Below are 144179 nucleotides of genomic sequence, written 5' to 3'. Positions count from 1 at the left end.
CCTAATGCTGACTAAAGGAAAAGAGTTCAGTTTAGGGTTTAAAACCCTAATGCTTTCTAAAGGGAAAAGTTCAGTTTAGGGTTTAAAACCCTAATGCTGACTAAATGAAAAGAGTTTAGTTTAGTGTTTAAAACCCTAATGCTGACTAAAGGAAAAGAGTTCAGTTTAGGGTTTAAAACCCTAATGCTGACTAAAGGAAAAGTTTAGTATAGGGTTTAAAACCCTAATGCTGACTAAAGGAAAAGAGTTAAGTTTAGGGTTTAAAACCCTAATGCTGACTAAAGGAAAAGAGTTCAGTTTAGGGTTTAAAACCCTAATGCTGACTAAAGGGAAAGAGTTCAGTTTAGGGTTTAAAACTCTAATGCTGGCTGAAGGGAAAAAGTTCAGTTTAGGGTTTAAAACCCTAATGCTGACTGAAAGAAAAGAGTTCAGTTTAGGGTTTAAATCCCTAATGCTGACTGAAGGAAAGAGTTCAGTTTAGGGTTTAAAACCCATATGCTGACTAAAGGAAAAGAGTTCAGTTTAGGGTTCAAAACCCTAATGCTGACTAAAGGAAAAAGTTCAGTTTAGGGTTTAAACCATAATGATGACTGAAGGAAAGAGTTCAGCTTAGGGTTTAAAAACCTAATGCTGACTAAAGGAAAAGAGTTCAGTTTAGGGTTTAAAACCCTAATGCTGACTAAAGGAAAAGAGTTCAGTTTAGGGTTTAAAACCCTAATGCTGACTAAAGGGAAATAGTTCAGTTTAGGGTTTAAAACCCTAATGCTGACTAAAGGGAAAGAGTTCAGTTTAGGGTTTAAACCCTAATGCTGACTGAAGGAAAAGAGTTCAATTTAGGGTTTGAAAACCCTAATGCTGACTAAAGAAAAAGTTCAGTTTAGGGTTTAAAACCCTAATACTGACTAAAGGAAAAGAGTTCAGCTTAGGGTTTAAAACCAGTTCAGTTTAGGGTTTAAAACCCTAATGCTGACTAAAGGAAAAGAGTTCAGTTTAGGGTTTAAAACCCTAATGCTGACTAAAGGAAAAGAGTTCAGTTTAGGGTTTAAAACCCTAATGCTGACTAAAGGAAAAGAGTTCAGTTTATGGTTTAAAACCCTAATGCTGACTAAAGGAAAAGTTCAGTTTAGGGTTTAAAACCCTAATGCTGACAAAAGGAAAAGAGTTCAGTTTAGGGTTTAAAACCCTAATGCTGACTAAAGGAAAAGAGTTCAGTTTAGTGTTTAAAACCCTAATGCTGACTAAAGGAAAAGATTTCAATTTAGGGTTTAAAACCCTAATGCTGACTAAAGGAAAAGAGTTCAGTTTAGGGTTTAAAACCCTAATGCTTTCTAAAGGGAAAAGTTCAGTTTAGGGTTTAAAACCCTAATGCTGACTAAATGAAAAGAGTTTAGTTTAGTGTTTAAAACCCTAATGCTGACTAAAGGAAAAGAGTTCAGTTTAGGGTTTAAAACCCTAATGCTGACTAAAGGAAAAGTTTAGTTTAGGGTTTAAAACCCTAATGCTGACTAAAGGAAAAGAGTTCAGTTTAGGGTTTAAAACCCTAATGCTGACTAAAGGAAAAGAGTTCAGTTTAGGGTTTAAAACCCTAATGCTGACTAAAGGGAAAGAGTTCAGTTTAGGGTTTAAAACTCTAATGCTGGCTGAAGGGAAAGAGTTCAGTTTAGGGTTTAAAACCCTAATGCTGACTGAAGGAAAAGAGTTCAGTTTAGGGTTTAAATCCCTAATGCTGACTGAAGGAAAGAGTTCAGTTTAGGGTTTAAAACCCTAATGCTGACTAAAGGAAAAGAGTTCAGTTTAGGGTTTAAAACCCTAATGCTGACTAAAGGAAAAGAGTTCAGTTTAGGGTTTAAAACCCTAATGTTGACTAAAGGAAAAGAGTTCAGTTTAGGGTTTAAAAACCCAAATGCTGACTAAAGGAAAAGTTCAGTTTAGGGTTTAATACACTAATGCTGACTAAAGGAAAAGAGTTCAGTTTAGAGTTTAAAACCAGTTCAGTTTACGGTTTAAAACCCTAATGCTAACTAAAGGAAAAGAGTTCAGTTTAGGGTTTAAAACCCTAATGCTGACTAAAGGAAAAGAGTTCAGTTTAGGGTTTAAAACCCTAATGCTAACTAAAGGGAAAAAGTTCAGTTAAGGGTTTAAAACCCTAATGCTGACTAAAGAAAAAGAGTTCAGTTTAGGGTTTAAAACCCTAATGCTGACTAAAGGAAAAGATTTCAATTTAGGGTTTAAAACCCTAATGCTGACTAAAGGAAAAGAGTTCAGTTTAGGGTTTAAAACACTAATCCTGACTAAAGGAAAAGTTCAGGTTAGGGTTTAAAACCCTAATGCTGACTAAAGGGAAAGAGTTCAGTTTAGGGTTTAAAACCCTAATGCTGACTAAAGGAAAAAGTTCAGTTTAGGGTTTAAAACCCTAATGATGACTGAAGGAAAGAGTTCAGTTTAGGGTTTAAAACCCTAATGCTGACTAAAGGAAAAAGTTCAGTTTAGGGTTTAAAACCCTAATGTTGACTGAAGGAAAGAGTTCAGTTTAGGGTTTAAAACCCTAATGTTGACTAAAGGGAAAGAGTTCAGTTTAGGGTTTAAAACCCTAATGCTGACTAAAGGGAAAGAGTTCGGTTTAGGGTTTAAAACCCTAATGTTGACTAAAGGGAAAGAGTTCAGTTTTGGGTTTAAAACACTAATGCTGACTAAAGGAAAAGAGTTCAGTTTAGGGTTTAAAACCCTAATGCTGACTAAAGGAAAAGAGTTCAGTTTAGGGTTTAAAACCCTAATGCTGACTAAAGGGAAAGAGTTCAGTTTATGGTTTAAAACCCTAATGCTGACTAAAGGAAAATAGTTCAGTTTAGGGTTTAAAACCTTAATGCTGACTAAAGGAAAAAAGTTCAGTTTAGGGTTTAAAACCCTAATGCTGACTAAAGAGAAAAGTTTATTTTAGGGTTTAAAACCCTAATGCTGACTAAAGGAAAAGAGTTTAGTTTAGGGTTTAAAACCCTAATGCTGACTAAAGGAAAAGAGTTCAATTTAGGGTTTAAAACCCTAATGCTGCCTAAAGGAAAAGAGTTCAGTTTAGGGTTTAAAACCCTAATGCTGCCTAAAGGAAAAGAGTTCAGTTTAGGGTTTGAAAACCCTAATGCTGACTAAAGAAAAAGTTCAGTTTAGGGTTTAAAACCCTAATACTGACTAAAGGAAAAGAGTTCAGCTTAGGGTTTAAAACCAGTTCAGTTTAGGGTTTAAAACCCTAATGCTGACTAAAGGAAAAGTGTTCAGTTTAGGGTTTAAAACCCTAATGCTGACTAAAGGAAAAGAGTTCAGTTTATGGTTTAAAACCCTAATGCTGACTAAAGGAAAAGTTCAGTTTAGGGTTTAAAACCCTAATGCTGACAAAAGGAAAAGAGTTCAGTTTAGGGTTTAAAACCCTAATGCTGACTAAAGGAAAAGAGTTCAGATTAGTGTTTAAAACCCTAATGCTGACTAAAGGAAAAGATTTCAATTTAGGGTTTAAAACCCTAATGCTGACTAAAGGAAAAGAGTTCAGTTTAGGGTTTAAAACCCTAATGCTTTCTAAAGGGAAAAGTTCAGTTTAGGGTTTAAAACCCTAATGCTGACTAAATGAAAAGAGTTTAGTTTAGTGTTTAAAACCCTAATGCTGACTAAAGGAAAAGAGTTCAGTTTAGGGTTTAAAACCCTAATGCTGACTAAAGGAAAAGTTTAGTATAGGGTTTAAAACCCTAATGCTGACTAAAGGAAAAGAGTTAAGTTTAGGGTTTAAAACCCTAATGCTGACTAAAGGAAAAGAGTTCAGTTTAGGGTTTAAAACCCTAATGCTGACTAAAGGGAAAGAGTTCAGTTTAGGGTTTAAAACTCTAATGCTGGCTGAAGGGAAAAAGTTCAGTTTAGGGTTTAAAACCCTAATGCTGACTGAAAGAAAAGAGTTCAGTTTAGGGTTTAAATCCCTAATGCTGACTGAAGGAAAGAGTTCAGTTTAGGGTTTAAAACCCATATGCTGACTAAAGGAAAAGAGTTCAGTTTAGGGTTCAAAACCCTAATGCTGACTAAAGGAAAAAGTTCAGTTTAGGGTTTAAACCATAATGATGACTGAAGGAAAGAGTTCAGCTTAGGGTTTAAAAACCTAATGCTGACTAAAGGAAAAGAGTTCAGTTTAGGGTTTAAAACCCTAATGCTGACTAAAGGAAAAGAGTTCAGTTTAGGGTTTAAAACCCTAATGCTGACTAAAGGGAAATAGTTCAGTTTAGGGTTTAAAACCCTAATGCTGACTAAAGGGAAAGAGTTCAGTTTAGGGTTTAAACCCTAATGCTGACTGAAGGAAAAGAGTTCAATTTAGGGTTTAAAACCCTAATGCTGACTGAAGGAAAGAGTTTAGTTTAGGGTTTAAAACCCTAATGCTGACTAAAGGAAAAGAGTTCAGTTTAGGGTTCAAAACCCTAATGCTGACTGAAGGAAAGAGTTCAGTTTAGGGTTTAAAACCCTAATGCTGACTAAAGGGAAAGAGTTCAGTTTATGGTTTAAAACCCTAATGCTGACTAAAGGGAAAGAGTTCAGTTTGGGGTTTAAAACCCTAATTCTGACTAAAGAAAAAGAGTTCAGTTTAGGGTTTAAAACCCTAATGCTGACTAAAAGGAAAGAGTTCAGTTTAGGGTTTAAAACCCTAATGCTGACTAAAGGGAAAGAGTTCAGTTTAGGGTTTAAAACCCTAATACTGACTAAAGGAAAAGAGTTCAATTTAGGGTTTAAAACGCTAATGCCGACTAAAGGAAAAAGAGTTCAGTTTAGGGTTTAAAACCCTAATGCTGACTAAAGGGAAAGAGTTCAGTTTAGGGTTTAAAACCCTAATGCTGACTAAAGGAAAAGAGTTCAGTTTAGGGTTTAAAACCCTAATGCTGACTAAAGGGAAAAATGTAGTTTAGGGTTTAAAACCCTATTGCTGACTAAAGGAAAAGAGTTCAGTTTAGGGTTTAAAACCCTAATGCTGACTAAAGGAAAAGAGTTCAGTTTAGGGTTTAAAACCCTAATGCTAACTAAAGGAAAAGAGTTCAGTTTAGGGTTTAAAACACTAATGCTGACTAAAGGAAAAGAGTTCAGTTTAGGGTTTAAAACCCTAATGCTGACTGAAAGAAAAGAGTTCAGTTTAGGGTTTAAATCCCTAATGCTGACTGAAGGAAAGAGTTCAGTTTAGGGTTTAAAACCCTAATGCTGACTAAAGGAAAAGAGTTCAGTTTAGGGTTCAAAACCCTAATGATGACTAAAGGAAAAAGTTCAGTTTAGGGTTTAAACCATAATGATGACTGAAGGAAAGAGTTCAGCTTAGGGTTTAACAACCTAATGCTGACTAAAGGAAAAAAGTTCAGTTTAGGGTTTAAAACCCTAATGCTGACTAAAGAGAAAAGTTTATTTTAGGGTTTAAAACCCTAATGCTGACTAAAGGAAAAGAGTTTAGTTTAGGGTTTAAAACCCTAATGCTGACTAAAGGAAAAGAGTTCAATTTAGGGTTTAAAACCCTAATGCTGCCTAAAGGAAAAGAGTTCAGTTTAGGGTTTAAAACCCTAATGCTGCCTAAAGGAAAAGAGTTCAGTTTAGGGTTTGAAAACCCTAATGCTGACTAAAGAAAAAGTTCAGTTTAGGGTTTAAAACCCTAATACTGACTAAAGGAAAAGAGTTCAGCTTAGGGTTTAAAACCAGTTCAGTTTAGGGTTTAAAACCCTAATGCTGACTAAAGGAAAAGAGTTCAGTTTAGGGTTTAAAACCCTAATGCTGACTAAAGGAAAAGAGTTCAGTTTATGGTTTAAAACCCTAATGCTGACTAAAGGAAAAGTTCAGTTTAGGGTTTAAAACCCTAATGCTGACAAAAGGAAAAGAGTTCAGTTTAGGGTTTAAAACCCTAATGCTGACTAAAGGAAAAGAGTTCAGATTAGTGTTTAAAACCCTAATGCTGACTAAAGGAAAAGATTTCAATTTAGGGTTTAAAACCCTAATGCTGACTAAAGGAAAAGAGTTCAGTTTAGGGTTTAAAACCCTAATGCTTTCTAAAGGGAAAAGTTCAGTTTAGGGTTTAAAACCCTAATGCTGACTAAATGAAAAGAGTTTAGTTTAGTGTTTAAAACCCTAATGCTGACTAAAGGAAAAGAGTTCAGTTTAGGGTTTAAAACCCTAATGCTGACTAAAGGAAAAGTTTAGTATAGGGTTTAAAACCCTAATGCTGACTAAAGGAAAAGAGTTAAGTTTAGGGTTTAAAACCCTAATGCTGACTAAAGGAAAAGAGTTCAGTTTAGGGTTTAAAACCCTAATGCTGACTAAAGGGAAAGAGTTCAGTTTAGGGTTTAAAACTCTAATGCTGGCTGAAGGGAAAAAGTTCAGTTTAGGGTTTAAAACCCTAATGCTGACTGAAAGAAAAGAGTTCAGTTTAGGGTTTAAATCCCTAATGCTGACTGAAGGAAAGAGTTCAGTTTAGGGTTTAAAACCCATATGCTGACTAAAGGAAAAGAGTTCAGTTTAGGGTTCAAAACCCTAATGCTGACTAAAGGAAAAAGTTCAGTTTAGGGTTTAAACCATAATGATGACTGAAGGAAAGAGTTCAGCTTAGGGTTTAAAAACCTAATGCTGACTAAAGGAAAAGAGTTCAGTTTAGGGTTTAAAACCCTAATGCTGACTAAAGGAAAAGAGTTCAGTTTAGGGTTTAAAACCCTAATGCTGACTAAAGGGAAATAGTTCAGTTTAGGGTTTAAAACCCTAATGCTGACTAAAGGGAAAGAGTTCAGTTTAGGGTTTAAACCCTAATGCTGACTGAAGGAAAAGAGTTCAATTTAGGGTTTAAAACCCTAATGCTGACTGAAGGAAAGAGTTTAGTTTAGGGTTTAAAACCCTAATGCTGACTAAAGGAAAAGAGTTCAGTTTAGGGTTCAAAACCCTAATGCTGACTGAAGGAAAGAGTTCAGTTTAGGGTTTAAAACCCTAATGCTGACTAAAGGGAAAGAGTTCAGTTTATGGTTTAAAACCCTAATGCTGACTAAAGGGAAAGAGTTCAGTTTGGGGTTTAAAACCCTAATTCTGACTAAAGAAAAAGAGTTCAGTTTAGGGTTTAAAACCCTAATGCTGACTAAAAGGAAAGAGTTCAGTTTAGGGTTTAAAACCCTAATGCTGACTAAAGGGAAAGAGTTCAGTTTAGGGTTTAAAACCCTAATACTGACTAAAGGAAAAGAGTTCAATTTAGGGTTTAAAACGCTAATGCCGACTAAAGGAAAAAGAGTTCAGTTTAGGGTTTAAAACCCTAATGCTGACTAAAGGGAAAGAGTTCAGTTTAGGGTTTAAAACCCTAATGCTGACTAAAGGAAAAGAGTTCAGTTTAGGGTTTAAAACCCTAATGCTGACTAAAGGGAAAAATGTAGTTTAGGGTTTAAAACCCTATTGCTGACTAAAGGAAAAGAGTTCAGTTTAGGGTTTAAAACCCTAATGCTGACTAAAGGAAAAGAGTTCAGTTTAGGGTTTAAAACCCTAATGCTAACTAAAGGAAAAGAGTTCAGTTTAGGGTTTAAAACACTAATGCTGACTAAAGGAAAAGAGTTCAGTTTAGGGTTTAAAACCCTAATGCTGACTGAAAGAAAAGAGTTCAGTTTAGGGTTTAAATCCCTAATGCTGACTGAAGGAAAGAGTTCAGTTTAGGGTTTAAAACCCTAATGCTGACTAAAGGAAAAGAGTTCAGTTTAGGGTTCAAAACCCTAATGATGACTAAAGGAAAAAGTTCAGTTTAGGGTTTAAACCATAATGATGACTGAAGGAAAGAGTTCAGCTTAGGGTTTAACAACCTAATGCTGACTAAAGGAAAAGAGTTCAGTTTAGGGTTTAAAACCCTAATGCTGACTAAAGGAAAAGAGTTCAGTTTAGGGTTTAAAACCCTAATGCTAACTAAAGGAAAAGAGTTCAGTTTAGGGTTTAAAACACTAATGCTGACTAAAGGAAAAGAGTTCAGTTTAGGGTTTAAAACCCTAATGCTGACTAAAGAAAAAGAGTTCAGTTTAGGGTTTAAAACCCTAATGCTGACTAAAGGGAAAAGTTTAGTTTAGGGTTTAAAACCCTAATGCTGACTAAAGGAAAAGAGTTCAGTTTAGGGTTTAAAACCCTAATGCTGACTAAAGGAAAGGAGTTCAATTTAGGGTTTAAAACCCTAATGCTGACTAAAGGAAAAGAGTTCAGTTTAGGGTTTAAAAACTCTAATGCTGACTAAAGAAAAAGTTCAGTTTAGGGTTTAAAACCCTAATACTGACTAAAGAAAAAGAGTTCAGTTTAGGGTTTAAAACCAGATCAGTTTATGGTTTAAAACCCTAATGCTAACTAAAGGAAAAGAGTATAGTTTAGGGTTTACAACCCTAATGCTGACTAAAGGAAAAGAGTTCAGTTTAGGGTTTAAAACCCTAATGCTGACTAAAGGAAAAGTTCAGTTTAGGGTTTAAAACCCTAATGCTGACTAAAGGAAAAGAGTTCAGTTTAGGTTTAAAACCCTAATGCTGACTAAAGGAAAAGAGTTCAGTTTAGTGTTTAAAACCCTAATGCTGACTAAAGGAAAAGAGTTCAATTTAGGGTTTAAAACCCTAATGCTGACTAAAGGAAAAGAGTTCAGTTTAGGGTTTAAAACCCTAATGCTGACTAAAGGGAAAAAGTTCAGTTAAGGGTTTAAAACCTTAATGCTGACTAAAGAAAAAGAGTTCAGTTTAGGGTTTAAAACCCTAATGCTGACTAAAGGAAAAGATTTCAATTTAGGGTTTAAAACCCTAATGCTGACTAAAGGAAAAAAGTTCAGTTTAGGGTTTATAACACTAATCCTGACTAAAGTAAAAGTTCAGGTTAGGGTTTAAAACCCTAATGCTGACTAAAGGAAAAGAGTTCAGTTTAGGGTTTAAAACCCTAATGCTGACTAAAGGAAAAAGTTTAGTTTAGGGTTTAAAACCCTAATGATGACTGAAGGAAAGAGTTCAGTTTAGGGTTTAAAACCCTAATGCTGACTAAAGGAAAAAGTTCAGTTTAGGGTTTAAAACCCTAATGTTGACTGAAGGAAAGAGTTCAGTTTAGGGTTTAAAACCCTAATGTTGACTAAAGGGAAAGAGTTCAGTTTAGGGTTTAAAACCCTAATGCTGACTAAAGGGAAAGAGTTCAGTTTAGGGTTTAAAACCCTAATGCTGACTAAAGGGAAAGAGTTCAGTTTTGGGTTTAAAACACTAATGCTGACTAAAGGAAAAGAGTTCAGTTTAGGGTTTAAAACCCTAATGCTGACTAAAGGAAAAGAGTTCAGTTTAGGGTTTAAAACCCTAATGCTGACTAAAGGGAAAGAGTTCAGTTTAAGGTTTAAAACCCTAATGCTGACTAAAGGAAAATAGTTCAGTTTAGGGTTTAAAACCCTAATGCTGCCTAAAGGAAAAGAGTTCAGTTTAGGGTTTAAAAACCCTAATGCTGACTAAAGAAAAAGTTCAGTTTAGGGTTTAAAACCCTAATACTGACTAAAGGAAAAGAGTTCAGCTTAGGGTTTAAAACCAGTTCAGTTTAGGGTTTAAAACCCTAATGCTGACTAAAGGAAAAGAGTTCAGTTTAGGGTTTAAAACCCTAATGCTGACTAAAGGAAAAGAGTTCAGTTTATGGTTTAAAACCCTAATGCTGACTAAAGGAAAAGTTCAGTTTAGGGTTTAAAACCCTAATGCTGACAAAAGGAAAAGAGTTTCAGTTTAGGGTTTAAAACCCTAATGCTGACTAAAGGAAAAGAGTTCAGTTTAGGGTTTAAAAACTCTAATGCTGACTAAAGAAAAAGTTCAGTTTAGGGTTTAAAACCCTAATACTGACTAAAGAAAAAGAGTTCAGTTTAGGGTTTAAAACCAGATCAGTTTATGGTTTAAAACCCTAATGCTAACTAAAGGAAAAGAGTATAGTTTAGGGTTTACAACCCTAATGCTGACTAAAGGAAAAGAGTTCAGTTTAGGGTTTAAAACCCTAATGCTGACTAAAGGAAAAGTTCAGTTTAGGGTTTAAAACCCTAATGCTGACTAAAGGAAAAGAGTTTAGTTTAGGTTTAAAACCCTAATGCTGACTAAAGGAAAAGAGTTCAGTTTAGGGTTTAAAACCCTAATGCTGACTAAAGGGAAAGAGTTCAGTTTAGGGTTTAAAACCCTAATGCTGACTAAAGGAAAAAGTTTAGTTTAGGGTTTAAAACCCTAATGATGACTGAAGGAAAGAGTTCAGTTTAGGGTTTAAAACCCTAATGCTGACTAAAGGAAAAAGTTCAGTTTAGGGTTTAAAACCCTAATGTTGACTGAAGGAAAGAGTTCAGTTTAGGGTTTAAAACCCTAATGTTGACTAAAGGGAAAGAGTTCAGTTTAGGGTTTAAAACCCTAATGCTGACTAAAGGGAAAGAGTTCAGTTTAGGGTTTAAAACCCTAATGCTGACTAAAGGGAAAGAGTTCAGTTTAGGGTTTAAAACCCTAATGCTGACTAAAGGGAAAGAGTTCAGTTTTGGGTTTAAAACACTAATGCTGACTAAAGGAAAAGAGTTCAGTTTAGGGTTTAAAACCCTAATGCTGACTAAAGGAAAAGAGTTCAGTTTAGGGTTTAAAACCCTAATGCTAACTAAAGGGAAAAAGTTCAGTTAAGGGTTTAAAACCCTAATGCTGACTAAAGAAAAAGAGTTCAGTTTAGGGTTTAAAACCCTAATGCTGACTAAAGGAAAAGATTTCAATTTAGGGTTTAAAACCCTAATGCTGACTAAAGGAAAAGAGTTCAGTTTAGGGTTTAAAACACTAATCCTGACTAAAGGAAAAGTTCAGGTTAGGGTTTAAAACCCTAATGCTGACTAAAGGGAAAGAGTTCAGTTTAGGGTTTAAAACCCTAATGCTGACTAAAGGAAAAAGTTCAGTTTAGGGTTTAAAACCCTAATGATGACTGAAGGAAAGAGTTCAGTTTAGGGTTTAAAACCCTAATGCTGACTAAAGGAAAAAGTTCAGTTTAGGGTTTAAAACCCTAATGTTGACTGAAGGAAAGAGTTCAGTTTAGGGTTTAAAACCCTAATGTTGACTAAAGGGAAAGAGTTCAGTTTAGGGTTTAAAACCCTAATGCTGACTAAAGGGAAAGAGTTCAGTTTAGGGTTTAAAACCCTAATGTTGACTAAAGGGAAAGAGTTCAGTTTTGGGTTTAAAACACTAATGCTGACTAAAGGAAAAGAGTTCAGTTTAGGGTTTAAAACCCTAATGCTGACTAAAGGAAAAGAGTTCAGTTTAGGGTTTAAAACCCTAATGCTGACTAAAGGGAAAGAGTTCAGTTTATGGTTTAAAACCCTAATGCTGACTAAAGGAAAATAGTTCAGTTTAGGGTTTAAAACCTTAATGCTGACTAAAGGAAAAAAGTTCAGTTTAGGGTTTAAAACCCTAATGCTGACTAAAGAGAAAAGTTTATTTTAGGGTTTAAAACCCTAATGCTGACTAAAGGAAAAGAGTTTAGTTTAGGGTTTAAAACCCTAATGCTGACTAAAGGAAAAGAGTTCAATTTAGGGTTTAAAACCCTAATGCTGCCTAAAGGAAAAGAGTTCAGTTTAGGGTTTAAAACCCTAATGCTGCCTAAAGGAAAAGAGTTCAGTTTAGGGTTTAAAAACCCTAATGCTGACTAAAGAAAAAGTTCAGTTTAGGGTTTAAAACCCTAATACTGACTAAAGGAAAAGAGTTCAGCTTAGGGTTTAAAACCAGTTCAGTTTAGGGTTTAAAACCCTAATGCTGACTAAAGGAAAAGAGTTCAGTTTAGGGTTTAAAACCCTAATGCTGACTAAAGGAAAAGAGTTCAGTTTATGGTTTAAAACCCTAATGCTGACTAAAGGAAAAGTTCAGTTTAGGGTTTAAAACCCTAATGCTGACAAAAGGAAAAGAGTTCAGTTTAGGGTTTAAAACCCTAATGCTGACTAAAGGAAAAGAGTTCAGATTAGTGTTTAAAACCCTAATGCTGACTAAAGGAAAAGATTTCAATTTAGGGTTTAAAACCCTAATGCTGACTAAAGGAAAAGAGTTCAGTTTAGGGTTTAAAACCCTAATGCTTTCTAAAGGGAAAAGTTCAGTTTAGGGTTTAAAACCCTAATGCTGACTAAATGAAAAGAGTTTAGTTTAGTGTTTAAAACCCTAATGCTGACTAAAGGAAAAGAGTTCAGTTTAGGGTTTAAAACCCTAATGCTGACTAAAGGAAAAGTTTAGTATAGGGTTTAAAACCCTAATGCTGACTAAAGGAAAAGAGTTAAGTTTAGGGTTTAAAACCCTAATGCTGACTAAAGGAAAAGAGTTCAGTTTAGGGTTTAAAACCCTAATGCTGACTAAAGGGAAAGAGTTCAGTTTAGGGTTTAAAACTCTAATGCTGGCTGAAGGGAAAAAGTTCAGTTTAGGGTTTAAAACCCTAATGCTGACTGAAAGAAAAGAGTTCAGTTTAGGGTTTAAATCCCTAATGCTGACTGAAGGAAAGAGTTCAGTTTAGGGTTTAAAACCCATATGCTGACTAAAGGAAAAGAGTTCAGTTTAGGGTTCAAAACCCTAATGCTGACTAAAGGAAAAAGTTCAGTTTAGGGTTTAAACCATAATGATGACTGAAGGAAAGAGTTCAGCTTAGGGTTTAACAACCTAATGCTGACTAAAGGAAAAGAGTTCAGTTTAGGGTTTAAAACCCTAATGCTGACTAAAGGGAAATAGTTCAGTTTAGGGTTTAAAACCCTAATGCTGACTAAAGGGAAAGAGTTCAGTTTAGGGTTTAAACCCTAATGCTGACTGAAGGAAAAGAGTTCAATTTAGGGTTTAAAACCCTAATGCTGACTGAAGGAAAGAGTTCAGTTTAGGGTTTAAAACCCTAATGCTGACTAAAGGAAAAGAGTTCAGTTTAGGGTTCAAAACCCTAATGCTGACTGAAGGAAAGAGTTCAGTTTAGGGTTTAAAACCCTAATGCTGACTAAAGGGAAAGAGTTCAGTTTATGGTTTAAAACCCTAATGCTGACTAAAGGGAAAGAGTTCAGTTTGGGGTTTAAAACCCTAATTCTGACTAAAGAAAAAGAGTTCAGTTTAGGGTTTAAAACCCTAATGCTGACTAAAAGGAAAGAGTTCAGTTTAGGGTTTAAAACCCTAATGCTGACTAAAGGGAAAGAGTTCAGTTTAGGGTTTAAAACCCTAATACTGACTAAAGGAAAAGAGTTCAATTTAGGGTTTAAAACGCTAATGCCGACTAAAGGAAAAAGAGTTCAGTTTAGGGTTTAAAACCCTAATGCTGACTAAAGGGAAAGAGTTCAGTTTAGGGTTTAAAACCCTAATGCTGACTAAAGGAAAAGAGTTCAGTTTAGGGTTTAAAACCCTAATGCTGACTAAAGGGAAAAATGTAGTTTAGGGTTTAAAACCCTATTGCTGACTAAAGGAAAAGAGTTCAGTTTAGGGTTTAAAACCCTAATGCTGACTAAAGGAAAAGAGTTCAGTTTAGGGTTTAAAACCCTAATGCTAACTAAAGGAAAAGAGTTCAGTTTAGGGTTTAAAACACTAATGCTGACTAAAGGAAAAGAGTTCAGTTTAGGGTTTAAAACCCTAATGCTGACTGAAAGAAAAGAGTTCAGTTTAGGGTTTAAATCCCTAATGCTGACTGAAGGAAAGAGTTCAGTTTAGGGTTTAAAACCCTAATGCTGACTAAAGGAAAAGAGTTCAGTTTAGGGTTCAAAACCCTAATGATGACTAAAGGAAAAAGTTCAGTTTAGGGTTTAAACCATAATGATGACTGAAGGAAAGAGTTCAGCTTAGGGTTTAACAACCTAATGCTGACTAAAGGAAAAGAGTTCAGTTTAGGGTTTAAAACCCTAATGCTGACTAAAGGAAAAGAGTTCAGTTTAGGGTTTAAAACCCTAATGCTAACTAAAGGAAAAGAGTTCAGTTTAGGGTTTAAAACACTAATGCTGACTAAAGGAAAATAGTTCACTTTAGGGTTTAAAACCCTAATGTTGACTAAAGAAAAAGAGTTCAGTTCAGGGTTTAAAACCCTAATGCTGACTAAAGGGAAAAGTTTAGTTTAGGGTTTAAAACCCTAATGCTGACTAAAGGAAAAGAGTTCAGTTTAGGGTTTAAAACCCTAATGCTGACTAAAGGAAAGGAGTTCAATTTAGGGTTTAAAACCCTAATGCTGACTAAAGGAAAAGAGTTCAGTTTAGGGTTTAAAAACTCTAATGCTGACTAAAGAAAAAGTTCAGTTTAGGGTTTAAAACCCTAATACTGACTAAAGAAAAAGAGTTCAGTTTAGGGTTTAAAACCAGATCAGTTTATGGTTTAAAACCCTAATGCTAACTAAAGGAAAAGAGTATAGTTTAGGGTTTACAACCCTAATGCTGACTAAAGGAAAAGAGTTCAGTTTAGGGTTTAAAACCCTAATGCTGACTAAAGGAAAAGTTCAGTTTAGGGTTTAAAACCCTAATGCTGACTAAAGGAAAAGAGTTCAGTTTAGGTTTAAAACCCTAATGCTGACTAAAGGAAAAGAGTTCAGTTTAGTGTTTAAAACCCTAATGCTGACTAAAGGAAAAGAGTTCAATTTAGGGTTTAAAACCCTAATGCTGACTAAAGGAAAAGAGTTCAGTTTAGGGTTTAAAACCCTAATGCTGACTAAAGGGAAAAAGTTCAGTTAAGGGTTTAAAACCTTAATGCTGACTAAAGAAAAAGAGTTCAGTTTAGGGTTTAAAACCCTAATGCTGACTAAAGGAAAAGATTTCAATTTAGGGTTTAAAACCCTAATGCTGACTAAAGGAAAAAAGTTCAGTTTAGGGTTTATAACACTAATCCTGACTAAAGTAAAAGTTCAGGTTAGGGTTTAAAACCCTAATGCTGACTAAAGGGAAAGAGTTCAGTTTAGGGTTTAAAACCCTAATGCTGACTAAAGGAAAAAGTTTAGTTTAGGGTTTAAAACCCTAATGATGACTGAAGGAAAGAGTTCAGTTTAGGGTTTAAAACCCTAATGCTGACTAAAGGAAAAAGTTCAGTTTAGGGTTTAAAACCCTAATGTTGACTGAAGGAAAGAGTTCAGTTTAGGGTTTAAAACCCTAATGTTGACTAAAGGGAAAGAGTTCAGTTTAGGGTTTAAAACCCTAATGCTGACTAAAGGGAAAGAGTTCAGTTTAGGGTTTAAAACCCTAATGCTGACTAAAGGGAAAGAGTTCAGTTTTGGGTTTAAAACACTAATGCTGACTAAAGGAAAAGAGTTCAGTTTAGGGTTTAAAACCCTAATGCTGACTAAAGGAAAAGAGTTCAGTTTAGGGTTTAAAACCCTAATGCTGACTAAAGGGAAAGAGTTCAGTTTAAGGTTTAAAACCCTAATGCTGACTAAAGGAAAATAGTTCAGTTTAGGGTTTAAAACCCTAATGCTGCCTAAAGGAAAAGAGTTCAGTTTAGGGTTTAAAAACCCTAATGCTGACTAAAGAAAAAGTTCAGTTTAGGGTTTAAAACCCTAATACTGACTAAAGGAAAAGAGTTCAGCTTAGGGTTTAAAACCAGTTCAGTTTAGGGTTTAAAACCCTAATGCTGACTAAAGGAAAAGAGTTCAGTTTAGGGTTTAAAACCCTAATGCTGACTAAAGGAAAAGAGTTCAGTTTATGGTTTAAAACCCTAATGCTGACTAAAGGAAAAGTTCAGTTTAGGGTTTAAAACCCTAATGCTGACAAAAGGAAAAGAGTTCAGTTTAGGGTTTAAAACCCTAATGCTGACTAAAGGAAAAGAGTTCAGTTTAGGGTTTAAAAACTCTAATGCTGACTAAAGAAAAAGTTCAGTTTAGGGTTTAAAACCCTAATACTGACTAAAGAAAAAGAATTCAGTTTAGGGTTTAAAACCAGATCAGTTTATGGTTTAAAACCCTAATGCTAACTAAAGGAAAAGAGTATAGTTTAGGGTTTACAACCCTAATGCTGACTAAAGGAAAAGAGTTCAGTTTAGGGTTTAAAACCCTAATGCTGACTAAAGGAAAAGTTCAGTTTAGGGTTTAAAACCCTAATGCTGACTAAAGGAAAAGAGTTTAGTTTAGGTTTAAAACCCTAATGCTGACTAAAGGAAAAGAGTTCAGTTTAGTGTTTAAAACCCTAATGCTGACTAAAGGAAAAGAGTTCAATTTAGGGTTTAAAATCCTAATGCTGACTAAAGGAAAAGAGTTCAGTTTAGGGTTTAAAACCCTAATGCTGACTAAAGCGAAAAAGTTCAGTTAAGGGTTTAAAACCTTAATGCTGACTAAAGAAAAAGAGTTCAGTTTAGGGTTTAAAACCCTAATGCTGACTAAAGGAAAAAATTTCAATTTAGGGTTTAAAACCCTAATGCTGACTAAAGGAAAAAAGTTCAGTTTAGGGTTTATAACACTAATCCTGACTAAAGGAAAAGTTCAGGTTAGGGTTTAAAACCCTAATGCTGACTAAAGGGAAAGAGTTCAGTTTAGGGTTTAAAACCCTAATGCTGACTAAAGGAAAAAGTTTAGTTTAGGGTTTAAAACCCTAATGATGACTGAAGGAAAGAGTTCAGTTTAGGGTTTAAAACCCTAATGCTGACTAAAGGAAAAAGTTCAGTTTAGGGTTTAAAACCCTAATGTTGACTGAAGGAAAGAGTTCAGTTTAGGGTTTAAAACCCTAATGTTGACTAAAGGGAAAGAGTTCAGTTTAGGGTTTAAAACCCTAATGCTGACTAAAGGGAAAGAGTTCAGTTTAGGGTTTAAAACCCTAATGCTGACTAAAGGGAAAGAGTTCAGTTTTGGGTTTAAAACACTAATGCTGACTAAAGGAAAAGAGTTCAGTTTAGGGTTTAAAACCCTAATGCTGACTAAAGGAAAAGAGTTCAGTTTAGGGTTTAAAACCCTAATGCTGACTAAAGGGAAAGAGTTCAGTTTAAGGTTTAAAACCCTAATGCTGACTAAAGGAAAATAGTTCAGTTTAGGGTTTAAAACCCTAATGCTGCCTAAAGGAAAAGAGTTCAGTTTAGGGTTTAAAAACCCTAATGCTGACTAAAGAAAAAGTTCAGTTTAGGGTTTAAAACCCTAATACTGACTAAAGGAAAAGAGTTCAGCTTAGGGTTTAAAACCAGTTCAGTTTAGGGTTTAAAACCCTAATGCTGACTAAAGGAAAAGAGTTCAGTTTAGGGTTTAAAACCCTAATGCTGACTAAAGGAAAAGAGTTCAGTTTATGGTTTAAAACCCTAATGCTGACTAAAGGAAAAGTTCAGTTTAGGGTTTAAAACCTTAATGCTGACAAAAGGAAAAGAGTTCAGTTTAGGGTTTAAAACCCTAATGCTGACTAAAGGAAAAGAGTTCAGTTTAGGGTTTAAAAACTCTAATGCTGACTAAAGAAAAAGTTCAGTTTAGGGTTTAAAACCCTAATACTGACTAAAGAAAAAGAGTTCAGTTTAGGGTTTAAAACCAGATCAGTTTATGGTTTAAAACCCTAATGCTAACTAAAGGAAAAGAGTATAGTTTAGGGTTTACAACCCTAATGCTGACTAAAGGAAAAGAGTTCAGTTTAGGGTTTAAAACCCTAATGCTGACTAAAGGAAAAGTTCAGTTTAGGGTTTAAAACCCTAATGCTGACTAAAGGAAAAGAGTTTAGTTTAGGTTTAAAACCCTAATGCTGACTAAAGGAAAAGAGTTCAGTTTAGTGTTTAAAACCCTAATGCTGACTAAAGGAAAAGAGTTCAATTTAGGGTTTAAAATCCTAATGCTGACTAAAGGAAAAGAGTTCAGTTTAGGGTTTAAAACCCTAATGCTGACTAAAGCGAAAAAGTTCAGTTAAGGGTTTAAAACCTTAATGCTGACTAAAGAAAAAGAGTTCAGTTTAGGGTTTAAAACCCTAATGCTGACTAAAGGAAAAAATTTCAATTTAGGGTTTAAAACCCTAATGCTGACTAAAGGAAAAAAGTTCAGTTTAGGGTTTATAACACTAATCCTGACTAAAGGAAAAGTTCAGGTTAGGGTTTAAAACCCTAATGCTGACTAAAGGAAAAGAGTTCAGTTTATGGTTTAAAACCCTAATGCTGACTAAAGGAAAAGTTCAGTTTAGGGTTTAAAACCCTAATGCTAACAAAAGGAAAAGAGTTTAGTTTAGGGTTTAAAACCCTAATGCTGACTAAAGGAAAAGAGTTCAGTTTAGGGTTTAAAAACTCTAATGCTGACTAAAGAAAAAGTTCAGTTTAGGGTTTAAAACCCTAATACTGACTAAAGAAAAAGAATTCAGTTTAGGGTTTAAAACCAGATCAGTTTATGGTTTAAAACCCTAATGCTAACTAAAGGAAAAGAGTATAGTTTAGGGTTTACAACCCTAATGCTGACTAAAGGAAAAGAGTTCAGTTTAGGGTTTAAAACCCTAATGCTGACTAAAGGAAAAGTTCAGTTTAGGGTTTAAAACCCTAATGCTGACTAAAGGAAAAGAGTTTAGTTTAGGTTTAAAACCCTAATGCTGACTAAAGGAAAAGAGTTCAGTTTAGTGTTTAAAACCCTAATGCTGACTAAAGGAAAAGAGTTCAATTTAGGGTTTAAAATCCTAATGCTGACTAAAGGAAAAGAGTTCAGTTTAGGGTTTAAAACCCTAATGCTGACTAAAGCGAAAAAGTTCAGTTAAGGGTTTAAAACCTTAATGCTGACTAAAGAAAAAGAGTTCAGTTTAGGGTTTAAAACCCTAATGCTGACTAAAGGAAAAAATTTCAATTTAGGGTTTAAAACCCTAATGCTGACTAAAGGAAAAAAGTTCAGTTTAGGGTTTATAACACTAATCCTGACTAAAGGAAAAGTTCAGGTTAGGGTTTAAAACCCTAATGCTGACTAAAGGGAAAGAGTTCAGTTTAGGGTTTAAAACCCTAATGCTGACTAAAGGAAAAAGTTTAGTTTAGGGTTTAAAACCCTAATGATGACTGAAGGAAAGAGTTCAGTTTAGGGTTTAAAACCCTAATGCTGACTAAAGGAAAAAGTTCAGTTTAGGGTTTAAAACCCTAATGTTGACTGAAGGAAAGAGTTCAGTTTAGGGTTTAAAACCCTAATGTTGACTAAAGGGAAAGAGTTCAGTTTAGGGTTTAAAACCCTAATGCTGACTAAAGGGAAAGAGTTCAGTTTAGGGTTTAAAACCCTAATGCTGACTAAAGGGAAAGAGTTCAGTTTTGGGTTTAAAACACTAATGCTGACTAAAGGAAAAGAGTTCAGTTTAGGGTTTAAAACCCTAATGCTGACTAAAGGAAAAGAGTTCAGTTTAGGGTTTAAAACCCTAATGCTGACTAAAGGGAAAGAGTTCAGTTTAAGGTTTAAAACCCTAATGCTGACTAAAGGAAAATAGTTCAGTTTAGGGTTTAAAACCCTAATGCTGCCTAAAGGAAAAGAGTTCAGTTTAGGGTTTAAAAACCCTAATGCTGACTAAAGAAAAAGTTCAGTTTAGGGTTTAAAACCCTAATACTGACTAAAGGAAAAGAGTTCAGCTTAGGGTTTAAAACCAGTTCAGTTTAGGGTTTAAAACCCTAATGCTGACTAAAGGAAAAGAGTTCAGTTTAGGGTTTAAAACCCTAATGCTGACTAAAGGAAAAGAGTTCAGTTTATGGTTTAAAACCCTAATGCTGACTAAAGGAAAAGTTCAGTTTAGGGTTTAAAACCTTAATGCTGACAAAAGGAAAAGAGTTCAGTTTAGGGTTTAAAACCCTAATGCTGACTAAAGGAAAAGAGTTCAGTTTAGGGTTTAAAAACTCTAATGCTGACTAAAGAAAAAGTTCAGTTTAGGGTTTAAAACCCTAATACTGACTAAAGAAAAAGAGTTCAGTTTAGGGTTTAAAACCAGATCAGTTTATGGTTTAAAACCCTAATGCTAACTAAAGGAAAAGAGTATAGTTTAGGGTTTACAACCCTAATGCTGACTAAAGGAAAAGAGTTCAGTTTAGGGTTTAAAACCCTAATGCTGACTAAAGGAAAAGTTCAGTTTAGGGTTTAAAACCCTAATGCTGACTAAAGGAAAAGAGTTTAGTTTAGGTTTAAAACCCTAATGCTGACTAAAGGAAAAGAGTTCAGTTTAGTGTTTAAAACCCTAATGCTGACTAAAGGAAAAGAGTTCAATTTAGGGTTTAAAATCCTAATGCTGACTAAAGGAAAAGAGTTCAGTTTAGGGTTTAAAACCCTAATGCTGACTAAAGCGAAAAAGTTCAGTTAAGGGTTTAAAACCTTAATGCTGACTAAAGAAAAAGAGTTCAGTTTAGGGTTTAAAACCCTAATGCTGACTAAAGGAAAAAATTTCAATTTAGGGTTTAAAACCCTAATGCTGACTAAAGGAAAAAAGTTCAGTTTAGGGTTTATAACACTAATCCTGACTAAAGGAAAAGTTCAGGTTAGGGTTTAAAACCCTAATGCTGACTAAAGGGAAAGAGTTCAGTTTAGGGTTTAAAACCCTAATGCTGACTAAAGGAAAAAGTTTAGTTTAGGGTTTAAAACCCTAATGATGACTGAAGGAAAGAGTTCAGTTTAGGGTTTAAAACCCTAATGCTGACTAAAGGAAAAAGTTCAGTTTAGGGTTTAAAACCCTAATGTTGACTGAAGGAAAGAGTTCAGTTTAGGGTTTAAAACCCTAATGTTGACTAAAGGGAAAGAGTTCAGTTTAGGGTTTAAAACCCTAATGCTGACTAAAGGGAAAGAGTTCAGTTTAGGGTTTAAAACCCTAATGCTGACTAAAGGGAAAGAGTTCAGTTTTGGGTTTAAAACACTAATGCTGACTAAAGGAAAAGAGTTCAGTTTAGGGTTTAAAACCCTAATGCTGACTAAAGGAAAAGAGTTCAGTTTAGGGTTTAAAACCCTAATGCTGACTAAAGGGAAAGAGTTCAGTTTAAGGTTTAAAACCCTAATGCTGACTAAAGGAAAATAGTTCAGTTTAGGGTTTAAAACCCTAATGCTGCCTAAAGGAAAAGAGTTCAGTTTAGGGTTTAAAAACCCTAATGCTGACTAAAGAAAAAGTTCAGTTTAGGGTTTAAAACCCTAATACTGACTAAAGGAAAAGAGTTCAGCTTAGGGTTTAAAACCAGTTCAGTTTAGGGTTTAAAACCCTAATGCTGACTAAAGGAAAAGAGTTCAGTTTAGGGTTTAAAACCCTAATGCTGACTAAAGGAAAAGAGTTCAGTTTATGGTTTAAAACCCTAATGCTGACTAAAGGAAAAGTTCAGTTTAGGGTTTAAAACCTTAATGCTGACAAAAGGAAAAGAGTTCAGTTTAGGGTTTAAAACCCTAATGCTGACTAAAGGAAAAGAGTTCAGTTTAGGGTTTAAAAACTCTAATGCTGACTAAAGAAAAAGTTCAGTTTAGGGTTTAAAACCCTAATACTGACTAAAGAAAAAGAGTTCAGTTTAGGGTTTAAAACCAGATCAGTTTATGGTTTAAAACCCTAATGCTAACTAAAGGAAAAGAGTATAGTTTAGGGTTTACAACCCTAATGCTGACTAAAGGAAAAGAGTTCAGTTTAGGGTTTAAAACCCTAATGCTGACTAAAGGAAAAGTTCAGTTTAGGGTTTAAAACCCTAATGCTGACTAAAGGAAAAGAGTTTAGTTTAGGTTTAAAACCCTAATGCTGACTAAAGGAAAAGAGTTCAGTTTAGTGTTTAAAACCCTAATGCTGACTAAAGGAAAAGAGTTCAATTTAGGGTTTAAAATCCTAATGCTGACTAAAGGAAAAGAGTTCAGTTTAGGGTTTAAAACCCTAATGCTGACTAAAGCGAAAAAGTTCAGTTAAGGGTTTAAAACCTTAATGCTGACTAAAGAAAAAGAGTTCAGTTTAGGGTTTAAAACCCTAATGCTGACTAAAGGAAAAAATTTCAATTTAGGGTTTAAAACCCTAATGCTGACTAAAGGAAAAAAGTTCAGTTTAGGGTTTATAACACTAATCCTGACTAAAGGAAAAGTTCAGGTTAGGGTTTAAAACCCTAATGCTGACTAAAGGGAAAGAGTTCAGTTTAGGGTTTAAAACCCTAATGCTGACTAAAGGAAAAAGTTTAGTTTAGGGTTTAAAACCCTAATGATGACTGAAGGAAAGAGTTCAGTTTAGGGTTTAAAACCCTAATGCTGACTAAAGGAAAAAGTTCAGTTTAGGGTTTAAAACCCTAATGTTGACTGAAGGAAAGAGTTCAGTTTAGGGTTTAAAACCCTAATGTTGACTAAAGGGAAAGAGTTCAGTTTAGGGTTTAAAACCCTAATGCTGACTAAAGGGAAAGAGTTCAGTTTAGGGTTTAAAACCCTAATGCTGACTAAAGGGAAAGAGTTCAGTTTTGGGTTTAAAACACTAATGCTGACTAAAGGAAAAGAGTTCAGTTTAGGGTTTAAAACCCTAATGCTGACTAAAGGAAAAGAGTTCAGTTTAGGGTTTAAAACCCTAATGCTGACTAAAGGGAAAGAGTTCAGTTTAAGGTTTAAAACCCTAATGCTGACTAAAGGAAAATAGTTCAGTTTAGGGTTTAAAACCCTAATGCTGCCTAAAGGAAAAGAGTTCAGTTTAGGGTTTAAAAACCCTAATGCTGACTAAAGAAAAAGTTCAGTTTAGGGTTTAAAACCCTAATACTGACTAAAGGAAAAGAGTTCAGCTTAGGGTTTAAAACCAGTTCAGTTTAGGGTTTAAAACCCTAATGCTGACTAAAGGAAAAGAGTTCAGTTTAGGGTTTAAAACCCTAATGCTGACTAAAGGAAAAGAGTTCAGTTTATGGTTTAAAACCCTAATGCTGACTAAAGGAAAAGTTCAGTTTAGGGTTTAAAACCTTAATGCTGACAAAAGGAAAAGAGTTCAGTTTAGGGTTTAAAACCCTAATGCTGACTAAAGGAAAAGAGTTCAGTTTAGGGTTTAAAAACTCTAATGCTGACTAAAGAAAAAGTTCAGTTTAGGGTTTAAAACCCTAATACTGACTAAAGAAAAAGAGTTCAGTTTAGGGTTTAAAACCAGATCAGTTTATGGTTTAAAACCCTAATGCTAACTAAAGGAAAAGAGTATAGTTTAGGGTTTACAACCCTAATGCTGACTAAAGGAAAAGAGTTCAGTTTAGGGTTTAAAACCCTAATGCTGACTAAAGGAAAAGTTCAGTTTAGGGTTTAAAACCCTAATGCTGACTAAAGGAAAAGAGTTTAGTTTAGGTTTAAAACCCTAATGCTGACTAAAGGAAAAGAGTTCAGTTTAGTGTTTAAAACCCTAATGCTGACTAAAGGAAAAGAGTTCAATTTAGGGTTTAAAATCCTAATGCTGACTAAAGGAAAAGAGTTCAGTTTAGGGTTTAAAACCCTAATGCTGACTAAAGGGAAAAAGTTCAGTTAAGGGTTTAAAACCTTAATGCTGACTAAAGAAAAAGAGTTCAGTTTAGGGTTTAAAACCCTAATGCTGACTAAAGGAAAAGATTTCAATTTAGGGTTTAAAACCCTAATGCTGACTAAAGGAAAAAAGTTCAGTTTAGGGTTTATAACACTAATCCTGACTAAAGGAAAAGTTCAGGTTAGGGTTTAAAACCCTAATGCTGACTAAAGGGAAAGAGTTCAGTTTAGGGTTTAAAACCCTAATGCTGACTAAAGGAAAAAGTTTAGTTTAGGGTTTAAAACCCTAATGATGACTGAAGGAAAGAGTTCAGTTTAGGGTTTAAAACCCTAATGCTGACTAAAGGAAAAAGTTCAGTTTAGGGTTTAAAACCCTAATGTTGACTGAAGGAAAGAGTTCAGTTTAGGGTTTAAAACCCTAATGTTGACTAAAGGGAAAGAGTTCAGTTTAGGGTTTAAAACCCTAATGCTGACTAAAGGGAAAGAGTTCAGTTTAGGGTTTAAAACCCTAATGCTGACTAAAGGGAAAGAGTTCAGTTTTGGGTTTAAAACACTAATGCTGACTAAAGGAAAAGAGTTCAGTTTAGGGTTTAAAACCCTAATGCTGACTAAAGGAAAAGAGTTCAGTTTAGGGTTTAAAACCCTAATGCTGACTAAAGGGAAAGAGTTCAGTTTAAGGTTTAAAACCCTAATGCTGACTAAAGGAAAATAGTTCAGTTTAGGGTTTAAAACCCTAATGCTGCCTAAAGGAAAAGAGTTCAGTTTAGGGTTTAAAAACCCTAATGCTGACTAAAGAAAAAGTTCAGTTTAGGGTTTAAAACCCTAATACTGACTAAAGGAAAAGAGTTCAGCTTAGGGTTTAAAACCAGTTCAGTTTAGGGTTTAAAACCCTAATGCTGACTAAAGGAAAAGAGTTCAGTTTAGGGTTTAAAACCCTAATGCTGACTAAAGGAAAAGAGTTCAGTTTATGGTTTAAAACCCTAATGCTGACTAAAGGAAAAGTTCAGTTTAGGGTTTAAAACCCTAATGCTGACAAAAGGAAAAGAGTTCAGTTTAGGGTTTAAAACCCTAATGCTGACTAAAGGAAAAGAGTTCAGATTAGTGTTTAAAACCCTAATGCTGACTAAAGGAAAAGATTTCAATTTAGGGTTTAAAACCCTAATGCTGACTAAAGGAAAAGAGTTCAGTTTAGGGTTTAAAACCCTAATGCTTTCTAAAGGGAAAAGTTCAGTTTAGGGTTTAAAACCCTAATGCTGACTAAATGAAAAGAGTTTAGTTTAGTGTTTAAAACCCTAATGCTGACTAAAGGAAAAGAGTTCAGTTTAGGGTTTAAAACCCTAATGCTGACTAAAGGAAAAAGTTCAGTTTAGGGTTTAAACCATAATGATGACTGAAGGAAAGAGTTCAGCTTAGGGTTTAACAACCTAATGCTGACTAAAGGAAAAGAGTTCAGTTTAGGGTTTAAAACCCTAATGCTGACTAAAGGGAAAGAGTTCAGTTTAGGGTTTAAAACTCTAATGCTGGCTGAAGGGAAAGAGTTCAGTTTAGGGTTTAAAACCCTAATGCTGACTGAAGGAAAAGAGTTCAGTTTAGGGTTTAAATCCCTAATGCTGACTGAAGGAAAGAGTTCAGTTTAGGGTTTAAAACCCTAATGCTGACTAAAGGAAAAGAGTTCAGTTTAGGGTTTAAAACCCTAATGCTGACTAAAGGAAAAGAGTTCAGTTTAGGGTTTAAAACCCTAATGTTGACTAAAGGAAAAGAGTTCAGTTTAGGGTTTAAAAACCCAAATGCTGACTAAAGGAAAAGTTCAGTTTAGGGTTTAATACACTAATGCTGACTAAAGGAAAAGAGTTCAGTTTAGAGTTTAAAACCAGTTCAGTTTGCGGTTTAAAACCCTAATGCTGACTAAAGGAAAAGAGTTCAGTTTAGGGTTTAAAACCCTAATGCTGACTAAAGGAAAAGAGTTCAGTTTAGGGTTTAAAACCCTAATGCTGACTAAAGGGAAAAAGTTCAGTTAAGGGTTTAAAACCCTAATGCTGACTAAAGAAAAAGAGTTCAGTTTAGGGTTTAAAACCCTAATGCTGACTAAAGGAAAAGATTTCAATTTAGGGTTTAAAACCCTAATGCTGACTAAAGGAAAAGAGTTCAGTTTAGGGTTTAAAACACTAATCCTGACTAAAGGAAAAGTTCAGGTTAGGGTTTAAAACCCTAATGCTGACTAAAGGGAAAGAGTTCAGTTTAGGGTTTAAAACCCTAATGCTGACTAAAGGAAAAAGTTCAGTTTAGGGTTTAAAACCCTAATGATGACTGAAGGAAAGAGTTCAGTTTAGGGTTTAAAACCCTAATGCTGACTAAAGGAAAAAGTTCAGTTTAGGGTTTAAAACCCTAATGTTGACTGAAGGAAAGAGTTCAGTTTAGGGTTTAAAACCCTAATGTTGACTAAAGGGAAAGAATTCAGTTTAGGGTTTAAAACCCTAATGCTGACTAAAGGAAAAGTTTAGTTTAGGGTTTAAAACCCTAATGCTGACTAAAGGAAAAGAGTTCAGTTTAGGGTTTAAAACCCTAATGCTGACTAAAGGAAAAGTTCAGTTTAGGGTTTAAAACCCTAATGCTGACTAAAGGAAAAGAGTTCAGTTTAGGGTTTAAAACCCTAATGCTGACTAAAGGAAAAGAGTTCAGTTTAGGGTTTAAAAACCCTAATGCTGACTAATGGAAAAGTTCAGTTTAGGGTTTAAAACACTAATGCTGACTAAAGGAAAAGAGTTCAGTTTAGGGTTTAAAACCAGTTCAGTTTACGGTTTAAAACCCTAATGCTGACTAAAGGAAAAGAGTTCAGTTTAGGGTTTAAAACCCTAATGCTGACTAAAGGAAAAGAGTTCAGTTTAGGGTTTAAAACCCTAATGCTGACTAAAGGGAAAGAGTTCAGTTTAAGGTTTAAAACCCTAATGCTGACTAAAGGAAAATAGTTCAGTTTAGGGTTTAAAACCCTAATGCTGACTAAAGGAAAAGAGTTCAGTTTAGGGTTTAAAACCCTAATGCTGACTAAAGGAAAAGAGTTCAGTTTAGGGTTTAAAACCCTAATGCTGACTAAAGGGAAAGAGTTCAGTTTAGGGTTTAAAACCCTAATGCTGACTAAAGGGAAAGAGTTCAGTTTAGGGTTTAAAACCCTAATGCTGACTAAAGGAAAAGAGTTCAGTTTAGGGTTTAAAACCCTAATGCTGACTAAAGGAAAAGAGTTCAGTTTAGGGTTTAAAACCCTAATGCTGACTAAAGGGAAAGAGTTCAGTTTAGGGTTTAAAACCCTAATGCTGACTAAAGGAAAAGAGTTCAGTTTAGGGTTTAAAACACAAATGCTGACTAAAGAAAAAGTTCAGGTTAGGGTTTAAAACCCTAATGCTGACTAAAGGAAAAGAGTTCAGTTTAGGGTTTAAAACCCTAATGCTGACTAAAGGAAAAGTTCAGTTTAGGGTTTAAAACCCTAATGCTGACTAAAGGAAAAGAGTTCAGTTTAGGGTTTAAAACCCTAATGTTGACTAAAGGAAAAGAGTTCAGTTTAGGGTTTAAAAACCCAAATGCTGACTAAAGGAAAAGTTCAGTTTAGGGTTTAATACACTAATGCTGACTAAAGGAAAAGAGTTCAGTTTAGAGTTTAAAACCAGTTCAGTTTACGGTTTAAAACCCTAATGCTGACTAAAGGAAAAGAGTTCAGTTTAGGGTTTAAAACCCTAAAGCTGACTTAAGGAAAAGAGTTCAGTTTAGGGTTTAAAACCCTAATGCTGACTAAAGGGAAAAAGTTCAGTTAAGGGTTTAAAACCCTAATGCTGACTAAAGAAAAAGAGTTCAGTTTAGGGTTTAAAACCCTAATGCTGACTAAAGGAAAAGATTTCAATTTAGGGTTTAAAACCCTAATGCTGACTAAAGGAAAAGAGTTCAGTTTAGGGTTTAAAACACTAATCCTGACTAAAGGAAAAGTTCAGGTTAGGGTTTAAAACCCTAATGCTGACTAAAGGGAAAGAGTTCAGTTTAGGGTTTAAAACCCTAATGCTGACTAAAGGAAAAAGTTTAGTTTAGGGTTTAAAACCCTAATGATGACTGAAGGAAAGAGTTCAGTTTAGGGTTTAAAACCCTAATGCTGACTAAAGGAAAAAGTTCAGTTTAGGGTTTAAAACCCTAATGTTGACTGAAGGAAAGAGTTCAGTTTAGGGTTTAAAACCCTAATGTTGACTAAAGGGAAAGAGTTCAGTTTAGGGTTTAAAACCCTAATGCTGACTAAAGGGAAAGAGTTCAGTTTAGGGTTTAAAACCCTAATGCTGACTAAAGGGAAAGAGTTCAGTTTTGGGTTTAAAACACTAATGCTGACTAAAGGAAAAGAGTTTAGTTTAGGGTTTAAAACCCTAATGCTTACTAAAGGAAAAGAGTTCAGTTTAAGGTTTAAAACCCTAATGCTGACTAAAGGGAAAGAGTTCAGTTTAAGGTTTAAAACCCTAATGCTGACTAAAGGAAAATAGTTCAGTTTAGGGTTTAAAACCTTAATGCTGACTAAAGGAAAAAAGTTCAGTTTAGGGTTTAAAACCCTAATGCTGACTAAAGAGAAAAGTTTATTTTAGGGTTTAAAACCCTAATGCTGACTAAAGGAAAAGAGTTTAGTTTAGGGTTTAAAACCCTAATGCTGACTAAAGGAAAAGAGTTCAATTTAGGGTTTAAAACCCTAATGCTGACTAAAGGAAAAGAGTTCAGTTTAGGGTTTAAAACCCTAATGCTGCCTAAAGGAAAAGAGTTCAGTTTAGGGTTTAAAAACCCTAATGCTGACTAAAGAAAAAGTTCAGTTTAGGGTTTAAAACCCTAATACTGACTAAAGGAAAAGAGTTCAGCTTAGGGTTTAAAACCAGTTCAGTTTAGGGTTTAAAACCCTAATGCTGACTAAAGGAAAAGAGTTCAGTTTAGGGTTTAAAACCCTAATGCTGACTAAAGGGAAAGAGTTCAGTTTAGGGTTTAAAACCCTAATGCTGACTAAAGGAAAAGAGTTCAGTTTAGGGTTTAAAACACAAATGCTGACTAAAGAAAAAGTTCAGGTTAGGGTTTAAAACCCTAATGCTGACTAAAGGAAAAGAGTTCAGTTTAGGGTTTAAAACCCTAATGCTGACTAAAGGAAAAGTTCAGTTTAGGGTTTAAAACCCTAATGCTGACTAAAGGAAAAGAGTTCAGTTTAGGGTTTAAAACCCTAATGTTGACTAAAGGAAAAGAGTTCAGTTTAGGGTTTAAAAACCCAAATGCTGATTAAAGGAAAAGTTCAGTTTAGGGTTTAATACACTAATGCTGACTAAAGGAAAAGAGTTCAGTTTAGAGTTTAAAACCAGTTCAGTTTACGGTTTAAAACCCTAATGCTGACTAAAGGAAAAGAGTTCAGTTTAGGGTTTAAAACCCTAATGCTGACTTAAGGAAAAGAGTTCAGTTTAGGGTTTAAAACCCTAATGCTGACTAAAGGGAAAAAGTTCAGTTAAGGGTTTAAAACCCTAATGCTGACTAAAGAAAAAGAGTTCAGTTTAGGGTTTAAAACCCTAATGCTGACTAAAGGAAAAGATTTCAATTTAGGGTTTAAAACCCTAATGCTGACTAAAGGAAAAGAGTTCAGTTTAGGGTTTAAAACACTAATCCTGACTAAAGGAAAAGTTCAGGTTAGGGTTTAAAACCCTAATGCTGACTAAAGGGAAAGAGTTCAGTTTAGGGTTTAAAACCCTAATGCTGACTAAAGGAAAAAGTTTAGTTTAGGGTTTAAAACCCTAATGATGACTGAAGGAAAGAGTTCAGTTTAGGGTTTAAAACCCTAATGCTGACTAAAGGAAAAAGTTCAGTTTAGGGTTTAAAACCCTAATGTTGACTGAAGGAAAGAGTTCAGTTTAGGGTTTAAAACCCTAATGTTGACTAAAGGGAAAGAGTTCAGTTTAGGGTTTAAAACCCTAATGCTGACTAAAGGGAAAGAGTTCAGTTTTGGGTTTAAAACACTAATGCTGACTAAAGGAAAAGAGTTCAGTTTAGGGTTTAAAACCCTAATGCTTACTAAAGGAAAAGAGTTCAGTTTAAGGTTTAAAACCCTAATGCTGACTAAAGGGAAAGAGTTCAGTTTAAGGTTTAAAACCCTAATGCTGACTAAAGGAAAATAGTTCAGTTTAGGGTTTAAAACCTTAATGCTGACTAAAGGAAAAAAGTTCAGTTTAGGGTTTAAAACCCTAATGCTGACTAAAGAGAAAAGTTTATTTTAGGGTTTAAAACCCTAATGCTGACTAAAGGAAAAGAGTTTAGTTTAGAGTTTAAAACCCTAATGCTGACTAAAGGAAAAGAGTTCAATTTAGGGTTTAAAACCCTAATGCTGACTAAAGGAAAAGAGTTCAGTTTAGGGTTTAAAACCCTAATGCTGCCTAAAGGAAAAGAGTTCAGTTTAGGGTTTAAAAACCCTAATGCTGACTAAAGAAAAAGTTCAGTTTAGGGTTTAAAACCCTAATACTGACTAAAGGAAAAGAGTTCAGCTTAGGGTTTAAAACCAGTTCAGTTTAGGGTTTAAAACCCTAATGCTGACTAAAGGAAAAGAGTTCAGTTTAGGGTTTAAAACCCTAATGCTGACTAAAGGGAAAGAGTTCAGTTTAGGGTTTAAAACCCTAATGCTGACTAAAGGAAAAGAGTTCAGTTTAGGGTTTAAAACACAAATGCTGACTAAAGAAAAAGTTCAGGTTAGGGTTTAAAACCCTAATGCTGACTAAAGGAAAAGAGTTCAGTTTAGGGTTTAAAACCCTAATGCTGACTAAAGGAAAAGTTCAGTTTAGGGTTTAAAACCCTAATGCTGACTAAAGGAAAAGAGTTCAGTTTAGGGTTTAAAACCCTAATGTTGACTAAAGGAAAAGAGTTCAGTTTAGGGTTTAAAAACCCAAATGCTGATTAAAGGAAAAGTTCAGTTTAGGGTTTAATACACTAATGCTGACTAAAGGAAAAGAGTTCAGTTTAGAGTTTAAAACCAGTTCAGTTTACGGTTTAAAACCCTAATGCTGACTAAAGGAAAAGAGTTCAGTTTAGGGTTTAAAACCCTAATGCTGACTTAAGGAAAAGAGTTCAGTTTAGGGTTTAAAACCCTAATGCTGACTAAAGGGAAAAAGTTCAGTTAAGGGTTTAAAACCCTAATGCTGACTAAAGAAAAAGAGTTCAGTTTAGGGTTTAAAACCCTAATGCTGACTAAAGGAAAAGATTTCAATTTAGGGTTTAAAACCCTAATGCTGACTAAAGGAAAAGAGTTCAGTTTAGGGTTTAAAACACTAATCCTGACTAAAGGAAAAGTTCAGGTTAGGGTTTAAAACCCTAATGCTGACTAAAGGGAAAGAGTTCAGTTTAGGGTTTAAAACCCTAATGTTGACTAAAGGAAAAAGTTTAGTTTAGGGTTTAAAACCCTAATGATGACTGAAGGAAAGAGTTCAGTTTAGGGTTTAAAACCCTAATGCTGACTAAAGGAAAAAGTTCAGTTTAGGGTTTAAAACCCTAATGTTGACTGAAGGAAAGAGTTCAGTTTAGGGTTTAAAACCCTAATGTTGACTAAAGGGAAAGAGTTCAGTTTAGGGTTTAAAACCCTAATGCTGACTAAAGGGAAAGAGTTCAGTTTAGGGTTTAAAACCCTAATGCTGACTAAAGGGAAAGAGTTCAGTTTTGGGTTTAAAACACTAATGCTGACTAAAGGAAAAGAGTTCAGTTTAGGGTTTAAAACCCTAATGCTTACTAAAGGAAAAGAGTTCAGTTTAAGGTTTAAAACCCTAATGCTGACTAAAGGGAAAGAGTTCAGTTTAAGGTTTAAAACCCTAATGCTGACTAAAGGAAAATAGTTCAGTTTAGGGTTTAAAACCTTAATGCTGACTAAAGGAAAAAAGTTCAGTTTAGGGTTTAAAACCCTAATGCTGACTAAAGAGAAAAGTTTATTTTAGGGTTTAAAACCCTAATGCTGACTAAAGGAAAAGAGTTTAGTTTAGGGTTTAAAACCCTAATGCTGACTAAAGGAAAAGAGTTCAATTTAGGGTTTAAAACCCTAATGCTGACTAAAGGAAAAGAGTTCAGTTTAGGGTTTAAAACCCTAATGCTGCCTAAAGGAAAAGAGTTCAGTTTAGGGTTTAAAAACCCTAATGCTGACTAAAGAAAAAGTTCAGTTTAGGGTTTAAAACCCTAATACTGACTAAAGGAAAAGAGTTCAGCTTAGGGTTTAAAACCAGTTCAGTTTAGGGTTTAAAACCCTAATGCTGACTAAAGGAAAAGAGTTCAGTTTAGGGTTTAAAACCCTAATGCTGACTAAAGGAAAAAGTTCAGTTTAGGGTTTAAAACCCTAATGCTGACTAAAGGAAAAGTTCAGTTTAGGGTTTAAAACCCTAATGCTGACAAAAGGAAAAGAGTTCAGTTTAGGGTTTAAAACCCTAATGCTGACTAAAGGAAAAGAGTTCAGTTTAGTGTTTAAAACCCTAATGCTGACTAAAGGAAAAGATTTCAATTTAGGGTTTAAAACCCTAATGCTGACTAAAGGAAAAGAGTTCAGTTTAGGGTTTAAAACCCTAATGCTTTCTAAAGGGAAAAGTTCAGTTTAGGGTTTAAAACCCTAATGCTGACTAAATGAAAAGAGTTTAGTTTAGTGTTTAAAACCCTAATGCTGACTAAAGGAAAAGAGTTCAGTTTAGGGTTTAAAACCCTAATGCTGACTAAAGGAAAAGTTTAGTTTAGGGTTTAAAACCCTAATGCTGACTAAAGGAAAAGAGTTCAGTTTAGGGTTTAAAACCCTAATGCTGACTAAAGGAAAAGAGTTCAGTTTAGGGTTTAAAACCCTAATGCTGACTAAAGGGAAAGAGTTCAGTTTAGGGTTTAAAACTCTAATGCTGGCTGAAGGGAAAGAGTTCAGTTTAGGGTTTAAAACCCTAATGCTGACTGAAGGAAAAGAGTTCAGTTTAGGGTTTAAATCCCTAATGCTGACTGAAGGAAAGAGTTCAGTTTAGGGTTTAAAACCCTAATGCTGACTAAAGGAAAAGAGTTCAGTTTAGGGTTTAAAACCCTAATGCTGACTAAAGGAAAAGAGTTCAGTTTAGGGTTTAAAACCCTAATGTTGACTAAAGGAAAAGAGTTCAGTTTAGGGTTTAAAAACCCAAATGCTGACTAAAGGAAAAGTTCAGTTTAGGGTTTAATACACTAATGCTGACTAAAGGAAAAGAGTTCAGTTTAGTGTTTAAAACCAGTTCAGTTTACGGTTTAAAACCCTAATGCTAACTAAAGGAAAAGAGTTCAGTTTAGGGTTTAAAACCCTAATGCTGACTAAAGGAAAAGAGTTCAGTTTAGGGTTTAAAACCCTAATGCTGACTAAAGGGAAAAAGTTCAGTTAAGGGTTTAAAACCCTAATGCTGACTAAAGAAAAAGAGTTCAGTTTAGGGTTTAAAACCCTAATGCTGACTAAAGGAAAAGATTTCAATTTAGGGTTTAAAACCCTAATGCTGACTAAAGGAAAAGAGTTCAGTTTAGGGTTTAAAACACTAATCCTGACTAAAGGAAAAGTTCAGGTTAGGGTTTAAAACCCTAATGCTGACTAAAGGGAAAGAGTTCAGTTTAGGGTTTAAAACCCTAATGCTGACTAAAGGAAAAAGTTCAGTTTAGGGTTTAAAACCCTAATGATGACTGAAGGAAAGAGTTCAGTTTAGGGTTTAAAACCCTAATGCTGACTAAAGGAAAAAGTTCAGTTTAGGGTTTAAAACCCTAATGTTGACTGAAGGAAAGAGTTCAGTTTAGGGTTTAAAACCCTAATGTTGACTAAAGGGAAAGAGTTCAGTTTAGGGTTTAAAACCCTAATGCTGACTAAAGGGAAAGAGTTCAGTTTAGGGTTTAAAACCCTAATGCTGACTAAAGGGAAAGAGTTCAGTTTTGGGTTTAAAACACTAATGCTGACTAAAGGAAAAGAGTTCAGTTTAGGGTTTAAAACCCTAATGCTGACTAAAGGAAAAGAGTTCAGTTTAGGGTTTAAAACCCTAATGCTGACTAAAGGGAAAGAGTTCAGTTTATGGTTTAAAACCCTAATGCTGACTAAAGGAAAATAGTTCAGTTTAGGGTTTAAAACCTTAATGCTGACTAAAGGAAAAAAGTTCAGTTTAGGGTTTAAAACCCTAATGCTGACTAAAGAGAAAAGTTTATTTTAGGGTTTAAAACCCTAATGCTGACTAAAGGAAAAGAGTTTAGTTTAGGGTTTAAAACCCTAATGCTGACTAAAGGAAAAGAGTTCAATTTAGGGTTTAAAACCCTAATGCTGACTAAAGGAAAAGAGTTCAGTTTAGGGTTTAAAACCCTAATGCTGCCTAAAGGAAAAGAGTTCAGTTTAGGGTTTAAAAACCCTAATGCTGACTAAAGAAAAAGTTCAGTTTAGGGTTTAAAACCCTAATACTGACTAAAGGAAAAGAGTTCAGCTTAGGGTTTAAAACCAGTTCAGTTTAGGGTTTAAAACCCTAATGCTGACTAAAGGAAAAGAGTTCAGTTTAGGGTTTAAAACCCTAATGCTGACTAAAGGAAAAGAGTTCAGTTTATGGTTTAAAACCCTAATGCTGACTAAAGGAAAAGTTCAGTTTAGGGTTTAAAACCCTAATGCTGACAAAAGGAAAAGAGTTCAGTTTAGGGTTTAAAACCCTAATGCTGACTAAAGGAAAAGAGTTCAGATTAGTGTTTAAAACCCTAATGCTGACTAAAGGAAAAGATTTCAATTTAGGGTTTAAAACCCTAATGCTGACTAAAGGAAAAGAGTTCAGTTTAGGGTTTAAAACCCTAATGCTTTCTAAAGGGAAAAGTTCAGTTTAAGGTTTAAAACCCTAATGCTGACTAAAGGGAAAGAGTTCAGTTTAAGGTTTAAAACCCTAATGCTGACTAAAGGAAAATAGTTCAGTTTAGGGTTTAAAACCTTAATGCTGACTAAAGGAAAAAAGTTCAGTTTAGGGTTTAAAACCCTAATGCTGACTAAAGAGAAAAGTTTATTTTAGGGTTTAAAACCCTAATGCTGACTAAAGGAAAAGAGTTTAGTTTAGGGTTTAAAACCCTAATGCTGACTAAAGGAAAAGAGTTCAATTTAGGGTTTAAAACCCTAATGCTGACTAAAGGAAAAGAGTTCAGTTTAGGGTTTAAAACCCTAATGCTGCCTAAAGGAAAAGAGTTCAGTTTAGGGTTTAAAAACCCTAATGCTGACTAAAGAAAAAGTTCAGTTTAGGGTTTAAAACCCTAATACTGACTAAAGGAAAAGAGTTCAGCTTAGGGTTTAAAACCAGTTCAGTTTAGGGTTTAAAACCCTAATGCTGACTAAAGGAAAAGAGTTCAGTTTAGGGTTTAAAACCCTAATGCTGACTAAAGGAAAAGAGTTCAGTTTATGGTTTAAAACCCTAATGCTGACTAAAGGAAAAGTTCAGTTTAGGGTTTAAAACCCTAATGCTGACAAAAGGAAAAGAGTTCAGTTTAGGGTTTAAAACCCTAATGCTGACTAAAGGAAAAGAGTTCAGTTTAGTGTTTAAAACCCTAATGCTGACTAAAGGAAAAGATTTCAATTTAGGGTTTAAAACCCTAATGCTGACTAAAGGAAAAGAGTTCAGTTTAGGGTTTAAAACCCTAATGCTTTCTAAAGGGAAAAGTTCAGTTTAGGGTTTAAAACCCTAATGCTGACTAAATGAAAAGAGTTTAGTTTAGTGTTTAAAACCCTAATGCTGACTAAAGGAAAAGAGTTCAGTTTAGGGTTTAAAACCCTAATGCTGACTAAAGGAAAAGTTTAGTTTAGGGTTTAAAACCCTAATGCTGACTAAAGGAAAAGAGTTCAGTTTAGGGTTTAAAACCCTAATGCTGACTAAAGGAAAAGAGTTCAGTTTAGGGTTTAAAACCCTAATGCTGACTAAAGGGAAAGAGTTCAGTTTAGGGTTTAAAACTCTAATGCTGGCTGAAGGGAAAGAGTTCAGTTTAGGGTTTAAAACCCTAATGCTGACTAAAGGAAAAGAGTTCAATTTAGGGTTTAAAACCCTAATGCTGACTAAAGGAAAAGAGTTCAGTTTAGGGTTTAAAACCCTAATGCTGCCTAAAGGAAAAGAGTTCAGTTTAGGGTTTAAAAACCCTAATGCTGACTAAAGAAAAAGTTCAGTTTAGGGTTTAAAACCCTAATACTGACTAAAGGAAAAGAGTTCAGCTTAGGGTTTAAAACCAGTTCAGTTTAGGGTTTAAAACCCTAATGCTGACTAAAGGAAAAGAGTTCAGTTTAGGGTTTAAAACCCTAATGCTGACTAAAGGAAAAGAGTTCAGTTTATGGTTTAAAACCCTAATGCTGACTAAAGGAAAAGTTCAGTTTAGGGTTTAAAACCCTAATGCTGACAAAAGGAAAAGAGTTCAGTTTAGGGTTTAAAAGCCTAATGCTGACTAAAGGAAAAGAGTTCAGTTTAGTGTTTAAAACCCTAATGCTGACTAAAGGAAAAGATTTCAATTTAGGGTTTAAAACCCTAATGCTGACTAAAGGAAAAGAGTTCAGTTTAGGGTTTAAAACCCTAATGCTTTCTAAAGGGAAAAGTTCAGTTTAGGGTTTAAAACCCTAATGCTGACTAAATGAAAAGAGTTTAGTTTAGTGTTTAAAACCCTAATGCTGACTAAAGGAAAAGAGTTCAGTTTAGGGTTTAAAACCCTAATGCTGACTAAAGGAAAAGTTTAGTTTAGGGTTTAAAACCCTAATGCTGACTAAAGGAAAAGAGTTCAGTTTAGGGTTTAAAACCCTAATGCTGACTAAAGGAAAAGAGTTCAGTTTAGGGTTTAAAACCCTAATGCTGACTAAAGGGAAAGAGTTCAGTTTAGGGTTTAAAACTCTAATGCTGGCTGAAGGGAAAGAGTTCAGTTTAGGGTTTAAAACCCTAATGCTGACTGAAGGAAAAGAGTTCAGTTTAGGGTTTAAATCCCTAATGCTGACTGAAGGAAAGAGTTCAGTTTAGGGTTTAAAACCCTAATGCTGACTAAAGGAAAAGAGTTCAGTTTAGGGTTTAAAACCCTAATGCTGACTAAAGGAAAAGAGTTCAGTTTAGGGTTTAAAACCCTAATGTTGACTAAAGGAAAAGAGTTCAGTTTAGGGTTTAAAAACCCAAATGCTGACTAAAGGAAAAGTTCAGTTTAGGGTTTAATACACTAATGCTGACTAAAGGAAAAGAGTTCAGTTTAGAGTTTAAAACCAGTTCAGTTTACGGTTTAAAACCCTAATGCTAACTAAAGGAAAAGAGTTCAGTTTAGGGTTTAAAACCCTAATGCTGACTAAAGGAAAAGAGTTCAGTTTAGGGTTTAAAACCCTAATGCTGACTAAAGGGAAAAAGTTCAGTTAAGGGTTTAAAACCCTAATGCTGACTAAAGAAAAAGAGTTCAGTTTAGGGTTTAAAACCCTAATGCTGACTAAAGGAAAAGATTTCAATTTAGGGTTTAAAACCCTAATGCTGACTAAAGGAAAAGAGTTCAGTTTAGGGTTTAAAACACTAATCCTGACTAAAGGAAAAGTTCAGGTTAGGGTTTAAAACCCTAATGCTGACTAAAGGGAAAGAGTTCAGTTTAGGGTTTAAAACCCTAATGCTGACTAAAGGAAAAAGTTCAGTTTAGGGTTTAAAACCCTAATGATGACTGAAGGAAAGAGTTCAGTTTAGGGTTTAAAACCCTAATGCTGACTAAAGGAAAAAGTTCAGTTTAGGGTTTAAAACCCTAATGTTGACTGAAGGAAAGAGTTCAGTTTAGGGTTTAAAACCCTAATGTTGACTAAAGGGAAAGAGTTCAGTTTAGGGTTTAAAACCCTAATGCTGACTAAAGGGAAAGAGTTCAGTTTAGGGTTTAAAACCCTAATGCTGACTAAAGGGAAAGAGTTCAGTTTTGGGTTTAAAACACTAATGCTGACTAAAGGAAAAGAGTTCAGTTTAGGGTTTAAAACCCTAATGCTGACTAAAGGAAAAGAGTTCAGTTTAGGGTTTAAAACCCTAATGCTGACTAAAGGGAAAGAGTTCAGTTTATGGTTTAAAACCCTAATGCTGACTAAAGGAAAATAGTTCAGTTTAGGGTTTAAAACCTTAATGCTGACTAAAGGAAAAAAGTTCAGTTTAGGGTTTAAAACCCTAATGCTGACTAAAGAGAAAAGTTTATTTTAGGGTTTAAAACCCTAATGCTGACTAAAGGAAAAGAGTTTAGTTTAGGGTTTAAAACCCTAATGCTGACTAAAGGAAAAAAGTTCAATTTAGGGTTTAAAACCCTAATGCTGCCTAAAGGAAAAGAGTTCAGTTTAGGGTTTAAAACCCTAATGCTGCCTAAAGGAAAAGAGTTCAGTTTAGGGTTTAAAAACCCTAATGCTGACTAAAGAAAAAGTTCAGTTTAGGGTTTAAAACCCTAATACTGACTAAAGGAAAAGAGTTCAGCTTAGGGTTTAAAACCAGTTCAGTTTAGGGTTTAAAACCCTAATGCTGACTAAAGGAAAAGAGTTCAGTTTAGGGTTTAAAACCCTAATGCTGACTAAAGGAAAAGAGTTCAGTTTATGGTTTAAAACCCTAATGCTGACTAAAGGAAAAGTTCAGTTTAGGGTTTAAAACCCTAATGCTGACAAAAGGAAAAGAGTTCAGTTTAGGGTTTAAAACCCTAATGCTGACTAAAGGAAAAGAGTTCAGATTAGTGTTTAAAACCCTAATGCTGACTAAAGGAAAAGATTTCAATTTAGGGTTTAAAACCCTAATGCTGACTAAAGGAAAAGAGTTCAGTTTAGTGTTTAAAACCCTAATGCTTTCTAAAGGAAAAAGTTCAGTTTAGGGTTTAAAACCCTAATGCTGACTAAATGAAAAGAGTTTAGTTTAGTGTTTAAAACCCTAATGCTGACTAAAGGAAAAGAGTTCAGTTTAGGGTTTAAAACCCTAATGCTGACTAAAGGAAAAGTTTAGTATTGGGTTTAAAACCCTAATGCTGACTAAAGGAAAAGAGTTCAGTTTAGGGTTTAAAACCCTAATGCTGACTAAAGGAAAAGAGTTCAGTTTAGGGTTTAAAACCCTAATGCTGACTAAAGGGAAAGAGTTCAGTTTAGGGTTTAAAACTCTAATGCTGGCTGAAGGGAAAAAGTTCAGTTTAGGGTTTAAAACCCTAATGCTGACTGAAGGAAAAGAGTTCAGTTTAGGGTTTAAATCCCTAATGCTGACTGAAGGAAAGAGTTCAGTTTAGGGTTTAAAACCCTAATGCTGACTAAAGGAAAAGAGTTCAGTTTAGGGTTCAAAACCCTAATGCTGACTAAAGGAAAAAGTTCAGTTTAGGGTTTAAACCATAATGATGACTGAAGGAAAGAGTTCAGCTTAGGGTTTAACAACCTAATGCTGACTAAAGGAAAAGAGTTCAGTTTAGGGTTTAAAACCCTAATGCTGACTAAAGGAAAAGAGTTCAGTTTAGGGTTTAAAACCCTAATGCTGACTAAAGGGAAATAGTTCAGTTTAGGGTTTAAAACCCTAATGCTGACTAAAGGGAAAGAGTTCAGTTTAGGGTTTAAACCCTAATGCTGACTGAAGGAAAAGAGTTCAATTTAGGGTTTAAAACCCTAATGCTGACTGAAGGAAAGAGTTCAGTTTAGGGTTTAAAACCCTAATGCTGACTAAAGGAAAAGAGTTCAGTTTAGGGTTCAAAACCCTAATGCTGACTGAAGGAAAGAGTTCAGTTTAGGGTTTAAAACCCTAATGCTGACTAAAGGGAAAGAGTTCAGTTTATGGTTTAAAACCCTAATGCTGACTAAAGGGAAAGAGTTCAGTTTGGGGTTTAAAACCCTAATTCTGACTAAAGAAAAAGAGTTCAGTTTAGGGTTTAAAACCCTAATGCTGACTAAAAGGAAAGAGTTCAGTTTAGGGTTTAAAACCCTAATGCTGACTAAAGGGAAAGAGTTCAGTTTAGGGTTTAAAACCCTAATACTGACTAAAGGAAAAGAGTTCAATTTAGGGTTTAAAACGCTAATGCTGACTAAAGGAAAAAGAGTTCAGTTTAGGGTTTAAAACCCTAATGCTGACTAAAGGGAAAGAGTTCAGTTTAGGGTTTAAAACCCTAATGCTGACTAAAGGAAAAGAGTTCAGTTTAGGGTTTAAAACCCTAATGCTGACTAAAGGGAAAAATGTAGTTTAGGGTTTAAAACCCTATTGCTGACTAAAGGAAAAGAGTTCAGTTTAGGGTTTAAAACCCTAATGCTGACTAAAGGAAAAGAGTTCAGTTTAGGGTTTAAAACCCTAATGCTAACTAAAGGAAAAGAGTTCAGTTTAGGGTTTAAAACACTAATGCTGACTAAAGGAAAAGAGTTCAGTTTAGGGTTTAAAACCCTAATGCTGACTAAAAGAAATGAGTTCAGTTTAGGGTTTAAAACCCTAATGCTGACTAAAGGGAAAGAGTTCAGTTTAAAGTTTAAAACCGTAATGCTGACTAAAGGAAAATAGTTCAGTTTAGGGTTTAAAACCCTAATGCTGACTAAAGGAAAAGAGTTCAGTTTAGGGTTTAAAACCCTAATGCTGACTAAAGGAAAGGAGTTCAATTTAGGGTTTAAAACCCTAATGCTGACTAAAGGAAAAGAGTTCAGTTTAGGGTTTAAAAACTCTAATGCTGACTAAAGAAAAAGTTCAGTTTAGGGTTTAAAACCCTAATACTGACTAAAGAAAAAGAGTTCAGTTTAGGGTTTAAAACCAGATCAGTTTATGGTTTAAAACCCTAATGCTAACTAAAGGAAAAGAGTATAGTTTAGGGTTTAAAACCCTAATGCTGACTAAAGGAAAAGAGTTCAGTTTAGAGTTTAAAACCCTAATGCTGACTAAAGGAAAAGTTCAGTTTAGGGTTTAAAACACTAATGCTGACTAAAGGAAAAGAGTTCAGTTTAGGGTTTAAAACCCTAATGCTGACTAAAGGAAAAAGTTCAGTTTAGGGTTTAAAACCCTAATGATGACTGAAGGAAAGAGTTCAGTTTAGGGTTTAAAACCCTAATGCTGACTAAAGGAAAAAGTTCAGTTTAGGGTTTAAAACCCTAATGTTGACTGAAGGAAAGAGTTCAGTTTAGGGTTTAAAACCCTAATGTTGACTAAAGGGAAAGAGTTCAGTTTAGGGTTTAAAACCCTAATGCTGACTAAAGGGAAAGAGTTCAGTTTAGGGTTTAAAACCCTAATGCTGACTAAAGGGAAAGAGTTCAGTTTTGGGTTTAAAACACTAATGCTGACTAAAGGAAAAGAGTTCAGTTTAGGGTTTAAAACCCTAATGCTGACTAAAGGAAAAGAGTTCAGTTTAGGGTTTAAAACCCTAATGCTGACTAAAGGGAAAGAGTTCAGTTTATGGTTTAAAACCCTAATGCTGACTAAAGGAAAATAGTTCAGTTTAGGGTTTAAAACCTTAATGCTGACTAAAGGAAAAAAGTTCAGTTTAGGGTTTAAAACCCTAATGCTGACTAAAGAGAAAAGTTTATTTTAGGGTTTAAAACCCTAATGCTGACTAAAGGAAAAGAGTTTAGTTTAGGGTTTAAAACCCTAATGCTGACTAAAGGAAAAAAGTTCAATTTAGGGTTTAAAACCCTAATGCTGCCTAAAGGAAAAGAGTTCAGTTTAGGGTTTAAAACCCTAATGCTGCCTAAAGGAAAAGAGTTCAGTTTAGGGTTTAAAAACCCTAATGCTGACTAAAGAAAAAGTTCAGTTTAGGGTTTAAAACCCTAATACTGACTAAAGGAAAAGAGTTCAGCTTAGGGTTTAAAACCAGTTCAGTTTAGGGTTTAAAACCCTAATGCTGACTAAAGGAAAAGAGTTCAGTTTAGGGTTTAAAACCCTAATGCTGACTAAAGGAAAAGAGTTCAGTTTATGGTTTAAAACCCTAATGCTGACTAAAGGAAAAGTTCAGTTTAGGGTTTAAAACCCTAATGCTGACAAAAGGAAAAGAGTTCAGTTTAGGGTTTAAAACCCTAATGCTGACTAAAGGAAAAGAGTTCAGATTAGTGTTTAAAACCCTAATGCTGACTAAAGGAAAAGATTTCAATTTAGGGTTTAAAACCCTAATGCTGACTAAAGGAAAAGAGTTCAGTTTAGTGTTTAAAACCCTAATGCTTTCTAAAGGAAAAAGTTCAGTTTAGGGTTTAAAACCCTAATGCTGACTAAATGAAAAGAGTTTAGTTTAGTGTTTAAAACCCTAATGCTGACTAAAGGAAAAGAGTTCAGTTTAGGGTTTAAAACCCTAATGCTGACTAAAGGAAAAGTTTAGTATTGGGTTTAAAACCCTAATGTTGACTAAAGGAAAAGAGTTCAGTTTAGGGTTTAAAACCCTAATGCTGACTAAAGGAAAAGAGTTCAGTTTAGGGTTTAAAACCCTAATGTTGACTAAAGGGAAAGAGTTCAGTTTAGGGTTTAAAACCCTAATGCTGGCTGAAGGAAAAGAGTTCAGTTTAGGGTTTAAATCCCTAATGCTGACTGAAGGAAAGAGTTCAGTTTAGGGTTTAAAACCCTAATGCTGACTAAAGGAAAAGAGTTCAGTTTAGGGTTCAAAACCCTAATGCTGACTAAAGGAAAAAGTTCAGTTTAGGGTTTAAACCATAATGATGACTGAAGGAAAGAGTTCAGCTTAGGGTTTAACAACCTAATGCTGACTAAAGGAAAAGAGTTCAGTTTAGGGTTTAAAACCCTAATGCTGACTAAAGGAAAAGAGTTCAGTTTAGGGTTTAAAACCCTAATGCTGACTAAAGGGAAATAGTTCAGTTTAAGGTTTAAAACCCTAATGCTGACTAAAGGGAAAGAGTTCAGTTTAGGGTTTAAACCCTAATGCTGACTGAAGGAAAAGAGTTCAATTTAGGGTTTAAAACCCTAATGCTGACTGAAGGAAAGAGTTCAGTTTAGGGTTTAAAACCCTAATGCTGACTAAAGGAAAAGAGTTCAGTTTAGGGTTCAAAACCCTAATGCTGACTGAAGGAAAGAGTTCAGTTTAGGGTTTAAAACCCTAATGCTGACTAAAGGGAAAGAGTTCAGTTTATGGTTTAAAACCCTAATGCTGACTAAAGGGAAAGAGTTCAGTTTGGGGTTTAAAACCCTAATTCTGACTAAAGAAAAAGAGTTCAGTTTAGGGTTTAAAACCCTAATGCTGACTAAAAGGAAAGAGTTCAGTTTAGGGTTTAAAACCCTAATGCTGACTAAAGGGAAAGAGTTCAGTTTAGGGTTTAAAACCCTAATACTGACTAAAGGAAAAGAGTTCAATTTAGGGTTTAAAACGCTAATGCTGACTAAAGGAAAAAGAGTTCAGTTTAGGGTTTAAAACCCTAATGCTGACTAAAGGGAAAGAGATCAGTTTAGGGTTTAAAACCCTAATGCTGACTAAAGGAAAAGAGTTCAGTTTAGGGTTTAAAACCCTAATGCTGACTAAAGGGAAAAATGTAGTTTAGGGTTTAAAACCCTATTGCTGACTAAAGGAAAAGAGTTCAGTTTAGGGTTTAAAACCCTAATGCTGACTAAAGGAAAAGAGTTCAGTTTAGGGTTTAAAACCCTAATGCTAACTAAAGGAAAAGAGTTCAATTTAGGGTTTAAAACGCTAATGCTGACTAAAGGAAAAAGAGTTCAGTTTAGGGTTTAAAACCCTAATGCTGACTAAAGGGAAAGAGATCAGTTTAGGGTTTAAAACCCTAATGCTGACTAAAGGAAAAGAGTTCAGTTTAGGGTTTAAAACCCTAATGCTGACTAAAGGGAAAAATGTAGTTTAGGGTTTAAAACCCTATTGCTGACTAAAGGAAAAGATTTCAATTTAGGGTTTAAAACCCTAATGCTGACTAAAGGAAAAGAGTTCAGTTTAGTGTTTAAAACCCTAATGCTTTCTAAAGGAAAAAGTTCAGTTTAGGGTTTAAAACCCTAATGCTGACTAAATGAAAAGAGTTTAGTTTAGTGTTTAAAACCCTAATGCTGACTAAAGGAAAAGAGTTCAGTTTAGGGTTTAAAACCCTAATGCTGACTAAAGGAAAAGTTTAGTATTGGGTTTAAAACCCTAATGTTGACTAAAGGAAAAGAGTTCAGTTTAGGGTTTAAAACCCTAATGCTGACTAAAGGAAAAGAGTTCAGTTTAGGGTTTAAAACCCTAATGTTGACTAAAGGGAAAGAGTTCAGTTTAGGGTTTAAAACCCTAATGCTGGCTGAAGGAAAAGAGTTCAGTTTAGGGTTTAAATCCCTAATGCTGACTGAAGGAAAGAGTTCAGTTTAGGGTTTAAAACCCTAATGCTGACTAAAGGAAAAGAGTTCAGTTTAGGGTTCAAAACCCTAATGCTGACTAAAGGAAAAAGTTCAGTTTAGGGTTTAAACCATAATGATGACTGAAGGAAAGAGTTCAGCTTAGGGTTTAACAACCTAATGCTGACTAAAGGAAAAGAGTTCAGTTTAGGGTTTAAAACCCTAATGCTGACTAAAGGAAAAGAGTTCAGTTTAGGGTTTAAAACCCTAATGCTGACTAAAGGGAAATAGTTCAGTTTAAGGTTTAAAACCCTAATGCTGACTAAAGGGAAAGAGTTCAGTTTAGGGTTTAAACCCTAATGCTGACTGAAGGAAAAGAGTTCAATTTAGGGTTTAAAACCCTAATGCTGACTGAAGGAAAGAGTTCAGTTTAGGGTTTAAAACCCTAATGCTGACTAAAGGAAAAGAGTTCAGTTTAGGGTTCAAAACCCTAATGCTGACTGAAGGAAAGAGTTCAGTTTAGGGTTTAAAACCCTAATGCTGACTAAAGGGAAAGAGTTCAGTTTATGGTTTAAAACCCTAATGCTGACTAAAGGGAAAGAGTTCAGTTTGGGGTTTAAAACCCTAATTCTGACTAAAGAAAAAGAGTTCAGTTTAGGGTTTAAAACCCTAATGCTGACTAAAAGGAAAGAGTTCAGTTTAGGGTTTAAAACCCTAATGCTGACTAAAGGGAAAGAGTTCAGTTTAGGGTTTAAAACCCTAATACTGACTAAAGGAAAAGAGTTCAATTTAGGGTTTAAAACGCTAATGCTGACTAAAGGAAAAAGAGTTCAGTTTAGGGTTTAAAACCCTAATGCTGACTAAAGGGAAAGAGATCAGTTTAGGGTTTAAAACCCTAATGCTGACTAAAGGAAAAGAGTTCAGTTTAGGGTTTAAAACCCTAATGCTGACTAAAGGGAAAAATGTAGTTTAGGGTTTAAAACCCTATTGCTGACTAAAGGAAAAGAGTTCAGTTTAGGGTTTAAAACCCTAATGCTGACTAAAGGAAAAGAGTTCAGTTTAGGGTTTAAAACCCTAATGCTAACTAAAGGAAAAGAGTTCAGTTTAGGGTTTAAAACACTAATGCTGACTAAAGGAAAAGAGTTCAGTTTAGGGTTTAAAACCCTAATGCTGACTAAAAGAAATGAGTTCAGTTTAGGGTTTAAAACCCTAATGCTGACTAAAGGGAAAGAGTTCAGTTTAAAGTTTAAAACCGTAATGCTGACTAAAGGAAAATAGTTCAGTTTAGGGTTTAAAACCCTAATGCTGACTAAAGGAAAAGAGTTCAGTTTAGGGTTTAAAACCCTAATGCTGACTAAAGGAAAGGAGTTCAATTTAGGGTTTAAAACCCTAATGCTGACTAAAGGAAAAGAGTTCAGTTTAGGGTTTAAAAACTCTAATGCTGACTAAAGAAAAAGTTCAGTTTAGGGTTTAAAACCCTAATACTGACTAAAGAAAAAGAGTTCAGTTTAGGGTTTAAAACCAGATCAGTTTATGGTTTAAAACCCTAATGCTAACTAAAGGAAAAGAGTATAGTTTAGGGTTTAAAACCCTAATGCTGACTAAAGGAAAAGAGTTCAGTTTAGAGTTTAAAACCCTAATGCTGACTAAAGGAAAAGTTCAGTTTAGGGTTTAAAACACTAATGCTGACTAAAGGAAAAGAGTTCAGTTTAGGGTTTAAAACCCTAATGCTGACTAAAGGAAAAGAGTTCAGTTTAGGGTTTAAAACCCTAATGCTGACTAAAGGAAAAGAGTTCAGTTTAGGGTTTAAAACCCTAATGCTTTCTAAAGGGAAAAGTTTAGTTTAGGGTTTAAAACCCTAATGCTGACTAAATGAAAAGAGTTTAGTTTAGTGTTTAAAACCCTAATGCTGACTAAAGGAAAAGAGTTCAGTTTAGGGTTTAAAACCCTAATGCTGACTAAAGGAAAAGTTTAGTATAGGGTTTAAAACCCTAATGCTGACTAAAGGAAAAGAGTTCAGTTTAGGGTTTAAAACCCTAATGCTGACTAAAGGAAAAGAGTTCAGTTTAGGGTTTAAAACCCTAATGCTGACTAAAGGGAAAGAGTTCAGTTTAGGGTTTAAAACTCTAATGCTGGCTGAAGGGAAAAAGTTCAGTTTAGGGTTTAAAACCCTAATGCTGACTGAAGGAAAAGAGTTCAGTTTAGGGTTTAAATCCCTAATGCTGACTGAAGGAAAGAGTTCAGTTTAGGGTTTAAAACCCTAATGCTGACTAAAGGAAAAGAGTTCAGTTTAGGGTTCAAAACCCTAATGCTGACTAAAGGAAAAAGTTCAGTTTAGGGTTTAAACCATAATGATGACTGAAGGAAAGAGTTCAGCTTAGGGTTTAACAACCTAATGCTGACTAAAGGAAAAGAGTTCAGTTTAGGGTTTAAAACCCTAATGCTGACTAAAGGAAAAGAGTTCAGTTTAGGGTTTAAAACCCTAATGCTGACTAAAGGGAAATAGTTCAGTTTAGGGTTTAAAACCCTAATGCTGACTAAAGGGAAAGAGTTCAGTTTAGGGTTTAAACCCTAATGCTGACTGAAGGAAAAGAGTTCAATTTAGGGTTTAAAACCCTAATGCTGACTGAAGGAAAGAGTTCAGTTTAGGGTTTAAAACCCTAATGCTGACTAAAGGAAAAGAGTTCAGTTTAGGGTTCAAAACCCTAATGCTGACTGAAGGAAAGAGTTCAGTTTAGGGTTTAAAACCCTAATGCTGACTAAAGGGAAAGAGTTCAGTTTATGGTTTAAAACCCTAATGCTGACTAAAGGGAAAGAGTTCAGTTTGGGGTTTAAAACCCTAATTCTGACTAAAGAAAAAGAGTTCAGTTTAGGGTTTAAAACCCTAATGCTGACTAAAAGGAAAGAGTTCAGTTTAGGGTTTAAAACCCTAATGCTGACTAAAGGGAAAGAGTTCAGTTTAGGGTTTAAAACCCTAATACTGACTAAAGGAAAAGAGTTCAATTTAGGGTTTAAAACGCTAATGCTGACTAAAGGAAAAAGAGTTCAGTTTAGGGTTTAAAACCCTAATGCTGACTAAAGGGAAAGAGTTCAGTTTAGGGTTCAAAACCCTAATGCTGACTGAAGGAAAGAGTTCAGTTTAGGGTTTAAAACCCTAATGCTGACTAAAGGGAAAGAGTTCAGTTTATGGTTTAAAACCCTAATGCTGACTATAGGGAAAGAGTTCAGTTTGGGGTTTAAAACCCTAATTCTGACTAAAGAAAAAGAGTTCAGTTTAGGGTTTAAAACCCTAATGCTGACTAAAAGGAAAGAGTTCAGTTTAGGGTTTAAAACCCTAATGCTGACTAAAGGGAAAGAGTTCAGTTTAGGGTTTAAAACCCTAATACTGACTAAAGGAAAAGAGTTCAATTTAGGGTTTAAAACGCTAATGCTGACTAAAGGAAAAAGAGTTCAGTTTAGGGTTTAAAACCCTAATGCTGACTAAAGGGAAAGAGTTCAGTTTAGGGTTTAAAACCCTAATGCTGACTAAAGGAAAAGAGTTCAGTTTAGGGTTTAAAACCCTAATGCTGACTAAAGGGAAAAATGTAGTTTAGGGTTTAAAACCCTATTGCTGACTAAAGGAAAAGAATTCAGTTTAGGGTTTAAAACCCTAATGCTGACTAAAGGAAAAGAGTTCAGTTTAGGGTTTAAAACCCTAATGCTAACTAAAGGAAAAGAGTTCAGTTTAGGGTTTAAAACACTAATGCTGACTAAAGGAAAAGAGTTCAGTTTAGGGTTTAAAACCCTAATGCTGACTAAAAGAAATGAGTTCAGTTTAGGGTTTAAAACCCTAATGCTGACTAAAGGGAAAGAGTTCAGTTTAAAGTTTAAAACCGTAATGCTGACTAAAGGAAAATAGTTCAGTTTAGGGTTTAAAACCCTAATGCTGACTAAAGAAAAAGAGTTCAGTTTAGGGTTTAAAACCCTAATGTTGACTAAAGGGAAAAGTTTAGTTTAGGGTTTAAAACACTAATGCTGACTAAAGGAAAAGAGTTCAGTTTAGGGTTTAAAACCCTAATGCTGACTAAAGGAAAGGAGTTCAATTTAGGGTTTAAAACCCTAATGCTGACTAAAGGAAAAGAGTTCAGTTTAGGGTTTAAAAACTCTAATGCTGACTAAAGAAAAAGTTCAGTTTAGGGTTTAAAACCCTAATACTGACTAAAGAAAAAGAGTTCAGTTTAGGGTTTAAAACCAGATCAGTTTATGGTTTAAAACCCTAATGCTAACTAAAGGAAAAGAGTATAGTTTAGGGTTTAAAACCCTAATGCTGACTAAAGGAAAAGAGTTCAGTTTAGGGTTTAAAACCCTAATGCTGACTAAAGGAAAAGTTCAGTTTAGGGTTTAAAACCCTAATGCTGACTAAAGGAAAAGAGTTCAGTTTAGGTTTAAAACCCTAATGCTGACTAAAGGAAAAGAGTTCAGTTTAGTGTTTAAAACCCTAATGCTGACTAAAGGAAAAGAGTTCAATTTAGGGTTTAAAACCCTAATGCTGACTAAAGGAAAAGAGTTCAGTTTAGGGTTTAAAACCCTAATGCTGACTAAAGGGAAAAAGTTCAGTTTAGGGTTTAAAACCCTAATGCTGACTAAATGAAAAGAGTTTAGTTTAGTGTTTAAAACCCTAATGCTGACTAAAGGAAAAGAGTTCAGTTTAGGGTTTAAAACCCTAATGCTGACTAAAGGAAAAGTTTAGTTTAGGGTTTAAAACCCTAATGCTGACTAAAGGAAAAGAGTTCAGTTTAGGGTTTAAAACCCTAATGCTGACTAAAGGAAAAGAGTTCAGTTTAGGGTTTAAAACCCTAATGCTGACTAAAGGAAAAGAGTTCAGTTTAGGGTTTAAAACCCTAATGCTGACTAAAGGGAAAGAGTTCAGTTTATGGTTTAAAACCCTAATGCTGACTGAAGGAAAAGAGTTCAGTTTAGGGTTTAAAACCCTAATGCTAACTGAAGGAAATAGTTCAATTTAGGGTTTAAAAGCCTAATGCTGACTGAAGGAAAAGAGTTCAGTTTAGGGTTCAAAACCCTAATACTGAGTAAAGGAAAAAGTTCAGTTTAGGGTTTAAAACCCTAATGATGACTGAAGGAAAGAGTTCAGTTTAGGGTTTAAAACCCTAATACTGACTAAAGGAAAAAGTTCAGTTTAGGGTTTAAAACCCTAATGCTGACTGAAGGAAAGAGTTCAGTTTAGGGTTTAAAACCCTAATGCTGACTAAAGGGAAAGAGTTAAGTTTAGGGTTTAAAACCCTAATGCTGACTAAAGGGAAAGAGTTCAGTTTAGGGTTTAAAACCCTAATGCTGACTAAAGGGAAAGAGTTCAGTTTAGGGTTTAAAACCCTAATGCTGACTAAAGGGAAAGAGTTCAGTTTAGGGTTTAAAACCCTAATACTGACTAAAGGAAAAGAGTTCAATTTAGGGTTTAAAACCCTAATGCTGACTAAAGGAAAAGAGTTCAGTTTAGGGTTTAAAATCCTAATGCTGACTAAAGGGAAAGAGTTCAGTTTAGGGTTTAAAACCCTAATGCTGACTAAAGGAAAAGAGTTCAGTTTAGGGTTTAAAACCCTAATGCTGACTAAAGGAAAAGAGTTCAGTTTAGGGTTTAAAACCCTAATGCTGACTAAAGGAAAAGAGTTCAGTTTAGGGTTTAAAACCCTAATGCTGACTAAAGGAAAAGTTCAGTTTAGGGTTTAAAACCCTAATGCTGACTAAAGGAAAAGAGTTCAGTTTAGGGTTTAAAACCCTAATGATGACTAAAGGAAAAGTTCAGTTTAGGGTTTAAAACCCTAATGCTGACTAAAGGAAAAGAGTTCAGTTTAGGGTTTAAAACCAGTTCAGTTTAGGGTTTAAAACCCTAATGCTGACTAAAGGAAAAGAGTTCAGTTTAGGGTTTAAAACCCTAAAGCTGACTAAAGAAAAAGAGTTCAGTTTAGGGTTTAAAACCCTAATACTGACTAAAGGAAAATAGTTCAGTTTAGCGTTTAAAACCCTAATGTTGACTAAAAGAAAAGAGTTCAGTTTAGGGTTTAAAACCCTAATGCTGACTAAAGGGAAAAGTTCAGTTTAAGGTTTAAAACCCTAATGCTGACTATAGGAAAAAGAGTTCAGTATAGGGTTTAAAACCCTAATGCTGACTAAAGGAAAAGAGTTCAGTTTAGGGTTTAAAACCCTAATGCTGACTAAAGGAAAAGAGTTCAGTTTGGGGTTTAAAACCCTAATGCTGACTAAAGGAAAAGAGTTCAGTTTAGGGTTTAAAACCCTAATGCTGACTAAAGGAAAAGTTTAGTTTAGGGTTTAAAACCCTAATGCTGACTAAAGGAAAAGAGTTCAGTTTAGGGTTTAAAACCCTAATGCTGACTAAAGGAAAAGAGTTCAGTTTAGGGTTTAAAACCCTAATGCTGACTAAAGGAAAAGAGTTCAGTTTAGGGTTTAAAACCCTAATGCTGACTAAAGGGAAAGAGTTCAGTTTATGGTTTAAAACCCTAATGCTGACTGAAGGAAAAGAGTTCAGTTTAGGGTTTAAAACCCTAATGCTAACTGAAGGAAATAGTTCAATTTAGGGTTTAAAACCCTAATGCTGACTGAAGGAAAAGAGTTCAGTTTAGGGTTCAAAACCCTAATACTGAGTAAAGGAAAAAGTTCAGTTTAGGGTTTAAAACCCTAATGATGACTGAAGGAAAGAGTTCAGTTTAGGGTTTAAAACCCTAATACTGACTAAAGGAAAAAGTTCAGTTTAGGGTTTAAAACCCTAATGCTGACTGAAGGAAAGAGTTCAGTTTAGGGTTTAAAACCCTAATGCTGACTAAAGGGAAAGAGTTAAGTTTAGGGTTTAAAACCCTAATGCTGACTAAAGGGAAAGAGTTCAGTTTAGGGTTTAAAACCCTAATGCTGACTAAAGGGAAAGAGTTCAGTTTAGGGTTTAAAACCCTAATGCTGACTAAAGGGAAAGAGTTCAGTTTAGGGTTTAAAACCCTAATACTGACTAAAGGAAAAGAGTTCAATTTAGGGTTTAAAACCCTAATGCTGACTAAAGGAAAAGAGTTCAGTTTAGGGTTTAAAATCCTAATGCTGACTAAAGGGAAAGAGTTCAGTTTAGGGTTTAAAACCCTAATGCTGACTAAAGGAAAAGAGTTCAGTTTAGGGTTTAAAACCCTAATGCTGACTAAAGGAAAAGAGTTCAGTTTAGGGTTTAAAACCCTAATGCTGACTAAAGGAAAAGAGTTCAGTTTAGGGTTTAAAACCCTAATGCTGACTAAAGGAAAAAGTTCAGTTTAGGGTTTAAAACCCTAATGCTGACTAAAGGAAAAGAGTTCAGTTTAGGATTTAAAACCCTAATGCTGACTAAAGGAAAAGTTCAGTTTAGGGTTTAAAACCCTAATGCTGACTAAAGGAAAAGAGTTCAGTTTAGGGTTTAAAACCAGTTCAGTTTAGGGTTTAAAACCCTAATGCTGACTAAAGGAAAAGAGTTCAGTTTAGGGTTTAAAACCCTAAAGCTGACTAAAGAAAAAGAGTTCAGTTTAGGGTTTAAAACCCTAATACTGACTAAAGGAAAATAGTTCAGTTTAGGGTTTAAAACCCTAATGTTGACTAAAAGAAAAGAGTTCAGTTTAGGGTTTAAAACCCTAATGCTGACTAAAGGGAAAAGTTCAGTTTAAGGTTTAAAACCCTAATGCTGACTATAGGAAAAAGAGTTCAGTATAGGGTTTAAAACCCTAATGCTGACTAAAGGAAAAGAGTTCAGTTTAGGGTTTAAAACCCTAATGCTGACTAAAGGAAAAGAGTTCAGTTTGGGGTTTAAAACCCTAATGCTGACTAAAGGAAAGAGTTCAGTTTACTAACCGACACCCTTTTTTTGAATTTTCTTGTTTTAGTAAAGGTAAAAGAGAATTTCGTGGAAACTTGCCTTTCGAGTGAATTCCTTGTTGCCGAACTGTTTCTTGTACTCATGTACCTTTTTCTTTGGGTAACACCTGCCTCTTGCACGGTTGTCTTGGATTATACCTGTTTCAACTTCTCAAACAAAGAACAATTGTTAGTTCGGAAATGGCGGTTGGTTCGGTGACCTTGATTGTTCTAGTTGCTTTGTTGCGTTCTTATTTCTGTTGAGAAGTCCTTCCATTGATTGGATTCAAATGGCGAAACCCTTTTGGACTGCTCAGGCTTGTATTTCCAAATTCTGTGATGATTTGCCTTGTAAGGCTCCCTTTTTTTTGTGTCCCGTTTTGCTTGGAGATTCTCAACGGTGATTTTATTGGGGATACTCTGTGGGGATTTGTACAAGGCAGTCATGCCGGGGATTTGTTGCAAAACGGAGTTGCCGGGATTTGTTGGGAAAGCTCGCTGGGGAATTTTTACAAAGGGATGGCGCTGTGGGGATTTGTACAAAGGGAAGTTCTGTGGGGATTTGTACAAGGGGATTTAAATGTAGTCGAACATCATGATCCATTAGGTTTGGACAAATGTGCCAACGAAACGGGGCATTTCCCTTGCAAAACGGAATTCCGTGAAACCAAACCTACCACCTGTCCTTTCCGGTATATCTGGAACTTAGGGTTAAAAACGAAAGGGATTCAAAGAAAAATAAAGAAAGAGAAAGTAAACTTCAGAAAAGAAGTGCCCCTTTCGGGACGAAAAAGACTTATCTGAGGAAGACAATGCTGACTTTAAATGGACATGACATGCTCTTTGGACTGGACGCCTGACCTTCAATGAACTTGCATTTCTTCCCGAACCAAAATGGGTCTGTGTTTCAAAACTGGTGGAACTTTGCCGATACCTCCTTGGGTAGTGTCGTTCTTTTGGCCAACAGCACCCTTTGCGGGTTTTTGCTAGCTGACCTCTATCATTTCCCTCCTTGCTGTCGCTTGATAGCACTCTTTATGAGTTTTTACTACACAAGCTCTCTCATTTTGGTTTCTCTACTCCCGTCGCCTCGCGGTGCCCGAAGGTTTTCACCGACGAGACTCTCTCATTTTATTTCTCTTAATTTAGAGTGTGTCAGCCTACATTTGCGACACTTCTTGGCTTCCCGCTACCTTTGGTAATTGATCTGAAAGGCTTGTGCTTGGCAAAGAAAAGTAGATGATACTACGACTTCTAAACCGCTTGACGTGCCCCGGTTTTAATTTCAGGGTAAATGGGATTTTATTGTTGGTGTGACTGAACCTCAGGGAGAGGCTGCCTACGTATCCTTTCAGAATCAAGTCAAACGTAGTTCAGGCCTCGATCAATGTTTTTTTTTTGTAACCAAAGAACTGTAACTGGCTCGAAGGCTTGTAGAGAGAGTTGACAGAGTTTGAGGTAGTGAGAATAAAACCTTCAACACTTCAAATGTGTCAGGACCGCTGGGGTGTCATTCAGATATAGTATCTCTTGACTACATCTGCATTTACTGCTGTTTCGGGGTCATTTCCTTCGATATCACCTAGATACAATGCTCCTCTTGGCAATATCTTTCTGATGATGTACGGGCCTTTCCAATTTGGGGCAAATTTCCCTTTTGCTTCCTGGTGATGTGGCAGAATGCGCCTCAGTACCAGTTGACCTACTTCAAAATTCCTAGGTCTGACTTTCTTGTTGTAAGCACGGGCCATTCTTCGTTGGTACAACTGTCCGTGACAAACCGCGACCATTCGTTTCTCATCAATCAAAGTAAACTGCTCCAATCGAGTCTTAACCCATTCGCTGTCCTCGATTTCTACTTCAAAAATGGTTCGAAGCAAAGGGATTTCTACTTCTGATGGTATCACAGCCTCGGTCCCATAAACCAAAAGATAAAGAGTTGCTCCTACTGACGTGCGTACCGTAGTGCGATACCCCAACAATGCAAATGGTAACTGCTCAAGCCACTGTCGGTAATTCTGGATCGTTTTCCTCAAAATCTTCTTGATGTTTTTGTTTGCCGCTTCTACAGCGCCATTGGCCTTTGGCCGATAAGGAGTAGAATTCCTATGCGTTATTTTGAATTGCTCGCATATATCTCCCATCAAGTGACTATTCAGGTTTGCTGCGTTATCTGTGATGATAGTTGTAGGAATACCGAAACGACAAATAAGATTTGAATGTACAAAATCCACTACAGCTTTCTTGGTGACCAACTTGAGAGTGACGGCCTCTACCCATTTTGTGAAGTAGTCGATGGCAACCCGTATAAATCTATGTCCATTTGAGGCTTTCGTCTCGATCGGACCAATGACGTCCATGCCCCAGGCGACAAATGGCCAAGGTGCAGACATTGGATGCAATTCCGTGGGAGGTGCATGAATCAAATCACCGTGCACCTGACACTGATGACACTTCCGAATGAAGCTAAAACAGTCCTTTTCCATGGTCATCCAGTAATAACCTGCTCGAAGGATTTTCTTCGCTAAGACATACCCGTTCATGTGAGGTCCGCACACACCTGCGTGTACTTCGTGCATGATCTTTCTTGCCTCCTTGGCGTCGACACATCTTAGTAGGTTGAGGTCTGGGGTCCTCTTGTACAACAATTAACCGCTCAGAAAGAAACCACTTGCATGCCGCCTAATGGTTCTCTTTTGATCTCCAGTAGCATGCTTGGGGTATTCTTGTGTCTTCAAGAACATCCTGATATCATGGTACCAAGGCTGTGTATCTGATCCTGTCTCGATTACGTTGCAGTAACTGTGTCTTTCCCTGATTTGGATTTCCAAAGGATCGACGTAGGCGTTGCCCGGGTAGGGTAGCATTGAAGCCAGAGTAGCAAGTGCATCCGCTAGTTCATTGTGACACCTCGGGATATACCTGAACTCTATAGATTTAAAACGCTTGCTGAGGTCCTCCACGTGCTGTCGGTAAGGGATAAGCTTGACATCCCGAGTTTCCCATTCACCTTGGGCTTGCCGGATAATCAGGTCAGAATCTCCCATGATCAGTAAGTTTTCGACATCCTGATCGATCGCCATATGCATTCCTATGATGCAGGCTTCATACTCAGCTGTATTGTTTGTGCAAAAGAAACGCAGTCTAGCTGTGGCTGGATAATGCTGACCGGAGGGCGAGATCAAAATTGCCCTAATCCCTACACCTTTGGCGTTTACAGCTCCATCAATGAACATCTTCCAAACATGAGCGTTCTCCGAGACCACTTCTACAGTGTTTATTTCTTCATCTAGAAAGTAGGTACTCAATGGCTGGTATTCCTCATCGACTGGATTTTCGGCCAAATGATTAGCTAGCGCCTGGGCTTTCATTGCCGTGTGAGTGACATAGACTATGTCGAATTCAGTAAGCAAGATTTGCCACTTGGCCAGTTTTCCAGTAGGCATCGGTTTCTGAAATATATACTTCAAAGGATCCAGCCTGCTTATGAGGAAAGTAGTGTGGTCTTGGAGATAATGTCTCAACTTTTGAGCAACCCACGTCAGAGCGCAACATGTTCTTTCCAGCAGAGTGTACTTGGCCTCGTAGCCGGTGAATTTCTTGCTCAAGTAGTAGATTGCTTGTTCTTTCTTTCCGGTTATGTCGTGTTGCCCGAGGACGCAACCGAAAGAATTTTCCAAGACTGTCAGATACAAGAACAATGGTCTTTCTGGCTCTAGTGGGACCAAAACTGGGGGATTTGAAAGATATTCTTTAATTTTGTCAAAAGCCTCTTGACATTCGGCCGTCCATTTGATCGCCGCATCTTTCCTCAAAAGCTTGAATATGGACTCACACATGCTCGTCAGCTGGGCAATGAATCGACTGATATAGTTTAACCTGCCCAACAAACTCATCACGTCCTTCTTCATTCTTGGGGGAGGTAGATCTCTGATAGATTTTATCTTTGTTGGATCTAATTCGATACCCCTCCTGCTCACTATGAAGCCCAAAAGCTTGCCCGATGGGACTCCGAAAGCACATTTGGCTGGGTTCAGCTTCAAGTCGTACTTCCTCAGTCTCTCGAAGAATTTCCTCAAGTCTTGGATGTGATTATCCTGCGTCTTGGACTTGACTATCACGTCGTCCACGTACACCTCTATTTCTTGATGCATCATGTCATGAAAAATGGCAGTCATGGCCCTCATGTAAGTAGCCCCAGCATTCTTCAGACCAAATGGCATGACCCGATAACAGTAGGTGCCCCAAGGCGTGGTGAAGGCAGTTTTCTCGGCGTCTTCTTCATCCATCAATACCTGATGATACCCAGCGTAACAATCTACGAAAGACTGTATCTCGTGTTTGGCGCAATTATCAACAAGGATGTGGATGTTGGGTAGTGGGAAATTTTCTTTGGGAGTTGCTCTATTCAAATCTCGGTAATCTACACATACCCGAGTCTTCCCGTCTTTTTTCGGTATTGGAACCACATTTGCCAACCATGTTGTATACTGGACTACCCGAATCACTCCCGTTTTCAGTTGTTTGGTGATCTCCTCTTTAATCTTGTCACTGATCTCAGTTTTGAACTTTCGTTGCTTTTGTTGAACTGGAGGACAATCAGGGTGAATTGGCAATTTATGAACCACTAGATCGATACCTAATCCCGGCATGTCATCGTATGACCAAGCAAACACATCTTTAAATTCAAAAAGAAGTTGAATTATCGCGTCTCGCATTTTCTTGTCCGTGTGAATGCTTATTTCGGTCTCCCGGATTTCTTCAGGAGTTCCTAAATAAACCGGTTCGGTGTCATTTAGATTTGGCTTAGGTTTATTCTCGAAATGTTCCAACTCTCGGTTTAATTTCCTAAAAGCCTCTTCTTCATCATATTCTGGTTCTGGGTTCATTATTTCGCAATTAAATAGCTCGTTGTGATCTGGGCGTGAAGTCCGCAAGCATGTCATATTTAAAGCCGCATTATTATAACTGAAAGAAAAAGATAAAGAAAAAAAATAACAAAATCAGAACAAAGGAAAAATGGAAAAACAACGATGATTTTTTTTCGTTTTTCTTCTTGAAATTTGGAAGACAACAATGTTTACAAACTTAGGAATTCGAAACAACAATTAAAAGAAGAAAACATCCAAGTTATATCCTGGAGATAACTTGGGATGCAGGAAAGGTGGCAGGACAGGTCTACCCGGACTTCCGCCTAGTCGGGAATGGCGTGGCCTCCCAGTTTCGGAGTTTGGCGTTTTGCCCCATATATAGTATTTTGGCGGTGCTGGTGCCTTCTCCTGGTTGAACCATGTGAGTCTCGTAGAGCATTTCTCTCATTTCCCCACATATCTCCTCGATTTCCTCAGCCGTGAAGACCTTATTGTCTTCTTCTTCGATATATCTCGGTCTGACGAAGGTTTCATATAAATCCGGCAGGGGCCGAGGCAGTTTCCACCCCCCATTCTTTCTTTTCTTTGCCCATTCTTCATCTTCTGGAGTGGGTTGAAAACCTATCCCAAAAAGTTTTTTGGCGGAAGGCAGGGTGATGGGTTCTGTTATTCCCTGCAATGTTCGTCCGAGCCCTTTCCCTGGCCTGATTCCGTGCCGGATCATCTCTTTAGCTACCATAAACGAGGTGTTAGACAAGAAGGGTTGGGGGCAAGGTTTTCCCTCTTCATGCTGCTCTGCTAACACAATCTCGAAAGCTTGATAGACCGTGTGTTCACTCCCTTCTCTTGGTTCAAGATATGGGATAGATGGGTCCCGATAAATAGCATGCTCGTCTTCTCCATGGACCACGATCTCTCGGTCTTCGTACTCAAACTTCACCATTTGATGAAGAGTGGAAGGCACAGCTCCTGCCGCATGAATCCAAGGTCTGCCAAGGAGGAAATTGTAGGACGTATCCATGTCAAGCACTTGGAAAGTTACCTCAAACTCTACTGGCCCTATGGTCAAAACCAAGTCTATTTCTCCAAGGGTGTCTCTCTTGATGCCGTCAAAAGCCCTCATGCAGACATTATTGGGGCGGATTCTTCCGGTCCCAATTTCCATTCTCTGTAGCGTGGAGAGCGGGCAAATGTCAACACCTGAACCCCCATCCAACATTACCCGCTTTACGTAGTAGCCTTCGCATTTAACTGTTAGATGCAGGGCTTTGTTGTGTGCCGCTCCCTCTTGGGATAGATTGTTCTTACTGAAAGAGACTTGGTTGATGGCAAAGATCCTCTCCGTCATCCGTTCCAATTGTTCGACTGAGGTTTCTACTGGTACGTATGCTTCATTCAAGGTCTTGAGTAAGATCTTTTGATGCTCGGTTGACCTCATTAGCAGAGATATCATGGACACTTGCTCAGGGCGCTTGCGCAGTTGATCTATTACTTCGTAGTCTGGCATTTTCATTTGTTGGAAGAAAAATTCTGCTTCTTCAATGCTTACAGGCTTCTTTGGTGGGAAGCATCTCCGTGTGGCGTTGCTCAGCTCTTGGGTGTTTGAATACCTTCCAATGAAAGTATTTTTCGGAAGTTCTCCCGTGACATCTTTACCTTTGTACGTTACCAACGTCCTCTGATAGTTCCACGGTACTATGGACGGGTTGGTCATCGGCTTTTGTGGCACGCGTCCGATAACCACTGGCTCATTCAGCCGAGGCAGTTGAATCGTCCCTCGGACTACATAGGCGCCTTTCGGTACGTACATAGGTTTTGCCCTTTTGACCTCGAAGCTCTGTGACTTCTCTGCTCGACCTTGTGGGATGTAAAGAACTCCATTCTTCATAGGCACCGTCTTCTTCTCCACCTTCTCTTCGGGCTCACACTTTACAGTATTGGCCTTTTCCTCTTTTTATGGTTTCTGGGCTGTTTTAGGCCTTTTCCCTGCGTCAACAATGGCAATTATAGCTTTCAAAGCTGGGTCAAATTCTTTGTCTTCGCAAATCATTTCGATCAGCGGCCCATTATTGTGAGCAGGTAATGGATTGTTAGTCACATTTGGGACCTCCTCGTCCCTTAGCACTATTTTCCCTTGCTCTATTAAATTCTCGACCACTCTTCTCAATGACCAACAGTCATTTGTATCGTGCCCCTCGGCCCCTGAATGATAGGCGCATCTGACACCGGCTTTGTAAGAAGGTGACGCCGGGTTGTGCCTTGTCTGAGGGACTGGCTTCAGGAAACCCAATTGGACTAGCTTCGGGAACAAAGTAGAGTATGGCTCACCGATAGGCGTGAAAGTCCTCCTCCTAGGTGGCTCTTGAGGACGGAAGTTATTTTGCGGAGGCTGTGGGTTATAGTGGTTGCAGTAAGGAGGCTGATTTCTGGGAGGTGGAGCTTGGCCTCGGTTGGCTTGGTGCGGCGGATGGACATAAGGCTGGGTGTTCATGACCATGTTGGGTTGAGGAGGTTATGCCGCGTTTGAGTGGGGGTAGTAGTGTTGCGAGGTTCTTTCCGGAAAATGGGGCCTGGGATTACGATATTCCCTTGCTTCTGAGGCTGCCATGGCTGTTTCTTCCCTTTTCTTCCCTCTTGCCATTCCTCCGGATCCGCTTTGGACGGCTTGGGAGGTCACCCTTATGGCTACTTGACTCAAAATCCTACCTGTTTTCAGACCATTCTCCACCATCTCTCCAATCTTAATCGCTTCTGCAAACGGCTTTCCCATGGCTGACATCATGTTTTGGAAATAGTCAGACTCTTGAGCCTGGAGAAAGGTAGTGACCATTTCCACTTCATCCATGGGAGACTTCACCCTCGACGCCTGCTCGCGCCACTTAATAGCATACTCTCTGAAGCTTTCTAAAGGTTTCTTTTTCAAGTTCGACAGAGAATTTCGGTCTGGTGCGATGTCGATGTTATACTGGAATTGTCTCACAAAATCTCTAGCGAGATCATCCCAGACATGCCATCGGGACATGTCCTGATCCATATACCATTCCGAGGCTATTCCTGCCAGACTTTCCCCGAAATATGCCATTAGCAATTCCTCTTTTCCGCCGACTCCCCTTAATTGGTTGCAATATTTCTTGAGGTGAGCAATGGGGTCACCGTGCCCGTCGTACTTCTCAAACTTTGGGGTCTTGAAAACCACTGGTAGGTGCACGTGAGGGAACATGCATAGGTCGGCGTAAGAGACGCTTTCCTGTCCACTCAAACCTTGCATGTTCTTCAAACTCTGTTCAAGGCTTCTCATTCTTTTGGCCATCTCATTTTGTTCAGCAATTCTGGGATTCTGATCCTGCCCAGGTGCAAGCTCGTACTGAGGCTGTGGAGGATTAGTGCTGGTGGCGAACCTAGTTTGTTCCATTGAGAAAGATGGGGCTTGGAATGTAAACGAGGACGAGTCAAAAGTCGGCTTGTATGCAGCAGGTTGTGCCGTGATCGGGCAAGGTGATGCAGTAAAGATATTTGTGTTTACATCCGTCGGTGACACTCGGGGATGAGACTCAGAGGGCGAACTAGCAGAGAAGGCTGAAATGGCCGGGTATCCGAACGGGGTAGCAGGATAGCTTATGGGGACATTAGAAGTCCCGCTTGTCCTGGAGAATAACTCAGGGAATCCAGGGACGATGCTTGGTGGTTCTTTTCCATTATTCCAGTCATCAAGCATTTCCAGCATGCGGAGCCGCAAGATTCTATTTTCCTCCGCAGTTGCGGATTCGGGCGTGAGGACGGCCGAGATAGAACTTTCCTCGGAAACAGGGATTGTTGGCAACGGAATCTCTGAAGACATTTCTACACTTCCTTTTGACCTTGTGAAGTAAGTGTGAGCACTGCCTCCTGTCTTAACAATAGGTAATTGAACACTCCCTTTCGATCTCGTGAAATACGGGTGCGAGGCCAGACTTTCACCAAACCAACCACCTTTTCCAAAAACCTGGAAGGAACTCAACGACAAACGAACGGTTAATTCGAATCAAATAACAGATAGGCAATCTCACGTTGGGGCATGATGCACCTATACAGTTAAATGGATTCCTACATCTTTGCGACGAAAGCATGTGTCATTCCTGCATTCTTTTAGGCTTTCCTTTTATTTTTTCCCTTTTTTTTTCAATTTTTCTCTTTGGTTAAACCGCGACTGGATCCGATGAGGATTGCTACGTATCACGATGCCACGTGAATCAGATCATTACGTAGTTCAAAAACACAAATGAGCGTAAAAGAAGCACACCTTTTATTGTTGAAACGGTCTATATTACAAACTACATTTTGCAAAAAGAAAGAGCAAACTTTGAAAATAAACCTAGACTCAAAATAGACTAAAACAAACTGATGGGAAAAACAGGCAGAAGATGCTACGATACAGACTCGACTTATGATTACATTATGGTTTTGAAAATTGGTGCCCGCGGGGCATCATTCGGCCTCGCCATGGTCCTAGGTGTGAGATCCCTCTCAAGCTGCTCCAGCTCATGCATAGTCTGCTTGACATAACCCATCACTGCCGAGAGGACGGTAACGCTGGTCATGTTCTCACATTGTAGACATCGTCTGGTGATGGCATGGGCAATGGCCTTGATCCTATCTCTGGTTTGCTTCTTCTCTATGAGTAAGTGTTTTATCTGATCGCTATACATCTTGAATACCTGAGAATCCTGTATATGCTGATTCTTCAGTTGCCGTACTTCTAACTTCATCTGGGCTAGCAAGTCGTACCAGTATCTGCTCTCAATTTGGAAATCCTTGGCCTAATTAACTGCTTTGATCTCAAGTATAGCCATCTCTCTCTTCATTTTGGCAACAGGTTTCTCGTGGTCGCGTTTCAATTGGTTCAAGTATCGGTGATGCTTCTCTACTCTTGTTCCCCACTGTGCCTTGAGCTTTGCCATGACCTTTTCAGATTCTTCTAAACCATCTTGCCATTCCGTGACTTCTCTTTTTAAACCCTTAATAAACTGCTGGTCTGATCGACTTCTGGGCTGTTCATCAAGAGACAATCTCAATTTTTGGATTTGGGCCTTAAGTTCTTCATTCTCTTGGATCAATTTATTCTTTTCGCTTCGATCCACCGCGATTTGTATGTTGTTATTGAATTTCAGACTGTCAATTTGTAGCGTCAAATCACCGATCTCTGCCCGATAGCCTTTTTCTTTTGCTAACCAGTTCCATTGCCCTTGGGACGATTCTACAAAATCTTTGAGATGCGGTCTCTTAGCTGGTCTTTTGCAAGACAGGTCGCCTCTGAACCAAGCATGGTACCCTGGGGCAACTTCCCCTTTTGCTATATCCATCACACAAGTGCTTGTTGTCAGATGTTGGCACTCACTCCAGATTTGGCGAACTTCTTCTTCGGGGAAACGACCGTCCGGACTGATTTCAATCACTTGGGTACTCAGATCTTCATCTTTCGGCACCACTTGATATCTCCCAAGTTGCCTCAAAACCCGATATGGTGCATAGGGTTGGATGCTTTTGAGTCCCATCAACAGAAAGTGGGGCCTGGTTGCCGGCATGTATATGATTTCCTCAATAGGCGACCATCCGAGCGTCCACTGGATTTGGCTAGCAGTGAGAGTTCAGAGAAATGAGGTCCATGATGTGACTCCCTCAGGTAAATTGAACCCTTTGATTCTAGTGTAGAATTCTCCAATACAAGTTTTTTCGGGCGAACCGTAACCCAAGAGCGGGGAGCGGTGGCATAAATGATCGGTCATCCATATTTGCAATAGTAGGTTACATCCTTCGAAAAAGTCGCCCCTGGCTCGACAAGCAGTGAGAGCCCGGAAAATATCAGCCATAATCATAGGCGCCAGAGTACTTTTATCTTGGGTAAGCAAAGTACTGACGACCCCAGTTATTTTTAGATCGATGTTTCCGTCCTTCCTTGGGAACACTATAAGACCCAAAAAGGCTGTCATAAAAGCTAACAGCCTATGTTCGTCCCACTTTTGTCGTTTGCCTTTACTACACAGTTTGAAATCCGGCTTATTGAACACACCCTCGTGACCGTATCTAGCATACATAAGGTGGAGACTGCAGAAACCTTTGGCAAGATCTGGATGGTGAAATGTTCGGGGTATTTTCAGGAAATCCAGAAACCGGTGTACCGTGATGGCCCTAGGTGTAATCAAGTATTTGAACCTTAACGAAGCTTCATCACCTCCAATGTATCCCGCTATTTCTTCCAAAGTCGGGGTGAGCTCGAAGTCTGAGAAATGAAATACATTGTGCGCCGAATCCCAGTAAGTGACCAATGATCTGATAATATCGCCCCGAGGCTGAATGTCTAGTAAATCCGGAAGATTTTTCAGATATTTCCTTACTTTGCCTTGCCCCTCCTTGCCTAAGTCGTTCCACCATAATCGCAACTCAAAAGGGATCTTGGTCATTATTGAAAAAGGTTCGTTTTGTATCGTGCTCATCCTGCACATTTATTTAGGGTGATTATAAAAAAAAACCTTTATTAGACTCAAAAATTAAAATTATCTAGATCTTTTTTTTTAAAAAGATTTTTTTTTGCAAAATGGGAGGTTGGACCCGATGAGAGTTGCCTACGTATCTCACACCGTGTGAGAATCAAACCGGCGTAGTTCGGTCGGATCAAAATAGGGGAAACAAAAAAAATAAAATCCTTTAAAGAAAAGAAGAATAACTATTTTTTTCTGGAATTTTGTTATATTTTTTTATTATTATTTATTTTTGAAAAGAGACCAAGGAAATACTTATACATTTTAAACTTCCTTTTTTTCATTTTTTTTTTCATTTTTTTTTTGAAATTTCGAAAATCTTTTAAAGAGGTACTACAAATGAAACAATAATTTTTTTTTTGATTTTTTTTATTTATATATATATTTTGGATTTTGAAAGTGATTAAAAGGAATAGTCAAACTGAAAGACAAACTTTTTTTTTCATTTTTTCTTTATATATATATATTTTTTTAAAAAGAAAATTCCGGTGAGGTTTTGACATTACTTGGACATTGGTTTTTTTTCAAAAGAATAAGTAATTATCTCCCTACCTTGCTATTCTTTTTTTGAAAATTTTTCGGAAACCGGTCAACATGCAGATCTGAAGCAAATAGATGCGCAAAACAAATAGGATGCAGCAGGATGGTCTTTTTATTCCAGGTTGCCTGTCCTAGACGGACCTAACCCCTATGTTGAGTCCCCTATGTCAAATGCAACATGATGTAGATAAGCGTTCCTACTAGGGATCCGACATGAGGTTTTGTTATACTAGGTTTATAACCTGGGTAGATGTTCTAGACTGTGTACCCGAGCGGACAACTCGAGTCGAGGAGGGGCAACTTACCGGGAAACAAAAGGCCGTCCGGCTTCGTAACTTATCCGTCCTCTTTCTTATTTTAGGTATTGACACTAACAGAATAGGGAGCCTCGACCAGCGAGCTTCTCCCCAGAGGTGAAGATAGAAGGGTTCGACACAGTTTATATGTACAGTCCAAATAATATCAAAGCGGTAAAACAGCATTTAGCACATTAGGCTCAGACATGTAAAAATCAGATAAAACCAAATATAACAAATTATCTAAGCTCGAATTCTAACCCTGAACCAGTGGTTCTGGGTCTACATGTCCCCAGCGGAGTCTCTAGAGCTGTCACACCTCCTTTTTGCGCGCCCGCCTCGAAGGGTAAAAATGCGCGAGGGAGTTTTTCCAATTTAAGTGACAATATTCGAAATGGGATTATTTATTTAATTCAGAGTCGCCACTTGGGAAAGGTTTGGCTTTTGTTGTCCCAAGTCACCGGTTTATCTGGAATCCCGAATCGAGGAAAATATTCGACTTTTCCAAATGAAGTCTACGAACCAGAAATTCTAAGTAAGGAATTCTGTTGACCCGAGGGAAGGTGTTAGGCACCCTCGAATCCCGTGGTTCTAGCACGGTCGCTTAAATTCTTATAATGGCTAAATATCTAATTTAAATACATGTTGTGACTTATATGCTTTTCTTAAGTTAAAAAAAACCGCTTTTATTATTATCATGTATTTTTATAGAATTGCAACGTCGTGAAAATGCATCTCGAACCACGTCACAGTCAATGCACCCGTAGTTGTTAACACATTTCGGCTCCGTTGAGATTGGGATTTGGGTCACATCAATGTGCACCCGAATTTAAGAATGTAATTTAATTAAACCGCGCCTAAAGAGTCTAACGCGTTATTGTCTTTGGATAAGGCGGGGAAATTCACTAGACAGCCCATCCAAAATTCTAAATATTTATTATGATTAATTATTGAGGGCCTCGCAATGTGTATCTTTATTTGCACGAGGCTCATCTCATTATTTTTTTTAAAAGGAATATCCTAAAGTGGCTATATTTCTATTATGTTTGTCTCTAAAAAAAATAGAAAGGAAAAGGTACGTGCTAATTCAATTGCATGCTTTTTAGCCAAATCCGGATTTCTTGTTAATCATCTGATTAGTTGTCTACAAGATGAAGAATTCCATACCTCGTGGAACCTGCTTTTAATTTGGTAAAAATTACATACAAGCTGATGAAACGCTACACTTATATCCAAACATTTCTTGAATTGAATTTAACTAAACTTATTTAGGCTAGATTAAGGGAATTGACTACTAGGCATCGTTACTAATGGGGATTCGAACGTGATCCTATATACTGCCTAACAGGACCCGATAAAAGAACTAAAATAAAACAGAACAGCATTGTATGAAGTTGAAGTATTCTATCCTATGCATATCATTATAGCTGAAAAGGAATCTGGTCAGTCACTATGTCAATTATCCGTGCATTCTGTGTACTGTACAATTACATACCTCGTACCAACAAACAACTATAAACTAAAATACAAGAGACTAAAACTCAGTTAAGTATCAATTAACTATCCTTCCATGCTATTGAATTACAAACCAATCAATTATACGAGCCCATCAATATACCATGAGTATTACAACAAATACTTAAACTTCTTCAACATCTTTCATTTCATGCTTTCAAACTGTTTCAGTTACACCAATATGGGACTCGAAATGTGTACCTGGAATGTTGAAAATGCAGAGGAGAAGAAGAAGGAGATAGGGAAAATCAGCAGCATCAGGAAACAAAGTAACAGCAGCAGACAAAGTAGCAGCATCAAACAAAACAACACAGCAGAACAGGCTTGAGTGCAAGAATGCAACTATAGCCGATAGAAAAGGTAGCCAAATGACAGCAGCCCACAATGGAGTAGAATCAAAACTCCAGGCAGACCAGAACCAGCAATAAACGAATGAAAACACTCAACCAGTAGACTCAATTGGAACTTCAAAGAATCAGAATTGTTTGAACAAGTTGAAAACAAATGAAGCCCAAACAACAATAGGAAGAAACAATTTCTGATTGTTCTGACTGTTTTTATTTCTTGTTCCCCCTTTTCTGCATCTATGCTCTCTAAAATCAGTCTGTATATGCCTATTCTGTGGTCTCTCTCTATATCTCTCTTCTCTTTTTTATATTTTTTTTGATCGAAGTTCTGCTCCCCTTTTATAACCTAATATCAGGCTATGCACAGCCTGTTAAAAACATCAGAAACCTTCCCATGTGGCCTCCTCTCTTTCCAGTTTTCACTCACTATTTAAATATAAACAAACTCCCATGATATTACCCTAGCAGATCTACCTTTTAAGTAAGGTTTATTATTTCTAAACTAAAGCAGGATATGGGCAGCAGGGGTGTGTTCTGACAGCACATGTTGTCCTATTTGCCCTAAATATTAAAGGAGCATAGTGCACATGATGCCCAAGAATGCACATGCCATCAATTTTAAACCAAAGGCTGAACTGTAACTATAAACTAAACCGTATAATGTTTCGGATTCAATTTGAACAAACACCAACAGCTATACTTAGTTCCTAGTTGTATTCAAACAAAGCTTTAGCAGAAAACAAACAGTATGAAACAAATTGTTACCATTCAACAGCTGGAACTAATCGACGACGTATGTCGACTCGACTATACTAATTACAACATATACAATCAACAGTCAAGGATTGGAATCAAACAGTATTGAGCAGGGGTTCAGATTGTACTGTCAAAACAAATATGACCTTGGGAATTAATTAATCGACCAACTTCAAATTTGGTTGATTGTACAGCTTACACATACACACATTATCAGTAAATGAAAGAAAAACTTGACCAAATATAGAGGTCCGGGCAAAGTGGACAACAATAGTTGATAAACATTCAAAACATAAATTAAACAAAACATTTGGACACCTAAATAGACATTCAAATACAACAGACAAAATGAACTGATAAAGAAAACAAAAATTACCTTAAAACTTTAAAAAATCATAAAACCTTAGTTTGGATTTGAATAGATCTTTCTTGGGGTTGAACGGACTTTAATCGAAGTGTTCTCAACTGAGAACACTTCGATTAAGGTCCATTAAACCCTAATCACTCGGCTCAAACGGACACAGACAGGGCATGAGGATTCCTAGGGTTCTTAGACGGCAGATTTGGGTTTTGGGTTTCCTTGGTTAGATTCGGACCAAACCAAGCATGGTTTGGTCACGAGGGAGGTCCGGGGACTGTCTGGTGTGAAGCTGGGGTAGATCGGTGTAAGTCGAGGTCCGACTCGAATCTTCAAATGAAGATTCGAGAAGGTGGGAGGGGATTCGAGCTAAGCGGTTGGTGGATTTAGGTTCCGGGTGGTGAGGTGCATCTATGGTGTTAAAGTGGGGGTCACCGGTGTCCATGCTGCCGGGATTAATGGTGAGGGGAAAGGGGGCGGCTAGGGTTCCGGGGTTTGGGTCTGTTGGAAAGGATGAGGACGAAGGAGGGGTATTTGGATAGGGGGTGGGGTATGAGTGGAAAGCTTATATATGGGGTGGATGGCTTGATCTCAGCCGTTGGATCAATCGAGATCAACGACTTGGATCTGAAGGCTTAAATGAAACGGTGTCGTTTGGCTTAGTAAGGGTCAGGGTTGGTTTGGGTAACGGGTCGGGTAATGGGGTTATGGGTGAGAGATCTGGACTGTTGGATCAGTTTGGTTTGATGGTCGAGATGGATTGGCATTGAAACGACGTAGTTTTGGTGTCAAACTACGTCGTTTTTGTGGCCTGGAGATTGGCTGTTTGGACTGGTGGCTTGGGCTGCTCGTTTGGGCCTCAGATTTTGAAATGGGGAACCAACCCAAATTTATTTAAAACAAATTGCACCCTTTCCTTTTATTTCTAATTTTTTCTTAAACACAAAACCTAATTAAATAAAAATTAAACACCATTAATTAACACTTAATGTAATTATTACACGCATATTAAAATATTAAAAGTAGGTAAAATCAAACAAGGCAACAATCAGGACAAAAAATGCATATTTTATGATTTTTCATTTAATAACCGGATTACGGTTCAAACTACACATGACACACATTTTTTGTATTTTGTTTTAATAAAAATAAAATGGGCAAAAATCATAAATAATTAACAACATGCCACGTAAAAATCCAAAAATTGTACAGCAAGACCAATTGCTATTATTTTTGCTTCTTTTGGAGTGAATGTCGCGAAAACAAAAATCACATGCTCACAGGTGACATGACACAACAATATAGGCCTAAGCCACAACTTGCATAATACGCGCACCAATAAGCAATGGTTCGAACATACTCAAATCATAAAAATGACTCAAAAGAAAGAGCTGTACCTGAAGCTCACCAGTACCACCACAACACAAGGCTGAGAAACCGTCTCACATCGTAGGAACAAAACACACAAATCTAACCCGCAAGGTCATACCTCCACATAACTTCGCTACGATGCACGATCCTATCCAACACTGCTCTACATGAACCACCTCAAGTCATTATGCTCAAAATCGACAACCACACACAATTTGATGTCTGGAACCAAAACAAGTGATCATACCCAGGTAGAGCAAATAACCTACACCACAAAAACCTAAAAGGACATAACCCATACACCATTCACCGAGTAACACCCAATTTCTCTTCCCGCTCGACTTCCATTATGAAACCCCAATAGAACCACACCCTAGGTGACTATAACCGACAAATCACAACACCTCTCTCAGCAATACAATTCAGAGCCACCCAAGCTGACTCAAGTTAGAACATGCATCCACATTGGCCTGCCAATGAACTCCTCATCAAGGAAATCCTGAGGCTATTCCTTCAACTCTTCTAACTATGCTGGTGCCATATGATACGGTGCCCTGCATCAAATCAATACCGAAATCAACCATCCACCCGGAGACATGACCGGCCACAAGAAACACATCCGAAAAGTCTATCACCACCGGAACCGAATCAATGGTAGGAGCCTCTGCATTGACATTTATCACGAAAGCCCACATAAGAAAAACAATTCTTCCCAGCCGTCCACTAGGTCTTCAAAATATAAAACCACTTCAATAGGACATAATTCATCGAACCTCGCCACTCAATCCGTGGCATTTCTGGCATAGCCAACAGTGCCGCCTTAGTGCAATAGTCCAAAATGACACAACACAGAGACAACTAGTCTGAACCCAATATCACATCCAAAATCTAACATACCAAGCAACGAAAGATCCGCTCGGGCCACCAAACCCCCAATAATCACTAAACAGTGCTGATACATACGACTCACAATTACAATATAGCCTAAATGTGAGAACTTCCCTGACTCTAAGTCCATATGGCATATGACTCAACACACCTGATCCCAATTCTGCTGTCTGAATGCATACCACACCTCGAATACCCAATCATTCCATGAAAGATACTCTAAAATTCCCCTGTGTCACCAAACAAACTCGAATATCAATCCTGTGTCAGCAGTCGATCTAACAAGAAAGCACCGCAATTCCACTGAAGTACCATCAACTTAATCACATTGCCTTTTCTGAAACATATACCCTCGTCAAATCACTCCCATTTAGCAATACCATTTCCTTAATCACCTGGAGATCATCCCCCTAATCATCTGAAGATCATTTCTCTAATCATCTGAAGCTGCCCATGTTGCCTAAGAATTTTATAACTTTCCGGTCAAAGCTGAACCGTAACCTTACACATGCGAATATCAATCCTCCACAACATACCGCATATACCATACCATCCTAGGGTAACATGAGAATTTCATCTCCCTTCCGAGCCACAAACATCTACGTACTCAACTAGTCAAGAACTTTCCATTGATCCCATCTAGAGAAAATCACTATGCATCCCATGCTCCTCATGCCCATAGAAAATATATATATCTCTAATCAAAGTAGAAACCATCAAGAACTCTCCGAGTTCCCCTTACACAAGCTAGACCTGCCAGGACTGAATCCTTCTAACTCGACCAAGCTACGCAAGCCATCAAAACCTAAGAGCACTGCCGCGAAATACCTGTAGGAACTCATTACCCCTTACACACCCAAGGAACTAATCATATCCTTACCATACCGATCCGGCGTACAACCCAGCTATCCCATCTATCTGAGTTTCCTTCTGATTTATCTTCAACTTGATATCCCCTCTTGCTGTAGCACCACAATTCCTCAACCCAAACTTACCACACGAGACCCAAGCATAAAACTACACTGTCTAAGGCTCACAATCCGCTGAGTACTCTTTCAAATATTCCCAAAAACACCACATTCAAAATACTTTACTCTAAGAAAACTTCCTGCGAATCTAAATCTGTTACCTTTACCTTCCTGATACTGATATATAGAATCCCATAGTTAATGTAGAAAGTACCACAAGTCTTAACATATTCCAAATGAAAACTCAGTTCTTAACCACATATATGACTTTAAAATACCTCGTTGTTACATGTAGAATCTTGAACACATTGGAACCATTCTCGAGAGTCATTCACTCTATTCAAACTGCAATTAGCCTGATCAAGCGAACCGAACAACCCGTGTCTCATTCGCACTCTGACACCACAGAATGTGACATCATTCCTTTACAACTAAGATACTTCCTGCTCTATGCACCGAGCATCCTTTACCAACAACAACTCAAGACATTCCGTGATTCTCACACGCATGTAAAGCATCCTATAACCTTTGTTAAAAATTTTCCTTTACTCGAGCCATCCTCGATCTCAATTTCCGCAAGCCATAACTAATTCACCAGCAGACCTCAAACTGGAATCAACATAGCACATAACAGTGCAATTAACTAATCAACAGCAGACTGCCCCATTTGGCTCGAAGCCATAGATCATCACACACCCAATAACTCATAACGCATATACTCTCTTGCTGCCATAATACCATAGTGAGATTAAACTCAAATCCCTTTGTAAGCTTGTGAAAACATAGACCATCTAGTACTTTAAATCTTCAGCAAATCTCGCATTCATCCTTGTAACAGTCAAGCCCACTCTCTTAAGTGACTAAAAATTCAAATTTCAACACTTATATTTCACTTGTAAATGAAACCTTCTAAAAGACACATGAGGATCACACAACCTCGGAACACTTCACAGGAGATAACCCACCTGCCTTGTCTTCAACTAACATTTCTGTATACCTTCCACCGTCACAAACATTACGCAGTCGCTTAGCCTTCCCGAGTCAGAACTCATACCGCAACATAAAATTTACTTCACTCCCAATTAAGACACATGAAAAGACTCTTTGCACACCTATAACTCGGGGCTATACCTCAAATCAAAAATGAAAATCAAGCACCTAATAGTTCTTCTATCCTCCAGCAGACCCTTCTCGTCGCTTCCAAATCATATGAATACATCTCGCAGTACTAACATACTCATCACATAATTATGCAGCCGTCACTTCCACTAATAGGGACACTACCTAAAATATCAGTTCAAAGACACTTGCTCACACAATCAGCACCTCGGTGCTCAAGCTATAGGCAAAGATTCGGCCTCAAGTCCTCCAGACTGGCCCAACATCAACTCACAGAGATCACATCTCACCCCTCGATCGGGGAAGCACAAACCATCGATGCATATCTGATACTGAGCGCTCATGCACGCACACGAACGCGTGGAAGGAATTCAAAGAGTTACATTTCAAGATGAATCAAAGGACGCACGATAAGAATTCAAGAATGTGAAGTTTTCCTAAAGGTTTTGCAGCCTCTCGAGGATAAATACAGACATCTTAGTACCGATTCGTGAGACTCTACTAAATCTGCCATGACTCGTGAGACATATGTAACTAGGCTCTGATACCAACTTGTCACGACCCTAACCCCGAACCCGGTCGTGATGGTGCCTCTCGTGAAAACAAGGACAACCAATTAAACCCAATTCACTTTTTAAAACGGTTAAACAATATAAAAAAGTCTAAACATGATTTATTGATAATAAGTAGTGGCTATACAACCCGACACAGCCCTAATCGGGGTGTCACAAGTCACGAGCATCTACTGGAGTATAAATACAACTGAAAGCCTGGAGTGTACAAATACAGTTTAATGAAATGAAGAGAGAGAAATCAGTGTTGCGAACGCCAACAACTACCTTGCTAAACTCTGATGACTCTACCTCCGAGCAACCAAAACATACCTGAATCTGCACACAAGGTGTAGGGAGTAATGTGAGTACTCCGACTTAGTGAGTAATAATAATAAATAAGACTGAAGGCAAAAAATCACATAAAACATATCAAGATGTTGTATAGAAGCAGTCCAAAACCAGTAAGAAAGCAGCGAAGATGTAAAAATCTCTTAATATATCTTAGCTCAGTTTAAACTTCTTTGAAAATGGCTTTTTCAACGGTTACGCAAATGAATGCAAAATAGTTAGTGCAGAGAAGCACAAAAATTTGCCCCTCGGGCACAAATACCATAGTTTAACACATAAAATGACAAGTAAATATGAAAGATAAACAAATAAAGGTTCACCCCTCGGGCACAATGTCAACAACTCCGCCCCTCGGGCAATAACTCAGAACAATAACAGCCCCTCGGGTAATCACATAAAACGGTACCAGCTCTTCGGGCAATCACATAGAACAATATCAGCCCCTCGGGCTATCTCTCACATCACACTGGGTACCCGTGCTCACTGGGGGTGTAAAGACTCTGGGAGGGCCCCCTTACGGCCCAAGTGCCATATCAAGCCATCTCGTGGCATCAAATCTAGGCCCTCGACCTCATATCAGTCAAGCCACCTCGTGGCATATATAACTCAGGCCCTCGGCCTCATAAATAATATCAACAAGCCACCTCGTGACATACCTATCTCAGGCCCTCGGCCTCAATCAGTATTAGTGTTCCTCATAACTAGGCCCTCGGCCTCAATCAGTATTAGTGTTTCCTCATAACTAGGCCTTCGGCCTTACTCAGTCAAAAATACTCACAAGCTCCTCGGACATTAGTAAAACAGTATTTCTCAGCCCAAAACATCATTTAGAATATCATTTAAGTCTCAAAACGGAGTAAAAATGGCTGAGTAGTAAAACAGTGGAAAATAACATGACTGAGTTCAATCAATAAGTCAAAGTAGTGAGGAAATTATAATAAAAATCCTCGAAGGGTTCAAATAGTTGGCACGAAGCCCAAATATGATAATCAGCCCAAATCATGATGATAACAAATAAGTTTCAATCAAATACGCGGTAAAATCATCAATTGGGACGGACCAAGTCACAATCCCCAATAGTGCACGACCCCACGCTCGTCAACAAGCGTGTGCCTCACCTCAATATAGCACTACGATATGCAATCCGGGGTTTCAAACCCTCAGAGCGTCATTTACAATCATTACTCACCTCGAACCGGCTAATTCTCTAGCTCACGATGCCTTTGCCCCTCGAATTGGCCTCCACGCGCATCGAATCTATCCAAAATCAGAACGAATACATCATAATATGCTAAGGGAATAAATCCCAAGCAAAAACAATCGAATTACCACAAAATTCCAGAAATTGGTCAAACCCGATCCTCGGGCCCACATCTTGGAATTTGACAAAATTCACAAAACTAGAATCCTTATACCCTCACGAGTTTAACCATACGAAAATTATCCAATTCCAATACCATTTGGTCCTTCAATTCATATTTTACATTTTTGAAAGATTTCACAATTTTCTTCCCAAATTCCATCCCAAATCACGAATTAAATGATGAATTCAATGATGGATTCATGTACTCTAGCCAAATCTGAGTTAGAATCACTTACCCCAATGAATTTTTGAAAAACCTTCGAAAAATTGCCAAAATCCGAGCTCTCTAGGTCAAAATATCAAATAAAACCCCAAACCTCGTATTTATAGAGTACCCCACAGATTTCCACCTCCATGGACCGCACAAAATTGACCGCGGTCCGCACAAAACCAGTGCGGTCCGCACAAAAACGACAGCGGCCACACATGCTTTCCTTTGTAGTGATATGCTTTAGTACTTTGGCCATAACTTTTGTTACAGATGTCCAAATTACAATATCTTTACCTTTCTGGAAACTAGATAAGAAGGGATACAACTTTCATGTTTAAATCATCTCAAAATTCCTTGTATATCAAAAGATATGAGCTTCCGAAGTAGGACCAGTGAAATGTCCCCCACCGCGGCCGCACTGCATTTTGTGCGGTCCGCACAGCACCTACCGCAGCCGCACTTCATTTTGTGCGGTCCGCACAATACCTACCGCAGCCGTACTTCATATTGTGCGGTCTGCACAGCACATAACACGGCCACACTTCTTTTTGTGCGGACCGCGCGGGTGGGTTCCGAGGCCTGCAACCCTTCTGGACCTGCTACAACTATGATTTTCGGCCTAAAATATCCCGGAACCTACCCGAAACTCCCAGAAATTCAAACCAATTGTACCAACACATCCCATTACATTGTTCAAACTTGTTCATAACTTCAGAACTCTTGAAACAACATCAAATCACCAATTTAACATAGGATTTAAGCCTAAGAACTCCAAGAACTCTTAAATTATGCTTTCGATCAAAACGCCTATCAAATCTCGTGCGAATGACCTGAAATTTTGCACACACATCCCAAATTACACAACGAAGGTACTGCAACTCTCGGAATTCTATTTCGACCCCTATATCAAAATCTCGCCTATTAACCGGAAAATGCCGAAATCTCAATTTCGCCAATTCAAGTCTAAACCTTCCACGGACTACCAAAATGTATTCCGATCATGCTCCTAAGTCCCAAATCACCTAATAGAGGTAACCAAACCATAAAAATTCCAATCTGAGATCAAATACACATAAGTCAAATCTTGGTCAAACCTTTCAAATTTTAAGCTTTCAACTCAGACTGTTCTTCCAAATTCATTCTGATTAACCTAAAACACAACACCAACTATTTACGTAAGTCATAATACACCACACGGGGCAAGTCATGCCCGAGAACTGGCGAGCAAAGTGCAAAAGCTCAAATGACCGGTGGGGCCATTACATTAAATGATATTTTTAAATGATGTTTGGGCTGATAAACACTATTTTACTATTGCTCGAGTGGCTTGTGAGGATTTTAGACTGAGTGAGGCCGATGGACTATGTTGTGAGGAAACATTTGATACTGATTATGAGGCCAAGGGCCTTAGATGTGTACGCCACGAGGTGGCTTGATTGATGTGAGGCTGAGGGCCTAGTGTTGATGCCACAAGGTGGCTTGATATTGCGCTTGGGCGGTAAGGGGCCTCTCCAGGAGTCTGTACACCCCCAGTTAGCACGGGTACCCATTGTGATGTGAGACTGAGCCCGAGGGGCTGGTATTGTTCTATGTGATTGCCCGAGGGGCTGGTATTATTCTAAGATATTGCCCAAGGGGCGGATTTGTTGATACTTTGCCCGAGGGGCGAACCTTTATATGTTTACTTTTCATAATTGATTGTCAATTACCTGCTTAATTATTGACAAAGGCTTTTCATGAAACTATGCTTGAGTTAAAAAGTTTTACCTATATTTCACTATTTTACTGATTTAAATTGTTTTACTGCTTCATTATAGGATGTTTTGTGCCTTACGTGATTTCTTGCTTTCAGTCTTTATTTACATTTGTTACTCACTGAGTTGGAGTACTTACTTTATTCCTTGCACCCTGTGTGCAGATTCAGGCATTGCGGATCCTACCAGTGCGAGTTGAGAGCTCCCGACAGATATCGTAGTCCCCGAGGTAGCTGCTTGACGTCCGCAGTCCCGTGTTTCTCCCTATTTATCATTTCTATCTCTTATCAGACATTTGTAATAGTTTGTAGACTCTTTTGGACTTGTATTAGGTTTTATAGATGCTCATAACTAGTGACACCTCGGTTAGGGCTTTGTATGGGTGTTCTTCCGCGTATTTATGTTATCATTGTTATTTCGAATTTATTTTATCATGTTTAGACCATCTCTTAAATGTTTAACTGTTAATAATTAGATAATAGGAAGTGTCGGCTGGCCTTGTCTTCACAAGAGGCGCCATCACGACCAGAGTTCGGGTTTAGGGTCGTGACAAGTTGGTATCGGAGCCTAGGTTACATAGGTCTCACGAGTCATGAGCAGGTTTAGTAGAGTCTCGCAGATCGGTATGGAGAAGTCTGTATTTATCCTCAAGAGGCTGCAGAACCTTAAGAAAAAACTTCATATTCTTGAAATTCTTATCGTGCGAATCTGTTGATCCGAGTACTAAACTTCTGTTATTCTATTCTCTCACAGATGGTGAGGACACGCGCTATCGATCAGTATGGACGACCACCAATACCACCGGATGTGGCCACCAGAGGCCGATGATGTGACCATGGTAGTGGTAGGGGCAGAGCAGCTAGGGAAGCACCTGCAGATCTACCAGCTGCCCCAGTTCAGGATCAGGTCCCAGTTATGGACGCTCCTGCAGCACCAGCTCAGGCACCAACTGTGCCCATTGTGATTTTGGTTCTTCAAGAGGCCTTGGCTCAGATCTTATCAGTTTGCACTAGCCTATCTCAAGCGGTTTCAGCCACTACAGCCGCAACTACTTCTTAGGCTGGGGGAGGCAATCAAACTCCCGCCACTCGCACACCTGAGCAGGTCATGCAGGGACTTCGGACGTTGGGGGCACATCCAGCCCAGCCGGTTGTAGCTACTCAGGACTATGTAATTCCTGCTATGCTGGAGGATGAGCATCGTAGATTAAAGAGGTTTGGTAGGCTTCAACCTTCGACCTTTAGTGGTGCAAAGGGCAAGGATGCCCAGGGTTTCTGAGATAAATGCTAGAGGATACTTCGTACAGTGGGTATTCTGGAGACCAGCAGGGTCGCTTTCACTACCTATCAGTTTTCGGGAGCTGCCTTTACTTGGTGGGAGGCTTTTGAGAGGCGTAGCCTATTGGTGCAGCACCCCTTACCTGGCAGCAGTTCTCTATTCTCTTTATGGAGAAGTATGTGCTGCAGTCCCGTAGAGAGGAGCTGCGAAGAGAGTTTGAGTGGTTGCGTCAAGGAGAGATAACTGTGACACAATACAAGATGAGGTTCTCTGAGTTAGCTCGTCATGCTATTTGGATGGTTCCGACAGATAAAAAGAGGATTAGGAGGTTTGTGGATGGCCTCACTTATCAGCTACATATTCTTATGACCAGGGAGAGGGTGATTGGTGCTACTTTCGTGGAGATTGTGGATATTGCCCGTGAGATTGAGTCTGTTCGTTGCTAGGAGCGAGAGGAGAGGGAGGCCAAGAGGCCTCGAGGATATGGTAGTTACAGTAGTACTCCTTCGAGGGGTCCGTTTCAGTACGACAGAGGCCGCCCATTCAGGCATGCTCAGCCAGCTCGCCCACGTTATCGTGGGGTGTCATCGGGTCATGATTCTCACAGTTCTCATCAGGTCCAGTCATTACTTAGTGCCCTTCCAGCTCAATGTTTGTCCCGTGCTCCATCAGTTCAGGACTCTTCTATGCCGAGTGCATCTTCTAGTCACTCCGATGCGAGGGGTTCCCTTCAGTTCCCTTCTCCAGCACCTGGGAGTTGTTATGAGTATGGCGAGATGGGCCACATATGGAGGCATTGTCCTCATTGTGTTGCTAGTTCGTCCTAGCAGAGGGTTCAGTCATCGGCGTTAGTGCCCGTTTCATCACCACCACCTGCTCAGTCAGCTAGGGGTGGAGGTCAGTCGGCCAGGGATTTTCCCAGAGGGGGAGGTCGATCAGGGGGCGGTCAGGCCCGTTTCTATGCACTCCCAAGCAGACCCGATGCTATTGCTTCAGATTCTATCATTACAGGTATTGTTTTAGTCTACCATAGAGATGCCTCTGTATTATTTGATTCCGGTTCCACATTTTCTTATGTGTCATCATACTTTGCTCATTATTTGGGTGAGCCCCGTAAGTTTCTTGCTTTACCTGTTCATGTATCTACCCCGATGGGCGATACTGTTATTGTAGACCGTGTGTACCAGTTGTGTGTGGTGACTATTGGGGTTCTGGAGACCCAAGTGGATCTATTGCTATTGAGCATGATGGATTTTGATGTCATTTTGGGCATGGATTGGTTATCTCCGTGTCGTGCAATTCTGGACTGTCATGCTAAGACAGTCACATTGGCTATGCCGAGTGTGCCACGGATCGAGTGGCGAGGTGTGACTGATTATGTTCCTAGTAGAGTGATCTCTTTCTTGAAGGCCCAACATATGGTTGGGAAGGGTTGTCTTTCATATCTAGCATTTGTGAGGGATGTCGGATCTGAGACTCCCAGTATTGATTCTGTTCCAATTGTGAGGGATTTTCCCGATGTGTTTCTTGTAGACCTGCCAAGCATGCCACCGGATAGGGATATCGATTTTGGTATTGACCTGGTGTCGGGCACTCAACCCATTTCTATTCCGTTGTATCGTATGGCACCAGCGGAGCTGAAGGAGTTAAAAGAGAAGCTTTAGGAACTTTTTGATAAGGGGTTCATTCGGCCTAGTGTGTCACGTTGGGGTGCGCCGATTTTGTTTGTGAAGAAGAAGGATGGCGCAATGAGAATGTGCATTGATTATAGGCAATTGAACAAGATAACAATTAAGAACAAGTATCCTTTGCCTCGTATTAATGATTTATTCGACCAGCTTCAGGGAGCGAGGGTGTTCTCCAAGATTGATCTCCGTTCAGGTTATCACAAGCTGAAGATCAGGGATTCGGATATTCTTAAGACAGCTTTCAGGACCCGATATGGTCATTATGTGTTTTTGGTAATGTCTTTTGGGTTGACCAATGCCCCATCAACATTCATGCATTTGATGAACAGCGTGTTCCGGCCTTATCTCGATTCGTTTGTCATAGTCTTCATTGATGATATTATGGTGTATTCACGTAGTTAGGAGGAGCACGCAGAGCATTTGAGAGTTGTGTTGCAGAGATTGAGGGAGGAGAAGCTTTATGCAAAATTATCCAAGTGTGAGTTTTGGCTCAGTTCAGTGGCTTTCTTAGGGAACGTGGTGTCCAGCGAAGGTATTCAGGTTGATCCAAAGAAGATAGAGGCGGTTCAGAGTTGGCCCAGACCGTCCTCAACCACAGAGATTTGCAGCTTTCTTGGTTTGGCAGGCTATTATCGCTGGTTTGTTCTGGGATTCTCATCTATTGCATCGCCCTTGACCAAGTTGACTTAGAAGGGTTCTTCATTTGTATGGTTGGACGAGTGTGAGGATAGCTTTTAGAAGCTCAAGATAGCTTTGACCACAGATCCATTGTTAGTTTTGCCATCAGCTTCAGGTTCATATACCGTGTATTGTGATGCTTCAAGATTTAGGATTGGTTGTGTGTTGATGTAGGAGGGTATAGTTATTTCTTATGCTTCTCGTTAGTTGAAGCTCCATAGGAAGAACTATCCTATTCATGATATGGAGTTGGCTGCCATAGTTCACGTGTTGAAGATTTGGAGGCATTACTTGTATGGCATATCTTGTGAGGTGTTCATTGATCATCGTAGTCTTCAGCATTTGTTCAAGCAAAAGGATCTTAATTTGAGACAACGAAGATGGTTGGAGTTTCTTAAGGATTATGATATCACTATATTGTACCATCCGGGAAAGGCCAATGTGGTGGCCGATGCTTCGAGCCGAAAGGTAGTGAGTATGGGGAGTTTGGCATATATTCCAGGTGGGGAGAGCCCTTTTATATTAATGTTTAGGCCTTGGCCAAGCGGTTTATGAGGTTGGATATTTCGGAGACCAATCGAGTATTGGCTTGTGTAGTTTCTCGGTCTTCCTTATATGAGCGCATCAGAGAGCACCAGTATGATGATTTGCATTTGCTTGTCCTTAGGGACAGAGTTCAGCATGATGATGTTAGATATGTGACCATCGGTGATGGTGGGGTGTTGAGGATGCAGGGCCGGATTTGCGTTCCCAATGTGGATGGGCTTCGGGAGTTGATTCTGGAGGAGGCCCATAGCTCGCGGTATTCCATTCATCCGGGTGCCGCAAAGATGTATCAGGATTTGAGGCAGCACTATTGGTGGAAAAGAATGAAGAAAGATATTGTGGGATTTGTAGCTCAATGTCTCAATTGTCAGCAGGTGAAATATAAGCATCAGAGACCGGGTGATTTGCTTCAGCAGATGGATATTCCCAAGTGGAAGTGGGAGAGGATCACTCTGGACTTTGTTGTTGGACTTCCACGGACATTGAGAAAGTTCGATGCTATTTGGGTGATTGTGGATCGGCTGACCAAGTCCGCGCACTTTATTCCTGTGTGTACTACTTATTCTTCAGAGCGGTTGGAAGAGATCTATATCCGGAAGATTGTTCATTTGCATGGTGTCCTACTTTCTATCAGTTCAGATAGGGGCACTCAGTTTACTTCGCAGTTTTGGAGGTCTGTGCAGTGAGAGTTGGGTACTCAGGTTGAGTTGAGTACAACTTTTCACCCACAGACGGACAGGTAGTCCGAGCGCACTATTCAGATATTGGAGGACATGTTGTGTGCTGTGTCATTGATTTCGGAGGGTCATGGGATCAATTTCTACCACTTGCAGAGTTTGCTTATAACAACAGCTACTAGTCAAGTATTTAGATGGCTCCATATGAGGCTTTGTATGGAAGGCGGTGTAGATCTCCAGTTGGTTGGCTCGAGCCTGGTGAGGCTAGGCTATTGGAGACAGATTTGGTGCAGGATGCTTTAGAAAAGGTGAAGGCGATTTAGGAGAGGCTTCGTACAGCGCAGTCGAGACAAAAGAGTTATGCTAATAGGAAGGTTCGAGATGTGTCCTACATGGTTGGTGAGAAGGTTTTGTTGAAGGTTTCGCCCATGAAGAGTGTTATGAGATTTGGGAAGAAGGGGAAATTTAGTCCGCGGTTCATTGCACCTTTTGAGGTGCTTCGGAGGATTGGCGAGGTGGCTTATGAGCTTGCCTTGCCACCCAGCTTATCGAGTAATATTACTACGAGGATACCGAGTAATATTACTACGAGGATAATCACCAAAGCTACCAGAAAACTTTATGATGCCAATGAAGCAAGATGAGCTATTCAATAAGACTCGTATTGTAAAGAAAAAGAAAGAGACTGATCCAGAAAGGTGGGTCAAGGGCCAAGCCTAGATTGTTGTTACGACCCGGATTTCCTACCCTCGGGGGTCGTGATGGCGCCTACTAATGTGAGCTAGGCAAGCCAAACCTTTGATCTAATTACTTCATTAACCGATTATTTCATTATAACAAATATAAGGCGATAACGTGATGACAACGGAAATTCAAATTTAAGCGGAAGACAACAATAAAATATATGAAAACTGTATCAATTACAAATACTTAAGCCTTAACCACCCAAAACCTAGTGTCACAGTGTCACAGACTATCTAAGTGTCACAACCCAAGCCCCGATCCGGTCGTGATGGTTCCTCTCGTGAAGTCAAGGCAAGCCAACTAACCCATTTCGCCTTTTCAGAATAGTTAATATTAATAAACAATTTTAGTATGATTAGATAACCACAAACTAAGCAAAAGATTTCTTTATAAAGTGCGGAATATAGCCCAAACACAGTCCGATACCGGGGTGTCACAAGTCACAAGCATCTATTAGAGTATAAATACAACTACAAGGTTTGAAATGTACAAATCAAGACTGATGAACGAAAAGGGAGAAAAGCGGTGCTGCGAACGCTGGCAGCCACCTTGCTAAACTCCGATAACTCAGCCTCCGATCAGCACAAAACCCACTGCCGGGGGAATAAATACCTGCATCTGCACACGAGGTGCAGGGAGTAAAGTGAGTACTCCAATTCAGTAAGTAATAAAGGTAAATAACAACTGAGCAGTAAGAAATCACGTAAAGCAGCCAACATGCTGTATAGAAGCAGTGTAAAACCCTTTGAGAAAAGTAGTGAAGCTGTGAAATCTTTAGAAATATCTTAGCTCAGTTTAAACCTCTTTTGAAAATGACTTTTTCAACAATTACGTAATGATTGCAGAATAGTTAGTGCCGATAAGCACAGAAAATCTGCCCCTCGGGCACAAATACCACAGTATAACAGGTAAAATGACAAGTAAATATGAAAGATGAACACATAAAAGCTTGCTACTCGGGCAATATCCCAGAACAGTACCAGCCCCTCGGGCTACCTCACAATCACTCGTATCAGCCCCTCGGGCTCACTCTTAGAATAATATCAGCCCCTCGGGCTCACTCTCAGAATAATGGATACCCGCGCTCACTGTGGGTATGCAGACTCCAGAGGGGCCCCTTACGGACCAAGCGCTATATCAAGCCACCTCGTGGCATCATCACTCGGCACTCGGCCTCATATCACTCGGCAATCGGCCTCACATCGCTCAAGCCACCTCGTGGCATAAACAAGTATCTCAGTCCGATATCACTCGGCAATCGGCCTCACTTCAGCCTCATATCACTCAGTATATCCTCACATATGGCCCTCGGCCTCACTCAGTCCGATAATCATCATAAGCCCCTCGGGCATTAGTAAAACAGTAGTTCTCAGCCCAAAACATCATTTAAAATATCATTTAAGTCTCAAAACTGAGTAAAAATGGCTGAGTTTGAAAACAACTGATATCAACAGGACTAAGTTCAAGTAATGAGTCAAAATAGTGAGGAAATAGAGATAAAAATCCCCGAAGGGTTCAAATAGTTGGCACAAAGCCCAAATATGGCAATCAGCCCAAATCAGGCTGATAACAAATAAGTTTCAGTCAAATACGCGGTAAAATCATCAATCGGGACGGACCAAGTCACAATCCCCAGTAGTAAAAGACCCCACGCTCATCATCCAGCATGTGTCTCACCTTAATATAGCACTATGATGTGCAATCCGGGGTTTCAAACCCTCAGGATGTCAAACATTACTCACCTCGAACCGGCGAAATCTCTAGCTCGCGACGCCTTTGTCCCTAAAATCAGCCTCCACCCGCGTCGAATCTATCCAAAATCCGAACGAATACATCACAATATGCTAAGGGAACAAAGCCAAAGCGAAAAAAATCAATAACGGGCACAAATACCGATATTACCAAAACCCGAGCCCCGACCCACTTCTTAAAACTTAGAAATTTTCACATCATTAGATTCCTTATCACCCCACGAGTTCATACATACCAAAAGTTCTCAATTCCGACCTTGAATGGTTCTTCAAATCCCAATTCAAAAGTTCAAAATCCCAAGACCTAGTTATTCCATTTTTAGCTTTGTTCCATGAATTTCTAGGTGGATTTCACAATATAATTGAGTTTCAGGTTCGAAAATCTTACCTCTAAACGTTACTCCTTGAACCCCTCTTTGATTTCCTTCAAAAAGCTCTCAAAAAGGCCAACTATGGAGTAAATGAGCTTCAAAATTGCGGATGAAACGAATTAAAACATTCTGCCCAGGGATTTTCGCATCTGCAAAAAAAAGCCGGCTTCTGCGGTACCGCATTTGCGGTCACCCGTCCGCTTCTGTGGAACTCACTAAAGGGACCAGGCGCCGCATCTGCGAAACAACCTCTGCATCTGCGACTCCGTAGATGCAGCTAACCTGACCGCTTCTGCGATCCCATACCATCTCCTCCTCTCCTGCTTCTGCGGCCAAGAACACACATATGTGACGCCGCACCTGCGGTCCCCAAACCGCAAGTGCGAAAATACCAGAAGCAGCAAAATCTGAAGCTGCAATTACACCTCAACTCTTCCGTTAACCACCCGAAATCATCCCGAGGCCCCAGAACCTCAACCAAAAGCACAAACATGACCCAATACCTTATTCAAACTTGCTCAAATCGTTAAAACAGCTCAAACAACATCAAATCTACCAAATCACATCAGATTCAAGCCTAAGTTTCAAAAATCTTCTGAAATACGCTTTCGATCAAAAACCCAACCAAACCACGTCCGAATGACCTGAAATTTTGCACACATATCCCAAATGACATAACAGAGCTACTGCAACTCTTAGAATTCCATTTCGACTCCCGGATCAAAATCTCACCTACCAACCGGAAATCGCCAAAATCTCAACTTTGCCAATTCAAGCCTAGTTCTACTCTGGTCCTCCAAAACCAATTCCGATCCCGTTCCTAAGTCATAAATCACCTAATGAAGCTAACCAAATCCTAAAAATTTTGTTTTGAGATCATATACAAATAAGTCAACTCTTGTTCAAACTTTTCAAATTCAAAGCTTTCATCTGAGACTGTTCTTTCAAATCAATTTTGATTTTTCCTAAAAACCAAAAGCAACGATCTACATCAGTCATAATACATTATACGCGGCAAGTCATGCCCGAGAACTGGTGATCAAGTTCAAAAGCTCAAAATGACCGGTCGGGTCATTACACTAAGATTGCTACATACAAAGTTTGAAGAAATAACAGTACACTATTTTTGAATAGAAGGAAGATGAAATAGGAAATAGGGATAGAGGGAGATGCCAAGGCCTGCAGACGCCTGCAGGTCTACCTTGGATCTCTAGGTGGACTGAAGATAGCTTCCACACTACGGTCCAAAAGCTGCTCCGGGATCTGCACATAGTGCAGAGAGTAGTATCAGTACAACCGACCCCATGTGCTGGCAAGTGTCTAGACTAACCTCGGTGAAGTAGTGACGAGGCTAGGACCAGACTATCAAATAAATCTGTGTAGTTCAAATACATATACAACGGAAAGAAATACAAAAATAACCAGTCAATATGGGAGGGGGAGCATGCTGTTGGGAAGATAACAATTTCGAATAGAATGACATCAAGTAATGAAAGGAACAATATAATTCGGATATCAATAAAGAATCAGAAATCAACAAATGCACGACATCACCCTTCGTGCTTTTACTCTCTTTCCTCACCATATAATCAATATAATTAGCACGGAATGGTACATCGTGCGGCACCGTATCACCCTTCGTGCTTAACACTCTTTCCTCACAATCATACACGACATCACCCTTTGTGCTTTACATTCTTTCCTCATAAAACAAACAATGCACGGCATCACCCTTCGTGCTTTAACTCTCTTCCTCACCCAAACAACAATCACAAACAATAGGGCAAGAGAACAAATGAAATTGCAATAAAAATCCCGGCAAGAGAACAACAATTCAATAATTTAATCCCGGCAAGGGAACAACATCAATAACATCAACATCCCGGCAAGGGATATAACAAATAAATCAACAATAGCCCGGCAAGGGTGACAACATAATGATCTCTTCTCTTTCTCATTTCTGCTTCACTATTCACTTCACAACGCGAGCCAATGCTCTAGAGGTTCAATTATCACTTATACTTTCACAATTCGTTATGCAACTTGAGCCAACACTCCTCAAGGTTCATAGATCACAATTCCTTCCACAAACTTTATACCACAAATAGAAACCACCACTAAAGCATGAAAGATACAACAAAGTCATGATAATCACAATATAAAGACTCACGGTCATGATAGATACCAATGTATAGATAAACGTCACCATGCCTATACGTCGTACTCAACAATTACCACATAGCAAGTAGGACTCAACTCCTAATCCCTCAAGCTAAGGTTAGACCAAACACTTACCTCGATGCCACGAACACAATTCACGATTCAATTATAGCTTTACCCCTTGATTCTACCGCCAATTCGCTCATATCTAGTCACAATTTACTTAATTACATCAATAAACACCAAATGAATCAATTTGAATGCATAAAAATGAGTTTTCCAAAGTTTTGCCCAAAAAGTCAAAAATTGCCCCGGGCCCACATGGTCAAAACCTGAGGTTCGAACCAAAACCCGATTACCCATTCCCCTATGAACCCAAATATATAATTTGTTTTGAAATCGGACCTCAAATCGAGGTCCAAATCCCCAATTTTTGAAAAACCTAGGTTCTACCCAAAACACCCAATTTCCCCCATGAAAACCATTGATTTTAAGTTGGAATCATGTTAAAAGATGCTAATGATTGAAGGAAAATAGTTAAAATTAACTTACAATCGATTTGGGAGAATCGTTATTCTTGGAAAATCGCCCAAAGGAGTTTGTGTTTTGAAAAGATGTGAAAAATGGGTTTAAAATCGTCTAAGTCTAAAGTTGCAGGTCGCAGGTATGGGAAATGCGAACAGGGGTTCGTAATTGCGAACCCCGACCTCTGTTTAGTTGGGAAATGCGAAACAGGGTTCGTATTTGTGAACCCTTCAGGAAAGCTGGACTTTCGCATTTGTGAAAGGGACCCTCGCATTTGCAAGTTGGAATTTGCGAGAGGGGAGTCGCATTTGCGACTCAAGGCTAAAACAGGACTAATCGCATTTGCGATCAAAGCCTCGCATTTGCAAGCAAGACAGGTCTGGGCTGGTTTCTCATTTGCGATCCAGCCTTCGCATTTGCGAGACAGGCTTCGCAAATGCGAAGCCTCCAGTCCTGATCATACCAGCAAGTTTCTGCAACTTTCTGAGTCTAAAAATCCACCCCGTGGCATATCCAAAACTCACCCGAGCCCTCAGGGCTCCAAACCAATTAAACACACAACCTCAAAAACATCCTACGGACTTATACGTGTACTCAAATCACCAAAATAACATCATGAACATCGAATTAGACCTCAAGATCAATAAAATTTCTCAAAACTCCTTTAAACATCAAATTTGCATTTGAGGTCCGAATCACGTCAAACGGATTCCGTTTCTTACCAAACTTCACAGAGTTATCTTAAATCATATATAAGACCAGTACTGGGTGCCGGAACCAAGATATGGGCCCGATACCAACACGTTCTAATCAAAATTCATTTCCAAAACCTTTAAACCATTTCAAAAAACAATTTTCTTTAAAAATTAATTTCTCGGGCATGGGACCTCGGAATTCGATTCCGGGCATACACTCAAGTCCCATATTTTCCTATGGACCCCCCGGGACCATCAAATCACAGGTCCGATCCGTTTACCCAAAATGTTGACCGAAGTCAAATTAATTCATTTTATAGCCAAAATTTATCATTTTTCATAGATTTTCACATTTAGGATTTTCGGCTATGCGCCCGGACTGCGCACGCAAATCGAAGTGATTCTAAGAGAGGTTTTTAACGCCTAAGAACGTGGAATTTCATTTTTAAACAAGTGATGACCTTCACATTTTCCACCTCTAAAATAATCGTTCGTCCTCGAACGAACAGAAGAAGGAAGTACTTGAGTCGGGGAAAAGATGGGGATAACGGATTCGCATATCGGAGTCGGACTCCCAGGTCAATGCCTCAGGAGGTTGACCTCTCCACTGCATACGAACAGAAGGAAAACTCTTCAATCTCAACTGACGAACCTACCGGTCTAGAATAGCTACCGGCTCCTCCTCATAAGACAAGTACTTGTCCAACTGGACAGTGCTAAAATCTAATACGTGGGATGGATCACCTTAATATTTCCGAAGCATGAACACATAAAACACTGGATGCACAGCTGATAAGCTCAACAACAATGCAAGTCTATAAGCCTCCTCTCCCACTCGATCAAGAATCTCAAACGGGCTAATGAACCTAGGGCTAAGCTTGCCCTTCTTCCCAAATCTCTTCAAGCCCTTCATAGGCGACACTCGAAGCAATACTCGCTCACTGACCATGAATGTTAAATCACGATCTTTGAGATCGACACAACTCTTTTTCCAGGACTGAGCAGTACAAAGCCTATCCTGAATGATCCTGACCTTGTCCAAGGCATCCCGAACTATATCTGTACCCAACAATCGAGCCTCTCCCGGCTCAAACCATCCAACCGGAGACCGACACTTCCTACCATATAAAGCCTCATAAGGAGCTATCTGAATACTCGACTGGTAGCCTCCAAAGTCAATAACACAAGCTCAGAGCATATCCTCCAAAATCTGAATAGTCCGCTCAGACTGCCCGTCCGTCTGAGGATGAAATGCTGTGCTCAACTCAACCCGTGTGCCCAATGCTCGGTGAACTGCCCTCTAGAAATTCAAGGTAAACTGCGTACCTCGGTCCAAAATAATAGACTCGGGCACACCATGAAGACGAACAATCTCCCGGATATAGATCTCACCTAACCTCTCGGAAAAATAAGAGACTACTACAAGAATGAAATGCGCTGACTTGGTCAGCCTATCAACAATAATCCACACTGCATCAAACTTCCTCTGAGTTCGTGGGAGACCAACAACAAAGTCCATAGTGATACACTCCCATTTTTACTTAGGAATCTCAATCTTTTGAAATGAACCACCGGTCCTTTGATGCTCGTACTTAACCTGCTGACAATTCAAACAGCGAGCCACATATGCAACGATATCCTTCTTCATTCTCTGCCACCAATAATGCTGCTGCAAATTCTGATACATCTTCGCGGCGCCCGGATGAATAGAGTACCAGGAACTATGGCCCTCCTCTAAAATCAACTCTCGAAGCCCATCCACATTAGGCACACAAACTCGACCCTACAATCTCAAAACTCCATCATCACCTAAGGTAATCTTCTTGGCACCTCTGTGCTACACCGTGTCTCTAAGGACATACAAATAGGGATCATCATATTGTCGATCTCATATATGCTCCAATAATGAAGAGCGAGCGACTGTGCAAGCTAACACACGGCTGGGCTCAGAAACATCCAACCTCACAAACTGATTTGCCAAAGCCTGAACATCCAAAGCAAGCGGTCTCTCACCGACCGGAATATAAGCAAGACTGCCCATACTGGCTGACTTTCTACTCAAAGCATCGGCTACAACATTGGCCTTTCCCGGGTGATATAAGATAGTGATATCATAATCTTTTAACAACTCCAACCACCTCCTCTGCCTCAAATTCAACTCTTTTTGCTTGAACAAATACTGAAGGCTTTTGTGATCCGTAAACACGTCACAATTCACGCCATACAGATAATGCCTCCAAATCTTCAACACATGAACAATGGCTACCAACTCCAAATCATGAACCAGATAGTTCTTCTCATGAATCTTCAACTGTCGCGAAGCATAGGCAATGACCTTGCCATCCTGCATCAACACTGCACCAAGTACAATACGAGATGCATCACAATAGACTGTATAAGGCCTTGAACCTGTGGGCAATACCAACACCGGTGCCTTAGTCAGAGCTGTCTTGAGCTTCTGAAAGCTCGCTCACACTCATATGACCATCTAAACTGGGCACCCTTCTGGGTCAACCTGGTCATCGGGGTTGCGATAGATGAAAACCCCTCCACGAACCGATGATAGTAGCATGCCAATCCCAAGAAACTCAGAATCTTTATAGCTGATGCTGGTCTAGGCCAGTTCTTGACTGCCTCAATCTTCTTCGGATCAACCTAAATACCCTCCGTTGATACAACATGACCCAGGAATGCAACTGAACTCAACCAGAACTCACACTTCGAGAACTTAGCATATAACTGACTATCCCTCAAGGTTTGAAGAACCACTCTAAGATGCTGCTCGTGTTCCTCCCGGCTGGGGGAATAAATCAAAATATCATCAATGAAGACTATCACGAATGAATCCAAATAAGGCCTGAACACTCGGTTCATCAAATCTATAAAAGCTGCTGGGGCATTTGTCAACCCGAATGACATCATCAAGAACTCATAATGCCCGTACTGAGTGCGAAAAGCTGTCTTAGGGACATCGGATGCCCTAATCCTCAACTGATGGTAGCCAGATCTCAAGTCAATCTTCGAAAATACCTTGGCACCCTGAAGCTGATCAAACAAATCATCAATCCTTGGCAATGGATACTTATTCTTGATTGTAACCTTGTTCAACTGCCGGTAATCAATACACATTCTCATCGATCCGTCCTTCTTCTTAACAAACAACACCAACGCACCCCGAGGCGAAACACTCAGCCTAATGAAACCCTTATCAAGCAAGTTTTGCAACTGTTCCTTCAACTCTTTCAACTCCAGCAGGGGCATACAATACGACAGAATAGAAATGGGCTGAGTGCCCGAAGCCAAATCAATGCAAAAATCAATATCCTTGTCGGGTAACATACCCAGTAGGTCTGAAGGAAAAACCTCAGGAAACTCACAAACAACGGGCACAAAATCAATAGAAGGAATCTCTGCACTAGAATCACGTACATATGCCAAATAGGCCAAACACCCCTTCTCGACCATATGCAGAGCCTTCACATAAGAGATAACACTATGAGTAGAATGACTAGGAGTCTCTCTCCACTCTAAAAGAGGCAAACCCAGCAAAGCTAAGGTCACAGTCTTGGCATGACAGTCCAAGATAGCGTGGTAAGGTGATAACCAGTCCATCCCTAATATGACATCGAAATCAACCATGTCCAGAAGAAGCAAATCTACACGAGTCTCAAGACCCCCAATCACAACTATACATGAACGATGGACTCGATCTACCACAATAGAATCACCCATCGGTGTAGACTTATAAATAGGAGCACTCAAAGAATCACTAGGCATGACCAGATACGGTGCAAAATAAGATGACACATACGAGTATGTAGACCCTAGATCAAATAACACTGAAGCATCTCTATCACAAACTAGAACCATACCTGTAATAACCGGATCCGAAGCCTCAGCCTCAGGCATGGCTAGAAGAGCATAGCATCGGGGCTGGGCCCTACCATCCTAAACTACATCTTTAGGATGGCCTGCTGTTGGCTGGCCTCTACCTCTAGCGGCCTAAGCTCCACCTCTAATACCTCTACCTCCACCTCTAGCACCTCTACCCCTACCTCTAGCTGGCTAGGCGGGCTGTGGGACACCTGGTGCCTGAACCATGGCACGAGAACCCCGGTGTTGAGAGCTACTCGGTGCTCGAGGGCAAAACCTAGCAATGTGACCCATATCACCACAAGTGTAGCAAGTATGGGATGTCCATCTCCAACTCTTGCGCCATGCTGAATCTGATACTAGGGTTGAGCCCCTCGATAAATCAACAAACTCGCTCTCTGATAGTAGCAACCAAGGCTGGTACATGCATGGACAAATCACTAAATCAGACTGCATACTCCGATACAGTTATAATACCCTAGCACAACTGCTCAAACTCTGTGTGCCATGCATTCCTAAGACTCTGGGGAACAAACTTCCTCATGTACATCTTTAAGAACTGACCAGGTGAGTGAATCTGCCTCAACCGAGCTACTAAACTCATATCCTCGCCACCATTAATAAGCCTCTCCCTTAAGCTGGAACATAGTGGAAGCAACCCTACTCGACTACACAATACCCATAGTATGGAGGATACAATGGCATTCCTCAAGAAAACCTTGGGCATTCTCTGAAGCCAAACTGCTGAAAGAAGGAAGGTGGTACTTTTTGTACGTCCCGAGCCTGAGTTGCTCCCCCTCAGAAGCTACTGCCCTAACCTCAGGTAGAACTAGGACAACCGGCTACACTGGTATGACCTTTGGGACCTCGTCAAACTGGACACAATTCCCTGGGGTATGGGGAGCAGGAGTCTATGCTCCTCCCCCGACATGAGATGTGGTGGGAGCAAGTGGGATCAACCCTAACAGAGCTAGAGTGCCAAACATGCTCAAAACTTAGGTTAGGGTCTCATGAAGTGTTGGGGCAGTAACAAGCGCATCGATGTCTGTCCTCTAACTGGAGCTACTGGTGACTTCTCTATAGAAGCTTGGGCCAGCGCTCTAGCTCCACCATGTGCCCATCCTCTACCGCTGCCCCAGCCCCGACCTCTCGCAGCTCTAGCAGGGGCGCGGGTGTTGGTCATCCGATCCAATTATGCGTGTCCTCACCATCTGTGAGAGAATAAAAAGATAAAGATTTAGAATTTCGAAGTCAACAAATTTGCATGATAAGGAATCAAAGAAGTGAAACTTTTCCTAATAGTTCCATAGCCTCCCAAAGATAAGTACATACGTCTCCGTACTGATCTGTGTAGCTCTACTAAACCTGCTTGTGACTCGTAGCACCTATGAACCTAGAGTTGTGATACCAACTTGTCACGACCCTAATTTTCCTCCATAACATATCGTGGCTGCACCTAGTCTCTAAGACTAGGTAAACCTGGCAAATATGCGGAATAACTAAAATAACAGATAAAATCTTAAATATACCACATCTATATAAAATAAACTCCGCTTCTTAACATATACAATTTCCCAAAACCTGGTGATATCGAGTCACAAGCTCTATGACAATATCAAGTAATCCCTATACAAATATACTAGTAGAAGAAGTAAAATATAAGAGTGGATAGAGGGTGACTCCGATGCCTGCAGACGTTGGCAGGTGTACCTTGAAGTCTCCGCGTACGAACTTAACTCACTGCTGCCTAGACTAGTAGGAGGTACCTGGATCTGCACAAAAGATGTGCAGAAGTGTAGCATGAGTACACCATAATGGTACCTAGTAAGTGCCAAGCCTAACCTCGGTAGAGTAGTGAAGAGGTCAGGTCAGGGCCCTACTGGATTTAAATAGGGAAAACTATACGAGTATATGGCAGTGTAGAAGTGATAGACATGAAATTGAAACAACAATACATATCAAGGTTAACTACACGGAACTAAAGAAAATAATGCAATACGAAAGAAACAATGGATGATATGATAAGGAAACAAAGCAACCAAAGACAAATGCAGCCAAAGAGAAATACCAACAAGAGTCACTACCGAGGTACTGCCTCGTAGTCACAAATCACAAGAGTAAATCACAACCTTTCCTTATATCACCGTAGGAGTCATGTATTTAATTTTGAAAATTATTTTCCCGAAATAGCATCCCGTGTTTTACCCCCTTATCACACCGTACGCGTGGCTAGTAGTTCCCCTACTAGCCACGCGTACCAAGCCGACCTTATCTCACCGCACGCGTTTCAACCCAAAACATTATACCACCGCATGCGTACCAATATCACAACGTATCACAAATTGCACCTCAAGTTCCCAATATCACAAATTTGCAAAGAAATCAATAATAACGGTGTTTTCACAATAAAGAGACCATGGCTCAACCACAAGGTATACAAGAGTATCAACAATAACAACCGAAAGTGAATAACTCAACAGAATAATATTTGACAACTTAATACTTTGCCTCAATGGGAATCACGACCTTTATAACTCAATACCATATTCAACAACAAGATATTCCAAGAATGACAACTTCAAGTAAAGAGTTTAACAGTTAAATAAAGGAAACAAGAACTTCAACTAAATATGTAGAGTAATTAGCAAGTAAGAGATAAGACAAGTATAGCATGTGAAAGTATACTATGATGATGAAGATAACATGTTAAGATAACTCAATTAAGGCATGAAAGGAATCTACGTAGTCAAAACCAGAAAATTTCCTCATTTAGCCCCTGCACATACTCGTCACCTTGCGTACACGTCTTTCACACATCACAATTATTATAAACAACACCAATCCTAAGGGAAAATTCTCTCACACAAAGTTAGGTGAGACATTTACCTTAAAACACACAAACTCAATCCACTAGTAGGACTTTCCCTCGATTATCCGACTCCAAACGGCTCGAATCAAGCCAAAATAACTTCATACTATAGATATAAACTATAGGAAATTAATTTGAACAATAAAATTATGATATTTACAAAGAAATAAAAATTCAACTCAAAAAGTCAGCCCAAGCTTATGTCTCGGAAGTCGATCAAAATTACAAAATTCGAACACTCATTCGATAACGAGTCCAACCATGCAAGAATTACTCAATTACGACCTCAAATCGCCGTTCAAACTCAAAAAATCTATTCTAGGAAGTTTTCACAATTTTTCCCAAATTTCCAAATCAAATCCCTAATTATATGATGAAAATAGTAATAGATTCATGAAATATAGTCCAATACGGGTTAGAATCACTTACCCCAACAGTTTCCTTGAAGAACCGTCAAAAAATCTCCTCACACGGAGCTCTCTAAGTCCAAATTATGAAATATGAGATAGAACCCTCATTTTCAAATTTTATTCTGCTGCACAATGATTCTTTCTTCGCGAACGTAGAATAAGCCTCGCGTTCGCGATGCACAAAAATACACAGCTGCCGAAATCCTCTCTGTGAATGCAAGATCCCCTATGTGAATGCAGTGAACTCTGAGCCCAAGCCTACGTGAACACGACCCCTCATACGCGAACGAGTAGACCAACCACGTGAGGTCCCCCCCTCCCTAGCGTTCCTTTCTTATACACTAACGCGATTAACCTTACGCGTTCGCAATGAACAACTCACAGAACCTTCACGAATGCGTCTTCACCTTCGTGAACGTAAAGGGTAAAATTCCAGTGACCTCTGAAGACTCTACGCAAATGCGGGATAACCTTCGTGAACGCGTAGAAGGAAACCAGACCTACAGAAAAACTAGTAGCTTCAACAAATCCTCAAGGTTCCGAAATGCGCTGAACATGGTACAAATTACACCCGAGGCCCCCGTGACCTCAACCCAAAGTACCAACAAATCCTAAAATATCATACGAACATGCTCGAAGCGTCAAATCACATCAAACAACACTAGAACCACGAATCACGCATCGATTCAAACTAATGTTGATTCATACCAAAACAACTCCGATTGACTTTGAATTTTGCACACAAGTCAAAAATGAAACTACGGACCTATTTCAACTTCCGAAATCAAAATCTAACCTCGATATCTATAAAGTCAACTCCCGGTCGGACTTCCCAACCTTCCAAACCTTTAACTTTTCAGCTTTCTCCAATTCACGCCGAAAACATGTATGGACTACCAAATCAAAATCCGAACATGCTCCTAAGTTCAAAATTACCATACAAAGCTATTGAAACAATCAAAACTCTATTCCGGAGTTGTCTACCTAAATGTTAAACTATGGTCAACTCTGTCAACTCAAGACTCTAACTTAGGGACTATGTGTACCATTTCACTCTAAAACTCACATGAAACAAAAATCAAACGACCCGGCAAGTCACATAATCACAATATAACATAGAGGAGGCAATAAATAAGAGATTGAGGCTAAAATACTCAAAACGACTGGCTGGGTCATTACATCCCATAATAATAAATAGGTTGATAAGGCCTGCTGCGGCATGCAATCTGATCCCATAAATAGCCAATAAGGTCTGCTATGACGTATAGCCTGATCCTATTAATAGCCAATAAGGTCGGCTACGACGTGCAGTCCGACCCCATAGATAGCCAATAAGGCCTGCTGCGGAGTGCATCCCGATACCAAAATAACACTCACAACATGGCTCTCATGCCCCCCTCAATCATCAATCTCTCAAGTCACAGGGTCTCTAAAATCTTGTACCACTCAGCCCAAATAATGATAATATGTGATGTAACAATGAATGATGAACATGAGACTAAGATATGATATGCAATGAAGAATCATGATCGAGCATATAATTGCAGTTAGTGCAGATAACTCAATACAACAGAGATAGCCTCCTTAGGTCTCAACTGAATAAGCACATAGCCTAAATATAATTTCTAACATGATGCACAACTCATATAATCAAACAAGTAGGAAGAACATGGATGTAACAAGATATAACAACAAAACAAGTCCGGTCATAGTCTAATAGTAAACTTCAATCATTATTACCCCCTATGCATGCCCAACGCCCATCACCTAGCATGTGTGTTACCCCAATACATCTCATATAACATAGTTACCAGGGTTAAATACCCTCAAATCCAAAATTGGATATGTTAGTTACCTAAAACAAGCCAAACCCAATACCGAGCAAGCCAAACAATACTCTAGAAATGCCATTCCAATGCAACAACTTCCGAATGGCTCGAAAATATCCAAAATCAACTCAAGTAAAACAAATAATGCCTAAGAAAATAATACCAAATGATAAAGGTCGAATCTTTACTCATTTACTCAAAGTCAACCAAAAATGTCAAACCCGAGCACACCCCTCAGAACTCGACAAATTTATAAAATCCAATAAACCATTAAAGTACAAGTCCAAACACACTAATTTCATCCAATTCCGACTCTGAATCGATCTTCAAAACCTAATTATTCTCTTTAGAAAGGTTTTTGATAAAACCCCCCAATTCTCCTATCAAAATATTGATTAATTCACAAATGAACTACTGGAATCATGTTAAAATACACAAATTGATATTATACTGAACCCCATGAAAATATGAGAAGAACGCCGTGAAAATCACCTCAATCGGAGCTCTAGAACTCAAGATATGCTCAAAATACCAAAAGAACGTAGTTTGATTTTTTTATACATGGGCATTTCCGATTTTGTTCCCAAATGGCAGCACCTGTGCATTTCCAGATGTCATTTACACTTTTACGGATCATATTTTTCACTTTCGAGGTTTTAGATGTGGAACCAACTTCACATTTGCGAAGCACCAGCACCAACTCTCTTATTCGACCCTAAAATGAGCATAACGCCCTCATACGATGTCAAAATTCAACGATTCTTTTTGCTATGGCTCCACAATTATGATATGAATCTAATAATTCAATAGTAATGGAAATTGGATATCATTTTCTTAATGTGTTACCATTTATGCTTGAAGAAACGACGTCGAAACATAAAAAACAAGCGCAACACAATCCAAACCTATCTGAAACTCACTCGAGCCCCTCGTGACCCCGTCTGAACATACCGACAAGTCCCATAACATAAAAATGACTTACTCGAGGCCTCAAATCATGCATAACAACAATGAGTAAGGCATTGTTATGTTATGGGACTTTTTGGTATGTTTTGACGGGGCTCCGAGGGGCTCGGGTGAGTTTCAGATACGTTTGGGTTGTGTTGCGCTCGTTTTTTTATGTTTCGGTGTCGTTTCATCAAGCATAAATGGTACCACATTAAGGAAATGAGATCAAATTTCCATTATGATTGAAGTATTATATCCATATCGTAATTACGGAGCCATAGCAAAAAGAATCATTGGATTTGACATCGTATGAGGGAGTTATGCTCATTTTAGGGTTGGAGAAGAGAGTTGGTGCTAGTGCTTCGCAGATGCGAAGTTGGATCCACATCTGCGACCCCTCAAGTGCCAAAAAAGGTCCGTATAAGTGGAAATGACAGCTGGAAATGCACAGGTGCAGCCTTTTTGGTGCAGAATCGGAAATGCACATGTATAAAAAAATTAGATTACGTTCTTTTAGTATTTTGAGCATATCTTGAGTTCTAGAGCTCCGATTGAGGTGATTTTCACGGCGTTATTGTCGTATTTTCATGGGGTTAAGTATCTAATCTCAACTTGTGTGTTTTACCATGATTCTAGTAGTTCATTTGTAAATTAATCAATGTTTTGATTGGAGAATTGGGTTTTTTTTTATCAAAAACCTTTCTAAAGAGAATAATTGGGGTTTGAGCATCGATTGGAAGTCGGAATTGGATGAAATTAGTATGGTTGGACTCATAATTGAATGAGTTTTTAGATTTTGTAAATTTTGTCGGGTTCCGAGGCGTAGGCCCGGGTTTGATAGTTTTGGTTGACTTTGGGTAAATGATTAAAGATTCAACCTTTATCATTTGGGATTATTTCTTTAGGTATTATTTGATTTATTTGTGTTGCTTTTGGACGGTTTCGAGCCATTTGGAGGTTGTTATGTGTGGGACGACATTTATCGATTATTGTTTGGCTTGCTGGGTATTGGGTTTGGCTTCTTCGATGTAAGTAACATATCTAAACCTGGATTTGAGAATATTTAATCACGTTAACTATGTTATATGAGATGCATTAGGGTAACACACATGATAGGTGACGGTGGGTGGGCATGCACTGGGGTAATAATGATTCAAGTTGACTATTAGACCATGACTGGACTTGTTTTGCTGTTATATCTTGTTACACCCATGTTCTTCCAACTTGTTTGATTATAATTAGATGTGAATCATGTAAGAAATCGTGTTTATGCTATGTGCTTATTCGGTTGAGACCTAATGAGGCTATCTTTATTCTATTGAGTTATCTGCTCTAACTATAATTATATACTCAATCATGAATTTTCATTTATATGTCATATCTCAGTCTCTGTTCATCATTCATTGTTACATCACATGTTATCATTGTTTGGGCTGAGTGGTACACGATTTGTGAGCCGTTGAGACTTGATAGATTGATGACAGTGGTGGGCTTGAGAGCCTTGTTGTGCATGTTATTTATGGGATCAGGCTGCAAGCCGCAACAAGCCTTATTGACTATTTGTGGGATCAGGCTTCACACCATAGCAGGCCTTATTGGCTATCTATGGCATCAGGCTACGCATTGCATCAGGCCTTATTGGCTATCTATGGGATCGGGTTGCATGCTACAGTAGGCCTTATCGGTTTATTTATTATTATGGGATAGGGCTGCATGCCGCAGCAGGCCAGATTGGCTTTATATTAGCACTTGGACAGGATTGGCACCTTTGGAGTCTGACATACCATTAGTGAGCACAGGTACCACACAATGCTGAGTGATTAGGTGTGATGAGTGGGAGTTGGAGATAGACAGCTTGAGTATGTTTGAGGGTGAGAGTACCCGGGAATATCATCGTGAAATCATTCATATGACATGCATACTTGGCATATAGGCATAGAGATGCATTTCCTCATGCTACATAGTGTTGTGACATTCATGATTTGACATATATGATTGACATGTACGCATTGAGATGTATATTTCCTTGCATTAGATGGTATATGATAAGTGATGACTTGACATGCATATTGACATGTAGGCATAGAGATGTACTTACCTCATTTGATAATTAAGTATCTTATATGTTGTTGAAAGTTTGGGAAATATCATAGTTTTCTGATATACTCATATTTTGGTAGTTCCAGTGAATGATTTGGATTTTTTTGTGTTATACCTGAAAAGCATGTCTATTCTATTGTAACTTTGAACGAGCTGAGCATGAGATCTTTTGAGTTATTATATGTACTGCTTTCATTATATTGTTAAGGGTTGTTTTCGGCTATTGGTGTTGGACTCTGATAGTGTTTCCAAACTCGTCACTGCTTTCGGCCTAAGGTTAGGTTTGTTATTTATTGAGTACATGGGGTCAGTTGTACTCATACTATACTTCTGCACCTTGCGTGCAGATCTTGGAGCTGTTGTTGTTGCGTTTAGCAGGAGCTGGCATTGAAGAAACATGCGTTCTGGTCATAACTGCCTTTTGTTCTTGGTAGCTTTAGAATTATAAATCTGTTTACGTATATTTTGAACAGATGATGTATATATTTCGTACCAGCTTTGTAAAATTTTAAGTTGGAGAAGCTCATGATTTGTACTACCAATCCTTGGGATTTTTCTATAAAATTTCATCTATTTCATCATTTATTTTCTCAGTAAATCTCAATTTGAATTGGATTATTATTAATTGGCTTACCTAGCAGGTTGGGTTAGGTGCCATCACGACTAGTTGGATTTTTGGATCATGACATTCTTCTTCTGAGGCTTCAACTACTGTGACTTATAAGCAATCACCCTATCATCCTGCATCAGCACCGCACCAAAACTAACTCGTGAAGCATCGCAATATACCTTGTATGGCTCTGAACTTGTGAGCATGCCAAAACTGCGACTGTAGTCAAAGCAACCTTGAGTTTTAAATAGCTGTCTTTACATTTATCAAACCATCTAAAAGGAATGATTTTTTGAGTCAACTTATTCAATGAAGCAACAATAGATAAAAATCCCTCTATAAAACAACGATAGTAGGCTGGCAAACTCAAGAAACTCCTGATCTTTTTAGTTAGAGTAAGTCTAGAATAATTTTAAACCGCCTCAATCTTCTTTGGATCAACCTTACTACCATTACCGACACTACATAACCCAAGATGTAAACAAAGTCCAACCAAAGTTACAATTAGAAATTTTTTCATAAAGATGCTTTTCCTCTGAGATATGAAGAACAATCCTCAAAATTCTTCTCATGCTCATTCCTACTATGATAGCAAACCAATATATCGTCAATGAACTCAATCACAAATTAGTCTAAATAAGGCTTAAATATGTCACGAACCCAACATCTCACCAAAGTCGTGACATCGCTAACACTGCTTGCTAGGCAAGCAACATTCATTATACAGAAATAACTTCAATTGCAATAAGGAAGAGTCTCAAAAGCGGAATAGGACAAATAACTGTAGCAAAATAGTGATACAACTTAAATTCCATCCCAGAAACTGTGTCAACGAGTACATGAGCTCTATAGAGTAAATAAGTATAACGGTCTATATAATGAAACAATATTATCTGAAGTACATGAATAGTATTAACGAAAGCAAAGGAAGGAACTCCAACGCATGTGGACGAAACAACATTGCTACCTTGAAATCACCAACGGGTAGCAATGCAACTCTCTATCAATTAGCTCGACCAGTAGCACCTGGATCTGCACATAAAGTGTAGAGTGTATTATGAGTACAATCGACTTCATGTACTCTGTAAGTATCAAGCCTAACCTCGGATTGAAGATAATGACGAGATTGTCCAAGTCCGCTACTCACTTTAAACAGTCAACAATAACATAAACAACAAAAATAATAATAATAATAATAGTAATAGTAATAATAATAATAATAATAATAATAATAATAATAATAATAATAATAATAATAATAATAATAATAATAATAATAATAATAATAATAATAATAATAATAATAATAATAATAAACTCCTAATATATACTGTAATCGCAAACTAATAGGAAATAGGCATGCTTTCCAATCAAATCAGCTAAGTGATCAATCTCAAGGTACAAAGCATCAATAAGCATGGGGAAGATACATCTCTATGCTATCATGATTGGTATCAATGCCTGAATCAACAAATTCACAGTTAAATCATGAAGGAAGCACAATCTCAGCACTGGATGGGTGCCTGGCATAAAGACCTTCACCTAGCACATACCATGTGCCAGCACTCATAGGGCCCAAAGACCATGGGTTATTACCTGACTTCAGAAGGGTAGATCCTAGCCCAAGCGCTGATTGGATCAAAAGTCAACAATCTTCATAACACAACCCAAATGGCCTGGTGCACGCGTCACCTCAATATCAATACTAGTCAACACAATAGGAGGCCTGGCATATGCATCACCTCAATATGATTATTATCACGGCTCTATGGCCCCTATTCAATCATTAATCCGCTCAAATAACAATATTCCAATATCTCACAGTATCAAAAATTAATATATCGCATAATGCATACCAACCTGCCAAAAATCCACTCAAACCCATAGTACTCAAGTAAGGAAGCCCACAACATGTGATACTAGCTAAGAAGTATATAAAAATAATGAAATAACACGTGAATATAATATCATGACTGAAAAGTATGACTCCAAGCAAAGCAAACAGCTCAACATAGCAAAATAGCCCTATACTTTTTAAAACAGATAAGCATGTAGCCTAATATGATTTCTAGCATGAATAATAGTCCAAGTAGTCATACAAGTAAAAACATGGTAACACAAAGGTATGATATAAAACAAGGCACATAATAGCCTAAGGTCTAGTCGGATCATGAACAAGCAGAGTGTACGCAAATACGCTCGTCACCACGTACGTGCATCACCCCGACACATAGCAAACATCGAAATATATGGGAAAAATACCCTAAAGCAAATCCTAGGAAATATATTTATCTCAAAGCGCGAGAATCAATACTCTAAAAAGCCTTTCCCAGGCAAATTAACCACCAAACCATGGGTAATCAATTTCAACATGACTATAGAAGTCGATTCCAAGTAATGAAGCTACAATCTTTATAAAATAGCAAAAAGTCAACCTGAGCCCGCATTCCAGAATTTGATAAAAGTTACAAATCCCAGCTACCCATTCGAATACGAGTCCAAATATACAATTTCTATCGAAATCTGACTTCAATTCGAGGTTCAAATCTCAATTTTCACTCTCCAAAACAATAGTCAAAATCCCCAATTTTCTCCTTCAAAGCCTATAGTTTTATGTGTAGTAATCCATGGGTAATCAAGATATAATGTGAAAATCAAATAGAAATCACTTATCCTTTTGCCTTGTGTGAAATCCCCTTAAAAAATCGCTCATCTCCAAGTCTAGGGCTCGATATATGAAATAATGGGTCTAAGTTCCGAAATTAGACAACTTATAGTTCTTCCAACTGATACCCTTCGCGAACGCGGCCCAAGGGTCATCGGATTTGAGTACTGATTTACACTTGGTATTGGAGTCTAATCACATATTTGGACTCGGCAAGTTATGGGTCGTCAGATTTTGGTGTTGGTTCCGCGTTTCCGGCATGAAGGCCTAATGTTGACTTTTGAGGAATTCTTTAAAGATCGAGGATTTATTGATTCAAATTACTTCCTATAGAATTTGTTGACTTCCTTGGTTGATGTTTGGCTATATTTGAGCCGGTTAGAGGTGACTTCTCAAGGAAATGCAATTTTGGAGCCTCGGACTACCCCGGATGAGGTAAGTGCTTTGCCTAACTTTGGTTGAAGAATTTTTTTCTACTAATTGATGTTGCTTGTTACATGAGGTATTTATGTATATATGAGGTGACGAGTATATATACAAGTGTCATGGGTATTCATGCTTGGGGTAGATGAGGTATTCATCGGTATTCTCATGATTGTTGGTGCACTTGCTTTAGACGTAGTCACGCGTATGCTATGAACACACAAGCGTGCTTGTTATTCTTGTGGTATGACTTTAATTGAAGTATGAATACTTGAGTTTTCTTTACCTACAATAAAGACTATGAAATGGCATTTGATGCTTATTTGGGACATGATGATCATTTAGGTGACGTATTATATGTTGGGTCCGTGGTCATCGTACCTATAGGTATACATCCAACCTAGGGATAATACCTTATATATATGTATATACACACGTCCAGGCATACATATTATTTAAGGATCATCCCCTGTATACATACACACATTCATGCATGGTTCTTTCTTAATCCACGTGCATCGTACATGCTTATTTTCCCATTTATATGCATACATCACTGCATATGATTTTTGGATATAGAATGAGGTGATGGAACAAGGTTTTTTTACTGCGAATATTGTGATATTCTTATTGTTAGGGCACGAGGTCTTTTCTGTGCACCTATTATTGTGGCACGAGATTTTCTCCATGCAATTGTGATGACGTTGTTATTGTTAGGGCATGAGGTCTTTCCCGTGTGCCTATTATTATACACGAGGATTTATACTGTAAAATGTGTGGATACCGATCCATCACCCTAGGGTCTCCCTCTCATGTTTTTCCCTTGATGGCATCCACGCAGATTGTGGTACCATGATTGTTGTGATTGATTCTACTGTGCAAATTATAAGGGTGGTATTTCACTAATGATGTTGTGCAGAGTATAAGAGTGGAATTTTATTATTGATGTTGTGTGAAGTATAAGGGTGGCATTTCACTGTTGATGTTCATGTGGCAGTATAAGGGTGGCATTCTTGATCATGCACATGCACTCTTCATGTTTTCTCATGAATTTTACATGTTTTCATGTTGCATCTAACATGTTATCCTATGCCTCTATTGTTAGTTGATGATTTGATTGTCAAGATGGATTTTTCCTATGTTGAGTTGATATCTCATGTTTTGATGAGATGATAGTGCATCGGATAAATATAAAAAGAGAGTTATCACTATACATTGAAACATTAGTCTCACAAACATGGTATCTAGAAACTGATATGGAGTTGGATCATGGTTATATGTAGACAATCTTAATTCATGTAGGAGTATTTGAGCACACACTACTTGGTGCATGTCTCTTTATGAGCAAAATTGGTGCAACTTGTATTTGCTATATATGTTAATTGGTTAATCATGTTTACTAGCTTTAACCTTGTTATGCAACTTTGTTATTGATATCCATTATTCTGTGAATGTCTCTTTAGATATTTCTCTATATTGTACATGTTAATGAGCTGCACAAATTATACAAAGTGAGTGTCTATTGATTTAAAAACCTCGCCAATACTTCACCAAGGTTAGTCAAGATACTTACTAGGTACATGTGGTCGGTTGTACTCATACTACAATTCTGTACCTTACATGGAGATCTTGGAGCTGAGCTGTTGTGGATGATAAAGGTTGGCAGAGTTGTAGATGCATTCCTAATTTGAGCTACCATTTTTTCAGGGTAGTTTAGAACTTTATTTCTGTTTATGTAAACTTCAAACATATGTTATATTTGTTCTTTATACAAGCATTACAAATCTTATCTTAGTGGCTTATGACTTATGCTACCAGTCCTGTGGATAGTTGTATTGAATTCTTTTACGGTCATAATTATTAGTATTATTTTCTCATTATAGTTGTAACTTATATTGTTGTCTTACCTAGTTGGTTGGGTTAGGTGACATCACAACTTGGTGGGATTTTAGACCATGACAAGTTGGTATCAGAGCTTTAGGTTGATAGTTTCTATGAGTCATGAGCAAATGTCTATTAGAGTTGCGGATCTGTATGATGAAGTTCATACTTATCTTCGAGAGGCTAAACGACATCTAGGAAATTTCCCCTTCTTTCTTCCATTATCATGCGACATTGATTCATCTTGAAGCTTATATCACCTATTTCTTTCCATTCACTTGTATGTAATGTTGAGCACTCGGTATTAGATATACACCGACAACTTATGACATTTGTGGTTATGGTACAAAATGTGTATCGATGTTGTGAAGGTAGGCCCGTACTTTAGACTTGAGGCCACGTTTAGACCGCAGCTTGGGCTCGACAGATTCAGTTTTGTGAGCATGTGATTTTGGACTCTTATTTCTAGTAGTGTCCCTAGTAGGGGAATTGACGGCTCGGTGTGTGGCTAGATAGATATATGACTGATGACTACGCCTATATGGTTGGATATCACGAGAAAGATTTGCTTTGGATGTAGAGGGATATGGATGCTTTAGTTTTGTCTTGACGTGTTGTACAATCTTGAGTTATGAGTGTATTGATGAATCTTTCAGTCATTCATTTGTGGAATGAAGTAGATTCTTATATCTTGTCAATGAGTGTAGACTCGGGAGGAATAATTGATTGCATGGTGGTTGTAATCATGGTAGGTTTATAGAGGATATCGGCTTGAGGCTAAACAGGTGGGTTATCTCTTGCGAGAAGGTTTGAGGCTTTATGATTCATATAAGGTTTCTAGGAAGAGTTTTCCTTCTATCCAGTGGGATGTACATGATATGATTAGAGTTTGGATCACTTGAGGAAGTTCACATGATTGTCATGAGGATAAATATACACTCGACAGATGATTTAGAGTGTTGTAAGACTGATGCTACATGAGTTTATGAAGAATTCAACAGAATAACAGTGCAAGATCATGGCATTTATGATGGAAGAGCACTGTGGGTTATCAGATGATGTTTATATGGCTTCGAGCCAAGTGGGGGAGTCTACTATTGATGATCGAATTTCAAGGTCATGTGTTACATCAGTTCTTGGACTAAGAGACACTTGTGGATTAGTTATGACTTAAAGGGGATGACTTCAATGATGACTTGAGCATAGAAATTGTTGTATGCAAGATGTACCAATTTTTATAAGTGTGTGAGATCTGGGAATGATTCAGGTTTGATATTCATTGTGGATGTAGTGTGAAAGGAAAATGAATCGCTTGGTTGCTTCTTTTGTATATTCATGTGTTCATGGAGCACAAGTTGTTCGGTGTGTATTGGGTGTGCATTGGAGATAAGGCACAGTGAATGACCCTCGAGAAGGTTCAAATGGGTTCAATATTCAGATGTGGTATTTAAGGATTCCCGGCTTTGTTTATGGATAATATTTGAGATTTGTATTAGATGGTTCCCAAACTTGTAGTATTTCTATATCATCGTGGATTCTACATTGCAGTAATAGAGAGATGAAAGAAACATCTCCAGGTTCACAGAAGGTCTCTTCGGAGCGAGCATTTTTGTTTGAGTCATTTTGGGTTTGGCAATTTGTGTGATTTGGTGGATTTAGATGGATTCAGCTCTGATGACCTGGTCATGTGCTAATAGATTTTGAAATGTTCATGATAGTTTTGACCAGAGCTCTGATGACACGGGTTCAATATTCTGGTTGATAGGGGTGTCTATCCTACATTTCATTTGGAATTAATTATGAGATTTTTACACTTCCATATGTTAGCATGATAGATGCAGAACCTTGTGGTATTGAGATTTGCATGGACAAGGTTGCAGTTCAATTTCGAAAGGAAGATCACGAGTTTAGACATCATGGGAGATTTCAAATATTTAAGAGGATGCTATCACTATCTTGTGTCACTTGATTAAGGTGTTTGTGGCCTTAGATGAATTGTGTGATGATCTGCGAATGCTTGATTGGTACAAAAAAATTCGCATAGTTGGTGACTATTGATGTTCCGCTTTTCCTACATGGCACAGAAGATTTACGGTAGTACTTATCATGAGATAATTATGTATGAGTGACATATTGGTCATTTGAGCGGGAGAGTTACATGTCATACATGAAGATTCTTGTATCCTTGAGGTTTAGAGGTTGGATGTTCTCAGAGGCAGACTATTCCTTAGTTGTGGATTCTAAAGGTATGTTAAGAGTTAGACAACTGATGATATGTGTTACAGATAGGTTACTGTGGACTTTTGGAAAGTTATTTACCTATTCGGGATGATCAAAAATTGATTTGAATGCCTATTGGTAGGCCTAGAGAATGTGCATTCTATATTGGATCAGGTTTGTTTACTTAGAACAACAACTCCTGGGGGTGTGTCATCGGCTAGAGTTGCTCTTCTTCATGTCCGGATATGTTTCATGTGCTACTCTTCATGCTATGATGGATTGTGAGACTACTTGACTATTCACATGTATGATTTGGTTTTGTTTAGGCCTTGTGGCGAGATTTGAGCGAGATAGTTCTTGTGGTGTTGAGTTACTTATTTTACCTTAGTCGCTCTCATCTTGTCTATGGTATATTGTGTTATCTGTTTCTCCATGGTTATGGCCATGCACTTCGCGTATTCGTCATTGATACACATGTGTTCGTTGATTGTGAATATTATGGCTCGTAGGTATTTCAAGTGGACTGGTATGTTTGGATATTGTTACGCGCCACACCAACATTATTTTCGGATATGATCCTTTATGCTTATCTTGTGTGTCTTGCTTCTCCCTTGTGAGATGGAATTATAGCATAATACTTTTATGGTTGTATTTGTCGTACTTGTTGGACGGTCTTCTTATTTGGTTCACCTTCCATCTTTGATTATATTCGAATTGTTGCTTGTTGGGTGCACAGATATGTGGCTCTAGATGGTATTTGGTATGGTCCGTTAGTCAAGTAGCTTGTATTGGGTGAGATGAGGTTATTCGGCTTGGAATTAGTGTAATCTAATTTGGATAAGGTATGTTTGGATAGGAATGTCATTAGTTAGCTTAAAATTTGGCAATGGTTTTAGTCGGGTGAGAGAGCTCCACGATTTGTTGATTGATGAATGGTCATGAATTTCTACATGTTTCTTTTATTATTAGCGGTGTTGCGAAGGGTTGGCACAAGTTTTTTCTTAATATGGGGTTTCTAACTGGTATCGAGTTGGTAATGGGCAGCTAATATAGTTGAAAGATATTGCTATGAGTATATGAGTTATGCGAGAATAAGATTTTATAAGATATTTTAGATGTTGGAATTTGGTTATAAGAATTGTAAAATAAGTTTAAAAGAAGTATATTCAATTAGGATTGTATTGATGGACTTATATGCATTATGGTAACGTGGGATCAACCATGGGTAGGTGTATGATGAGTTTATATAGTGATTGGATGACTTTGGAATGATTCTTGGTACGTTCAAGGACGAACATATGTTTAAGTGGGGACAAAGTAACGACCTGATGTGTTATTTTGGGTTCTAGCATTTTGTTGAGTAATTTTCGACTTCGCGTGGCTTCATACGGTGTATTATGACTTCCATGCATGGTTGGATTTGATTTTCGGGTAGTTCGGGATGGATAGAGTGACTTTTAATTTTTGAAGCCTTAAGTTGGAAGAGTTAACCAAGGTTTGACTTTTGAGTAAACGACCTTGGATTGGTAATTTGATGATTTCAATAGGCTGATATGGTAATTTTGAACTTAGGCATATGTTTGGATCTGAATTTGGATATACATAGAAGGTTTTTGCTCTATTTGTCGAAAGTTGGCAATTTGACGAATTGGAGAGTTCAAAGGTTTGATCGGGAGTTTGCTTCAATGTTATCGGGCTCCTAGTATAGTGTTGAGACCTTATATAGATTCGTTTTATTGATTAAAACTTGTGTGCAATTTATGGTTGTGATCCGCATTGTTAAGGTGTGATTTAGACGCGTTCGACGTATGTCTAAAGGTTTGAAATTAAGGGAATGATTTGATCGTCGATTCTTGGTTTTGAAGTTGTTTGTGGTGTTTTGAGTCTTTGGATAAATTTTGAATATTTATTTGGACTTTATGTTTGGACGGGGTCTGGAGGACCCCGGGTGTGATTCAGGGTAGTTTCGTATCTTTTCAGATAGTTTTTGTACTGCTAGTTCTGGTTCTTTGCATTTGTAATTAGGGGGTCGCAAATGTGACCATTGCATTTGCAAGGATGTTGTCGCTTTTGTGACCTGGTCGAGCTGTGAGAGTCTGGCATTTGCAAGTTTGTGAGTAACATTTGTTATTGTGTCACGAACCCAAACTCCCACCTCTATGATCGTGATGGCACATAGTCTTGACGACTAGGTAAGCCTATCACACAACAATATCGGATGAAACATAACAATTTAATATTAAATAAAATTGAGAACAGTGGCCCAAAGCTATAACGACCCAACCAGTCATTTTAAGCATTTTCACTTTGCTCGGTAGTTTATGGGCATGAGTAGCTCCTTATGATGTATTATGACTTATTTGAATTGTCAGTTTTAGTATTCAAGTTATTCGGAATCGGTTTGGAAGAATGAATTTCATTGTTGAAGCTTTAAGTTGAAAGAGTTGACCAAGTTTGACTTTTTGTGAATATGACCCTGGATCGGAGTTTTGATGGTTTTGTTAGCTCTATTGGGTCATTTTGGACTTAGGAGCATGTTATGCCCCGCAGTATTACATCGATGTTATGCTCTGCAGTTTTACATTACGGTGATGTACGTTTCGCAGTATTAAGTTACGACGATATTGCACCCTGAAGTATTATACGTTAAAGTTTTCTCCTCAGTTAATTGACGTAGACCCGGGGATGAGCTCATTTTGACGTTAACATATTTACGTTATTTATAACAAGCGACAAAAAAGTATCCTGAAGGATAAAGGGGTACACGGATTAAAGAAAACGAGTTTTGTTGAAAATAGATAATTTGGAGTTCAATATGGGTCAAGCGATAATACCCGATAAATATGAACTAGTACCATGCAAGGTACCATATGAACATGGTATTATATTATATAAAGTGTATATGAAGTATTTTAAAAATAAATAGAATTTTAAGTAATTTGGGGCAATTTTTAAATTATGCGGGTAATTAGTTAATTACCGGGTCACGGGACATCACCCAGTTAACTAATAAGTGGGTAAAGATTACTAATCTTCACCCACTCTCCACGTGGCACAAGGCCACCAAATTAAGAAATGACTCGTGACAATTGTATAAGTGTCTTACACCTAAGGAATAAGAAAGTTTAATTTATCAAGATAAATCCTTGTAGGAATCTGACAATCTACAAAATGTGATATTATCACAATTAATATCAGAGCCATTGAAAGGCTAGAAACATAAGCTATAATCCTTCATACTAGTAGTACTACATTTTATTACTACTACTTTTTCCTATCCTTTCATCGAGTATAATCCAACACTATTGTGTTATAAATAACTTGACTTCTTGCTAAACAGTATATGCCCTTTCGTGACCTTAATTATTAGATGCAATGTTATAAGCAAACAACTAAATCACGCTGGAATTCAGAAGCTTTCTCTAGCAAAAATTTCATTCAAATTAACATAAGCAGAAGCTCCATTCCATTCGAAGAATTCAAGGAATCCAAGTGTAAATTTTGCAGAAGCAGATTCGTTTAAACAATTTCAGGAACAGGTATGTTAAGGCTAAGCTCTTCTTTCATTTGGCATGATCTCGTCATTATATTCATATCCCGGAATTTACATATATTTTGCTAGTTTTGAAAATTGCGTATATCTTTCTAGCATTGTAAGTTATAATATTCTCTTTATCGGGACTTCATATTCAGTTGAGTATTTCCTTCTTCCAATCAAGAGAGCTGAGAGTTTATATATACACTATTAAAAGTATTTTAATTTCCATCGAGCTATAATCGATGGGCAGGCCCCTATTGGGCAACCTCTGATCAGATGGTAAGTTATATGATAATCCTACTGTGGCCGAGCGCATATGAGCGAGCCTAGTTGGTTGAGATACAAAGCCTAGTATGGTCGAGCGCTTATGAGCGAGCCTACTACGGTAGAGCAGATATATATGTATACCGAGCCTTATAGGGCCGGACAACTATTTTACTTACTATATTGAGAGAATTGAGTCATTATCAGCTGGTAAGCATATCTTCAGATTATTTTTGACTTCCAGCTACTTGCAGTTATTGTATTATGAGTTCAATTTCAGCTTTCAGTATATTGCCTTACATACTCAGTACATTATTTCGTACTGACGTCCCTTTTCTAGGGGCGCTAAATTTCATGCGTGCAGGTCAGATAGACAGAAGAGTAGGCCTCTTCAATAAATGTTGCCCGAGTTCAGCTTGATCGGTAAGCTCCATGCTTTTCGGAGTTTCCGGGTCTAGAGCCTTATGTATATATATCATGAGTAGGTTGGAGAGCCATTCCAATCACAATATATCTATCATTAGAGGCTTGTAGACATATCTTGTCAGTTAGTGCAGTATGTTGGGCTTTTAGGCCTTGTATGTATATTTGGTTGGTTTGTCAGCTGTAATAAATATGACGACCTTGTCAGCTAAGTTTTATATTGATATTTAGTAAATATTCGTTGTTGTCTTGCAAAGTGGCCCATGGCCAAAGTATGATATCATATGTTCAGAGTCCCTTAGTTGCAAGTTGGTACGCTCGGTTGAGTAAGGTACCGGGTGCCCGTCGCGGCCCATCGGTTTGGGTCGTGACAAAAGTGGTATCAGAGCAGTTCTGTCCTAGGGAGTCTACAAGCCGTGTCTAGTAGAGTCTTGTTTATGGGTGTGTCGTGCACCACACTTATAAGCAGGAGGCTACAGGGCATTTAGGATTGTCACTCTTTCTTCTTACTCTAGATCGTGTGGTAGAGCTCACTTATAAGAATTCAAGTCCCGAGCTTCTATTTTTATTCATAATAAGACGATGCATACGTTCAGATAGATGATCGATAAGAGATATAGCCGTGAAAGTGTTGAATTAGAGGAACTCGACTTCGTATCATGCTTATGAGGAGTAAATATGAGATCTTCGGCAAATCATGAGTATACCGAAAGGTGTAAGCTTCCTGATAAGAAGCCTTAAGGCAAGAATGCCTATCCACCTCTATGGTAAAAGACAATGAGAGATTAAGAAGATAAATACAAGCTTCAATAAGCAAAATAAACAAGGTGAAGAAGGGTACGAGGCGCCCAATTAATGAAGGTTAACAACGTTTATAATTAAGGTAGAGCAACACGAGATTTTTGAGTTATATTCAATAGTAACAAAGGTATATACAATTGGCCGTACCCATTATAGATATTCCCTATGGGGTTTAATAGAAGTAGTATAAGAAGATATGATTGATGAATTGTTTGCGTCAGTTAATATTCCGAAGGATATTGCAAATATGCTAATAGATCTCTTTATGAGACACCTAGATGGTGCACTCTAAAATAGTGCAGCCAGATATGAGTACTACAAAGACATGCACTATAAGCCTTGAAGGATAAATATTACCTTAGTGTGGCTCACGTCCCTAGTAAAACGATATGGTTAAGCAACTTGAAGAGCCACTGGATGGAGCAAAGGAAAGCTAAAAGCGAAGGAATGCCGTATTGAAGTTTTCACAAGAAACGGGATATGCAGAAAGATTAGCAGAATAATGAGAAGAGAGATAAGAAAGCATTATGAATAAGGTGTGATAAGTGGATGAAAACAGTAAAGTGTTATAGAACCTATAGTTAAATGAAACAAGAGGCGAAAGGTGATGGGCCTTAAGACAACAAAAGAGTATAGGCCATAAGGTTATATCCTCATTTCGAGAAATAAGTTCGTGACTCCAATGCGGCTACCAGAGGGGAGAGTTAATCCCTAGAGTAGTAGAAATCAGTATGGGCTGGTAAACAAGATAAACTAAATATGAATTAGGGACTTAATGATTGGAAAGTACTCGACATCATGGTAATTTCAGATTCTGTTCCGACGGTAATAGAATGGACCACAGAAGAAGATTCATGATGAATTCAGAGAATGGTCATTCAGGGAAATGCTTCCCTAGAGAAAGCAATGTGAGCAAATTTAAGCTTAAGAGATGGTGTGTGCCAGTTACACTGAGTTTCACCCTCGCGAGAAAGGGAATTTGTCATCCTTGGTACAGAAGGATTGCCGCAAGGCAAGTAAGGATCGTCGATGTTGAGAAACAACGCCAAAGATGAAGAGGTAAAATATCTATAGGTAGATCCTCGTGGCTTCAACTCTTAATACTCCCCTAAAGGGGAGAATATGGAGTGATATGGTGTTAAGTCAGAATTAAGTGGTTGTAGTAGCTACGAAATGATAAAGGAAGAATGCAAAAAAAAATAAATAAGAAAGGTATGAGAGTGCACTATTCAAAGCCTACAGATAGGCTACGATCCTAGAACATTATGCAAACACAACGTCAAGGAGAAGAAGTGAGGCGTTCTTGCCCGGAATATTATGGATAAATAAGGAGCCAGTGCGAGACGTAAGTTAAGAAAAAGGAAATAACCCAAGAAAGATTTCACGGAATATTAAAATGAGAATGGGATAACGAGTAGTTAGTAGTTGATTCAGGAAGAGCCTAGTCACGACTAGATAAGAAGTTATAGACAAATCAGCAGATCATGCAAGATAAATGTAGTAAACCCCAACATGGAGAATTCAGCCCCACAGTTATGACATTGTACTACTTGAGATATATTCATAGAGGAGTTGGAGAAGTTAAAAAGGTGTATGAGTGTTACGGAAATAAAAGAGAGTGCCACTAGGAAGACGGTCAAAATATCAGTCTAGAAGCAACCCCACAAGCACAAAAACGTGGAGATAACTAACTACGGATAAGTATAGGTAAGGAAGGACAGTAGAAGGTCCGTCAAGTATACGATATAATAAGCTCGCATCTTTACAAGAGTTAGAAGATCCTCCCTAAGTACTACAGTGAAGGACTAGCTTAGGAAATGATGAATAAGGCTTCAACCTAAGCACAATGACCTAATGAAGAAAGGGTCATGTAAAAGCAGTCTCATAACAAAAATTGTATGCCCTCCAAAAGAAAGTGGCACCTACCGTGACTAATGAACGGGGAGAAAGATCGAAGGTAATATTCGAGACTATATGAGTTGCACAAAAATTCTGGCATGTGTGGGAACTAGGATGAGTTAAGTATGCACGCAACAAGGGGCAGAAAGACCAGGAAAAGTAATTGCATACGTTTAAAGAAAGTTGAGACAAAATGAAAGGAATTATTCGATCAATGATCCAGAGTTAGTACGTTATGGATACACTCGAGATTTTTGAGCATTATTCAGGTAGCATGATAGAGCCATAGAAGACTCCGATATAAGTTAAAAGAAAGAATTGAGCCTAGGGTATAGACAAAGGATTGAATTATTAGAAGATTGTATCATGGATATTCCATAATTCCCATGAAAGGCTAAGGTAATAACTGATACCATGAGCCATGGGTCGGAAGATAGCTTAAGCCTAAGTAAAGGTTGATAAGGAGGAATAGGAAACTAAAGAATTACATTACCTAAGTAAATCAGGATTCTGATTATTGGACCTAGAAAAATTATAGAAGTTGTGCTTGAGAACATGACAGGATCACTCTTAATATCAGACATTCAAGAGAAATAACACAACAACCATAATCTATAATGACTCTACAATAAAGCTAGTTAGAAGGGTACCAGTCTCATAGGAAGTCAGTATGAAATTCCCATGGGATTGTGTATGTACCAGAGGTGCAAGTATTATAATATAGCTTCAAGTTATGGACATGAATTACACCTAGGTGGAAGGGAGGTCACGAAAGAGATAGAAGATACGATGTTAGATTTTAAGGTAAGTAAGGTAAAAGTGAACAACGTATGAGATACTCAAGGCCAAAAGATTGTGAATAGTTCATACTTCGGATAGAAGGCTATGAGCACGGGGATCCAATAACCGGGAATGATAGCGGCATCGTCGGCGGCATGTCTTCCAGCCTATGATTTCTAAGTACTGGGAGATCTAGTTAACAAAACAGAAAAAAATTGGAGACGATATGATGTCTCACTTGACGTTCCATAATAATATAAGAAAATATATAGTACAAGAAAATTGAAGGAAAGTTTATAAATGGATATATATAGGTCGCAAGCTAAAGGATGGTAGAGCGATAAAGTTTTAAGGAAGCATGAGTAAGGATGAGGAGAGACAAGTGAAAAGGTGATAAGAATGGATAAGTCATTAGGATTAAGCCCTAGGGGCAAAATTTTACGTAAGAAGTTTTAAGTTATCAATGGTATATTGTAGATCAATATTGAGGTGAATCATCAATAGATGGACAAAAGTCACGAAGTATGAGATGAGATTGGATCGTCATTCTAAAGATGAGCAGTAATGAGGGAGCATTAAAGGACTTAAATTTATATATATGGAATAAGCAACAAGAGTAAGCTGGGATTTGGTAGCAGACCTCAGCAACGACAAATTAAAGTAAGAGTTATGGCAGTAAATTCATATGGATGGCTAAACGGATCTATGTGATGAGATATAGCAATATTTGTGAATTCAACAAAGTACCGAGTGAAGAACTTCAGTATACTCATATATGCCCAAAGGGACATCTTATCAAGCTCTACATATGAATCCTAGAGATTGAGCACACTTACAAGGTCAAAATTGTACAGGCTACATGATGAAAGGTAGTAACAGTTACGTGATTGGAAGGATTCCGACTACAAGTTGTGATGTGAGAAGGAGGCCTAAGGGGAGAATGCCCTGGAATTTTAGACTCATTCACAGAACAGTCCCCTAGATGGAAAGGGAAGTTCTAAAGTATTCAGAAGGTATAAGCTACGAAAATGATAAGTGCATCAGTCAACATTCGAGGACGAATGTTCCAAAGGGGGAATAATGTTATACCCCGCAGTATTACGTCGATGTTATGCTCTGCAGTTTTACATTACAGTGATGTACGTTTTGTGGTATTAAGTTACGACGATGTTGCACCCTGAAGTATTATACGTTAAAGTTTTCTCCTCAGTTAATTGACGTAGACTCGGGGATGAGCTCATTTTGACGTTAACATATTTACGTTATTTATAACAAGCGACAAATAAGTGTCCTGAAGGATAAAGGGGTACACGGATTAAAGAAAACGAGTTTTGTTGAAAATGGATAATTTGGAGTTCAATATGGGTCAAGCGATAATACCCGATAAATATGAACTAGTACCATGCAAGGTACCATATGGACACGGTAGTATATTATATAAAGTATATATGAAGTATTTTAAAAATAAATAGAATTTTACGTAATTTGGGGAAATTTTTAAATTATGCGGGTAATTGGTTAATTACCGGGACATGGGACATCACCCAGTTAACTAATAAGTGGGTAAAGATTACTAATCTTCACCCACTCTCCACGTGGTACAAGACCACCAAATTAAGAAATGAATCATGACAATTGTATAGGTGTCTTACACCTAAGGAATAAGAAAGTTTAATTTATCAAGATAAATCCTTGTAGGAATTTGACAATCTACAAAATGTGATATTATCACAATTAATATCAAAGCCATTGAAAGGCTAGAAACATAAGCTATAATCCTTCCTACTAGTAGTACTACATTTTATTACTACTACTTTTTCCAATCCTTTCATCGAGTATAATCCAACACTATTGTGTTATAAATAACTTGACTTCTTGCTAAACAGTATATGCCCTTTCGTGACCTTAATTATTAGATGCAATGTTATAAGCAAAGAACTAAATCACGCTGGAATTCAGAAGCTTTCTCTAGCAAAAATTTCATTCAAATTAACATAAGCAGAAGCTCCATTCCATTCGAAGAATTCAAGGAATCCAAGTGTAAATTTCGCAGAAGCAGATTCGTTTAAATAATTCCAGGAACAGGTATGTTAAGGCTAAGCTCTTCTTTCATTTGGCATGATCTCGTCATTACATTCATATCCCGGAATTTACGTATATTTTGCTAGTTTCGCAAATTGCGTATATCTTTCTAGCATTGTAAGTTATAATATTCTCCTTATCGGGACTTCATATTCAGTTGAGTATTTCCTTCTTTCAGTCAAGAGAGCAGAGAGTTTATATATACAGTATTAAAAGTATTTTCATTACCATCAAGCTATAATCGATGGGCAGGCCCCTATTGGGCAACCTCTGATCAGATGGTAAGTTATATGATGATCCTACTATAGCCGAGCGCATATGAGCGAGCCTAGTTGGTTGAGATACAAAGCCTAGTATGGCCGAGCGCTTATGAGCGAGCCTACTACGCTAGAGCAGATATATATGTATACCGAGTCTTATAGGGCCGGACAGCTATTTTACTTACTATATTGAGAGAATTGAGTCAGTATCAGCTGGTAAGCATATCTTCAGCTTATTTTTGACTTCCAGCTACTTGCAATTATTATATTATGAGTTCAGTTTCAGCTTTCAGTATATTGCCTTACATACTCAGTACATTATTTCGTACTGACGTCCCTTTTCTATGGGCGCTAAATTTCATGCGTGCAGGTCAGACAGACAGAAGAGTAGGCCTCTTCAATAAATGTTGCTCGAGTTCAGCTTGATCGGTAAGCTCCATGCTTTTCGGAGTTTCCGGGTCTAGAGCCTTATGTATATATATCATGAGTAGGTTGGAGAGCCATTCCGATCACAGTATATCCATCATTAGAGGCTTGTAGACATATCTTGTCAGTTAGTGCAGTATGTTAGGCTTTTAGGCCTTGTATGTATATTTGGTTGGTTTGTCAGCTGTATTAAATATGACGGCCTTGTCGGCTAAGTTTTATATTGATATTTAGTCAATATTCGCTGTCGTCTTGCAATGTGGCCCATGGCAAAAAGTATGATATCATATATTCAGAGTCCCTTAGTTGCAAATTGGTATGCTAGAATAGGTGAGGCACTAGGTTCCGGTCTCGCCCACCAAGTTCGGGACATAACAGAGCATGTCCGGATTGTGATATGGAGGCCCGTAATTGAATTTGGCTTGAAAACGCGAAAGTTGGATTTTGGAAAGTTTGATCGGGAGTGGACTTTTTGATATCGGATTTGGATTTTGATTCCGGGAATTGGAATATCTTCGTTATGTTATTTTGGACTTGTGTGCAGAATTTGAGGTCAATCGGAAGTGATTCGACAGGTTTCGGCATCAATTGTGAAGTTTGAAGTTTCAAAGTTCATTGATTTTTAATTGAGGTATGGTTCATCGTTTCAACGTTATTATGTGTGTTTTGAGGCCTTGAGTAGGTCCATGTTATATTATGGGAATTGTCGGTATATTTGTACGGGTTCCTGAGTGGCTCGGGTGAGTTTGGACAAGGTTTGGATCATTTTCAATTCATGTTGCATTGCTGAAGATTTGGGGTTCTAGTGTGACTGCACATGCAGAGTGTTGGGCACAGGTGCGGAGCCGCAAAATCAGCAGTCTCATTGCAGAAGAGTGAAGGGAAGCTGGGCGTGAGGATCGCAGGTGCGGGTGCTTGGACGCACCTATGCAACCGCAGATGTGGTTCAAGTGCATAGAAGCGCGTTCACAAAAGCATCATAAAGATTGTAGGTGCGAGGGATTGCTGGGTCAGGCTGTTTTCGCAGAAGCGAAGATTTACTGCAAAAGTGGTGGTCGCATATACGACTAATTGTACGCAAATGTGGAATCGATGGGCAGAAGCTATAAAATCGAGGGTTTTGATTCTTTCTTCATTTTGGGAGCTATGGAGCTCGGATTGAGGCGATTCTTGAGGCAAATTTCACCATGTGGATTGGGGTAAATGTTCTCTACTCATTTCTTATTTTATATCATGAATCTATCTTCCTTTTCGTCATTTGATTGAGGGTTCGAAAAGAGAAATTGGAGGTTTTAGCCTAAAGTTCCATAATGTGAATTTTTGGGTTTTGAACACCGATTTAGAGTCGGATTTGAGTGAGACTAGTATGGTTGGACTTGTAATTTAGTGGCTTATCGGATTTTGTGAGTTTTGTCGGGATTCGAGGTGTGGGCTCAGGTTGGACTTTTTGGCCTATTTTGGGATTTTGATTCAAGATTTGACCTTTGTCGATTGGGATTAGTTCCTTTAGCATTGTTTGATGTATTTGAATTGTTTTTGGTTAGTTTCGAGCCATTTGGAGGTTGGAACGCGCGGTATAGAATTTTGGAGCATCGCTTGGCTTGCTCGGTGTTAGAATTTGCTTGTTCGGGGTAAGTAACTCTTCTAAACTTGGTGCTAAGGTTATGAAACCCAGAATTACGTATTACGTGGTCGATGTTGAGGTGACGTACATGCTAGGTGAAGGGCCTATGGGCATGCATCATGTGAATTATGACTCTACTATTCTGTGCTACTATGTAGTTACCTGATTTTATCTGTAACCATGAAATTTCTACGTTCTTGAGCTATTGAGTTGTGATCCATGTTAGAAACCATGTCTAGGCTATATGCTTATCCTGTTGGGACCCACTGAGGTCATTTCTGCTGTTGAGTTATCTACTTTCATTTCTTTATATGCTCAGTCATACGCATTCATATGCATATCATATCTTAGTCTCTATTGTTATTTATTGGTATATCATATCATCATTTTCAAGCTAGTTTCATGACATTGTGAGCCCGTGAGAGAAAGACTGGAGAGATTGATGACTGAGTGAGGCCAAAGGCCTGATTATGAGTGACATTATGGGATCGGGCTGCACGCCGCAGCGGTTGTACTGATTTATGATAGCACTTGGGCTCAAGGAGCCCTTTCGGGATCTGTAAACACCCCCAGCGAGCTCGGTTGAATTATATTGAGGGATGCATCTTCCCTGAAACAGCCGGTACGCTTTCCGGCTCAAAGGGGCGGGGGCTTTCTATTTGCTTGCAATGCCGGCTGTTCGCCTTTGTATCTTGTCCGAAGCCTTCATATTGAGGGATGGATCTTCCTTGGACATGGATCTTGTTCGAAGCATTTATACCGGGGGATGGATCTTCCACATGGTCTAGATTGGCCCTACTCAATACTGAGTGACTGATGATCAGTTGATGTACACATTCCGGGATGGATCTTCCCTGGGCCGAATTGGCCATACACAGTACTGAGTGATTGAACATGATGAGTGGAAAGTGTGAGCCAGTGAGATTGAGTACTCTGAGAGTATGAGTACATGAGTTCATCTCTGAGGTACATTGCATTGGCATACATACATGATATACATGCATAAAGATGTATTTTCCTCATGTTGTATGGTATCACATCATTCATAACTTCTCACACATATTGGCATATGGGCATAGTAATGCATTTTACGCTGGTTATCTGGAAAGAAAATGAAACATCTTATTTATTGCTTAAAGGATTTTTGGGAATAATTATTGTTTTCGAACTTACTCATATTTTGGCAACTTCGGAAAATGACTTGGGTTTTCATTTATGTACTTGAAAGGCCGAACTATTTTCAGAAACCATGATTAAGTTGAGTGTTTTATCTCTGAGTTACTTCTTTATTTACTCGCTTTACGTTGTTATGGATTGTTGTTGTCTATTAGTGTTAGACACGACCTTTGTTCCTGCTCGTCACTACTTTCAACCTAAGGTTAGGTTTGTTACTTATTGAAAATATGGGGTCGGTTGAACTCATACTACACTTCTGTACCTTGCGTGTAGATATTGGATGTTGACGTTACTATGCTCGACGAGAGATGGATTTGAAGATGGTTGTAGTTGCCTCTTGTTCATAGTAGCCTTAGATTCATAAATTCTGTTTATGTACATTTCGAATAGATGTATTTACTTCATACTTGCTTGTATATTCTAATTTTAGAAGCTCATGATTTGTACTACCAGTGTAACGGCCCGACCAGTCGTTTTGAGCTTTTGCACTTCGCTCGCCAATTTTCTCGGGCATGACTTGCCCCATGTTGTGTATTATAACTTATATAAATCGTTGGTGTTGGGTTTCAGGTTAATCAGAATGAATTTGGAAGAATAGTCTTAGTTGAAAGCTTAAAATTTGAAAGGTTTGACCAAGATTTGACTTGTGTGTATTCGATCTCAAATTGGAATTTTTATAGTTTGGTTCGCTCCGTTAGGTGATTTGTGACTTAGGAGCGCAATTGGAATGATTTTTGGAGTTGTAGAGAGGATTTAGGCTTGAATTAGCGAAGTTTATATTTTGGCGATTTTCGGTTAATATGCGATATTTTGATATAGGGGTTAGAAAGGAATTTCGAGAGTTGCAGTAGCTTTGTTGTGACATTTGGGATGTGTGTGCAAGATTTCAGGTCATTCAGGTGAGATTTGATAGACTTTTGATCGAAAGCATAAATTAAGAGTTCTTGGAGTTCTTAGGCTTGAATCCTATGTTAAATTGGTGATTGATGTTATTGTGAGCATTCCGAAGTTTTGACCAAGTTTGAACGATGTCATGGGATGTGTTGGTACAATTGGTTTGATGTTTTGGGAGTTCCGGGTAGGTTCCGGGATGTTTTAGGCCGAAAATCATAGTTGCAGCAGGTCCAGAAGGGTTGCAGGCCTTGGAACCCACCCGCGCGGTGTTGCGCCCCCTTTTTCTAAAAAGCAAAATCAAGTTTATGAAATTTGGGAGGCAACTCGTTCCCTCTTGGGAATTGGGTTTTTTGAAGAGTCGCCACCTAATGATTAAAGTGCATTAGGACACTAAAGAAGAGTTCGAGTTGGAAAACCAGAGTTTGGGTAAGGGCTAGAAATTATCTCAAGGGGAAGGTGTTAGGCACCCCCCAATATCCACTAGTGTGGTTCCCGACTATGCTACAATTGTGACTTTGAATAACAAGTAAGCAAATAGAAGTCTAAAAGAGAAGGGGGTTTTCACATAATATTGCAAGCAAGTTGAGAGTTTGACGAAAGTAAAGAAAGCAGAAATTTTAAATAAATAGTTTGAGAATAAAATAAACAAATAAAGGAAAGGGGGTCCTAGGTTTACAAATAATATGGATCGCATCAATGCAATACCCGATAATCAATCCTCAGAAGAGGGGTTACACGTGGTATTAGTGCACCGGTCATCATATCCATATCTACCCCTTCCCACCCCGTTAAGGTATTAAGCGCGGAATAGTATCATTACTTATTGCATGCTAGTACCCGCCCCAATCTTATCAGTCCCGGAGGCATTTGGAACTACTAGTCCTAAAGGGAGGGAGGTTGGGGCTTTTCAGAGTTTTAAAAGGACAAAATTCTAATGCGACAAACAAAACACATAAACAAGTAGGGGGAAACAAATAGCAGTTTAAGGGCTCAAACAGGCCTCTTCACTTAAAGGAGCAAATTATTTAGCATGACTTCAAATACTGGTTATAGTCTGAATTAAATTTAAAAGCGTAAGGACATGCTGATTTATCACATATTTCTCAGATGAGGGGTCCGAATTAGGCCTTGTCTGGTTGCAATTCATTAAAACTGACACAGTTAAACAATTACCTACTGCTTACCTAGGCGGAAGTATACCAATTTTAAAGAAGGGTTACTGATTTTAGAACCAATTAAATTTTGCAGATATTAAACAAACATTACTACTAATTTTAGACTTATAGATAAAATAGATGAATCATATTCAGACGGCTGATCCTGTAGGCATGATTTCTAAGCGTTATTGATTTTGAATGATTACATAGATACAAGAGTCCTATAGGCATGATATCTAGAATGAAGTTGATTATTATTAAACCTATGATTTTTTACCTAATGACATGTCGAAGTGCAGAAAAACTATGATCATAATCTCTATATGCAGAAATGCAGATCTTAGAGACAGGATTTCTATATGCAGAAAAACTTATAGGCATGGTTTCTAAGATGGGAATGCAGAAATCAAAAAAATCCTATAGGCAAGTTTTCTACCCTTTGCATATATTCATCCCCATCCCTTTTCACTAGCCAACCCCAATAGTTATTATAAATTATTACAGACCCGAATGAATCAGAAAATAAAAGTAAAATTATATCAAAAATTCCAGCTACAACCAAACAGCCTAATTCAGACTCAAAGTCCAACAATATGAGATAAACCAACTTTCAGGATCATATTTCCAAAAGCCTTTCTCATATTTGGGATGTGTCAAAGTTCCCAAGAGTTTCAAAGGGCCCCGGGCAGTGCTTACACCCCAAAAACATTGCATAATTGAGATCATAGTGCAGTGTGGAAGGGCCAACCCTTAGATATCCAAGTTTAGAGGGAACTCAATGTCCCAAAGCAAGGCTCATAAGAGGGGGGGGGGGGGGCAGAACTTAAGAGTCTAAGAATAAGTGTAAGTGCATAGGGGAATTAGGGGAAAGCCATGGAAGGCTAGTGGTCATGCTCAACAATTAGGAATGCTGGCACACCCCGACCAGCCTGTTAGCCAAATCTTAAGAGTTAGGATCCATTGTGGATTAGGTTATGACCTGAGCAGCAATTTGAATACTGCCAGTCCGTGAGACTTAACTCAAAAACATAGAAGGGAATAGGAGGTAGGGATTCACAATAAAAACAGGTGCATGGAAAGAACATACTTAGCATAAATCATTGAACATGAGCAGTAAAGTAAACAAGATTGCAGAAAACTATAAATAAGCACATAAGGGTAAGGCAGAAACGTTAAATCAGAACATACCAGTTTCAGGGGAAAACAAGTAAAAACAGTAGTCTTAGAAAAAGCCAAGTTGCAAGCCAAGCAATTTCAAAAGATCTCAAGCAAAAGCAGAGTGTTGAAAGAGTATTGAATTCAAAGCAATATTGCAAGTGTGCAAGTGTGCAAGTACTGAATTGGAGTTAAGGACTAGTAGTGTGTAGGCCGTGTGAGCTGAAGGTGTAAGGTGTCTCAAAAGTGCAGAAGGGCAGTCCCTTTTATAGTACAGAAAGCAAGTAAGAAAGGCAAGGGAATATCTTTGAAATCGACCTCCCTTCGGTTAAGGGATTCTGATTTCAACGGGTAAAAATTAGTTAAGGAAAGAAGTTTCAATTAAAGCCTTTTCAAAGTAGCACAAAAGGGGTAAGTACATAGAAGTTATTTAAGGAAAACAATCAATGGCATACGGTTTGTGCCAAATATGGCAAGAGAATCAATCAAACAGCCATGAAACCAATATTACAAGTTCAATTCGAATGAACCAAGTCAAGAAAGGAAAAAGAGGTTCAACCGAAGAAAAATCAGTGACAATTTATCATCCTTATTAAAGGGATTTCAGAATCAATCACTTAATTGGTGAAAACTTTTGAAAGAGGAATTTCTCATATATAAAGCAGACAGATCAAGCAAAAGAAATCGTCAGGTTTCTGAGAAAAAGAGTCTAACATTGAAAGTCTTAGAGCCACAAGCAAAAGGGATTTGAGTTCAGTTACAGACTCATAGTGAGTCTGAAAGCTTAGGGTGCCAAAGTGGAACCCTAATACCACTTACCAAAGAAACCCCCAAATCCTAGGGTTTCAAATTGAGTCAGACAATGGAGATGAGAAGGCATGCCAATTGAGAGGGGCTCGGAAGTCTTTTCCAAAGACTTATGAGAGACAAACACACACGATAGAAAGAACACTGATTCAAAGTCATGAGAACATGCTCGAGAAAACTTGGAGTTTAAACAAGTTCAAAAGAAAGAGATGATACGAGATTTAAACAAAAGTAGATGAAATATGCTTAGCAGGAACACAAACATAACTCAGTAAAGTGAACAAAATCAAAGAACTCAACCATAAACACATATACCAAAGAATAAGGATTAACAACACGGATTAACATGAGAGCATAAGAGTGACATCAAAATAGAAGAGTCTCGCATAATAGAAAAGAAACAAGAGAGCAAACTCATGCGTAGTAGAAAAGAAAACATACGAGCCTAACATAGATAAACATACATAAAGAAAGAACGGAAAGAATCAGAAAGATATTTGAAGAAACCTTTTCAGAAACCTTAAAATCAAAATTGAACGATTTTAAAAAGGAAATTTGGGGAAAACCTTTAAAATGTCAAATAAAGGCCAGACATATCACAGATCTAAGAAAATAGGCGGGTACAGAACCTCAGACGGCTTAGAGTTGCAGAGAAAACCCTAGCAATGAGAAAGGTCTTGAGGAAAGTCAGATCTTGAGTCGAAAAGACTCATATTGCTTGAACATGCCGGAATAATGGCCGAAGAAGCCATAGATCTATAGATCTAAGAAGGATCTGAAGAATGCCATTGAAGTCGAGCTTCAAACCTTGAATAGCTTAGGTCTGATGGTGAGAAAGGATGAGTACAGACCGTCCATGGTCGGAGACGCCATGGATTCCGGTGGAAACATGGCAAGATAAGGTTGGGAAACGATTAGGGTTTTGGAGAGGTTCGAGAGACGAAGAGGGTTCAAAGGCAGCGTCTCGGCAAAATGAATTAGGTTAAGGGTGATTTGGGAATTAAAAAGGGAAAGGGGAGTTTATGGCCGTTGATCAAAATATTCAGCGACCTGGATCAAAGGAGAGCCGGGTGGGTTTTTAAATTGGGTCGCGGGTCGGGTAATTTAGGGGATTGGGCTGGTTTAATTTGGGGGCAGAATTGGATCAAATTGAGGGCTAAAATTGAAAGGTAAAAGGGCTATAATTGAAATAGAAATGGGCTAAGTGTTAAATAGCCTATTTTCCTTTTTTATTTTATAAAAATAGTAATAACAATTTTAAAAGTAAATAAAAAATACTAAGCCAACAAATACTATATAAATATTAATTTAAATGTACTGGAAATAATTTTATAATTATAAAATGCTACTAATCGTGAAATAGGCTATAATTGCAATTACATGCAATTTAGCTTAAAAATACCAAATAGATTTGTAAAAAATATACAAAAATCACCTTAACTATATTTTGGTCTAAATATGAGAATAAAATAAGTTATTCACCAAAATGATAATCTTGGGAATAATTTTTGGATTTTGTACTGCTAAAAATAGACAATAAATTGATTTTAAAATCTTAAAAACTAGGAAAAAATACCAAAACTCTTGGGCATGCTTATATATGTATGTACATGCTATTTTGAAAGTATTTTGTATATAAAAAGACACTGGGAAAAATTGGGTATCGATACGCGGTCCACACAAAAAGAAATGCATCTGCGATATGTGCTGTACGGACCACACAAAATGAAGTGCCGCCGCGGTAGGTGCTGTGCGGACCGCACAAAATGCAGTGCGGCCGCGGTGGGGGACATTTTACTGGTCCTACTTCGGAAGCTCATATATTTTAATCTACAAGGAATTTTGAGATTATTCAAAAACAAAAGTTGTAGCTCTTCGTGTCTAGTTTCCAGAATAGTAAAGATAATGTAATTTGGACATTTGTAGCGAATGTTATGGACAAAATACTAAAGCCTATCACTGCAGAGGAAATCCTATGCGGCCGCAGTCGTTTTTGTGCGGACTGCACTAGTATTGTGCAGACCGCGGTCGATTTTTTGCGATCCGCGGAGGTGGAAATCTGTGGGGTACTTTATAAATACGTGATTTTGGGTTTTATTTGATATTTTGACCTAGAGAGCTCTGATTTTGGCGATTTTTCGAAGATTTTCAAGAAATTCATCGGGGTAAGTGATTCTAACTCAGATATGGCTAGAGTACATGAATCTATCATTGAATTCATCATTTAATTCGTGATTTGGGATGGAATTTGGGAAGAAAATTGTGAAATCTTTCAAAAATGTAAAATGATCATTTGAAGGACCAAATGGTATCGGAATTGGATAATTTTCATATGGTTAGACTCGTGAGAGTATAAGGATTTTAGTTTTTTGAATTTTGTCAAATTTCGAGATGTGGGCCCGGGGGTCAGGTTTGACCAATTTTTGAAATTTTGTGGTAATTTGATTATTTTCGAGTGGGCTTTGTTCCTTTAGCACATTTTGATGGTTTTGTACTCATTTCGGCTAGATTTGGAGCATCTGGAGGCCAATTCGAGAGGCAAAGGCATCACGGTCTAGAGTTCGGACCGGATATGGGTGAGTAATGATTGTAAATGATGTTCTGAGGGTTTGAAACACCGAATTTGCACATCGTAGTGCTATATTGAGGTGAAGCACACGCTTGACGACGAGCGTGGGGTCGTGTACTATTAGGGATTGTGACTTGGTCCGTCCCGATTGATGATTTTACCACGTATTTGACTGAAAACTAATTGATATCATTATTATTTGGGTTGAATGCCATATTTGGGCCTAGTGCCAGCTATTTGAACCCTTCGGGGATTGTTGTTGATATTTCCTCACTGTTTTGATTTTATAGTTGAACTCAATCATGTTATTTTCCACTGTTTTCAAAACTCAGCCAAGTTTACTTTGCTTTAACACTTGAAATGATATTTCAAACAACATTTTGGGCTGAGCATCATGTTTTACTGTTGCCCGAGTGGCTTATGTAATTTTTGACTGAGTAAGGCCGATGGCATGTATTGTGAGGATACGTTTGAATCCGGTTGCATGCCGCAGCAGTGAGATACTGATTTATTTATGAGGCCGAGGGCCTGAGATATGTACGCCATGAGGTGGATTGTTGATTGATATAAGGCTGAGGGCCTAGATTTGATGCCACAAGATGGCTTGATATTGCGCTTGGGCCGTAAGGGGCCCCTCCCGGAGTCTGCACACCTCCATTGTGATGTGAGATATAGGTCGAGGGGCTGGTATTGTTCTGAGATTGTGCCCGAGGGGCAAACCTTTATGTGTTTATCTTCTTAATCGCCTGCCATTACTTGTTAATTGTGTATTTGTGCCAGAGGGGTGGATTTCTGTGCTTATCTGTACTAATTATTTGCATTCGTTTGTGTAATTGGTTGAAAAAGTCATTTTTAACGAAGTTTAAACTTAGCTAAGATATTTTAAGAGATTTTTACAGCTTCACTACTTTCTTACTAGTTTTGGACTGCTTCTATACAACATCTTGATCTGTTTTACGTGATTTCTTGCCTTCAGTCTTTATTTGTTATTATTATTCACTGAGTCGGAGTACTCACATTACTCCATGCACCTTGTGTGCAGATTCAGGTATGTTTTGGCTGATCGGAGGCAGAGTCATCAAAGCTTAGCAAGGTAGCTGCCGGTGTTCGCAACACTACTTTTCTCTCTCTTCTTTTCATTACACTGTATTTGTACACTCCAGGATTTCAGTTGTATTTATACCCTAGTAGATGCTCGTGACTTGTGACACCCCGGTTAGGGTTGTGTTGGATTGTACCTCCGTACCTTATTGACATTATCCGCTACTTACTATTGCTATATCATGTTTTAGACTGCTTTTATGATATTTAACTGTTTAATAAGTGAATTGCGTATAATTGGCTGGCCTTGTCTTCACGAGAGGCGCTATCACGACCTAATTTGGGTTTAGGGTCGTGACAACCACTCCTGGGAAAATGTATCAATTTTAGATATTTTTCATTTATGTTAATTGTCTTATTAATTTCATTGGAATTGGTCAGTTGTTAATTGGCTTACCTAGCGGGTTGGGTTAGGTACCATCATGACTAGTTGGATTTTAGGTCATGACAAAAGCACAACCAATATCATAATACAACTTTCACAAAATTTCAAAACCGGGTAGTATAGAGTCAAAAGCTCTACGGATAGTGCACAAGCAATTACAAAAATACAATGTTGTTTTGAAATGAAGATAAACAATTGTAAAAATGATATCAGATGGTGACTTTGAGACCAGCGAATGAAAACGACAGGTATACCTTGAAGTCTCCAACTGCATAGGCACCACTCTGAAAACCCACGCCATCTGAAGTACTTGAATCTGCATAAAAATATGCAGAAGCGTAGCATGAATATACTATAACGGTACCCAGTAAGTATCAAGACTAACCTCGGTGGAGTAGTGAAGAGGTAAGTCAAGACACCCACTAGACAATAACTTGCGTAAGCATATAAATCTAAATCTAACTGTGAAAAGAACATCAATATAAGGCTAACAACGGAAGGAATATTAATATAAGGCTAACAACAGAATAATGGAAACAACAAATGACAACAAGAATTATACAGGTGATAAAATGACAAAGCAATCAGAACACAATTAAAATATAAATAAAATCAATTAGGGGAAATAAATGACAATTTAAGTAATAAGTCAATCCAACACATGATCTACAACAAGAATCACTTCGAGGCATCACCCTCATAATCACATATCATAAGTGACAACAATAGATCTGACACCTAGGGCATCTCGTGCTACCACATATATACTATCCGTGTCAATTGCCAAATAAAATACTTGAGACTTATTTAAATAAAATAAGGCATAATAAAATTAAATGAGATAATGACTTTATTTTAGAAATCAAATAAAATACGATTTATATAAAGTAGAGTATCATATGGAAAAATGAGTTTATCTTTGAAATCAAATAAGGTAAAGCTAAATAACATTTTTAAATAAATTTAAAACAAGACAACATGCTCTCCTTTTTACATCTCATTGTCATGTTTCTTTTTTCTTCTAATTTCATAAAATCATGTTTTCTGTATATTAGATTATACAAAACAAAAATTTTAAAAAAATAAAAAGATTCATCATTTTATTTCATTCAACTTTACTCATTTTTGGGGGTGAGAGAAATAAGGTTGTTAGCAACAAATTTATTTCTGATATGAAAATAAATTGCAACCACAATATAAATATAAAGAAATATAATTTTATTGATAAAACGATGTGGGTACAATTTTGTTTGTTCCCTTGATTATTCTCTCTAGATCATTCTCCGTGATTCGAGGGCTTAACCAGTGTAGGATGATGCGAACTTGCTTAGGATGTATTTGATCTCCATGAAATGGAAGAACAACCGTTGATCACTTCGATGGCTTTGAGAAAGATAATATTTGTTATCTTTGATCTCTTTGTGAATATTCCATGAACTTTTATGGAATTTCGAGATCCTTTCAAAGGGAATATGTGGCCCCATTTTATAGGTGTAGCTATGATTTGTTTGGGTAGAGTACCCTCCAAGCTAAGGTTTCAGGTAGAGTACCCTCCACGTTAGGGTTTCATATAGAGTAGCCTATAAGAAACCTCGATAAACTCTAATTGTAGTGTCTTAAATTTAGGATTTTGCCCAAATTTCATATGGATTTAATCCGATAAAATTTTGATGTCTACAAATTCCCCCTACTTCAAGGCTTGTCAGGGCGTAGATTTACAAGATCGTCGTATATGAGGTTTGAAGTACTAGCAAAGAAGACACCACTTTCTTTTCACCGTGAGAGAAGAGATGAAGGGTAGATTTAGTCCCACTGGGTGCGCCAATTTGTTTGCAACAAATTTTTAGTGATACAAAAAATAAATTGCAATCAAACTATGAATATGAAGAAACATAATTTATTGATAAACAGTGAGAGTACAATTCAGCTTGTTCCCTTGATTCTTCTCTCCTAATTATCTTCATGATTTGAGGATCAGAGTAGAGTGTTTCTCGAAAGTAGGATGATGCATATCTCCTTGGATGTATCTGATATCCATGAAAGTATGTTATTGATCTTCTTGAAGTATTTGATTATCAAGAATTATCCAGTCACATCTTGACTTCTTTGTGAGTATCCGTAAGTTTACGGGATATTGATGATCTCCATTTTTGAAATCCCTTTTTAAGAGAATACATAATCCTTTTTATAAAAGTGACCTAGGGTTAGGGTAGAGTAACCTCAAAGTTGGAATTTTGGTAGATTAGCATCCAAGCAATCCTAATAGACTCCTAGGATTTCAAGAGTCTTGTAGTATCTTGAATTTAGGATTTAGCTTGATCCGTTAAAATTTTGATGTCTCACTGGGCGTGCTAGAATTTGTAGACAATAAATTGTGTCGAGAAAATAAAATCAAGTCCATAAAATATTACAATATTTGTAGTATTTTATTTCAAATATTTGAGTGTTACAATCTCTATGAATCCTCTGATTCTTCTTTTCAATAGTAAACAAATTCAAGGGCCTTTGAGCTTGATCTTGATTTGTTCTTCGTTCTTGAGCTTGAACTTGATTTGTTCTTCGTTCTTGAGCTTGAACTTGGATTTGATTGCTTGAAGCTTGAAACTTGTAGGGAAATTTGTAGCGTTTGATCCATGAGCTCTTTCTTGCTTCTTGTTATCACTTCTGGTATCTTTTCTGAGTTATGAAGACCCCTATTTACAGTTGTGGGAGGGAAGAGTTATGATAAGAACAAACTTTTTCCGACCAATCAGATTGAAGAGTGACAAAGCCGCATTTGATTGGCCAGAACATGTCACTTGCACATGTGGCGCGATTTTATTGGCCTTTTAATTTGATTTGGCATACCTTGTCATTTTGACACATGATATGATCTCATTGGATCTTTTGTTTGACTTGGCGCACCACATCATTTGACACGTGGCACCAAACTAGGCCTCTAGAAAAATGACATATTGGGCCTAATGAAGTGGGCCCATCATTTGTAGCCCAACTAAATGGGCTAGCCCAGTCAATATTTATTGAACTTAAGTAATTAATCCAATTATATTAGCCCATAATATTTATTTGGATTATATATATTGAATTTAAATCATAATCCAAACAATTATTAGATTTAAATTCAATAAATTTTAGATGCCTACAAATGTCCCCTACTTCTAGATTTGTCAAAGTATTAACATAATGAATAGGCTTGAAGTATTAGTAGAACATTGAATTTGAAGTCCAGATCAAATAAAAATTGTCCTCGCAATTCATATTTGTATAGGCATAATACTAAGTTACGTAGGCATCGGATTCTTAGATTTATTTTGCCTACCATCAGCACCATTTGTATTTTAATTTGCATGGTATACTCTTCAAAAGAATCCCACGTGGAAAAAGATGGGATCATATATGTTGATCCCATATGAATCTAACTTGGCAGAGCCATAATTTTTGAGTTCTATTTAGACTATGACAATGCCAATTCCTATTATTAGTCTAATCCCTTTAGATGATTATAATACATTATCCCACATCGAAATAAACCTTTGAGTAGCAGTCTTTTAAAATTTACAAAATATCCGCATGTGTTCGTTCAATCAGCATCAGTTTGAGTTAGCAACTCACGAGAAGCATAGTGTCGAGGTATTTTCCTTTTTTTTTGCTTTGTGTTTTCTTTGTTGTCCTCTTTTTTTAGATCGAATAAACAAGGACAGGTTCTTATTTAAACGGAAAATCCATGCAAATCGGAGGGGTAATCCTAGGGTGTGAAGGGTTAGATACTCGGGGTTCGTCCTCCGTGAATCATCATGACGACACCTAGTCCCTACGACTAGGTAAGCCTAAAAATGTGGAAAATAAACCAATTTGCGGAAGAAAAACAATTAAAAACTAAAATAGTAAATAAAACAGTGTTTAATTGTGTCGCTCGACATACATAATATCAACTCCCAAAACTAATACTTTTCCCAAAACTCGAAATCTCATGAAATCACAAGCTAAGGATAATACATAGTGCTCTAACTCCAGAATAGTCTAAAACAAGGTAAATACAAAAGGGCTATAACTACAAGAGAGAGAATGGAGAGAGACTCCTCAGTCTGCGAACGCGGTAGATATACCTTGAGGTCTCCAAAAGGTCACCTCGCCTCAAGGATGGTAAGTCTGAGTCGAAGTACCTAGATCTGCACATGAAAAACATGCGCAGAAAGGGCATGAGTACACCACAACGGTACTCAGTAAGTGCCAAGCCTAACCTCGGTCGGGTGGTGATGAGGAAGGTTAGGGCCCTACTGAGGTTAAATAAAATATAAAGTTCGATAGTGTAGAACAAAACAGTATAAATAAGTACAACAGGTAAAAGTAACGCAGGATATAAAGGACAACAACAACTTTTACAGAGGCAAATAAACACAGAAAGAAATACGGCATAACACAAAAATAATAATCAGGGATCTCCTAGGATACCGTCTTGTAGCCCCAAATATACATATCCAATGGATCTCCCGGGATCCCGTCCCGTAGTCCAACTTATAGTGCGGGGGGATCTACCGGAATCCCGTTCAGTAGTCCCTAATGTAAATACCTAGTATTTGGGGAATCTACCAGGGGCATTCTCATAGTTCCATATAACTGTGCAGGGGGATCTACCGGAATCCCACATCCGTAGTCCCAATGTAAATATACAATAGCAACAGGAAAATATTCAGAAATGTCAAATTTCATATTAAGGCAAACACATAATTCTAGCCTAGCATGCCGCAAAGAATTTAGGTAAGGCAGTTTGAGCAAATACATCAATTGAATTACTTAGACATGCTTTCCTAAACTAACAACATGCTTAATAGTGCAAGTAATAAAAACAGGAAAGGAAACGTACTAGTAATTGTCGCGCCCCCTTTTTCTCGCGAAATCGGGTTTATGAAACTTAGGAGGACAACTCGTTCCCTTTTGGGAATTGGGTTTAAATTGAAGAGTCGCTACCTAATGATTAATGTGCATTAGGACACTAAGAAGAGTTTGATACAAGAAAACCAGAGATTGGGTAAGGGCTTGAAATTATCCCAAGAGGAATGTGTTAGGCACCCCTCAGGATCCACTAGTGTGGTTCCCGACCAGACAATTATTGTGACTTTAGGTGCAATTAATATATAGACAAATAAGGCTCAAATAAGAGGGGATTTGAGTTTGAACACAAAAGAGTTTGAAAACAATTATTAAAAGGGGAATTTTGAAAAGGAGTTACAGTTCTACAAATACTTGAGAGTATAGAAGGAGGGGGGGTCCTATGTTTATTTATAATATGGATCACATCGATGCAACACTCGGTATGACACTCCTCATAAGAGGGGATACACGTGGTATTAGCACACCGGTAATCATATCCATATCTACCCTTCCCCACCTCGTTAAGGTATTAAAGCGTGGAATGGTTTCGTTACTTATTGCATGCTATTACCCGCCCCATTCTTATCAGTCCCGGAGGTACTTGGGACTACTAATCCTAAAAGGGGAAGGGGGTATGAGGTTTTGCAGTTTTAAAAGGACAAAACTTTAAGGCGACAACCAAAACATGTATAACAAGTATTGGGAAAACACATAAACAGGTATGACTCAAATAAACCTCCTCAAATCAAAGAAAGCATATAGTTTAGCATGTCTTACACGTACTGATTAGGGTCTGATTAAAACTTAAAAGGCTAAAGCATGCTGATTTATCACATATTTTCAGATAAGAAGTCTGAATTAGACCTGCCCGCTAGTTGTAATTAACAAAAAACTGTTGCAGTTATAACTTTTATCCTAAGGCTTGCCTAAGTCTTAGATGAAACCTATAGGCATGATATCTATTAGTTTCAAAAAAGATGAATACTGATTTTAGAAAAGGTCGTCAGTTATTCAGGGAAGACGAGTTTTGACAAAAGATTTTGCAGATGTTAGACAATGATATTGCCGATTTTAGACTTATAGGTGAACGAAAACGTTTCATACTCGGTTGTTAATTCCTATAGGCATATTTTCTAGGCGTTGTTGACTTTTTAAAAACATTGTTATTGACATGAGGAAGTCCTATAGGCAAGTCATCTATATGATATGCAGAATTTCAGAAATGACTTATGGATATGGTCTCTATATAATATAGAATTGCAGAAACCTATAGACATGGTCTCTATATAATGCAGAAGTGAAGAAACCTATAGACATGGTCTCTATGTAATGCAGAAGTACAGAAACCTATATACATAGTATCTATATGAAATGCAGAAGTACAGAAATATAATAATTCCCTATGAACATGGTATCTATATGAAATGCAGAAGTGCAGAAGTATAATAATTCCCTATGAACATGATATCTACCCCTTTTCATGCATGATTCCCTCCCTTTTCACTAGCCATCCCCAATAGTTATTACAAGTTATTACAGCCTAGGATGAAATAAGAAAAGCAAAATTAAAAGTACAACCAATGGGAGCCTAATTCAGACTCTATGTCTGAAATATGAGATGAACCAACTCTAAAGATCATGATCCAAAGCCTTTCTCTCATTTTTGGATGTGTCAGAGTTCCCTAAGAGCCTCATATGGACTCCGGGCAGTACCCACACCCAAATGTTACCGGATTAAGAACATAGTGCAATGTGGAAGGGTCAGCCCTCAAGTTTCCAAGTTCGGAGGGAACTCAAGGTCCCAAGGCAAGGCTTAAACGAGGGGGGGGGGAAGAACCTAGAAGCTCAGAGAGAGTGCAAGTGCAGATGTGAAATTTTGAAAGGGGAAAAGGGAACAACTGAAAAATCAGTGCATATAGGGGTATAGAGGAGTAGAGAATTTGCAAGAACACAAGAGAAGCAGGCTGATAGGCATACTCAGCAATGGGATATGCTGGCACACCCTCCAGCCTGTTAGAGGTTAGGACCTCACTGGTTCAGAACTCAAGTCATGGGCAACAACTCATGTTGCCATGCCCTAAGTCATCACTTACAAATACATAGGGGTAATGGGGCAGGGAGCAAAGATTCATAGTAGAAACAGGTAGTAGAACATAGGCATATTAAGTTAAATATTGAACTCTACATAAGCAGTAAGGTAGCCATAGATATAAAACCATTAAGTAAACACATTGGGGTGATGCTGAAACTAAAATAAGGACATACCAGTTTCAGAGAAAACAAACAAAGAGAAAGCAGTAGTCTTGTAAAGCCAAATTGCAAACAAGCAATCAGAATGCTATGAGTTTAGAAGAGAATTGTGAAGTCTGAAGTGTAAAAGTATTGAATTGAAGGTTTCCTAAAGTGCAGAAGGGTCGTGCCCTTTTATAGTGCAGAAAGCAAGTAGAAATAGGTAAGAAAATAGTTTGGAAATCAATAACACAAGGTATCCCTTTAATTAAGGGATTCTGGTTTCAAATGGGCAAAATAATTAAGGAAATAGGGTCAATCAAACACTTTTCCAGAGTAGTACAAAAGGGGTAAATACATACAGGTTTATTTAAGGGCAAAGTCTTGATAGTACATGGTTTGTTCAAATAAGGAAAGGAAATCAGTTAACAGCTAGTAAATCAGAAATTAAGGATTTCATATGAATGAACTAGGCCAGAAAGATGGGAAGGATTTCGACTTAAGGAAAATCAATACCAATCAATTAAACTTATTAAAAGGAATTCTGAATCATTCACAAGTTGGAAAACCATTTTGAAGAAAGATTCCTCATATATAAAAGCACACAGACACGTTAAACATGAAGAACTTTGTTATGCTATTCAATAGAAGAGTCTAGTGTAGGAGAATCTGAATTGTGTGCAAACAAAAGAAGTTCACACTTAGTTCGTAGACCCAGAAATAAGTCTGAAAGAGTCAAGGGTCCTCAAACAGAATCCTAGTTTGATCATATGACCAAACTCAGAGGAAACCCCCAAATTCTATGGTTTCCGACTCGAGTCAAATATAGAGCTGAGGAGGCAACAGGCTCAGAGATTTCTTTTCAGAATATTATGAGAAGACAAGCAAATACAAATAACATTCAAAGCAGACAGAGTGCAAGAGCATAATGAGAGAATAGTCATGACAGTAAAAGAAACGTGTTTAAGAAAACCTTTTAGAAAGGACTTAAACAGAGTTCAGTAGAAGAGAAAGCAATAACACATAGGAACACAATAGGAGATATAGCAGAAGAAAGTACTTTTAAAAAGGAACTTAGCCAAGGTTCAGAAGAGAGAAGAGACGGTATAACACTTAAGAAAACCGTAGAAGAAACATGTTTAAAGAGGTCTTTTAGAAGAACTCAGACAAAGTTCAGTAGAAGGCAAACAAAACTTAAGAACTCAGTAGGAAATACATACAGTAGAAGAACACAAAAATACCAGAAAAGCATAGCAAAAAATCATATAGGAAAATACAGCAAGATAAACGTTCGAGCATGGTACAAAACACAGTAGAAGAACAAAGCATAGAAGAACATATATAGCATAAGAAAGCAGTAGAAGCACATGCGTGAAAAATACACACAAAGAAAGGAAAAGAAGAGTCGGAGAAACATTTTAAGCTATTTCAGAAACCCTAAATCGGAAAGAAGTAATTTTTTGAAAGAAAAATTGGGGAAAACGTTTAAAAACTCAGGTAGAGCACAGATGTAGAACAGATCTAAAGAAAACCTCGAATATCTTAGGGTTTCAGGGGAACCCTAAAACAATAAAGGCTTTGAAAAGGTTCGATCTGAGTCGGAGAGGTTAGAACCATGCTCAAAACATCATTGTACGCCGGAGAAAAACTGGCAAGGGCCATAGAACTTTGGATCTGTAGAGATCTGAATGGACACCTTCGAGGTCAGACCTAGGACCTTCGAATACCAAGTGTTTGAGAGCAGAGGGAGATGAGTTTAGGCCATACATGGCTTAAGATGACATGGATTCCGGTGAGCTTGAGGTAGAAGATAGTGAGAGAGGCTAAGGTTTCGAGAGGGTTCGAGAGAGTTTGAGAGGAGGGGGATTTCAGAGGCGGCTGATAAAAGAGAATGAGGGGATTAGGGTAGTCATTGGGGAATTAAAAAGGTAAGGAATGATCATGGCCATTGATCAAAATGATCAACGGCCTGGATTAAAAGAGAGGGCCGGGCAGATCGGATAAATGGGTCAGGGGTCAGGTTAAATTGAAATTGGGCTGGGTAATTTGGGATTTGAAATTGGGTTATTTGGGGGATCAATTTGGGCTATAATTGAAACAAAATGGGGCTATATTTTAAATAGCTAGTTTTCCCGTTTTATTTTATAAAAATAGTAAAATGACTTTTGAAAATAAATTAAAGGTACTAAATTAATTAATATTATATAGATATTATATTAAAAATGTTGGAACAAATTTTATAATTATACGCGCAATTAAATCTTAAAATAGGCTAAAATTACAATTTAATGCAATTTAACTTTTAAAATACTAAATAAATTTACTAAAATGTGCAAAAATTACTTTAGCTGTATTTTGGTATAAATATGAGAATAAAATAAATTATTCACCAAAATAATGATTTTGAGAATAATTATTAGTTTTTTTACTTCTATAATAGGGCAATAAATTGATTTAAAAATCTTTTAAAAATTATGAAAAATACTAAAACGTTTGGATATACCTACATATGTATACATATGATATTTTGAAAGTATTTTGCATATATAAAATATACAGGAAAAATTGGGTATCAACGGTAACTACTTAATGAAAAATCAGATTTCCAACAATTAGCACAAGTACGCACTCGTCAGCTCACGTACAAGGCATCTCAATTACCAAATATACCAAATACTAAGGGAAAAGTCCCCCACACAAGGTTAGGCAAGCAACTTACCTTGAACTGGTCAACTCGAAACCACGTTCTTGCCATAAGCACTCGACTCCAAATGACCCAAATCTATTCAATTCAATTGCATAATGTAAATAATACTTCAACTAACTGATTCTACAAATAAATTCTAAGCTAATATGTGAAATTAGGTAAAATAACCAAAATGCCCCCCGGGCCCATATCTCGGAATCAAGTAAAATTTACATTTCCAGAATCCTCACACTCTCACGAGTTCAATCATACCAAAAAGTACGAAAATCAGACCTCAAATGGTCCCTCAAATCATCACTCAAAGATCTCTAATAAGTCAAGCCCTAACCCCCAAATTTACCACTGATTTTCCTTAAATTTCATGTTTATAATGATAAAAATCACCTCATTAACGAGTTTAGGTTCCAAGAATCTTACCTCCTCGAAGTTCTGTTGAATTCCCTCTTAAAAACCTCCCCAAAAGCTCACTTCCCAGATGAAAATGGTGAAAGAATAGCTCAAATTCGCGAAGTCAACTATTTATATGTTCTGCCCAGCAATCCCGCATTTGCGGTCCACCCATCACATCTGCAATACCGCTTCTGCGGCCTACCAGCCGCAGATGCGGTTATGACAACAACCCAAAGACTTCAGCTGCAATTTCCAACTTTCCAACTTCCCGTTAACCACCTGAAATCATCCCGAGTCCCCCGTGACCTCAACCAAAAGAACAAATAAGTCCAATACCCCTATGCAAACTTATACCAATTCTAAAAACACCTAAAACAACATCGAAATGGCGAATCAACCACGAATTCAAGCCTAAGAACTCCAAAACTCTAAAAATACGCTTTCGATCACCATGGGCTGCCTGACCCCTGCCTCTAGCTAGCTGAGCGGGCATGGAGAAACTAGCGTCGGAACCATGGCACGAGTATCCTATTGTGGCATGTCTTTTTATGACTTGGGGAAAAACTTCACGACGTACCTCAGATCTCCATAGGTATAACAAGCCCTCGGCTGAAGTGATTGCTAACCCTGAAACTCACCCTATCGACTTGAATAACTACCCTGATAACTCTAAATTGGAGGTGCAATAACTAGAGGGTATGCTGGATGATAGCTACTCAAGATGAGACCCATAAGAACCATGACTTCCTGAAACACCATGTGATACCTAAGGCACTGACTGAATCAACCTGCTGGGATGGCCTTTACAAAATGAACACCTTCCTCCAGATGAGGCACCACTGAAACCACCAAAATAATGAGGCCTATTCTCAGATACTGCCTCTCTACCCTGACCACGAATCCTCTCAATCCGTCTAGCGATCTCCATAACTCGCGTGCAAGAAATATCATCATTAGTCTCTCTGGCCATATGTAGCATGATACCATAAGCAAGTTCATATATAAATCTCCTTACCCCTCCCTCTCATTAGGGATCATGACAACTGCATGGCAAGATAGGTCCACAAATCTGGTCTCGTATTGGGCAACAATCATTCTACCCTGTCGGAGGCGCTCAACTTGACTATGATAGTCCTCTTTTAGAGTAAAATGTATGAACTTCTCTAAGAATAGCTGTGAAAAATGATCCCATTTGAGTGGAGGCGAACCTGCAGTTCTTCCTCGAGCATACTCTGGCCACCACCTCATGGTGGAGCCATGCATATGAAATATTGTGAAGTCGACTCTATTGGACTCCACTATGCCCATGTTGCGCAATAGCTCATGGCAACACTCCGAGAAATCCTGTGGGTCCTCAGAAAGTGTACTACCAAAACGAATAGGAAATAGCTTGGTGAACTTGTCCAACCTCTTCAGCCCCTTGGAAGACATCACGGGTCACTCCCCAGACTGCGTAGCAATAATGGCCTGAACCGCTCCAACTGTTAGGATCGCCGGAGTCTGATATCTGTGAGCCATCTACTCTGGTGTGTGTATAGAGAGATTTTGAGCTCCTCCTCCAGTCTGAGAGACGGTTAGTTCCATAGGGATCACACTGGCCTGGGCCACACTCTATAAGGCTCACCCAACGAACTAGAGCATCCTGAAGTACCGAGGTAGCAATGAACCCCTCCTGGACCTGAGCTGGTCCAACTGGCTCAGTCTAAACAAGAACCTCCGCATCGTGTCCTATTTGAGGCTTCGTAATAGGTGATGTTGCGCGCACTCTAGGATGAGCTCTGCCCTTGCCTTTGGCCCTACCTCGGCCCTGGCCTCTACCCCTGATAGTGGTAGCAACATGGGGCTCCAGCTCATGATCGGTTCTATAGGTTGTGCATCTCCTCACCATCTATGAGAGAACAAGAATAAAATAATTCAAACTTCAGCAATGGAATAAAGTCGCGCGACAAAGTAAGAGAGAAGTGAAATTTCCTAATGCCTTATAGCCTCTAGAAGATAAGTACAGAAGTCTCCATGCCGATCCTCCAGACTCTACTAAGCTTTCATATGACTCGTGAGACTTAGGCAACCTAGTGCTCTGATACCAACTTGTCACGACCCAAAATTCTAACTGCGGAGCCGCGATGGAGCCTAAAACCGAATGCCAGGCAAGCCAGCGCTACATATAATACAAAAAAAAGAAAAACAATAAATGTCTAACAACTAATAATAGCATAACATAAACCACTATAAAATCTGGTGTCATAAGTACACGAACGTCTAGATCCATCTAAATACAAGGTTTTATAAGAAATACAACACTGCCCGAAATAAAATGGAAATAGTACAGTGGATCTAGGAAAGAGACTCTAGGGCTTGCAAACGGTATCCGCTAAGTGTCTCTCGGAACTCCGCTGGTACCAACATCAAAATTTACGCAAGAAGTAAAGAAATGTAGTATGAGTACAACTTACCCAATGTACTCAGTAAGTGCCGAGCCTAACCCCGACAAAGTAGTAACGAGGTTAAGACAAGACACCTATTAAAAACGTATACAGATATATACATAAAGAAAGAGAAATAACAAGTAAAGCATTTAAAAGTAATAATGAGGAGGAGAAAAATAAAAGGGAGAAACAACCGGAACAGTAAGTACTGAATCACCAAGTAGTCTCTTTTTGAAATAAGTAGCGAAATCACTAAGTTAAATTCACAATCCAAGTAGTAAGTAAAAGCAATAAAATTATCAAATTGTGTAGCACCACCCTTCATTCTTTTACTCTCATCCTCACGATATAATATAATAAATGTAATGGCACATCATCACCCTTCGTACTTTACTCTCTTCCTCACATGATATGACAAATGCAATGGCACACATCACCCTTCATACTTTTACTCTCATCCTCACATGATAATAATAATAAGGCAATCAATTGCATGACATCATCGTGATTTAATCCTCACATTCACACAACCAATGATAGCAATATGCAAATAAGGCACATCAGCACCTTTCATGCTTTTCAGTCTTCCTCACCAAGCAACAATAATAAACCAAAGTATCAATCAAGGTAGGAAGCAAATATCAACTTCAACGATGGTGGTAGAACGAGCAAATTCAACTTTCAATATCACAACAACTTTAAAATAAGCACTAAACACAAGAGTGAATAATTAAAGAGTTGCAGTCTAATGAAGGCATAGAAGGCATAGAAGGCATAGTAAATGAAGCAACATGGTATGATAAATCAATTTCCACCAGCATGGTTTAACCCATGATGACGCATATATATTCGTCACCTTGTATATATGTTGTTCCACACATAATTCATGTAGCAAATAAAACAAAAAGTCCTAACTCCCTCAAGTAAAATTTAACCACGATAATTACCCCACTCCGCAACCAAATCAACAACCAGTCACAACCTTTTCTTTCGAACAAACCTCCAAATTAACCGAATCTCGCCAATTATCAATCAAACAATTCAAAATAAGCTTTAGACACTACCTCCGAATGAAAAGGTTAAATTTTTATTATTTTTGAAAAATTAAATAAAAGTGAACGCTAGGCCCGCTTGATCAAAATCATAGATTCGGGCCAATTCCTGATTACCCATTCACCCCCGAGCCCGGATATATGATTTGTTTCAAAATCTAACCATAGTTTGAGGTCTAAATCTCAATAACACAAAATCCCTAAACTCTAACCAAAACCCCTAATTTCTACCATGAAATTCATAGATTTGATGTTAAAAACTCATGAAAAGTAATGAGAAATTGATAGAAAATGAATTAGAATTGCTTAACAATGAATTTGGTAGAAAGAGTTCTTCAAAAATCACTTTTAGAGTGTTTAGGATTAAAAATAGGGTGAAATGAGCTAAGTCTTGACTTCCCAATCTTTTACCCAGATGTAGACGTCACATTTACAAATACTGCAATGACCACAAAAGCGGAACACTGATCGCAAATGCGATCAGTGCATCAGGTCCCCAGAAGTCGCAAAAGCGATGAATACTTTGCATTTGCGAAGTCCCCAGCTATCGCAAATACGGAGCGTGTTTCACAAATGCGAAGCCCTTCCTACCAGGCACTATGTCGCAAATGCAACACTGAGATTGCAAATGCAGTCTCAGCACATTTCACAAAAGCGAACTTTTCTTCGCAAAAGAGAAGTACCAGGCCCCCACCCATTTTTGCAAATGTGATAATTCGACCGCAAATGTGAGCTAGACCTTCCATATGCGAGCAGACCTTGCAAATGTGAGATCTGCAAGCTTGCACCAGCAATCCCAAACCATCTAAACTCATCCGATACTTACGCAAAACTCCCTTGAACCCCTCGAGCTCCAAACCGAACATGCACACAAGTGTAATAACATCATACAAACTCGCTCACCATGTTAGATCATCAAAATAATACCAAATAACAAGAATCGATCCTCAAAAGTCATGATTTCAACTTGAAAGCTCAATTTCATAATTTTTCACATAATATGCCGAAATGCGCTCGGGTCACCCTGGACCCTAACCAAATGTTCGTACAAGTCCAAAAATATTGTACGAACCTACCAAAATCGTTAAAAAACTAATCCGAGGTATTTTACAACAAATGTTGACCATGGTCAACTCTAATTGTTTTTAAATCCAAAAATCACATTTTCTTCAAATTTTACGTAAAATCTTTCTAAAAAATGACACGGACCACAAACACAAATCAATAAACATCAAATGAAACTACGGGAGGTCTCGGGAAAAAAATTAAGGTTAGTACTCAAAACGACTTATCGAGTCGTCATATGTATTTTGTTTTACTAATTTCGGAGTTTAGTTACTTTTTCTCATAAGGTTTTGGAGCTCCGGAAGAGGTGATTTTTTAGAAAGTTTTCATCTACTTCATCGGCGTAAGAAAATCTAACTCGATTTTATAATTATAACATGAATCTTCCATTGATTTTGACTCCATATCAGAGAATCTTAAGAAGAAGAGGGTTTTGGTTTGAAAGATAAGAAAGTATAGTTTGAGAGTTTTGGTAAAACTTTTCTAAAATAAAATTAGAGATTTGAACCCCGATTTCGAGTCGATTTTGAATGAAATTTGTATATTTGGACTTGTATTCAAATGGTTGTTCGAGATTTGTGATTTTTATCAGGTTTCGAGATGCGGGCCTGAGTTGACTTTATAGTTGACTTTTGGTATTTGATTAAAGATTCGGCATTTATCATTAGGGTTTGATTCCTATAGCGTTATTTGATGTTATTGAGTCATTTTGGCTAGATTCAAGTCGTTTGGAGGTTGATTCGTGCGGGAGGGCATTTTTAGAGTATTGATTTTGTTTGTTTGAGGTAAGTGTCTTGCCTATATTTGGTTGAGAGAATTTTTCCTACTAATTGATATTGTTTGATACATGAAGGGGTGATGTATATGTGAGGTGACAAGTGTATATACATGTCTTACGGGTATTCATGCTCGAGGTAGATTCTAGCATACTTTATGCCTTGTTTGGTTATGTAATTTACTCGATTCAACGTATTATTTAAATAATCAACTATGTGAACACAACAAACCATACTAGAGAAATGTTGAGGCAATTGGTACCTTATGTTGAACATGATGAACGAATCTTGAGATTTATGCTAATCTTGCCCAGAAGGTGGATAAGCGTATGCTATAAACACATATTTGTACTTGTTCTTGTGGTGTTTCTTAACTGGGCTTGTGCACTCTGTGACACATATGTGATCCTTTGTATGATAAGTTGAACTTGGTTGCTATATCTGATTTTGCCATAGTCATGTTTTAGTTGTTGAACCCCATCCGCACTTTTATTGATTACGTCCTTGTGCATTTTATTGATAAGTTATGAGGGTATGCTTCTTGGTGATGATTTGCTAGTTTGCATTTTTGTGATTGTGGCACATATGGACATGTTGGGCGAAGTGATACGGGTGATGTAATGACCCAACTAGTCATTTTGAGCATTTGTATTCCATTTGATTGTTTAAAGTCTTGAGTAGCTTCATATAATGTATTATGACTTATGTGAATCGTCGAATTTGGTTTCAGGCGATTCAGGATTGATTCTGAAGAATGATTCTCAACTAGAAATCTTGAAGTTGGAGAGTTGACCAGGTTTGACTTTTGCATATTGATATTAGATCAGAGCTTTGATTGTTTCATTTAGGTCTAGATGGTAAATTTTGAACTTGGGCGAATACCCGGATTTGTATTTGTTTTTAGAAGGTTTCAACACTATTTGGTAAAAGTTAGCAATTTGAAGGTTTGGAATGTTCATAAGTTTGACCAGAAGTTGACCTTGATGATATCGGGTTCGGATTGTGGTTTAGGGAATGGGAATAGCTTCATTATGTCATTTGGGACTTATGTGCAAAATGAGGTTATACCGAGTTGATTTGATATGGTTCAGCATGAGTTTTGGAAGTTAAAAGTTCAAAAGTTCATTAAGTTTGATTTGAGGTACGATTCGTGGTTGTGATGTTGTTATGCATAATTTGAGGCCTTGAGCAAAACCGTATTATATTATGGGACATGTCGGTATGTTCCGACG

The sequence above is a fragment of the Nicotiana tabacum genome, chromosome 6, assembly GCF_000715075.1.
Source record: "Nicotiana tabacum cultivar K326 chromosome 6, ASM71507v2, whole genome shotgun sequence".
Lineage (NCBI taxonomy): Eukaryota > Viridiplantae > Streptophyta > Magnoliopsida > Solanales > Solanaceae > Nicotiana > Nicotiana tabacum.
Note: the sequence above shows the minus strand (reverse complement) of the source record.